Below are 144,179 nucleotides of genomic sequence, written 5' to 3'. Positions count from 1 at the left end.
AGATATGGGCAAAATAAGTTTTTCATATCAAAATTTAATTTTTTTTAGGTTTTGGGTGGATTTGTTAATTTTTTGGGGGTGGTCACGAATTAAAGTCCATTTCGCCCTAGGACGCATATTTAAGGAGATATGGGCGAAATAACTTTTTCATATAAAAATTGCAATTTTTTTAGGTTTTGAGTGGATTATTAAATTTTTTGGGGTGTTACGAATTAAAGTCCTTTTCGCTCTAGGACGCGTATATACGAAGATATGGGCAAAATAAGATTTTCAGATAAAAATTTCAATTTTTTTAGGTTTTGGGAAGCTTATTCAATTTTTTTGGGGGTGGTCATGAATTAAAGTCTTTTACGCGCTAGGGCGCTTAGTTTAGGAGATATGGGCAAAATAAGTTTTTCATATCAAAATTTAAATTTTTTTAGGTTTTGGGTGGATTTGTCAATTTTTTGGGGGTGGTCACGAATTAAAGTCCTTTTCGCCCTAGGACGTATATTTAAGGAGATATGGGCAAAATAACTTTTTCATATAAAAATTGCAATTTTTTTAGGTTTTGAGCGGATTATTAAATTTTTTGGGGTGTTACGAATTAAAGTCCTTTTCGCTCTAGGACGCGTATATACGAAGATATGGGCAAAATAAGTTTTTCAGATAAAAATTTCAATTTTTTTAGGTTTTGGGAAGATTATTCAATTTTTTTGGTGGTGGTCATGAATTAAAGCCCTTTTCGCGCTAGGGCGCTTAGTTTAGGAGATATGGGCAAAATAAGTTTTTCATATCAAAATTTAAATTTTTTTAGGTTTTGGGTGGATTTGTCAATTTTTTGGGGTGGTCACGAATTAAAGTCCATTTCGCCCTAGGACGCATATTTAAGGAGATATGGGCAAAATAACTTTTTCATATAAAAATTGCAATTTTTTGGGTTTTGAGCGGATTATTAAATTTTTTGGGGTGTTACGAATTAAAGTCCTTTTCGCTCTAGGACGCGTATATACGAAGATATGGGCAAAATAAGTTTTTCAGATAAAAATTTCAATTTTTTTAGGTTTTGGGAGGATTATTCAATTTTTTTGGGGTGGTCATGAATTAAAGTCCTTTTCGCGCTAGGGCGCTTAGTTTAGGAGATATGGGCAAAATAAGTTTTTCATATCAAAATTTAAATTTTTTTAGGTTTTAGGTGGATTTGTCAATTTTTTGGGTGTGGTCACGAATTAAAGTCCATTTCGCCCTAGGACGCATATTTAAGGAGATATGGGCAAAATAACTTTTTCATATAAAAATTGCAATTTTTTTAGGTTTTGAGTGGATTATTAAATTTTTTGGGGTGTTACGAATTAAAGTCCTTTTCGCTCTAGGACGCGTATATACGAAGATATGGGCAAAATAAGTTTTTCAGATAAAAATTTCAATTTTTTTAGGTTTTGGGAGGATTATTCAATTTTTTTGGGGGTGGTCATGAATTAAAGTCCTTTTCGCGCTAGGGCGCTTAGTTTAGGAGATATGGGCAAAATAAGTTTTTCATATCAAAATTTAAATTTTTTTAGGTTTTGGGTGGATTTGTCAATTTTTTGGGTGTGTTCACGAATAAAAGTCCTTTTCGCCCTAGGACGTATATTTAAGGAGATATGGGCAAAATAATTTTTTCATATAAACATTGCAATTTTTTAGGTTTTGAGCGGATTATTATATTTGTTGGGGTGTTACGAATTAAAGTCCTTTTCGCTCTAGGACGCGTATATACGAAGATATGGGCAAAATAAGTTTTTCAGATAAAAATGTCAATTTTTTAGGTTTTGGGAGGATTATTCAATTTTTTTGGGGGTGGTCATGAATTAAAGTCCTTTTCGCGCTAGGGCGCTTAGTTTAGGAGATATGGGCAAAATAAATTTTTCATATCAAAATTTAATTTTTTTTAGGTTTTGGGTGTGGTCACGAATTAAAGTCCTTTTCGCCCTAGGACGTATATTTAAGGAGATATGGGCAAAATAACTTTTTCATATAAAAATGGCAATTTTTTTAGGTTTTGAGTGGAGTATTAATTTTTTTTTGGGTGTTACGAATTAAAGTCCTTTTCGCTCTAGGACGCATATTTAAGGAGATATGGGCAAAATAACTTTTTCATATAAAAATTGCAATTTTTTTAGGTTTTGAGTGGATTATTAAATTTTTTGGGGTGTTACGAATTAAAGTCCTTTTCGCTCTAGGACGCGTATATACGAAGATATGGGCAAAATAAGATTTTCAGATAAAAATTTCAATTTTTTTAGGTTTTGGGAGGATTATTCATTTTTTTTGGGGGTGGTCATGAATTAAAGTCCTTTTCGCGCTAGGGCGCATAGTTTATGAGATATGGGCAAAATAAGTTTTTCATATCAAAATTTAATTTTTTTTAGGTTTTGGGTGGATTTGTTAATTTTTTGGGGGTGGTCACGAATTAAAGTCCATTTCGCCCTAGGACGCATATTTAAGGAGATATGGGCGAAATAACTTTTTCATATAAAAATTGCAATTTTTTTAGGTTTTGAGTGGATTATTAAATTTTTTGGGGTGTTACGAATTAAAGTCCTTTTCGCTCTAGGACGCGTATATACGAAGATATGGGCAAAATAAGATTTTCAGATAAAAATTTCAATTTTTTTAGGTTTTGGGAAGCTTATTCAATTTTTTTGGGGGTGGTCATGAATTAAAGTCTTTTACGCGCTAGGGCGCTTAGTTTAGGAGATATGGGCAAAATAAGTTTTTCATATCAAAATTTAAATTTTTTTAGGTTTTGGGTGGATTTGTCAATTTTTTGGGGGTGGTCACGAATTAAAGTCCTTTTCGCCCTAGGACGTATATTTAAGGAGATATGGGCAAAATAACTTTTTCATATAAAAATTGCAATTTTTTTAGGTTTTGAGCGGATTATTAAATTTTTTGGGGTGTTACGAATTAAAGTCCTTTTCGCTCTAGGACGCGTATATACGAAGATATGGGCAAAATAAGTTTTTCAGATAAAAATTTCAATTTTTTTAGGTTTTGGGAAGATTATTCAATTTTTTTGGTGGTGGTCATGAATTAAAGCCCTTTTCGCGCTAGGGCGCTTAGTTTAGGAGATATGGGCAAAATAAGTTTTTCATATCAAAATTTACATTTTTTTAGGTTTTGGGTGGATTTGTCAATTTTTTGGGTGTGTTCACGAATAAAAGTCCTTTTCGCCCTAGGACGTATATTTAAGGAGATATGGGCAAAATAACTTTTTCATATAAAAATTGCAATTTTTTTAGGTTTTGAGTGGATTATTAAATTTGTTGGGGTGTTACGAATTAAAGTCCTTTTCGCTCTAGGACGCGTATATACGAAGATATGGGCAAAATAAGATTTTCAGATAAAAATTTCAATTTTTTTAGGTTTTGGGAAGCTTATTCAATTTTTTTGGGGGTGGTCATGAATTAAAGTCTTTTACGCGCTAGGGCGCTTAGTTTAGGAGATATGGGCAAAATAAGTTTTTCATATCAAAATTTAAATTTTTTTAGGTTTTGGGTGGATTTGTCAATTTTTTGGGGGTGGTCACGAATTAAAGTCCTTTTCGCCCTAGGACGTATATTTAAGGAGATATGGGCAAAATAACTTTTTCATATAAAAATTGCAATTTTTTAGGTTTTGAGTGGATTATTAAATTTTTTGGGGTGTTACGAATTAAAATCCTTTTCGCCCTAGGACGTATATTTAAGGAGATATGGGCAAAATAAGTTTTTCGGATAAAAATTTCAATTTTTTTAGGTTTTGGGAGGATTATTCAATTTTTTTGGGGGTGGTCATGAATTAAAGTCCTTTTCGCGCTAGGGCGCTTAGTTTAGGAGATATGGGCAAAATAAATTTTTCATATCAAAATTTAATTTTTTTTAGGTTTTGGGTGTGGTCACGAATTAAAGTCCTTTTCGCCCTAGGACGTATATTTAAGGAGATATGGGCAAAATAACTTTTTCATATAAAAATGGCAATTTTTTTAGGTTTTGAGTGGAGTATTAAATTTTTTTTTGGGTGTTACGAATTAAAGTCCTTTTCGCTCTAGGACGCATATTTAAGGAGATATAGGCAAAATAAGTTTTTCAGATAAACATTTCAATTTTTATAGGTTTTGGGAGGATTATTCAATTTTTTTGGGGGTGGTCATGAATTAAAGTCCTTTTCGCGCTAGGGCGCTTAGTTTAGGAGATATGGGCAAAATAAGTTTTTCATATCAAAATTTAAATTTTTTTAGGTTTTGGGTGGATTTGTCAATTTTTTGGGTGTGTTCACGAATAAAAGTCCTTTTCGCCCTAGGACGTATATTTAAGGAGATATGGGCAAAATAACTTTTTCATATAAAAATTGCAATTTTTTTAGGTTTTGAGCGGATTATTAAATTTTTTGGGGTGTTACGAATTAAAGTCCTTTTCGCTCTAGGACGCGTATATACGAAGATATGGGCAAAATAAGTTTTTCAAATAAAAATTTCAATTTTTTTAGGTTTTGGGAAGATTATTCAATTTTTTTGGGGGTGGTCATGAATTAAAGTCCTTTTCGCGCTAGGGCGCTTAATTTAGGAGATATGGGCAAAATAAGTTTTTCATATCAAAATTTAATTTTTTTTTTGGGTTTTGGGTGGATTTGTCAATTTTTTGGGGGTGGTCACGAATTAAAGTCCTTTTCGCCCTAGGACGTATATTTAAGGAGATATGGGCAAAATAACTTTTTCATATAAAAATTGCAATTTTTTTAGGTTTTGAGCGGATTATTACATTTTTTGGGGTGTTACGAATTAAAGACCTTTTCGCTCTAGGACGCGTATATACGAAGATATGGGCAAAATAAGTTTTTCAGATAAAAATTTCAATTTTTTTTAGGTTTTGGGAGGATTATTCAATTTTTTTGGGGGTGGTCATGAATTAAAGTCCTTTTCGCGCTAGGGCGCTTAGTTTAGGAGATATGGGCAAAGTAAGTTTTTCATACCAAAATTTAAATTTTTTAGGTTTTGGGTGGATTTGTCAATTTTTTGGGGGTGGTCACGAATTAAAGTCCATTTCGCCCTAGGACGCATATTTAAGGAGATATGGGCAAAATAACTTTTTCATATAAAAATTGCAATATTTTTAGGTTTTGAGTGGATTATTAAATTTTTGGGGTGTTACGAATTAAAGTCCTTTTCGCTCCAGGACGCGTATTTACGAAGATATGGGCAAAATAATTTTTTCAGATAAAAATTTCAATTTTTTTAGGTTTTGGGAGGATTATTCAATTTTTTTTGGGGGTGGTCATGAATTAAAGTCCTTTTCGCGCTAGGGCGCTTAGTTTAGGAGATATGGGCAAAATAAGTTTTTCATATAAAAATTGCAATTTTTTTTTAGGTTTTGGGTGGATTTTTCAATTTTTTGGATGTGTTCACGAATTAAAGTCCTTTTCGCCCTAGGACGTATCTTTAAGGAGATATGGGCAAAATAACTTTTTCATATAAAAATTGCAATTTTTTTTGGTTTGAGCGGATTATTAAATTTTTTGGGGTGTTACGAATTAAAGTCCTTTTCGTTCTAGGACGCGTATATACGAAGATATGGGCAAAATAAGTTTTTCAGATAAAAATTTCAATTTTTTTAGGTTTTGGGAGGATTATTCATTTTTTTTGGGGGTGGTCATGAATTAAAGTCCTTTTCGCGCTAGGGCGCTTAGCTTAGGAGATATGGGCAAAATAAGTTTTTCATATCAAAATTTAAATTTTTTAGGTTTTGAGTGGAGTATTAAATTTTTTTTTGGGTGTTACGAATTAAAGTCCTTTTCGCTCTAGGACGCATATTTAAGGAGATATAGGCAAAATAAGTTTTTCAGATAAACATTTCAATTTTTATAGGTTTTGGGAGGATTATTCAATTTTTTTGGGGGTGGTCATGAATTAAAGTCCTTTTCGCGCTAGGGCGCTTAGTTTAGGAGATATGGGCAAAATAAGTTTTTCATATCAAAATTTAAATTTTTTTAGGTTTTGGGTGGATTTGTCAATTTTTTGGGTGTGTTCACGAATAAAAGTCCTTTTCGCCCTAGGACGTATATTTAAGGAGATATGGGCAAAATAACTTTTTCATATAAAAATTGCAATTTTTTTAGGTTTTGAGCGGATTATTAAATTTTTTGGGGTGTTACGAATTAAAGTCCTTTTCGCTCTAGGACGCGTATATACGAAGATATGGGCAAAATAAGTTTTTCAAATAAAAATTTCAATTTTTTTAGGTTTTGGGAAGATTATTCAATTTTTTTGGGGGTGGTCATGAATTAAAGTCCTTTTCGCGCTAGGGCGCTTAGTTTAGGAGATATGGGCAAAATAAGTTTTTCATATCAAAATTTAATTTTTTTTGGGTTTTGGGTGGATTTGTCAATTTTTTGGGGGTGGTCACGAATTAAAGTCCTTTTCGCCCTAGGACGTATATTTAAGGAGATATGGGCAAAATAACTTTTTCATATAAAAATTGCATTTTTTTTTGTTTTGAGCGGATTATTAAATTTTTTGGGGTGTTACGAATTAAAGTCCTTTTCGTTCTAGGACGCGTATATACTAAGATATGGGCAAAATAAGTTTTTCAAATAAAAATTTCAATTTTTTTAGGTTTTGGGAGGATTATTCATTTTTTTTGGGGGTGGTCATGAATTAAAGTCCTTTTCGCGCTAGGGCGCTTAGTTTAGGAGATATGGGCAAAACAAGATTTTCATATCAAAATTTAAATTTTTTTAGGTTTTGGGTGGATTTGTCAATTTTTTGGGGGTGGTCACGAATTAAAGTCCATTTCGCCCTAGGACGCATATTTAAGGAGATATGGGCAAAATAACTTTTTCATATAAAAATTGCAATTTTTTAGGTTTTGAGCGGATTATTAAATTTTTTGGGGTGTTACGAATTAAAGTCCTTTTCGCTCTAGGACGCGTATATACGAAGATATGGGCAAAATAAGTTTTTCAGATAAAAATTTCAATTTTTTGAGGTTTTGGGAGGATTATTCAATTTTTTTGGGGGTGGTCATGAATTAAAGTCCTTTTCGCGCTAGGGCGCTTAGTTTAGGAGATATGGGCAAAATAAGTTTTTCATATCAAAATTTAAATTTTTTTTAGGTTTTGGGTGGATTTGTCAATTTTTTGGGTGTGGTCACGAATTAAAGTCCTTTTCGCCCTAGGACGTATATTTAAGGAGATATAGGCAAAATAACTTTTTCATATACAAATTGCAATTTTTTTAGGTTTTGAGTGGATTATTAAATTTTTTGGGGTGTTACGAATTAAAGTCCTTTTCGCTCTAGGACGCGTATATACGAAGATATGGGCAAAATAAGATTTTCAGATAAAAATTTCAATTTTTTTTTAGGTTTTGGGGGGATTATTCAATTTTTTTGGGGGTGGTCATGAATTAAAGTCCTTTTCGCGCTAGGGCGCTTAGTTTAGGAGATATGGGCAAAATAAGTTTTTCATATCAAAATTTAAATTTTTTTTTAGGTTTTGGGTGGATTTGTCAATTTTTTGGGTGTGTTCACGAATTAAAGTCCTTTTCGCCCTAGGACGTATCTTTAAGGAGATATGGGCAAAATAACTTTTTCATATAAAAATTGCAATTTTTTTTGTTTTGAGCGGATTATTAAATTTTTTGGGATGTTACGAATTAAAGTCCTTTTCGCTCTAGGGCGCGTATATACGAAGATATGGACAAAATAAGTTTTTCAGATAAAAATTTCAATTTTTTTAGGTTTTGGGAGGATTATTCAATTTTTTGGCGGTGGTCTTGAATTAAAGTCCTTTTCGCGCTAGGGCGCTTAGCTTAGGAGATATGGGCAAAATAAGTTTTTCATATCAAAATTTAAATTTTTTAGGTTTTGGGTGGATTTGTCAATTTTTTGGGGGTGGTCACGAATTAAAGTCCTTTTCGCCCTAGGACGTATATTTAAGGAGATATGGGCAAAATAACTTTTTCATATAAAAATTGCATTTTTTTTAGGTTTTGAGCGGATTATTAAATTTTTTGGGGTGTTACGAATTAAAGTCCTTTTCGCGCTAGGGCGCTTAGTTTAGGAGATATGGGCAAAATAAGTTTTTCATATCAAAATTTAAATTTTTTTAGGGTTTGGGTGGATTTGTCAATTTTTTGGGGGTGGTCACGAATTAAAGTCCTTTTCGCCCTAGGACGTATATTTAAGGAGATATGGGCAAAATAACTTTTTCATATAAAAATTGCAATTTTTTTAGGTTTTGAGCGGATTATTAAATTTTTTGGGGTGTTACGAATTAAAGTCCTTTTCGCTCTAGGACGCGTATATACGAAGATATGGGCAAAATAAGTTTTTCAGATAAAAATTTCAATTTTTTGAGGTTTTGGGAGGATTATTCAATTTTTTTGCGGGTGGTCATGAATTAAAGTCCTTTTCGCGCTAGGGCGCTTAGTTTAGGAGATATGGGCAAAATAAGTTTTTCATATCAAAATTTAATTTTTTTTAGGTTTTGGGTGGATTTGTCAATTTTTTGGGGGTGGTCACGAATTAAAGTCCTTTTCGCCCTAGGACGTATATTTAAGGAGATATGGGCAAAATAACTTTTTCATATAAAAATTGCATTTTTTTTTGTTTTGAGCGGATTATTAAATTTTTTGGGGTGTTACGAATTAAAGTCCTTTTCGTTCTAGGACGCGTATATACTAAGATATGGGCAAAATAAGTTTTTCAAATAAAAATTTCAATTTTTTTAGGTTTTGGGAGGATTATTCATTTTTTTTGGGGGTGGTCATGAATTAAAGTCCTTTTCGCGCTAGGGCGCTTAGTTTAGGAGATATGGGCAAAACAAGATTTTCATATCAAAATTTAAATTTTTTTAGGTTTTGGGTGGATTTGTCAATTTTTTGGGGGTGGTCACGAATTAAAGTCCATTTCGCCCTAGGACGCATATTTAAGGAGATATGGGCAAAATAACTTTTTCATATAAAAATTGCAATTTTTTAGGTTTTGAGCGGATTATTAAATTTTTTGGGGTGTTACGAATTAAAGTCCTTTTCGCTCTAGGACGCGTATATACGAAGATATGGGCAAAATAAGTTTTTCAGATAAAAATTTCAATTTTTTGAGGTTTTGGGAGGATTATTCAATTTTTTTGGGGGTGGTCATGAATTAAAGTCCTTTTCGCGCTAGGGCGCTTAGTTTAGGAGATATGGGCAAAATAAGTTTTTCATATCAAAATTTAAATTTTTTTTAGGTTTTGGGTGGATTTGTCAATTTTTTGGGTGTGGTCACGAATTAAAGTCCTTTTCGCCCTAGGACGTATATTTAAGGAGATATAGGCAAAATAACTTTTTCATATAAAAATTGCATTTTTTTTTGTTTTGAGCGGATTATTAAATTTTTTGGGGTGTTACGAATTAAAGTCCTTTTCGTTCTAGGACGCGTATATACTAAGATATGGGCAAAATAAGTTTTTCAAATAAAAATTTCAATTTTTTTAGGTTTTGGGAGGATTATTCATTTTTTTTGGGGGTGGTCATGAATTAAAGTCCTTTTCGCGCTAGGGCGCTTAGTTTAGGAGATATGGGCAAAACAAGATTTTCATATCAAAATTTAAATTTTTTTAGGTTTTGGGTGGATTTGTCAATTTTTTGGGGGTGGTCACGAATTAAAGTCCATTTCGCCCTAGGACGCATATTTAAGGAGATATGGGCAAAATAACTTTTTCATATAAAAATTGCAATTTTTTAGGTTTTGAGCGGATTATTAAATTTTTTGGGGTGTTACGAATTAAAGTCCTTTTCGCTCTAGGACGCGTATATACGAAGATATGGGCAAAATAAGTTTTTCAGATAAAAATTTCAATTTTTTGAGGTTTTGGGAGGATTATTCAATTTTTTTGGGGGTGGTCATGAATTAAAGTCCTTTTCGCGCTAGGGCGCTTAGTTTAGGAGATATGGGCAAAATAAGTTTTTCATATCAAAATTTAAATTTTTTTTAGGTTTTGGGTGGATTTGTCAATTTTTTGGGTGTGGTCACGAATTAAAGTCCTTTTCGCCCTAGGACGTATATTTAAGGAGATATAGGCAAAATAACTTTTTCATATACAAATTGCAATTTTTTTAGGTTTTGAGTGGATTATTAAATTTTTTGGGGTGTTACGAATTAAAGTCCTTTTCGCTCTAGGACGCGTATATACGAAGATATGGGCAAAATAAGATTTTCAGATAAAAATTTCAATTTTTTTTTAGGTTTTGGGGGGATTATTCAATTTTTTTGGGGGTGGTCATGAATTAAAGTCCTTTTCGCGCTAGGGCGCTTAGTTTAGGAGATATGGGCAAAATAAGTTTTTCATATCAAAATTTAAATTTTTTTTTAGGTTTTGGGTGGATTTGTCAATTTTTTGGGTGTGTTCACGAATTAAAGTCCTTTTCGCCCTAGGACGTATCTTTAAGGAGATATGGGCAAAATAACTTTTTCATATAAAAATTGCAATTTTTTTTGTTTTGAGCGGATTATTAAATTTTTTGGGATGTTACGAATTAAAGTCCTTTTCGCTCTAGGACGCGTATATACGAAGATATGGACAAAATAAGTTTTTCAGATAAAAATTTCAATTTTTTTAGGTTTTGGGAGGATTATTCAATTTTTTGGCGGTGGTCGTGAATTAAAGTCCTTTTCGCGCTAGGGCGCTTAGTTTAGGAGATATGGGCAAAATAAGTTTTTCATATCAAAATTTAAATTTTTTAGGTTTTGGGTGGATTTGTCAATTTTTTGGGGGTGGTCACGAATTAAAGTCCATTTCGCCCTAGGACGCATATTTAAGGAGATATGGGCAAAATAACTTTTTCATATAAAAATTGCAATATTTTTAGGTTTTGAGTGGATTAATAAATTTTTGGGGTGTTACGAATTAAAGTCCTTTTCGCTCTAGGACGCGTATTTACGAAGATATGGGCAAAATAAGTTTTTCAGATAAAAATTTCAATTTTTTTAGGTTTTGGGAGGATTATTCAATTTTTTTGGGGGTGGCCATGAATTAAAGTCCTTTTCGCGCTAGGGCGCTTAGTTTAGGAGATATGGGCAAAATAAGTTTTTCATATAAAAATTGCAATTTTTTTAGGTTTTGAGCGGATTATTAAATTTTTTGGGGTGTTGCGAATTAAAGTCCTTTTCGCTCTAGGACGCGTATATACGAAGATATGGGCAAAATAATTTTTTCAGATAAAAATTTCATTTTTTTTTAGGTTTTGGAAGGATTATTCAATTTTTTTGGGGGTGGTCATGAATTAAAGTCCTTTTCGCGCTAGGGCGCTTAGTTTAGGAGATATGGGCAAAATAAGTTTTTCATATCAAAATTTAAATTTTTTTAGGTTTTGGGTGGATTTGTCAATTTTTTGGGTGTGGTCACGAATTAAAGTCCATTTCGTCCTAGGACGCATATTTAAGGAGATATGGGCAAAATATCTTTTTCATATAAAAATTGCAATATTTTTAGGTTTTGAGTGGATTATTAAATTTTTTGGGGTGTTACGAATTAAAGTCCTTTTCGCTCTAGGACGCGTATTTACGAAGATATGGGCAAAATAAGTTTTTCAGATAAAAATTTCAATTTTTTTTAGGTTTTGGGAGGATTATTCAATTTTTTTGGGGGTGGTCATGAATTAAAGTCCTTTTCGCGCTAGGGCGCTTAGTTTAGGAGATATGGGCAAAATAAGTTTTTCATATAAAAATTGCAATTTTTTTAGGTTTTGAGCGGATTATTAAATTTTTTGGGGTGTTACGAATTAAAGTCCTTTTCGCTCTAGGACGCGTATATACGAAGATATGGGCAAAATAATTTTTTCAGATAAAAATTTCATTTTTTTAGGTTTTGGAAGGATTATTCAATTTTTTTGGGGGTGGTCATGAATTAAAGTCCTTTTCGCGCTAGGGCGCTTAGTTTAGGAGATATGGGCAAAATAAGTTTTTCATATCAAAATTTAAATTTTTTTTTTAGGTTTTGGGTGGATTTGTCAATTTTTTGGGTGTGTTCACGAATTAAAGTCCTTTTCGCCCTAGGACGTATCTTTAAGGAGATATGGGAAAAATAACTTTTTCATATAAAAATTGCAATTTTTTTTTTTGTTTTGAGCGGATTATTAAATTTTTTGGGGTGTTACGAATTAAAGTCCTTTTCGTTCTAGGACGCGTATATACGAAGATATGGGCAAAATAAGTTTTTAAGATAAAAATTTCAATTTTTTTAGGTTTTGGGAGGATTCTTCATTTTTTTTTGGGGCGGTCATGAATTAAAGTCCTTTTCGCGCTAGGGCGCTTAGCTTAGGAGATATGGGCAAAATAAGTTTTTCATATCAAAATTTAAATTTTTTTAGGTTTTGGGTGGATTTGTCAATTTTTTGGGGGTGGTCACGAATTAAAGTCCTTTTCACCCTAGGACGTATATTTAAGGAGATATGGGCAAAATAACTTTTACATATAAAAATTGCAATTTTTTTAGGTTTTGAGCGGATTATTAAATTTTTTGGGGTGTTACGAATTAAAGTCCTTTTCGCGCTAGGGCGCTTAGTTTAGGAGATATGGGCAAAATAAGTTTTTCATATCAAAATTTATATTTTTTTAGGGTTTGGGTGGATTTGTCAATTTTTTGGGGGTGGTCACGAATTAAAGTCCTTTTCGCCCTAGGACGTATATTTAAGGAGATATGGGCAAAATAACTTTTTCATATAAAAATTGCAATTTTTTTAGGTTTTGAGCGGATTATTAAATTTTTTGGGGTGTTACGAATTAAAGTCCTTTTCGCTCTAGGACGCGTATATACGAAGATATGGGCAAAATAAGTTTTTCAGATAAAAATTTCAATTTTTTGAGGTTTTGGGAGGATTATTCAATTTTTTTGCGGGTGGTCATGAATTAAAGTCCTTTTCGCGCTAGGGCGCTTAGTTTAGGAGATATGGGCAAAATAAGTTTTTCATATCAAAATTTAATTTTTTTTTTGGGTTTTGGGTGGATTTGTCAATTTTTTGGGGGTGGTCACGAATTAAAGTCCTTTTCGCCCTAGGACGTATATTTAAGGAGATATGGGCAAAATAACTTTTTCATATAAAAATTGCATTTTTTTGTTTTGAACGGATTATTAAATTTTTTGGGGTGTTACGAATTAAAGTCCTTTTCGTTCTAGGACGCGTATATACGAAGATATGGGCAAAATAAGTTTTTCAAATAAAAATTTCAATTTTTTTAGGTTTTGGGAGGATTATTCATTTTTTTGGGGGGTGGTCATGAATTAAAGTCCTTTTCGCGCTAGGGCGCTTAGTTTAGGAGATATGGGCAAAATAAGTTTTTCATATCAAAATTTAAATTTTTTAGGTTTTGGGTGGATTTGTCAATTTTTTGGGGGTGGTCACGAATTAAAGTCCATTTCGCCCTAGGACGCATATTTAAGGAGATATGGGCAAAATAACTTTTCCATATAAAAATTGCAATTTATTTAGGTTTTGAGCGGATTATTAAATTTTTTGGGGTGTTACGAATTAAAGTCCTTTTCGCTCTAGGATGCGTATATACGAAGATATGGGCAAAATAAGTTTTTCAGATAAAAATTTCAATTTTTTGAGGTTTTGGGAGGATTATTCAATTTTTTTGGGGGTGGTCATGAATTAAAGTCCTTTTCGCGCTAGGGCGCTTAGTTTAGGAGATATGGGCAAAATAAGTTTTTCATATCAAAATTTAAATTTTTTTAGGTTTTGGGTGGATTTGTCAATTTTTTTGGTGTGGTCACGAATTAAAGTCCTTTTCGCCCTAGGACGTATATTTAAGGAGATATGGGCAAAATAACTTTTTCATATAAAAATTGCAATTTTTTTAGGTTTTGAGCGGATTATTAAATTTTTTTGGGGTGTTACGAATTAAAGTCCTTTTCGTTCTAGGACGCGTATATACGAAGATATGGGCAAAATAAGATTTTCAGATAAAAATTTCAATTTTTTTAGGTTTTGGGAGGATTATTCAATTTTTTTGGGGGTGGTCATGAATTAAAGTCCTTTTCGCGCTAGGGCGCTTAGTTTAGGAGATATGGGCAAAATAAGTTTTTCATATCAAAATTTAAATTTTTTTTTAGGTTTTGCGTGGATTTGTCAATTTTTTGGGTGTGTTCACGAATTAAAGTCCTTTTCGCCCTAGGACGTATCTTTAAGGAGATATGGGCAAAATAACTTTTTCATATAAAAATTGCAATTTTTTTTTGTTTTGAGCGGATTATTAAATTTTTTGGGGTGTTACGAATTAAAGTCCTTTTCGTTCTAGGACGCGTATATACGAAGATATGGGCAAAATAAGTTTTTAAGATAAAAATTTCAATTTTTTTAGGTTTTGGGAGGATTATTCATTTTTTTGGGGGTGGTCATGAATTAAAGTCCTTTTCGCGCTAGGGCGCTTAGCTTAGGAGATATGGGCAAAATAAGTTTTTCATATCAAAATTTAAATTTTTTTAGGTTTTGGGTGGATTTGTCAATTTTTTGGGGGTGGTCACGAATTAAAGTCCTTTTCGCCCTAGGACGTATATTTAAGGAGATATGGGCAAAATAACTTTTTCATATAAAAATTGAAATTTTTTTAGGTTTTGAGCGGATTATTAAATTTTTTGGGGTGTTACGAATTAAAGTCCTTTTCGCGCTAGGGCGCTTAGTTTAGGAGATATGGGCAAAATAAGTTTTTCATATCAAAATTTAAATTTTTTTAGGGTTTGCTGGATTTGTCAATTTTTTGGGGGTGGTCACGAATTAAAGTCCTTTTCGCCCTAGGACGTATATTTAAGGAGATATGGGCAAAATAACTTTTTCATATAAAAATTGCAATTTTTTTAGGTTTTGAGCGGATTATTAAATTTTTTGGGGTGTTACGAATTAAAGTCCTTTTCGCTCTAGGACGAGTATATACGAAGATATGGGCAAAATAAGATTTTCAGATAAAAATTTCAATTTTTTGAGGTTTTGGGAGGATTATTCAATTTTTTTGCGGGTGGTCATGAATTAAAGTCCTTTTCGCGATAGGGCGCTTAGTTTAGGAGATATGGGCAAAATAAGTTTTTCATATCAAAATTTAAATTTTTTTAGGTTTTGGGTGGATTTGTCAATTTTTTGGGGGTGGTCACGAATTAAAGTCCATTTCGCCCTAGGACGCATATTTAAGGAGATATGGGCAAAATAACTTTTTCATATAAAAATTGCAATTTTTTTAGGTTTTGAGCGGATTATTAAATTTTTTGGGGTGTTACGAATTAAAGTCCTTTTCGCTCTAGGACGCGTATATACGAAGATATGGGCAAAATAAGTTTTTCAGATAAAAATTTCAATTTTTTTAGGTTTTGGGAGGATTATTCAATTTTTTTGGGGGTGGTCATGAATTAAAGTCCTTTTCGCGCTAGGGCGCTTAGTTTAGGAGATATGGGCAAAATAAGTTTTTCATATCAAAATTTAAATTTTTTTTAGGTTTTGGGTGGATTTGTCAATTTTTTTAGTGTGGTCACGAATTAAAGTCCTTTTCGCCCTAGGACGTATATTTAAGGAGATATGGGCAAAATAACTTTTTCATATAAACATTGCATTTTTTTTAGGTTTTGAGCGGATTATTAAATTTTTTGGGGTGTTACGAATTAAAGTCCTTTTCGTTCTAGGACGCGTATATACGAAGATATGGGCAAAATAAGTTTTTCAGATAAAAATTTCAATTTTTTTTTAGGTTTTGGGAGGATTATTCAATTTTTTTGGGGGTGGTCATGAATTAAAGTCCTTTTCGCGCTAGGGCGCTTAGTTTAGGAGATATGGGCAAAATAAGTTTTTCATATCAAAATTTAAATTTTTTTTTTAGGTTTTGGGTGGATTTGTCAATTTTTTGGGTGTGTTCACGAATTAAAGTCCTTTTCGCCCTAGGACGTATCTTTAAGGAGATATGGGCAAAATAACTTTTTCATATAAAAATTGCAATTTTTTTTTGTTTTGAGCGGATTATTAAATTTTTTGGGGTGTTACGAATTAAAGTCCTTTTCGTTCTAGGACGCGTATATACGAAGATATGGGCAAAATAAGTTTTTCAGATAAAAATTTCAATTTTTTAGGTTTTGGGAGGATTATTCCTTTTTTTTGGGGGTGGCCATGAATTAAAGTCCTTTTCGCGCTAGGGCGCTTAGCTTAGGAGATATGGGCAAAATAAGTTTTTCATATCAAAATTTAAATTTTTTTAGGGTTTGGGTGGATTTGTCAATTTTTTGGGGGTAGTCACGAATTAAAGTCCTTTTCGCCCTAGGACGTATATTTAAGGAGATATGGGCAAAATAACTTTTTCATATAAAAATTGCAATTTTTTTAGGTTTTGAGCGGATTATTAAATTTTTTGGGGTGTTACGAATTAAAGTCCTTTTCGCTCTAGGACGCGTATATACGAAGATATGGGCAAAATAAGTTTTTCAGATAAAAATTTCAATTTTTTGAGGTTTTGGGAGGATTATTCAATTTTTTTGCGGGTGGTCATGAATTAAAGTCCTTTTCGCGCTAGGGCGCTTTGTTTAGGAGATATGGGCAAAATAAGTTTTTCATATCAAAATTTAAATTTTTTTTAGGTTTTGGGTGGATTTGTCAATTTTTTGGGGGTGGTCACGAATTAAAGTCCTTTTCGCCCTAGGACGTATATTTAAGGAGATATGGGCAAAATAACTTTTTCATATAAAAATTGCATTTTTTTTTGTTTTGAGCGGATTATTTAATTTTTTGGGGTGTTACGAATTAAAGTCCTTTTCGCTCTAGGACGCGTATATACGAAGATATGGGCAAAATAAGTTTTTCAGATAAAAATTTCAATTTTTTGAGGTTTTGGGAGGATTATTCAATTTTTTTGGGGGTGGTCATGAATTAAAGTCCTTTTCGCGCTAGGGCGCTTAGTTTAGGAAATATGGGCAAAATAAGTTTTTCATATCAAAATTTAAATTTTTGTAGGTTTTGGGTGGATTTGTCAATTTTTTTGGTGTGGTCACGAATTAAAGTCCTTTTCGCCCTAGGACGTATATTTAAGGAGATATGGGCAAAATAACTTTTTCATATAAAAATTGCAATTTTTTTAGGTTTTGAGCGGATTATTAAATTTTTTGGGGTGTTACGAATTAAAGTCCTTTTCGTTCTAGGACGCGTATATACGAAGATATGGGCAAAATAAGATTTTCAGATAAAAATTTCAATTTTTTAGGTTTTGGGAGGATTATTCAATTTTTTTGGGGGTGGTCATGAATTAAAGTCTTTTTCGCGCTAGGGCGCTTAGTTTAGGAGATATGGGCAAAATAAGTTTTTCACATCAAAATTTAAATTTTTTTAGGTTTTGGGTGGATTTGTCAATTTTTTGGGGGTGGTCACGAATTAAAGTCCATTTCGCCCTAGGACGCATATTTGAGGAGATATGGGCAAAATAACTTTTTCATATAAAAATTGCAATATTTTTAGGTTTTGAGTGGATTATTAAATTTTTTGGGGTGTTACGAATTAAAGTCCTTTTCGCGCTAGGACGCGTATTTACGAAGATATGGGCAAAATAAGTTTTTCAGATAAAAATTTAAATTTTTTTAGGTTTTGGGTGGATTACTCAATTTTTTTGGGGGTGGTCATGAATTTTGATATGAAAAATAAGTTTTTCATATCAAAATTTAAATTTTTTAGGTTTTGGGTGGATTTGTCAATTTTTTGGGTGTGGTCACGAATTAAAGTCCATTTCGCCCTAGGACGCATATTTAAGGAGATATGGGCAAAATAACTTTTTCATATGAAAATTGCAATATTTTTAGGTTTTGAGTGGATTATTAAATTTTTTTGGTGTTACGAATTAAAGTCCTTTTCGCTCTAGGACGCGTATTTACGAAGATATGGGCAAAATAAGTTTTTCAGATAAAAATTTCAATTTTTTTAGGTTTTGGGAGGATTATTCAATTTTTTTTTTTGGGGGTGGTCATGAATTAAAGTCCTTTTCGCGCTAGGGCGCTTAGTTTAGGAGATATGGGCAAAATAAGTTTTTCATATCAAAATTTAAATTTTTTTAGGTATTGGGTGGATTTGTCAATTTTTTGGGGGTGGTCACGAATTAAAGTCCTTTTCGACCTAGGACGTATATTTAAGGAGATATGGGCAAAATAACTTTTTCATATAAAAATTGCAATTTTTTTAGGTTTTGAGCGGATTAATAAATTTTTTGGGGTGTTACGAATTAAAGTCCTTTTCGCTCTAGGACGCGTATATACGAAGATATGGGCAAAATAAGTTTTTCAGATAAAAATTTCAATTTTTTTAGGTTTTGGAGGATTATTCATTTTTTTTGGGGGTGGTCATGAATTAAAGTCTTTTTCGCGCTAGGGCGCTTAGTTTAGGAGATATGGGCAAAATAAGTTTTTCATATCAAAATTTAAATTTTTTTAGGTTTTGGGTGGATTTGTCAATTTTTTGGGGGTGGTCACGAATTAAAGTCCTTTTCGCCCTGGGACGTATATTTAAGGAGATATGGGCAAAATAACTTTTTCATATAAAAATTGCAATTTTTTTAGGTTTTGAGCGGATTATTAAATTTTTTGGGGTGTTACGAATTAAAGTCCTTTTCGCTCTAGGACGCGTATATACGAAGATATGGGCAAAATAAGTTTTTCAGATAAAAATTTCAATTTTTTGAGGTTTTGGGAGGATTATTCAATTTTTTTGGGGGTGGTCATGAATTAAAGTCCTTTTCGCGCTAGGGCGCTTAGTTTAGGAGATATGGGCAAAATAAGTTTTTCATATCAAAATTTAAATTTTTTTTAGGTTTTGGGTGGATTTGTCAATTGTTTGGGTGTGTTCACGAATAAAAGTCCTTTTCGCCCTAGGACGTATATTTAAGGAGATATGGGCAAAATAACTTTTTCATATAAAAATTGCAATTTTTTTAGGTTTTGAGCGGATTATTAAATTTTTTGGGGTGTTACGAATTAAAGTCCTTTTCGCTCTAGGACGCGTATATACGAAGATATGGGCAAAATAAGATTTTCAGATAAAAATTTCAATTTTTTTAGGTTTTGGGAGGATTATTCATTTTTTTTGGGGTGGTCATGAATTAAAGTCCTTTTCGCGCTAGGGCGCTTAGTTTAGGAGATATGGGCAAAATAAGTTTTTCATATCAAAATTTAAATTTTTTTAGGTTTTTTTAGGTGGATTTGTCAATTTTTTGGGGGTGGTCACGAATTAAAGTCCACTTCGCCCTAGGACGCATATTTGAGGAGATATGGGCAAAATAACTTTTTCAGATAAAAATTGCAATGTTTTTAGGTTTTGAGTGGATTATTAAATTTTTTGGGGTGTTACGAATTAAAGTCCTTTTCGCTCTAGGACGCGTATATACGAAGATATGGGCAAAATAAGTTTTTCAGATAAAAATTTAAATTTTTTTAGGTTTTGGGAGGATTATTCAATTTTTTTGGGGGTGGTCATGAATTAAAGTCCTTTTCGCGCTAGGGCGCTTAGTTTAGGAGATATGGGCAAAATAAGTTTTTCATATCAAAATTTAAATTTTTTTAGGTATTGGGTGGATTTGTCAATTTTTTGGGGGTGGTCACGAATTAAAGTCCTTTTCGACCTAGGACGTATATTTAAGGAGATATGGGCAAAATAACTTTTTCATATAAAAATTGCAATTTTTTTAGGTTTTGAGCGGATTAATAAATTTTTTGGGGTGTTACGAATTAAAGTCCTTTTCGCTCTAGGACGCGTATATACGAAGATATGGGCAAAATAAGTTTTTCAGATAAAAATTTCAATTTTTTTAGGTTTTGGAGGATTATTCATTTTTTGTGGGGGTGGTCATGAATTAAAGTCCTTTTCGCGCTAGGGCGCTTAGTTTAGGAGATATGGGCAAAATAAGTTTTTCATATCAAAATTTAAATTTTTTTAGGTTTTGGGTGGATTTGTCAATTTTTTGGGGGTGGTCACGAATTAAAGTCCTTTTCGCCCTGGGACGTATATTTAAGGAGATATGGGCAAAATAACTTTTTCATATAAAAATTGCAATTTTTTTAGGTTTTGAGCGGATTATTAAATTTTTTGGGGTGTTACGAATTAAAGTCCTTTTCGCTCTAGGACGCGTATATACGAAGATATGGGCAAAATAAGTTTTTCAGATAAAAATTTCAATTTTTTGAGGTTTTGGGAGGATTATTCAATTTTTTTGGGGGTGGTCATGAATTAAAGTCCTTTTCGCGCTAGGGCGCTTAGTTTAGGAGATATGGGCAAAATAAGTTTTTCATATCAAAATTTAAATTTTTTTTAGGTTTTGGGTGGATTTGTCAATTGTTTGGGTGTGTTCACGAATAAAAGTCCTTTTCGCCCTAGGACGTATATTTAAGGAGATATGGGCAAAATAACTTTTTCATATAAAAATTGCAATTTTTTTAGGTTTTGAGCGGATTATTAAATTTTTTGGGGTGTTACGAATTAAAGTCCTTTTCGCTCTAGGACGCGTATATACGAAGATATGGGCAAAATAAGATTTTCAGATAAAAATTTCAATTTTTTTAGGTTTTGGGAGGATTATTCATTTTTTTTGGGGTGGTCATGAATTAAAGTCCTTTTCGCGCTAGGGCGCTTAGTTTAGGAGATATGGGCAAAATAAGTTTTTCATATCAAAATTTAAATTTTTTTAGGTTTTTTTAGGTGGATTTGTCAATTTTTTGGGGGTGGTCACGAATTAAAGTCCACTTCGCCCTAGGACGCATATTTGAGGAGATATGGGCAAAATAACTTTTTCAGATAAAAATTGCAATGTTTTTAGGTTTTGAGTGGATTATTAAATTTTTTGGGGTGTTACGAATTAAAGTCCTTTTCGCTCTAGGACGCGTATATACGAAGATATGGGCAAAATAAGTTTTTCAGATAAAAATTTAAATTTTTTTAGGTTTTGGGAGGATTATTCAATTTTTTTGGGGGTGGTCATGAATTAAAGTCCTTTTCGCGCTAGGGCGCTTAGTTTAGGAGATATGGGCAAAATAAGTTTTTCATATCAAAATTTAAATTTTTTTAGGTTTTTGGTGGATTTGTCAATTTTTTGGGGGTGGTCACGAATTAAAGTCCTTTTCGCCCCAGAACGTATATTTAAGGAGATATGGGCAAAATAACTTTTTCATATAAAAATTGCAATTTTTTTAGGTTTTGAGCGGATTATTAAATTTTTTGGGGTATTACGAATTAAAGTCCTTTTCGCTCTAGGACGCGTATATACGAAGATATGGGCAAAATAAGATTTTCAGATAAAAATTTCAATTTTTTGAGGTTTTGGGAGGATTATTCAATTTTATTGGGGGTGGTCATGAATTAAAGTCCTTTTCGCGCTAGGGCGCTTAGTTTAGGAGATATGGGCAAAATAAGTTTTTCATATCAAAATTTAAATTTTTTTTAGGTTTTGGGTGGATTTGTCAATTTTTTGGGTTGGTCACGAATTAAAGTCCTTTTCGCCCTAGGACGTATATTTAAGGAGATATGGGCAAAATAAGTTTTTCATATAAAAATTTCAATTTTTTTTGTTTTGAGCGGATTATTAAATTTTTTGGGGTGTTACGAATTAAAGTCCTTTTCGTTCTAGGACGCGTATATACGAAGATATGGGCAAAATAACTTTTTCATATAAAAATTGCAAATTTTTTTAGGTTTTGAGCGGATTATTAAATTTTTTGGGGTGTTACGAATTAAAGTCCTTTTCGCTCTAGGACGCGTATATACGAAGATATGGGCAAAATAAGTTTTTCAGATAAAAATTTCAATTTTTTGAGGTTTTGGGAGGATTATTCAATTTTTTTGGGGGTGGTCATGAATTAAAGTCCTTTTCGCGCTAGGGCGCTTAATTTAGGAGATATGGGCAAAATAAGTTTTTCATATCAAAATTTAAATTTTTTTAGGTTTTGGGTGGATTTGTCAATTTTTTGGGTGTGGTCACGAATTAAAGTCCTTTTCGCCCTAGGACGTATATTTAAGGAGATATGGGCAAAATAACTTTTTCATATAAATATTGCAATTTTTTTTTGTTTTGAGCGGATTATTAAATTTTTTCGGGGTGTTACGAATTAAAGTCCTTTTCGTTCTAGGACGCGTATATACGAAGATATGGGCAAAATAAGTTTTTCAGATAAAAATTTCAATTTTTTTAGGTTTTGGGATTATTCATTTTTTTTTTTTGGGTGGTCATGAATTAAAGTCCTTTTCGCGCTAGGGCGCTTAATTTAGGAGATATGGGCAAAATAAGTTTTTCATATCAAAATTTAAATTTTTTTAGGTTTTGGGTGGATTTGTCAATTTTTTGGGGGTGGTCACGAATTAAAGTCCTTTTCGCCCTAGGACGTATATTTAAGGAGATATGGGTAAAATAACTTTTTCATATAAAAATTGCAATTTTTTTAGGTTTTGAGCGGATTATTAAATTTTTTGGGGTGTTACGAATTAAAGTCCTTTTCGCTCTATGACGCGTATATACGAAGATATGGGCAAAATAAGATTTTCAGATAAAAATTTCAATTTTTTTAGGTTTTGGGAGGATTATTCAATTTTTTTGGGGGTGGTCATGAATTAAAGTCCTTTTCGCGCTAGGGCGCTTAGTTTAGGAGATATGGGCAAAATAAGTTTTTCATATCAAAATTTAAATTTTTTTAGGTTTTGGGTGGATTTGTCAATTTTTTGGGGGTGGTCACGAATTAAAGTCCATTTCGCCCTAGGACGCATATTTGAGGAGATATGGGCAAAATAACTTTTTCATATAAAAATTGCAATTTTTTTAGGTTTTGAGCGGATTGTTAAATTTTTTGGGGTGTTACGAATTAAAGTCCTTTTCGCTCTAGGACGCGTATATACGAAGATATGGGCAAAATAAAATTTTCAGATAAAAATTTCAATTTTTTTAGGTTTTGGGAGGATTACTCAATTTTTTTGGGGGTGGTCATGAATTAAAGTCCTTTTCGCGCTAGGGCGCTTAATTTAGGAGATATGGGCAAAATAAGTTTTTCATATCAAAATTTATTTTTTTTTTTTTAGGTTTTGGGTGGATTTGTCAATTTTTTTAGGGGTGGTCACGAATTAAAGTCCTTTTCGACCTAGACGGTATATTTAAGGAGATATGGGCAAAATAACTTATTCATATAAAAATTGCAATTTTTTTAGGTTTTGAGCGGATTATTAAATTTTTTGGGGTGTTACGAATTAAAGTCCTTTTCGCTCTAGGACGCGTATATACGAAGATATGGGCAAAATAAAATTTTCAGATAAAAATTTCAATTTTTTTAGGTTTTGGGAGGATTATTCAATTTTTTTGGCGGTGGTCATGAATTAAAGTCCTTTTCGCGCTAGGGCGCTTAGTTTAGGAGATATGGGCAAAATAAGTTTTTCATATCAAAATTTAAATTTTTTAGGTTTTGGGTGGATTTGTCAATTTTTTGGGGGTGGTCACGAATTAAAGTCCATTTCGCCCTAGGACGCATATTTAAGGAGATATGGGCAAAATAACTTTTTCATATAAAAATTGCAATTTTTTTAGGTTTTGAGCGGATTATTAAATTTTTTTGGGGTGTTACGAATTAAAGTCCTTTTCGCTCTAGGACGCGTATATACGAAGATATGGGCAAAATAAGTTTTTCAGATAAAAATTTCAATTTTTTTAGGTTTTGGGAGGATTATTCAATTTTTTTGGGGGTGGTCATGAATTAAAGTCCTTTTCGCGCTAGGGCGCTTAATTTAGGAGATATGGGCAAAATAAGTTTTTCATATCAAAATTTAAATTTTTTTAGGTTTTGGGTGGATTTGTCAATTTTTTGGGTGTGGTCACGAATTAAAGTCCTTTTCGCCCTAGGACGTATATTTAAGGAGATATGGGCAAAATAACTTTTTCATATAAATATTGCAATTTTTTTTTTTGTTTTGAGCGGATTATTAAATTTTTTTGGGGTGTTACGAATTAAAGTCCTTTTCGTTCTAGGACGCGTATATACGAAGATATGGGCAAAATAAGTTTTTCAGATAAAAATTTCAATTTTTTTAGGTTTTGGGATTATTCATTTTTTTTTGGGGTGGTCATGAATTAAAGTCCTTTTCGCGCTAGGGCGCTTAATTTAGGAGATATGGGCAAAATAAGTTTTTCATATCAAAATTTAAATTTTTGTAGGTTTTGGGTGGATTTGTCAATTTTTTGGGGGTGGTCACGAATTAAAGTCCTTTTCGCCCTAGGACGTATATTTAAGGAGATATGGGCAAAATAACTTTTTCATATAAAAATTGCAATTTTTTTAGGTTTTGAGCGGATTATTAAATTTTTTGGGGTGTTACGAATTAAAGTCCTTTTCGCTCTAGGACGCGTATATACGAAGATATGGGCAAAATAAGATTTTCAGATAAAAATTTCAATTTTTTTAGGTTTTGGGAGGATTATTCAATTTTTTTGGGGGTGGTCATGAATTAAAGTCCTTTTCGCGCTAGGGCGCTTAGTTTAGGAGATATGGGCAAAATAAGTTTTTCATATAAAAATTGCAATTTTTTTAGGTTTTGAGCGGATTATTAAATTTTTTGGGGTGTTACGAATTAAAGTCCTTTTCGCTCTAGGACGCGTATATACTAAGATATGGGCAAAATAATTTTTTCAGATAAAAATTTCATTTTTTTAGGTTTTGGAAGGATTATTCAATTTTTTTGGGGGTGGTCATGAATTAAAGTCCTTTTCGCGCTAGGGCGCTTAGTTTAGGAGATATGGGCAAAATAAGTTTTTCATATAAAATTTAATTTTTTTTTAGGTTTTGGGTGGATTTGTCAATTTTTTTGGGGTGGTCACGAATTAAAGTCCTTTTCGCCCTGGGACGTATATTTAAGGAGATATGGGCAAAATAACTTTTTCATATAAGAATTGCAATTTTTTTAGGTTTTGAGCGGATTATTAAATTTTTTGGGGTGTTACGAATTAAAGTCCTTTTCGCTCTAGGACGCGTATATAGGAAGATATGGGCAAAATAAGATTTTCAGATAAAAATTTCAATTTTTTGAGGTTTTGGGAGGATTATTCAATTTTTTTGGCGGTGGTCATGAATTAAAGTCCTTTTCGCGCTAGGGCGCTTAGTTTAGGAGATATGGGCAAAATAAGTTTTTCATATCAAAATTTAAATTTTTTAGGTTTTGGGTGGATTTGTCAATTTTTTGGGGGTGGTCACGAATTAAAGTCCATTTCGCTCTAGGACGAATATTTAAGGAGATATGGGCAAAATAACTTTTTCATATAAATATTGCAATTTTTTTTTGTTTTGAGCGGATTATTAAATTTTTTTGGGGTGTTACGAATTAAAGTCCTTTTCGTTCTAGGACGCTTATATACGAAGATATGGGCAAAATAAGTTTTTCAGATAAAAATTTCAATTTTTTTAGGTTTTGGGATTATTCATTTTTTTTTTTTTGGGTGGTCATGAATTAAAGTCCTTTTCGCGCTAGGGCGCTTAGTTTAGGAGATATGGGCAAAATAAGTTTTTCATATCAAAATTTAAATTTTTTTAGGTTTTGGGTGGATTTGTCAATTTTTTGGGGGTGGTCACGAATTAAAGTCCATTTCGCCCTAGGTTAGGTTAGGTTAAAGTGGCAGCCCGATTAAGATTCAGGCTCACTTAGACTATTCAGTCCATTGTGATACCACATTAACTAAAAGTACCTATTACATATGGGCACTTCTAGTTTTAACCGCTGAACCTTCTTGATTATTTTTCTTTGTTGAACCAACCAGATTGTTCCAAAAATATTAGCAGACTGCTTAAGTTAACGTTTTCCAGATCCGCCAGTAATCTGAAGCTATATGCTCCTAAAAGTTGCTTGCGCTTTACACAAAATGCAGGACACTCACACAAGAGGTGTTTAATTGATTCTTTTTCCTCCGCATCATGACAGCTCATACAATAGTCATTATACTTCGCGCCAATAGTTTTTGCAAAATCTCCTATCAGGCAGCGACCCGTTATAGCAGATATCAGGAGTGATACCTGACGTCTCGAGAACATTAGCATATCTAGTGTGCGGTTTAAGTTGAAATGGGGCCATATTTGCTTGGTGTCGTTACAACCCTTGCAATTCTCCCATCGAACATTTGCCATCATAACAGCCTTCTCACGCAGCATGAGCTTGCAGGTAGCTAGGGGCATACCAACAAATTCCAGTTCCCCTGGAATATGTAAGGTAGTCCCTAGCCTTGCCAACTCATCCGCTTCGCAGTTCCCCGGTATGTTCCTATGGCCAGGCACCCATATTAGGTGAATATTGTACTGCTCAGCCATCTCATTGAGAGATTTGCGGCAATCGATGGCCGTTTTCGAGTTGAGGAACACAGAGTCCAAGGATTTTATTGCAGGTTGACTGTCTGAGTATATATTAATGCCCACATTTTTTGGAACATTACTTCTCAGCCAATTCGCCACCTCTCTTATTGCTAATATTTCAGCCTGAAAAACACCATTTCGCCCTAGGACGCATATTTGAGGAGATATGGGCAAAATAACTTTTTCATATAAAAATTGCAATTTTTTTAGGTTTTGAGCGGACTCTTAAATTTTTTGGGGTGTTACGAATTAAAGTCCTTTTCGCTCTAGGACGCGTATATACGAAGATATGGGCAAAATAAGTTTTTCAGATAAAAATTTCAATTTTTTTAGGTTTTGGGAGGATTATTCAATTTTTTTGGCGGTGGTCATGAATTAAAGTCCTTTTCGCGCTAGGGCGCTTAGTTTAGGAGATATGGGCAAAATAAGTTTTTCATATCAAAATTTAAATTTTTTAGGTTTTGGGTGGATTTGTCAATTTTTTGGGGGTGGTCACGAATTAAAGTCCATTTCGCCCTAGGACGCATATTTAAAGAGATATGGGCAAAATAACTTTTTCATATAAAAATTGCAATATTTTTAGGTTTTGAGTGGATTATTAAATTTTTTTGGGGTGTTACGAATTAAAGTCCTTTTCGCTCTAGGACGCGTATATACGAAGATATGGGCAAAATAAGATTTTCAGATAAAAATTTCAATTTTATTAGGTTTTGAGATTATTCATTTTTTTTGGGGTGGTCATGAATTAAAGTCCTTTTCGCGCTAGGGCGCTTAATTTAGGAGATATGGGCAAAATAAGTTTTTCATATCAAAATTTAAATTTATTTAGGTTTTGGGTGGATTTGTCAATTTTTTGGGGGTGGTCACGAATTAAAGTCCTTTTCGCCCTAGGACGTATATTTAAGGAGATATGGGCAAAATAACTTTTTCATATAAAAATTGCAATTTTTTTAGGTTTTGAGCGGATTATTAAATTTTTTGGGGTGTTACGAATTAAAGTCCTTTTCGCTCTAGGACGCGTATATACGAAGATATGGGCAAAATAAGATTTTCAGATAAAAATTTCAATTTTTTTAGGTTTTGGGAGGATTATTCAATTTTTTTGGGGGTGGTCATGAATTAAAGTCCTTTTCGCGCTAGGGCGCTTAGTTTAGGAGATATGGGCAAAATAAGTTTTTCATATCAAAATTTAAATTTTTTTAGGTTTTGGGTGGATTTGTCAATTTTTTGGGGGTGGTCACGAATTAAAGTCCATTTCGCCCTAGGACGCATATTTGAGGAGATATGGGCAAAATAACTTTTTCATATAAAAATTGCAATTTTTTTAGGTTTTGAGCGGATTGTTAAATTTTTTGGGGTGTTACGAATTAAAGTCCTTTTCGCTCTAGGACGCGTATTTACGAAGACATGGGCAAAATAAGTTTTTCAGATAAAAATTTCAATTTTTTTAGGTTTTGGGAGGATTATTCAATTTTTTTGGGGGTGGTCATGAATTAAAGTCCTTTTCGCGCTAGGGCGCTTAGTTTAGGAGATATGGGCAAAATAAGTTTTTCATATAAAAATTGCAATTTTTTTAGGTTTTGAGCGGATTATTAAATTTTTTGGGGTGTTACGAATTAAAGTCCTTTTCGCTCTAGGACGCGTATATACTAAGATATGGGCAAAATAATTTTTTCAGATAAAAATTTCATTTTTTTAGGTTTTGGAAGGATTATTCAATTTTTTTGGGGGTGGTCATGAATTAAAGTCCTTTTCGCGCTAGGGCGCTTAGTTTAGGAGATATGGGCAAAATAAGTTTTTCATATAAAATTTAATTTTTTTTTAGGTTTTGGGTGGATTTGTCAATTTTTTGGGGTGGTCACGAATTAAAGTCCTTTTCGCCCTGGGACGTATATTTAAGGAGATATGGGCAAAATAACTTTTTCATATAAGAATTGCAATTTTTTTAGGTTTTGAGCGGATTATTAAATTTTTTGGGGTGTTACGAATTAAAGTCCTTTTCGCTCTAGGACGCGTATATACGAAGATATGGGCAAAATAAGATTTTCAGATAAAAATTTCAATTTTTTTAGGTTTTGGGAGGATTATTCAATTTTTTTGGGGGTGGTCATGTATTAAAGTCCTTTTCGCGCTAGGGCGCTTAGTTTTGGAGATATGGGCAAAATAAGTTTTTCATATCAAAATTTAAATTTTTTTAGGTTTTGGGTGGATTTGTCAATTTTTTGGGGGTGGTCACGAATTAAAGTCCATTTCGCCCTAGGACGCATATTTAAGGAGATATGGGCAAAATAACTTTTTCATATAAAAATTGCAATTTTTTTAGGTTTTGAGCGGATTATTAAATTTTTTGGGGTGTTACGAATTAAAGACCTTTTCGCTCTAGGACGCGTATATACGAAGATATGGGCAAAATAAGTTTTTCAGATAAAAATTTCAATTTTTTGAGGTTTTGGGAGGATTATTCAATTTTTTTGGGGGTGGTCATGAATTAAAGTCCTTTTCGCGCTAGGGCGCTTAGTTTAGGAGATATGGGCAAAATAACTTTTTCATATAAAAATTTCAATATTTTTAGGTTTTGAGTGGATTATTAAATTTTTTGGGGTGTTACGAATTAAAGTCCTTTTCGCTCTAGGACGCGTATTTACGAAGATATGGGCTAAATAAGTTTTTCAGATAAAAAATTCAATTTGTTTAGGTTTTGGGAGGATTATTCAATTTTTTTGGGGGTGGTCATGAATTAAAGTCCTTTTCGCGCTAGGGCGCTTAGTTTAGGAGATATGGGCAAAATAAGTTTTTCATATAAAAATTGCAATTTTTTTAGGTTTTGAGCGGATTATTAAATTTGTTGGGGTGTTACGAATTAAAGTCCTTTTCGCTCTAGGACGCGTATATACGAAGATATGGGCAAAATAATTTTTTCAGATAAAAATTTCATTTTTTTAGGTTTTGGAAGGATTATTCAATTTTTTTGGGGGTGGTCATGAATTAAAGTCCTTTTCGCGCTAGGGCGCTTAGTTTAGGAGATATGGGCAAAATAAGTTTTTCATATCAAAATTTAAATTTTCTTAGGGTTTGGGTGGATTTGTCAATTTTTTGGGGGTGGTCACGAATTAAAGTCCATTTCGCCCTAGGACGCATATTTAAGGAGATATGGGCAAAATAACTTTTTCATATAAAAATTGCAATATTTTTAGGTTTTGAGTGGATTATTAAATTTTTTGGGGTGTTACGAATTAAAGTCCTTTTCGCTCTAGGACGCGTATTTACGAAGATATGGGCAAAATAAGTTTTTCAGATAAAAATTTCAATTTTTTTAGGTTTTGGGAGGATTATTCAATTTTTTTTTTGGGGTGGTCATGAATTAAAGTCCTTTTCGCGCTAGGGCGCTTAGTTTAGGAGATATGGGCAAAATAAGTTTTTCATATCAAAATTTAAAATTTTTTAGGTATTGGGTGGATTTGTCAAATTTTTGGGGGTGGTCACGAATTAAAGTCCTTTTCGACCTAGGACGTATATTTAAGGAGATATTGGCAAAATAACTTTTTCATATAAAAATTGCAATTTTTTTAGGTTTTGAGCGGATTATTAATTTTTTTGGGGTGTTACGAATTAAAGTCCTTTTCGCTCTAGGACGCGTATATACGAAGATATGGGCAAAATAAGTTTTTCAGATAAAAATTTCAATTTTTTGAGGTTTTGGGAGGATTATTCAATTTTTTTGGGGGTGGTCATGAATTAAAGTCCTTTTCGCGCTAGGGCGCTTAGTTTAGGAGATATGGGCAAAATAAGTTTTTCATATCAAAATTTAAATTTTTTTTAGGTTTCGGGTGGATTTGTCAATTTTTTTGATGTGGTCACGAATTAAAGTCCTTTTCGCCCTAGGACGTATATTTAAGGAGATATGGGCAAAATAAGTTTTTCATATAAAAATTTCAATTTTTTTTTGTTTTGAGCGGATTATTAAATTTTTTGGGGTGTTACGAATTAAAGTCCTTTTCGCTCTAGGACGCGTATATACGAAGATATGGGCAAAATAAGTTTTTCAGATAAAAATTTCAATTTTTTAGGTTTTGGGAGGATTATTCAATTTTTTTGGGGATGGTCATGAATTAAAGTCCTTTTCGCGCTAGGGCGCTTAGTTTAGGAGATATGGGCAAAATAAGTTTTTCATATCAAAATTTAAATTTTTTTAGGTTTTGGGTGGATTTGTCAATTTTTTTGGGGTGGTCACGAATTAAAGTCCTTTTCGCCCTAGGACGTATATTTAAGGAGATATGGGCAAAATAACTTTTTCATATAAAAATTGCAATTTTTTTAGGTTTTGAGCGGATTATTAAATTTTTTGGGGTGTTACGAATTAAAGTCCTTTTCGCTCTAGGACGCGTATATACGAAGATATGGGCAAAATAAGATTTTCAGATAAAAATTTCAATTTTTTTAGGTTTTGGGAGGATTATTCAATTTTTTTGGGGGTGGTCATGAATTAAAGTCCTTTTCGCGCTAGGGCGCTTAGTTTAGGAGATATGGGCAAAATAAGTTTTTCATATCAAAATTTAATTTTTTTTAGGTTTTGGGTGGATTTGTCAATTTTTTGGGGGTGGTCACGAATTAAAGTCCATTTCGTCCTAGGACGCATATTTGAGGAGATATGGGCAAAATAACTTTTTCATATAAAAATTGCAATTTTTTTAGGTTTTGAGCGGATTGTTAAATTTTTTGGAGTGTTACGAATTAAAGTCCTTTTCGCTCTAGGACGCGTATATACGAAGATATAGGCAAAATAAGATTTTCAGATAAAAATTTCAATTTTTTTAGGTTTTGTGAAGATTACTCAATTTTTTTGGGGGTGGTCATGAATTAAAGTCCTTTTCGCGCTAGGGCGCTTAATTTAGGAGATATGGGCAAAATAAGTTTTTCATATCAAAATTTAATTTTTTTTAGGTTTTGGGTGGATTTGTCAATTTTTTGGGTGTGGTCACGAATTAAAGTCCTTTTCGACCTAAAACGTATATTTAAGGAGATATGGGCAAAATAACTTTTTCATATAAAAATTGCAATTTTTTTAGGTTTTGAGCGGATTATTAAATTTTTTGGGGTGTTACGAATTAAAGTCCTTTTCGCTCTAGGACGCGTATATACGACGATATGGGTAAAATAAGTTTTTCAGATAAAAATTTCAATTTTTTGAGGTTTTGGGAGAATTATTCAATTTTTTTTGGGGGTGGTCATGAATTAAAGTCCTTTTCGCGCTAGGGCGCTTAGTTTAGGAGATATGGGCAAAATAAGTTTTTCATATCAAAATTTAAATTTTTTTAGGTTTTGGGTGGATTTGTCAATTTTTTGGGTGTGGTCACGAATTAAAGTCCTTTTCGCCCTAGGACGTATATTTAAGGAGATATGGGCAAAATAACTTTTTCATATAAATATTGCAATTTTTTTTTGTTTTGAGCGGATTATTAATTTTTTTGGGGTGTTACGAATTAAAGTCCTTTTCGCTCTAGGACGCGTATATACGAAGATATGGGCAAAATAAGTTTTTCAGATAAAAATTTCAATTTTTTGAGGTTTTGGGAGGATTATTCAATTTTTTTGGGGGTGGTCATGAATTAAAGTACTTTTCGCGCTAGGGCGCTTAGTTTAGGAGATATAGGCAAAATAAGTTTTTCATATCAAAATTTAAATTTTTTTTTTAGGTTTTGGGTGGATTTGTCAATTTTTTGGGTGTGTTCACGAATTAAAGTCCTTTTCGCCCTAGGACGTATCTTTAAGGAGATATGGGCAAAATAACTTTTTCATATAAAAATTGTAATTTTTTTTTGTTTTGAGCGGATTATTAAATTTTTTGGGGTGTTACGAATTAAAGTCCTTTTCGCGCTAGGGCGCTTAGTTTAGGAGATATGGGCAAAATAAGTTTTTCATATCAAAATTTATATTTTTTAGGGTTTGGGTGGATTTGTCAATTTTTTGGGGGTGGTCACGAATTAAAGTCCTTTTCGCCCTAGGACGTATATTTAAGGAGATATGGGCAAAATAACTTTTTCATATAAAAATTGCAATTTTTTTAGGTTTTGAGCGGATTATTAAATTTTTTGGGGTGTTACGAATTAAAGTCCTTTTCGCTCTAGGACGCGTATATACGAAGATATGGGCAAAATAAGTTTTTCAGATAAAAATTTCAATTTTTTGAGGTTTTGGGAGGATTATTCAATTTTTTTTGGGGGTGGTCATGAATTAAAGTCCTTTTCGCGCTAGGGCGCTTAGTTTAGGAGATATGGGCAAAATAAGTTTTTCATATCAAAATTTAATTTTTTTTGGGTTTTGGGTGGATTTGTCAATTTTTTGGGGGTGGTCACGAATTAAAGTCCTTTTCGCCCTAGGACGTATATTTAAGGAGATATGGGCAAAATAACTTTTTCATATAAAAATTGCATTTTTTTTGTTTTGAACGGATTATTAAATTTTTTGGGGTGTTACGAATTAAAGTCCTTTTCGTTCTAGGACGCGTATATACGAAGATATGGGCAAAATAAGTTTTTCAAATAAAAATTTCAATTTTTTTAGGTTTTGGGAGGATTATTCATTTTTTTGGGGGGTGGTCATGAATTAAAGTCCTTTTCGCGCTAGGGTGCTTAGTTTAGGAGATATGGGCAAAATAAGTTTTTCATATCAAAATTTAAATTTTTTAGGTTTTGGGTGGATTTGTCAATTTTTTGGGGGTGGTCACGAATTAAAGTCCATTTCGCCCTAGGACGCATATTTAAGGAGATATGGGCAAAATAACTTTTTCATATAAAAATTGCAATTTTTTTAGGTTTTGAGCGGATTATTAAATTTTTTGGGGTGTTACGAATTAAAGTCCTTTTCGCTCTAGGACGCGTATATACGAAGATATGGGCAAAATAAGATTTTCAGATAAAAATTTCAATTTTTTTTAGGTTTTGGGAGGATTATTCAATTTTTTTGGGGGTGTACATGAATTAAAGTCCTTTTCGCGCTAGGGCGCTTAGTTTAGGAGATATGGGCAAAATAAGTTTTTCATATCAAAATTTAAATTTTTTTTTAGGTTTTGGGTGGATTTGTCAATTTTTTGGGTGTGTTCACGAATTAAAGTCCTTTTCGCCCTAGGACGTATCTTTAAGGAGATATGGGCAAAATAACTTTTTCATATAAAAATTGCAATTTTTTTTTTGTTTTGAGCGGATTATTAAATTTTTTGGGGTGTTACGAATTAAAGTCCTTTTCGTTCTAGGACGCGTATATACGAAGATATGGGCAAAATAAGTTTTTAAGATAAAAATTTCAATTTTTTTAGGTTTTGGGAGGATTATTCATTTTTTTGGGGGTGGTCATGAATTAAAGTCCTTTTCGCGCTAGGGCGCTTAGCTTAGGAGATATGGGCAAAATAAGTTTTTCATATCAAAATTTAAATTTTTTTAGGTTTTGGGTGGATTTGTCAATTTTTTGGGGGTGGTCACGAATTAAAGTCCTTTTCGCCCTAGGACGTATATTTAAGGAGATATGGGCAAAATAACTTTTTCATATAAAAATTGCAATTTTTTTAGGTTTTGAGCGGATTATTAAATTTTTTGGGGTGTTACGAATTAAAGTCCTTTTCGCGCTAGGGCGCTTAGTTTAGGAGATATGGGCAAAATAAGTTTTTCATATCAAAATTTAAATTTTTTTAGGGTTTGGGTGGATTTGTCAATTTTTTGGGGGTGGTCACGAATTAAAGTCCTTTTCGCCCTAGGACGTATAGTTAAGGAGATATGGGCAAAATAACTTTTTCATATAAAAATTGCAATTTTTTTAGGTTTTGAGCGGATTATTAAATTTTTTGGGGTGTTACGAATTAAAGTCCTTTTCGTTCTAGGACGCGTATATGCGAAGATATGGGCAAAATAAGATTTTCAGATAAAAATTTCAATTTTTTTTTAGGTTTTGGGAGGATTATTTAATTTTTTTGGGGGTGGTCATGAATTAAAGTCCTTTTCGCGCTAGGGCGCTTAGTTTAGGAGATATGGGCAAAATAAGTTTTTCATATCAAAATTTAAATTTTTTTAGGTTTTGGGTGGATTTGTCAATTTTTTGGGGGTGGTCACGAATTAAAGTCCTTTTCGCCCTAGGACGTATATTTAAGGAGATATGGGCAAAATAACTTTTTCATATAAAAATTGCAATTTTTTTAGGTTTTGAGCGGATTATTAAATTTTTTGGGGTGTTACGAATTAAAGTCCTTTTCGCGCTAGGGCGCTTAGTTTAGGAGATATGGGCAAAATAAGTTTTTCATATCAAAATTTAAATTTTTTTAGGGTTTGGGTGGATTTGTCAATTTTTTGGGGGTGGTCACGAATTAAAGTCCTTTTCGCCCTAGGACGTATATTTAAGGAGATATGGGCAAAATAACTTTTTCATATAAAAATTGAATTTTTTTTAGGTTTTGAGCGGATTATTAAATTTTTTGGGGTGTTACGAATTAAAGTCCTTTTCGCTCTAGGACGAGTATATACGAAGATATGGGCAAAATAAGATTTTCAGATAAAAATTTCAATTTTTTGAGGTTTTGGGAGGATTATTCAATTTTTTTGCGGGTGGTCATGAATTAAAGTCCTTTTCGCGCTAGGGCGCTTAGTTTAGGAGATATGGGCAAAATAAGTTTTTCATATCAAAATTTAATTTTTTTTTAGGTTTTGGGTGGATTTGTCAATTTTTTGGGGGTGGTCACGAATTAAAGTCCTTTTCGCCCTAGGACGTATATTTAAGGAGATATGGGCAAAATAACTTTTTCATATAAAAATTGCATTTTTTTTTTGTTTTGAGCGGATTATTAAATTTTTTGGGGTGTTACGAATTAAAGTCCTTTTCGTTCTAGGACGCGTATATACGAAGATATGGGCAAAATAAGTTTTTCAAATAAAAATTTCAATTTTTTTAGGTTTTGGGAGGATTATTCATTTTTTTGGGGGTGGTCATGAATTAAAGTCCTTTTCGCGCTAGGGCGCTTAGTTTAGGAGATATGGGCAAAATAAGATTTTCATATCAAAATTTAAATTTTTTTAGGTTTTGGGTGGATTTGTCAATTTTTTGGGGGTGGTCACGAATTAAAGTCCATTTCGCCCTAGGACGCATATTTAAGGAGATATGGGCAAAATAACTTTTTCATATAAAAATTGCAATTTTTTTAGGTTTTGAGCGGATTATTAAATTTTTTGGGGTGTTACGAATTAAAGTCCTTTTCGCTCTAGGACGCGTATATACGAAGATATGGGCAAAATAAGTTTTTCAGATAAAAATTTCAATTTTTTGAGGTTTTGGGTGGATTATTCAATTTTTTTGGGGGTGGTCATGAATTAAAGTCCTTTTCGCGCTAGGGCGCTTAGTTTAGGAGATATGGGCAAAATAAGTTTTTCATATCAAAATTTAAATTTTTTTTAGGTTTTGGGTGGATTTGTCAATTTTTTTAGTGTGGTCACGAATTAAAGTCCTTTTCGCCCTAGGACGTATATTTAAGGAGATATGGGCAAAATAACTTTTTCATATAAACATTGCATTTTTTTAGGTTTTGAGCGGGTTATTAAATTTTTTGGGGTGTTACGAATTAAAGTCCTTTTCGTTCTAGGACGCGTATATACGAAGATATGGGCAAAATAAGTTTTTCAGATAAAAATTTCAATTTTTTTTTAGGTTTTGGGAGGATTATTCAATTTTTTTGGGGGTGGTCATGAATTAAAGTCCTTTTCGCGCTAGGGCGCTTAGTTTAGGAGATATGGGCAAAATAAGTTTTTCATATCAAAATTTAAATTTTTTTTTAGGTTTTGGGTGGATTTGTCAATTTTTTGGGTGTGTTCACGAATTAAAGTCCTTTTCGCCCTAGGACGTATCTTTAAGGAGATATGGGCAAAATAACTTTTTCATATAAAAATTGCAATTTTTTTTTTGTTTTGAGCGGATTATTAAATTTTTTGTGGTGTTACGAATTAAAGTCCTTTTCGTTCTAGGACGCGTATATACGAAGATATGGGCAAAATAAGTTTTTCAGATAAAAATTTCAATTTTTTTAGGTTTTGGGAGGATTATTCCTTTTTTTTGGGGGTGGCCATGAATTAAAGTCCTTTTCGCGCTAGGGCGCTTAGCTTAGGAGATATGGGCAAAATAAGTTTTTCATATCAAAATTTAAATTTTTTTAGGTTTTGGGTGGATTTGTCAATTTTTTTGGGGGTGGTCACGAATTAAAGTCCTTTTCGTCCTAGGACGTATATTTAAGGAGATATGGGCAAAATAACTTTTTCATACAAAAATTGCAATTTTTTTAGGTTTTGAGCGGATTATTAAATTTTTTGGGGTGTTACGAATTAAAGTCCTTTTCGCGCTAGGGCGCTTAGTTTAGGAGATATGGGCAAAATAAGTTTTTCATATCAAAATTTAAATTTTTTTAGGGTTTGGGTGGATTTGTCAATTTTTTGGGGGTGGTCACGAATTAAAGTCCTTTTCGCCCTAGGACGTATATTTAAGGAGATATGGGCAAAATAAATTTTTCATATAAAAATTGCAATTTTTTTAGGTTTTGAGCGGATTATTAAATTTTTTGGGGTGTTACGAATTAAAGTCCTTTTCGCTCTAGGACGCGTATATACGAAGATATGGGCAAAATAAGTTTCTCAGATAAAAATTTCAATTTTTTGAGGTTTTGGGAGGATTATTCAATTTGTTTGCGGGTGGTCATGAATTAAAGTCCTTTTCGCGCTAGGGGGCTTAGTTTAGGAGATATGGGCAAAATAAGTTTTTCATATCAAAATTTAAATTTTTTTTAGGTTTTGGGTGGATTTGTCAATTTTTTGGGGGTGGTCACGAATTAAAGTCCTTTTCGCCCTAGGACGTATATTTAAGGAGATATGGGCAAAATAACTTTTTCATATAAAAATTGCATTTTTTTTTGTTTTGAGCGGATTATTAAATTTTTTGGGGTGTTACGAATTAAAGTCCTTCTCGTTCTAGGACGCGTATATACGAAGATATGGGCAAAATAAGTTTTTCAGATAAAAATTTCAATTTTTTTAGGTTTCGGGAGGATTATTCAATTTTTTTGGGGGTGGTCATGAATTAAAGTCCTTTTCGCGATAGGGCGCTTAGTTTAGGAGATATGGGCAAAATAAGATTTTCATATCAAAATTTAAATTTTTTTAGGTTTTGGGTGGATTTGTCAATTTTTTGGGGGTGGTCACGAATTAAAGTCCATTTCGCCCTAGGACGCATATTTAAGGAGATATGGGCAAAATAACTTTTTCATATAAAAATTGCAATTTTTTTAGGTTTTGAGCGGATTATTAAATTTTTTGGGGTGTTACGAATTAAAGTCCTTTTCGCTCTAGGACGCGTATATACGAAGATATGGGCAAAATAAGTTTTTCAGATAAAAATTTCAATTTTTTGAGGTTTTGGGTGGATTATTCAATTTTTTTGGGGGTGGTCATGAATTAAAGTCCTTTTCGCGCTAGGGCGCTTAGTTTAGGAGATATGGGCAAAATAAGTTTTTCATATCAAAATTTAAATTTTTTTTAGGTTTTGGGTGGATTTGTCAATTTTTTTAGTGTGGTCACGAATTAAAGTCCTTTTCGCCCTAGGACGTATATTTAAGGAGATATGGGCAAAATAACATTTTCATATAAACATTGCATTTTTTTAGGTTTTGAGCGGATTATTAAATTTTTTGGGGTGTTACGAATTAAAGTCCTTTTCGTTCTAGGACGCGTATATACGAAGATATGGGCAAAATAAGTTTTTCAGATAAAAATTTCAATTTTTTTTTTAGGTTTTGGGAGGATTATTCAATTTTTTTGGGGGTGGTCATGAATTAAAGTCCTTTTCGCGCTAGGGCGCTTAGTTTAGGAGATATGGGCAAAATAAGTTTTTCATATCAAAATTTAAATTTTTTTTTAGGTTTTGGGTGGATTTGTCAATTTTTTGGGTGTGTTCACGAATTAAAGTCCTTTTCGCCCTAGGACGTATCTTTAAGGAGATATGGGCAAAATAACTTTTTCATATAAAAATTGCAATTTTTTTTTGTTTTGAGCGGATTATTAAATTTTTTGGGGTGTTACGAATTAAAGTCCTTTTCGTTCTAGGACGCGTATATACGAAGATATGGGCAAAATAAGTTTTTCAGATAAAAATTTCAATTTTTTTAGGTTTTGGGAGGATTATTCCTTTTTTTTGGGGGTGGCCATGAATTAAAGTCCTTTTCGCGCTAGGGCGCTTAGCTTAGGAGATATGGGCAAAATAAGTTTTTCATATCAAAATTTAAATTTTTTTAGGTTTTGGGTGGATTTGTCAATTTTTTTGGGGGTGGTCACGAATTAAAGTCCTTTTCGTCCTAGGACGTATATTTAAGGAGATATGGGCAAAATAACTTTTTCATACAAAAATTGCAATTTTTTTAGGTTTTGAGCAGATTATTAAATTTTTGGGGTGTTACGAATTAAAGTCCTTTTCGCGCTAGGGCGCTTAGTGTAGGAGATATGGGCAAAATAAGTTTTTCATATCAAAATTTAAATTTTTTTAGGGTTTGGGTGGATTTGTCAATTTTTTGGGGGTGGTCACGAATTAAAGTCCTTTTCGCCCTAGGACGTATATTTAAGGAGATATGGGCAAAATAAATTTTTCATATAAAAATTGCAATTTTTTTAGGTTTTGAGCGGATTATTAAATTTTTTGGGGTGTTACGAATTAAAGTCCTTTTCGCTCTAGGACGCGTATATACGAAGATATGGGCAAAATAAGTTTTTCAGATAAAAATTTCAATTTTTTGAGGTTTTGGGAGGATTATTCAATTTTTTTGCGGGTGGTCATGAATTAAAGTCCTTTTCGCGCTAGGGCGCTTAGTTTAGGAGATATGGGCAAAATAAGATTTTCATATCAAAATTTAAATTTTTTTAGGTTTTGGGTGGATTTGTCAATTTTTTGGGGGTGGTCACGAATTAAAGTCCATTTCGCCCTAGGACGCATATTTAAGGAGATATGGGCAAAATAACTTTTTCATATAAAAATTGCAATTTTTTTAGGTTTTGAGCGGATTATTAAATTTTTTGGGGTGTTACGAATTAAAGTCCTTTTCGCTCTAGGACGCGTATATACGAAGATATGGGCAAAATAAGTTTTTCAGATAAAAATTTCAATTTTTTGAGGTTTTGGGTGGATTATTCAATTTTTTTGGGGGTGGTCATGAATTAAAGTCCTTTTCGCGCTAGGGCGCTTAGTTTAGGAGATATGGGCAAAATAAGTTTTTCATATCAAAATTTAAATTTTTTTTAGGTTTTGGGTGGATTTGTCAATTTTTTTAGTGTGGTCACGAATTAAAGTCCTTTTCGCCCTAGGACGTATATTTAAGGAGATATGGGCAAAATAACTTTTTCATATAAACATTGCATTTTTTTAGGTTTTGAGCGGATTATTAAATTTTTTGGGGTGTTACGAATTAAAGTCCTTTTCGTTCTAGGACGCGTATATACGAAGATATGGGCAAAATAAGTTTTTCAGATAAAAATTTCAATTTTTTTTTAGGTTTTGGGAGGATTATTCAATTTTTTTGGGGGTGGTCATGAATTAAAGTCCTTTTCGCGCTAGGGCGCTTATTTAGGAGATATGGGCAAAATAAGTTTTTCATATCAAAATTTAAATTTTTTTTTAGGTTTTGGGTGGATTTGTCAATTTTTTGGGTGTGTTCACGAATTAAAGTCCTTTTCGCCCTAGGACGTATCTTTAAGGAGATATGGGCAAAATAATTTTTCATATAAAAATTGCAATTTTTTTTTTGTTTTGAGCGGATTATTAAATTTTTTGGGGTGTTACGAATTAAAGTCCTTTTCGTTCTAGGACGCGTATATACGAAGATATGGGCAAAATAAGTTTTTCAGATAAAAATTTCAATTTTTTTAGGTTTTGGGAGGATTATTCCTTTTTTTTGGGGGTGGCCATGAATTAAAGTCCTTTTCGCGCTAGGGCGCTTAGCTTAGGAGATATGGGCAAAATAAGTTTTTCATATCAAAATTTAAATTTTTTTAGGTTTTGGGTGGATTTGTCAATTTTTTTGGGGGTGGTCACGAATTAAAGTCCTTTTCGTCCTAGGACGTATATTTAAGGAGATATGGGCAAAATAACTTTTTCATACAAAAATTGCAATTTTTTTAGGTTTTGAGCGGATTATTAAATTTTTTGGGGTGTTACGAATTAAAGTCCTTTTCGTTCTAGGACGCGTATATACGAAGATATGGGCAAAATAAGTTTTTCAGATAAAAATTTCAATTTTTTGAGGTTTTGGGAGGATTATTCAATTTGTTTGCGGGTGGTCATGAATTAAAGTCCTTTTCGCGCTAGGGGGCTTAGTTTAGGAGATATGGGCAAAATAAGTTTTTCATATCAAAATTTAAATTTTTTTTAGGTTTTGGGTGGATTTGTCAATTTTTTGGGGGTGGTCACGAATTAAAGTCCTTTTCGCCCTAGGACGTATATTTAAGGAGATATGGGCAAAATAACTTTTTCATATAAAAATTGCATTTTTTTTTGTTTTGAGCGGATTATTAAATTTTTTGGGGTGTTACGAATTAAAGTCCTTCTCGTTCTAGGACGCGTATATACGAAGATATGGGCAAAATAAGTTTTTCAGATAAAAATTTCAATTTTTTTAGGTTTCGGGAGGATTATTCAATTTTTTTGGGGGTGGTCATGAATTAAAGTCCTTTTCGCGCTAGGGCGCTTAGTTTAGGAGATATGGGCAAAATAAGATTTTCATATCAAAATTTAAATTTTTTTAGGTTTTGGGTGGATTTGTCAATTTTTTGGGGGTGGTCACGAATTAAAGTCCATTTCGCCCTAGGACGCATATTTAAGGAGATATGGGCAAAATAACTTTTTCATATAAAAATTGCAATTTTTTTAGGTTTTGAGCGGATTATTAAATTTTTTGGGGTGTTACGAATTAAAGTCCTTTTCGCTCTAGGACGCGTATATACGAAGATATGGGAAAAATAAGTTTTTCAGATAAAAATTTCAATTTTTTGAGGTTTTGGGTGGATTATTCAATTTTTTTGGGGGTGGTCATGAATTAAAGTCCTTTTCGCGCTAGGGCGCTTAGTTTAGGAGATATGGGCAAAATAAGTTTTTCATATCAAAATTTAAATTTTTTTTAGGTTTTGGGTGGATTTGTCAATTTTTTTAGTGTGGTCACGAATTAAAGTCCTTTTCGCCCTAGGACGTATATTTAAGGAGATATGGGCAAAATAACTTTTTCATATAAACATTGCATTTTTTTAGGTTTTGAGCGGATTATTAAATTTTTTGGGGTGTTACGAATTAAAGTCCTTTTCGTTCTAGGACGCGTATATACGAAGATATGGGCAAAATAAGTTTTTCAGATAAAAATTTCAATTTTTTTTTAGGTTTTGGGAGGATTATTCAATTTTTTTGGGGGTGGTCATGAATTAAAGTCCTTTTCGCGCTAGGGCGCTTAGTTTAGGAGATATGGGCAAAATAAGTTTTTCATATCAAAATTTAAATTTTTTTTTAGGTTTTGGGTGGATTTGTCAATTTTTTGGGTGTGTTCACTAATTAAAGTCCTTTTCGCCCTAGGACGTATCTTTAAGGAGATATGGGCAAAATAACTTTTTCATATAAAAATTGCAATTTTTTTTTGTTTTGAGCGGATTATTAAATTTTTTGGGGTGTTACGAATTAAAGTCCTTTTCGTTCTAGGACGCGTATATACGAAGATATGGGCAAAATAAGTTTTTCAGATAAAAATTTCAATTTTTTTAGGTTTTGGGAGGATTATTCCTTTTTTTTGGGGGTGGCCATGAATTAAAGTCCTTTTCGCGCTAGGGCGCTTAGCTTAGGAGATATGGGCAAAATAAGTTTTTCATATCAAAATTTAAATTTTTTTAGGTTTTGGGTGGATTTGTCAATTTTTTTGGGGGTGGTCACGAATTAAAGTCCTTTTCGTCCTAGGACGTATATTTAAGGAGATATGGGCAAAATAACTTTTTCATACAAAAATTGCAATTTTTTTAGGTTTTGAGCGGATTATTAAATTTTTTGGGGTGTTACGAATTAAAGTCCTTTTCGCGCTAGGGCGCTTAGTGTAGGAGATATGGGCAAAATAAGTTTTTCATATCAAAATTTAAAATTTTTTAGGGTTTGGGTGGATTTGTCAATTTTTTGGGGGTGGTCACGAATTAAAGTCCTTTTCGCCCTAGGACGTATATTTAAGGAGATATGGGCAAAATAAATTTTTCATATAAAAATTGCAATTTTTTTAGGTTTTGAGCGGATTATTAAATTTTTTGGGGTGTTACGAATTAAAGTCCTTTTCGCTCTAGGACGCGTATATACGAAGATATGGGCAAAATAAGTTTTTCAGATAAAAATTTCAATTTTTTGAGGTTTTGGGAGGATTATTCAATTTTTTTGCGGGTGGTCATGAATTAAAGTCCTTTTCGCGCTAGGGCGCTTAGTTTAGGAGATATGGGCAAAATAAGTTTTTCATATCAAAATTTAAATTTTTTTTAGGTTTTGGGTGGATTTGTCAATTTTTTGGGGGTGGTCACGAATTAAAGTCCTTTTCGCCCTAGGACGTATATTTAAGGAGATATGGGCAAAATAACTTTTTCATATAAAAATTGCATTTTTTTTTGTTTTGAGCGGATTATTAAATTTTTTGGGGTGTTACGAATTAAAGTCCTTCTCGTTCTAGGACGCGTATATACGAAGATATGGGCAAAATAAGTTTTTCAGATAAAAATTTCAATTTTTTTAGGTTTCGGGAGGATTATTCAATTTTTTTGGGGGTGGTCATGAATTAAAGTCCTTTTCGCGCTAGGGCGCTTAGTTTAGGAGATATGGGCAAAATAAGTTTTTCACATCAAAATTTAAATTTTTTTAGGTTTTGGGTGGATTTGTCAATTTTTTGGGGGTGGTCACGAATTAAAGTCCATTTCGCCCTAGGACGCATATTTGAGGAGATATGGGCAAAATAACTTTTTCATATAAAAATTGCAATATTTTTAGGTTTTGAGTGGATTATTAAATTTTTTGGGGTGTTACGAATTAAAGTCCTTTTCGCGCTAGGACGCGTATTTACGAAGATATGGGCAAAATAAGTTTTTCAGATAAAAATTTAAGTTTTGTTAGGTTTTGGGAGGATTACTCAATTTTTTTGGGGGTGGTCATGAATTTTGATATGAAAAATAAGTTTTTCATATCAAAATTTAAATTTTTTAGGTTTTGGGTGGATTTGTCAATTTTTTGGGTGTGGTCACGAATTAAAGTCCATTTCGCCCTAGGACGCATATTTAAGGAGATATGGGCAAAATAACTTTTTCATATGAAAATTGCAATATTTTTAGGTTTTGAGTGGATTATTAAATTTTTTTGGTGTTACGAATTAAAGTCCTTTTCGCTCTAGGACGCGTATTTACGAAGATATGGGCAAAATAAGTTTTTCAGATAAAAATTTCAATTTTTTTAGGTTTTGGGAGGATTATTCAATTTTTTTTTGGGGGTGGTCATGAATTAAAGTCCTTTTCGCGCTAGGGCGCTTAGTTAAGGAGATATGGGCAAAATAAGTTTTTCATATCAAAATTTAAATTTTTTTAGGTATTGGGTGGATTTGTCAATTTTTTGGGGGTGGTCACGAATTAAAGTCCTTTTCGACCTAGGACGTATATTTAAGGAGATATGGGCAAAATAACTTTTTCATATAAAAATTGCAATTTTTTTAGGTTTTGAGCGGATTATTAAATTTTTTGGGGTGTTACGAATTAAAGTCCTTTTCGTTCGAGGACGCGTATATACGAAGATATGGGCAAAATAAGTTTTTCAGATAAAAATTTCAATTTTTTTAGGTTTTGGAGGATTATTCATTTTTTTGGGGGTGGTCATGAATTAAAGTCCTTTTCGCGCTAGGGCGCTTAGTTTAGGAGATATGGGCAAAATAACTTTTTCATATCAAAATTTAAATTTTTTTAGGTTTTGGGTGGATTTGTCAATTTTTTGGGGGTGGTCACGAATTAAAGTCCTTTTCGCCCTGGGACGTATATTTAAGGAGATATGGGCAAAATAACTTTTTCATATAAAAATTGCAATTTTTTTAGGTTTTGAGCGGATTATTAAATTTTTTGGGGTGTTACGAATTAAAGTCCTTTTCGCTCTAGGACGCGTATATACGAAGATATGGGCAAAATAAGTTTTTCAGATAAAAATTTCAATTTTTTGAGGTTTTGGGAGGATTATTCAATTTTTTTGGGGGTGGTCATGAATTTTGATATGAAAAATAAGTTTTTCATATCAAAATTTAAATTTTTTAGGTTTTGGGTGGATTTGTCAATTTTTTGGGTGTGGTCTCGAATTAAAGTCCATTTCGCCCTAGGACGCATATTTAAGGAGATATGGGCAAAATAACTTTTTCATATAAAAATTGCAATATTTTTAGGTTTTGAGTGGATTATTAAATTTTTTTGGTGTTACGAATTAAAGTCCTTTTCGCTCTAGGACGCGTATTTACGAAGATATGGGCAAAATAAGTTTTTCAGATAAAAATTTCAATTTTTTTAGGTTTTGGGAGGATTATTCAATTTTTTTTTGGGGGTGGTCATGAATTAAAGTCCTTTTCGCGCTAGGGCGCTTAGTTTAGGAGATATGGGCAAAATAAGTTTTTCATATCAAAATTTAAATTTTTTAGGTTTTTTAGGTGGTTTTGTCAATTTTTTGGGGGTGGTCACGAATTATAGTCCACTTCGCCCTAGGACGCATATTTGAGGAGATATGGGCAAAACAACTTTTTCATATAAAAATTGCAATTTTTTTAGGTTTTGAGCGGATTGTTAAATTTTTTGGGGTGTTACGAATTAAAGTCCTTTTCGCTCTAGGACGCATATATACGAAGATATGGGCAAAATAAGATTTTCAGATAAAAATTTCAATTTTTTGAGGTTTCGGGAGGATTATTCAATTTTTTTTTGGGGGTGGTCATGAATTAAAGTCCTTTTCGCGCCAGGGCGCTTAGTTTAGGAGATATGGGCAAAATAAGATTTTCATATCAAAATTTAAATTTTTTTAGGTTTTGGGTGGATTTGTCAATTTTTTGGGGGTGGTCACGAATTAAAGTCCATTTCGCCCTAGGACGCATATTTAAGGAGATATGGGCAAAATAACTTTTTCATATAAAAATTGCAATTTTTTTTAGGTTTTGAGCGGATTATTTAATTTTTTGGGGTGTTACGAATTAAAGTCCTTTTCGCTCTAGGACGCGTATATACGAAGATATGGGCAAAATAAGTTTTTCAGATAAAAATTTCAATTTTTTTAGGTTTCGGGAGGATTATTCAATTTTTTTGGGGGTGGTCATGAATTAAAGTCCTTTTCGCGCTAGGGCGCTTAGTTTAGGAAATATGGGCAAAATAAGTTTTTCATATCAAAATTTAAATTTTTTTAGGTTTTGGGTGGATTTGTCAATTTTTTTGGTGTGGTCACGAATTAAAGTCCTTTTCGCCCTAGGACGTATATTTAAGGAGATATGGGCAAAATAACTTTTTCATATAAAAATTGCAATTTTTTTAGGTTTTGAGCGGATTATTAAATTTTTTGGGGTGTTACGAATTAAAGTCCTTTTCGTTCTAGGACGCGTATATACGAAGATATGGGCAAAATAAGATTTTCAGATAAAAATTTCAATTTTTTTAGTTTTTGGGAGGATTATTCAATTTTTTTGGGGGTGGTCATGAATTAAAGTCCTTTTCGCGCTAGGGCACTTAGTTTAGGAGATATGGGCAAAATAAGTTTTTCACATCAAAATTTAAATTTTTTTAGGTTTTGGGTGGATTTGTCAATTTTTTGGGGGTGGTCACGAATTAAAGTCCATTTCGCCCTAGGACGCATATTTGAGGAGATATGGGCAAAATAACTTTTTCATATAAAAATTGCAATATTTTTAGGTTTTGAGTGGATTATTAAATTTTTTGGGGTGTTACGAATTAAAGTCCTTTTCGCGCTAGGACGCGTATTTACGAAGATATGGGCAAAATAAGTTTTTCAGATAAAAATTTAAATTTTTTTAGGTTTTGGGAGGATTACTCAATTTTTTTGGGGGTGGTCATGAATTTTGATATGAAAAATAAGTTTTTCATATCAAAATTTAAATTTTTTAGGTTTTGGGTGGATTTGTCAATTTTTTGGGTGTGGTCACGAATTAAAGTCCATTTCGCCCTAGGACGCATATTTAAGGAGATATGGGCAAAAGAACTTTTTCATATGAAAATTGCAATATTTTTAGGTTTTGAGTGGATTATTAAATTTTTTTGGTGTTACGAATTAAAGTCCTTTTCGCTCTAGGACGCGTATTTACGAAGATATGGGCAAAATAAGTTTTTCAGATAAAAATTTCAATTTTTTTAGGTTTTGGGAGGATTATTCAATTTTTTTTTTGGGGTGGTCATGAATTAAAGTCCTTTTCGCGCTAGGGCGCTTAGTTAAGGAGATATGGGCAAAATAAGTTTTTCATATCAAAATTTAAATTTTTTTAGGTATTGGGTGGATTTGTCAATTTTTTGGGGGTGGTCACGAATTAAAGTCCTTTTCGCCCTGGGACGTATATTTAAGGAGATATGGGCAAAATAACTTTTTCATATAAAAATTGCAATTTTTTTAGGTTTTGAGCGGATTATTAAATTTTTTGGGGTGTTACGAATTAAAGTCCTTTTCGCTCTAGGACGCGTATATACGAAGATATGGGCAAAATAAGTTTTTCAGATAAAAATTTCAATTTTTTGAGGTTTTGGGAGGATTATTCAATTTTTTTGGGGGTGGTCATGAATTTTGATATGAAAAATAAGTTTTTCATATCAAAATTTTAATTTTTTAGGTTTTGGGTGGATTTGTCAATTTTTTGGGTGTGGTCTCGAATTAAAGTCCATTTCGCCCTAGGACGCATATTTAAGGAGATATGGGCAAAATAACTTTTTCATATAAAAATTGCAATATTTTTAGGTTTTGAGTGGATTATTAAATTTTTTTGGTGTTACGAATTAAAGTCCTTTTCGCTCTAGGACGCGTATTTACGAAGATATGGGCAAAATAAGTTTTTCAGATAAAAATTTCAATTTTTTTAGGTTTTGGGAGGATTATTCAATTTTTTTTTGGGGGTGGTCATGAATTAAAGTCCTTTTCGCGCTAGGGCGCTTAGTTTAGGAGCTATGGGCAAAATAACTTTTTCATATCAAAATTTAAATTTTTTTAGGTATTGGGTGGATTTGTCAATTTTTTGGGGGTGGTCACGAATTAAAGTTCTTTTCGACCTAGGACGTATATTTAAGGAGATATGGGCAAAATAACTTTTTCATATAAAAATTGCAATTTTTTTAGGTTTTGAGCGGATTAATAAATTTTTTGGGGTGTTACGAATTAAAGTCCTTTTCGCTCTAGGACGCGTATATACGAAGATATGGGCAAAATAAGTTTTTCGGATAAAAATTTCAATTTTTTTAGGTTTTGGAGGATTATTCATTTTTTTTGGGGGTGGTCATGAATTAAAGTCCTTTTCGCGCTAGGGCGCTTAGTTTAGGAGATATGGGCAAAATAAGTTTTTCATATCAAAATTTAAATTTTTTTAGGTTTTGGGTGGATTTGTCAATTTTTTGGGGGTGGTCACGAATTAAAGTCCTTTTCGCCCTGGGACGTATATTTAAGGAGATATGGGCAAAATAACTTTTTCATATAAAAATTGCAATTTTTTTAGGTTTTGAGCGGATTATTAAATTTTTTGGGGTGTTACGAATTAAAGTCCTTTTCGCTCTAGGACGCGTATATACGAAGATATGGGCAAAATAAGTTTTTCAGATAAAAATTTCAATTTTTTGAGGTTTTGGGAGGATTATTCAATTTTTTTGGGGGTGGTCATGAATTAAAGTCCTTTTCGCGCTAGGGCGCTTAGTTTAGGAGATATGGGCAAAATAAGTTTTTCATATCAAAATTTAAATTTTTTTTAGGTTTTGGGTGGATTTGTCAATTGTTTGGGTGTGTTCACGAATAAAAGTCCTTTTCGCCCTAGGACGTATATTTAAGGAGATATGGGCAAAATAACGTTTTCATATAAAAATTGCAATTTTTTTAGGTTTTGAGCGGATTATTACATTTTTTGGGGTGTTACGAATTAAAGTCCTTTTCGCTCTAGGACGCGTATATACGAAGATATGGGCAAAATAAGATTTTCAGATAAAAATTTCAATTTTTTTAGGTTTTGGGAGGATTATTCATTTTTTTTGGGGTGGTCATGAATTAAAGTCCTTTTCGCGCTAGGGCGCTTAGTTTAGGAGATATGGGCAAAATAAGTTTTTCATATCAAAATTTAAATTTTTTTAGGTTTTTTTAGGTGGATTTGTCAATTTTTTGGGGGTGGTCACGAATTAAAGTCCACTTCGCCCTAGGACGCATATTTGAGGAGATATGGGCAAAACAACTTTTTCATATAAAAATTGCAATTTTTTTAGGTTTTGAGCGGATTGTTAAATTTTTTGGGGTGTTACGAATTAAAGTCCTTTTCGCTCTAGGACGCGTATATACGAAGATATGGGCAAAATAAGATTTTCAGATAAAAATTTCAATTTTTTGAGGTTTTGGGAGGATTATTCAATTTTATTGGGGGTGGTCATGAATTAAAGTCCTTTTCGCGCTAGGGCGCTTAGCTTAGGAGATATGGGCAAAATAAGTTTTTCATATCAAAATTTAAATTTTTTTAGGTTTTGGGTGGATTTGTCAATTTTTTTGGGGGTGGTCACGAATTAAAGTCCTTTTCGTCCTAGGACGTATATTTAAGGAGATATGGGCAAAATAACTTTTTCATACAAAAATTGCAATTTTTTTAGGTTTTGAGCGGATTATTAAATTTTTTGGGGTGTTACGAATTAAAGTCCTTTTCGCGCTAGGGCGCTTAGTGTAGGAGATATGGGCAAAATAAGTTTTTCATATCAAAATTTAAAATTTTTTAGGGTTTGGGTGGATTTGTCAATTTTTTGGGGGTGGTCACGAATTAAAGTCCTTTTCGCCCTAGGACGTATATTTAAGGAGATATGGGCAAAATAAATTTTTCATATAAAAATTGCAATTTTTTTAGGTTTTGAGCGGATTATTAAATTTTTTGGGGTGTTACGAATTAAAGTCCTTTTCGCTCTAGGACGCGTATATACGAAGATATGGGCAAAATAAGTTTTTCAGATAAAAATTTCAATTTTTTGAGGTTTTGGGAGGATTATTCAATTTTTTTGCGGGTGGTCATGAATTAAAGTCCTTTTCGCGCTAGGGCGCTTAGTTTAGGAGATATGGGCAAAATAAGTTTTTCATATCAAAATTTAAATTTTTTTTAGGTTTTGGGTGGATTTGTCAATTTTTTGGGGGTGGTCACGAATTAAAGTCCTTTTCGCCCTAGGACGTATATTTAAGGAGATATGGGCAAAATAACTTTTTCATATAAAAATTGCATTTTTTTTTTGTTTTGAGCGGATTATTAAATTTTTTGGGGTGTTACGAATTAAAGTCCTTCTCGTTCTAGGACGCGTATATACGAAGATATGGGCAAAATAAGTTTTTCAGATAAAAATTTCAATTTTTTTAGGTTTCGGGAGGATTATTCAATTTTTTTGGGGGTGGTCATGAATTAAAGTCCTTTTCGCGCTAGGGCGCTTAGTTTAGGAGATATGGGCAAAATAAGTTTTTCACATCAAAATTTAAATTTTTTTAGGTTTTGGGTGGATTTGTCAATTTTTTGGGGGTGGTCACGAATTAAAGTCCATTTCGCCCTAGGACGCATATTTGAGGAGATATGGGCAAAATAACTTTTTCATATAAAAATTGCAATATTTTTAGGTTTTGAGTGGATTATTAAATTTTTTGGGGTGTTACGAATTAAAGTCCTTTTCGCGCTAGGACGCGTATTTACGAAGATATGGGCAAAATAAGTTTTTCAGATAAAAATTTAAGTTTTGTTAGGTTTTGGGAGGATTACTCAATTTTTTTGGGGGTGGTCATGAATTTTGATATGAAAAATAAGTTTTTCATATCAAAATTTAAATTTTTTAGGTTTTGGGTGGATTTGTCAATTTTTTGGGTGTGGTCACGAATTAAAGTCCATTTCGCCCTAGGACGCATATTTAAGGAGATATGGGCAAAATAACTTTTTCATATGAAAATTGCAATATTTTTAGGTTTTGAGTGGATTATTAAATTTTTTTGGTGTTACGAATTAAAGTCCTTTTCGCTCTAGGACGCGTATTTACGAAGATATGGGCAAAATAAGTTTTTCAGATAAAAATTTCAATTTTTTTAGGTTTTGGGAGGATTATTCAATTTTTTTTTGGGGGTGGTCATGAATTAAAGTCCTTTTCGCGCTAGGGCGCTTAGTTAAGGAGATATGGGCAAAATAAGTTTTTCATATCAAAATTTAAATTTTTTTAGGTATTGGGTGGATTTGTCAATTTTTTGGGGGTGGTCACGAATTAAAGTCCTTTTCGACCTAGGACGTATATTTAAGGAGATATGGGCAAAATAACTTTTTCATATAAAAATTGCAATTTTTTTAGGTTTTGAGCGGATTATTAAATTTTTTGGGGTGTTACGAATTAAAGTCCTTTTCGTTCGAGGACGCGTATATACGAAGATATGGGCAAAATAAGTTTTTCAGATAAAAATTTCAATTTTTTTAGGTTTTGGAGGATTATTCATTTTTTTGGGGGTGGTCATGAATTAAAGTCCTTTTCGCGCTAGGGCGCTTAGTTTAGGAGATATGGGCAAAATAACTTTTTCATATCAAAATTTAAATTTTTTTAGGTTTTGGGTGGATTTGTCAATTTTTTGGGGGTGGTCACGAATTAAAGTCCTTTTCGCCCTGGGACGTATATTTAAGGAGATATGGGCAAAATAACTTTTTCATATAAAAATTGCAATTTTTTTAGGTTTTGAGCGGATTATTAAATTTTTTGGGGTGTTACGAATTAAAGTCCTTTTCGCTCTAGGACGCGTATATACGAAGATATGGGCAAAATAAGTTTTTCAGATAAAAATTTCAATTTTTTGAGGTTTTGGGAGGATTATTCAATTTTTTTGGGGGTGGTCATGAATTTTGATATGAAAAATAAGTTTTTCATATCAAAATTTAAATTTTTTAGGTTTTGGGTGGATTTGTCAATTTTTTGGGTGTGGTCTCGAATTAAAGTCCATTTCGCCCTAGGACGCATATTTAAGGAGATATGGGCAAAATAACTTTTTCATATAAAAATTGCAATATTTTTAGGTTTTGAGTGGATTATTAAATTTTTTTGGTGTTACGAATTAAAGTCCTTTTCGCTCTAGGACGCGTATTTACGAAGATATGGGCAAAATAAGTTTTTCAGATAAAAATTTCAATTTTTTTAGGTTTTGGGAGGATTATTCAATTTTTTTTTGGGGGTGGTCATGAATTAAAGTCCTTTTCGCGCTAGGGCGCTTAGTTTAGGAGATATGGGCAAAATAAGTTTTTCATATCAAAATTTAAATTTTTTAGGTTTTTTAGGTGGATTTGTCAATTTTTTGGGGGTGGTCACGAATTATAGTCCACTTCGCCCTAGGACGCATATTTGAGGAGATATGGGCAAAACAACTTTTTCATATAAAAATTGCAATTTTTTTAGGTTTTGAGCGGATTGTTAAATTTTTTGGGGTGTTACGAATTAAAGTCCTTTTCGCTCTAGGACGCATATATACGAAGATATGGGCAAAATAAGATTTTCAGATAAAAATTTCAATTTTTTGAGGTTTCGGGAGGATTATTCATTATTTTGGGGGTGGTCATGAATTAAAGTCCTTTTCGCGCCAGGGCGCTTAGTTTAGGAGATATGGGCAAAATAAGATTTTCATATCAAAATTTAAATTTTTTTAGGTTTTGGGTGGATTTGTCAATTTTTTGGGGGTGGTCACGAATTAAAGTCCATTTCGCCCTAGGACGCATATTTAAGGAGATATGGGCAAAATAACTTTTTCATATAAAAATTGCAATTTTTTTAGGTTTTGAGCGGATTATTTAATTTTTTGGGGTGTTACGAATTAAAGTCCTTTTCGCTCTAGGACGCGTATATACGAAGATATGGGCAAAATAAGTTTTTCAGATAAAAATTTCAATTTTTTGAGGTTTTGGGAGGATTATTCAATTTTTTTGGGGGTGGTCATGAATTAAAGTCCTTTTCGCGCTAGGGCGCTTAGTTTAGGAAATATGGGCAAAATAAGTTTTTCATATCAAAATTTAAATTTTTTTAGGTTTTGGGTGGATTTGTCAATTTTTTTGGTGTGGTCACGAATTAAAGTCCTTTTCGCCCTAGGACGTATATTTAAGGAGATATGGGCAAAATAACTTTTTCATATAAAAATTGCAATTTTTTTAGGTTTTGAGCGGATTATTAAATTTTTTGGGGTGTTACGAATTAAAGTCCTTTTCGTTCTAGGACGCGTATATACGAAGATATGGGCAAAATAAGATTTTCAGATAAAAATTTCAATTTTTTTAGTTTTTGGGAGGATTATTCAATTTTTTTGGGGGTGGTCATGAATTAAAGTCCTTTTCGCGCTAGGGCACTTAGTTTAGGAGATATGGGCAAAATAAGTTTTTCACATCAAAATTTAAATTTTTTTAGGTTTTGGGTGGATTTGTCAATTTTTTGGGGGTGGTCACGAATTAAAGTCCATTTCGCCCTAGGACGCATATTTGAGGAGATATGGGCAAAATAACTTTTTCATATAAAAATTGCAATATTTTTAGGTTTTGAGTGGATTATTAAATTTTTTGGGGTGTTACGAATTAAAGTCCTTTTCGCGCTAGGACGCGTATTTACGAAGATATGGGCAAAATAAGTTTTTCAGATAAAAATTTAAATTTTTTTAGGTTTTGGGAGGATTACTCAATTTTTTTGGGGGTGGTCATGAATTTTGATATGAAAAATAAGTTTTTCATATCAAAATTTAAATTTTTTAGGTTTTGGGTGGATTTGTCAATTTTTTGGGTGTGGTCACGAATTAAAGTCCATTTCGCCCTAGGACGCATATTTAAGGAGATATGGGCAAAAGAACTTTTTCATATGAAAATTGCAATATTTTTAGGTTTTGAGTGGATTATTAAATTTTTTTGGTGTTACGAATTAAAGTCCTTTTCGCTCTAGGACGCGTATTTACGAAGATATGGGCAAAATAAGTTTTTCAGATAAAAATTTCAATTTTTTTAGGTTTTGGGAGGATTATTCAATTTTTTTTTTGGGGTGGTCATGAATTAAAGTCCTTTTCGCGCTAGGGCGCTTAGTTAAGGAGATATGGGCAAAATAAGTTTTTCATATCAAAATTTAAATTTTTTTAGGTATTGGGTGGATTTGTCAATTTTTTGGGGGTGGTCACGAATTAAAGTCCTTTTCGACCTAGGACGTATATTTAAGGAGATATGGGCAAAATAACTTTTTCATATAAAAAGTGCAATTTTTTTAGGTTTTGAGCGGATTATTAAATTTTTTGGGGTGTTACGAATTAAAGTCCTTTTCGTTCGAGGACGCGTATATACGAAGATATGGGCAAAATAAGTTTTTCAGATAAAAATTTCAATTTTTTTAGGTTTTGGAGGATTATTCATTTTTTTGGGGGTGGTCATGAATTAAAGTCCTTTTCGCGCTAGGGCGCTTAGTTTAGGAGATATGGGCAAAATAAGTTTTTCATATCAAAATTTAAATTTTTTTAGGTTTTGGGTGGATTTGTCAATTTTTTGGGGGTGGTCACGAATTAAAGTCCTTTTCGCCCTGGGACGTATATTTAAGGAGATATGGGCAAAATAACTTTTTCATATAAAAATTGCAATTTTTTTAGGTTTTGAGCGGATTATTAAATTTTTTGGGGTGTTACGAATTAAAGTCCTTTTCGCTCTAGGACGCGTATATACGAAGATATGGGCAAAATAAGTTTTTCAGATAAAAATTTCAATTTTTTGAGGTTTTGGGAGGATTATTCAATTTTTTTGGGGGTGGTCATGAATTAAAGTCCTTTTCGCGCTAGGGCGCTTAGTTTAGGAGATATGGGCAAAATAAGTTTTTCATATCAAAATTTAAATTTTTTTTAGGTTTTGGGTGGATTTGTCAATTGTTTGGGTGTGTTCACGAATAAAAGTCCTTTTCGCCCTAGGACGTATATTTAAGGAGATATGGGCAAAATAACTTTTTCATATAAAAATTGCAATTTTTTTAGGTTTTGAGCGGATTATTACATTTTTTGGGGTGTTACGAATTAAAGTCCTTTTCGCTCTAGGACGCGTATATACGAAGATATGGGCAAAATAAGATTTTCAGATAAAAATTTCAATTTTTTTAGGTTTTGGGAGGATTATTCATTTTTTTTGGGGTGGTCATGAATTAAAGTCCTTTTCGCGCTAGGGCGCTTAGTTTAGGAGATATGGGCAAAATAAGTTTTTCATATCAAAATTTAAATTTTTTTAGGTTTTTTTAGGTGGATTTGTCAATTTTTTGGGGGTGGTCACGAATTAAAGTCCACTTCGCCCTAGGACGCATATTTGAGGAGATATGGGCAAAACAACTTTTTCATATAAAAATTGCAATTTTTTTAGGTTTTGAGCGGATTGTTAAATTTTTTGGGGTGTTACGAATTAAAGTCCTTTTCGCTCTAGGACGCGTATATACGAAGATATGGGCAAAATAAGATTTTCAGATAAAAATTTCAATTTTTTGAGGTTTTGGGAGGATTATTCAATTTTATTGGGGGTGGTCATGAATTAAAGTCCTTTTCGCGCTAGGGCGCTTAGTTTAGGAGATATGGGCAAAATAAGTTTTTTATATCAAAATTTAAATTTTTTTTAGGTTTTGGGTGGATTTGTCAATTTTTTGGGTTGGTCACGAATTAAAGTCCTTTTCGCCCTAGGACGTATATTTAAGGAGATATGGGCAAAATAAGTTTTTCATATAAAAATTTCAATTTTTTTTGTTTTGAGCGGATTATTAAATTTTTTGGGGTGTTACGAATTAAAGTCCTTTTCGTTCTAGGACGCGTATATACGAAGATATGGGCAAAATAACTTTTTCATATAAAAATTGCAAATTTTTTTAGGTTTTGAGCGGATTATTAAATTTTTTGGGGTGTTACGAATTAAAGTCCTTTTCGCTCTAGGACGCGTATATACGAAGATATGGGCAAAATAAGTTTTTCAGATAAAAATTTCAATTTTTTGAGGTTTTGGGAGGATTATTCAATTTTTTTGGGGGTGGTCATGAATTAAAGTCCTTTTCGCGCTAGGGCGCTTAATTTAGGAGATATGGGCAAAATAACTTTTTCATATCAAAATTTAATTTTTTTTAGGTTTTGGGTGGATTTGTCAATTTTTTGGGTGTGGTCACGAATTAAAGTCCTTTTCGCCCTAGGACGTATATTTAAGGAGATATGGGCAAAATAACTTTTTCATATAAATATTGCAATTTTTTTTTGTTTTGAGCGGATTATTAAATTTTTTCGGGGTGTTACGAATTAAAGTCCTTTTCGTTCTAGGACGCGTATATACGAAGATATGGGCAAAATAAGTTTTTCAGATAAAAATTTCAATTTTTTTAGGTTTTGGGATTATTCATTTTTTTTTTTTGGGTGGTCATGAATTAAAGTCCTTTTCGCGCTAGGGCGCTTAATTTAGGAGATATGGGCAAAATAAGTTTTTCATATCAAAATTTAAATTTTTTTAGGTTTTGGGTGGATTTGTCAATTTTTTGGGGGTGGTCACGAATTAAAGTCCTTTTCGCCCTAGGACGTATATTTAAGGAGATATGGGTAAAATAACTTTTTCATATAAAAATTGCAATTTTTTTAGGTTTTGAGCGGATTATTAAATTTTTTGGGGTGTTACGAATTAAGGTCCTTTTCGCTCTAGGACGCGTATATACGAAGATATGGGCAAAATAAGATTTTCAGATAAAAATTTCAATTTTTTTAGGTTTTGGGAGGATTATTCAATTTTTTTGGGGGTGGTCATGAATTAAAGTCCTTTTCGCGCTAGGGCGCTTAGTTTAGGAGATATGGGCAAAATAAGTTTTTCATATCAAAATTTAAATTTTTTTAGGTTTTGGGTGGATTTGTCAATTTTTTGGGGGTGGTCACGAATTAAAGTCCATTTCGCCCTAGGACGCATATTTGAGGAGATATGGGCAAAATAACTTTTTCATATAAAAATTGCAATTTTTTTAGGTTTTGAGCGGATTGTTAAATTTTTTGGGGTGTTACGAATTAAAGTCCTTTTCGCTCTAGGACGCGTATATACGAAGATATGGGCAAAATAAAATTTTCAGATAAAAATTTCAATTTTTTTAGGTTTTGGGAGGATTACTCAATTTTTTTGGGGGTGGTCATGAATTAAAGTCCTTTTCGCGCTAGGGCGCTTAATTTAGGAGATATGGGCAAAATAAGTTTTTCATATCAAAATTTATTTTTTTTTTTAGGTTTTGGGTGGATTTGTCAATTTTTTTAGGGGTGGTCACGAATTAAAGTCCTTTTCGACCTAGACGGTATATTTAAGGAGATATGGGCAAAATAACTTTTTCATATAAAAATTGCAATTTTTTTAGGTTTTGAGCGGATTATTAAATTTTTTGGGGTGTTACGAATTAAAGTCCTTTTCGCTCTAGGACGCGTATATACGAAGATATGGGCAAAATAAGTTTTTCAGATAAAAATTTCAATTTTTTTAGGTTTTGGGAGGATTATTCAATTTTTTTGGCGGTGGTCATGAATTAAAGTCCTTTTCGCGCTAGGGCGCTTAGTTTAGGAGATATGGGCAAAATAAGTTTTTCATATCAAAATTTAAATTTTTTAGGTTTTGGGTGGATTTGTCAATTTTTTGGGGGTGGTCACGAATTAAAGTCCATTTCGCCCTAGGACGCATATTTAAGGAGATATGGGCAAAATAACTTTTTCATATAAAAATTGCAATATTTTTAGGTTTTGAGTGGATTATTAAATTTTTTTGGGGTGTTACGAATTAAAGTCCTTTTCGCTCTAGGACGCGTATATACGAAGATATGGGCAAAATAAGTTTTTCAGATAAAAATTTCAATTTTTTTAGGTTTTGGGAGGATTATTCAATTTTTTTGGGGGTGGTCATGAATTAAAGTCCTTTTCGCGCTAGGGCGCTTAATTTAGGAGATATGGGCAAAATAAGTTTTTCATATCAAAATTTAAATTTTTTTAGGTTTTGAGTGGATTTGTCAATTTTTTGGGTGTGGTCACGAATTAAAGTCCTTTTCGCCCTAGGACGTATATTTAAGGAGATATGGGCAAAATAACTTTTTCATATAAATATTGCAATTTTTTTTTGTTTTGAGCGGATTATTAAATTTTTTTGGGGTGTTACGAATTAAAGTCCTTTTCGTTCTAGGACGCGTATATACGAAGATATGGGCAAAATAAGTTTTTCAGATAAAAATTTCAATTTTTTAAGGTTTTGGGATTATTCATTTTTTTTGGGGGTGGTCATGAATTAAAGTCCTTTTCGCGCTAGGGCGCTTAATTTAGGAGATATGGGCAAAATAAGTTTTTCATATCAAAATTTATTTTTTTTTTTAGGTTTTGGGTGGATTTGTCAATTTTTTTAGGGGTGGTCACGAATTAAAGTCCTTTTCGACCTAGACGGTATATTTAAGGAGATATGGGCAAAATAACTTTTTCATATAAAAATTGCAATTTTTTTAGGTTTTGAGCGGATTATTAAATTTTTTGGGGTGTTACGAATTAAAGTCCTTTTCGCTCTAGGACGCGTATATACGAAGATATGGGCAAAATAAGTTTTTCAGATAAAAATTTCAATTTTTTTAGGTTTTGGGAGGATTATTCAATTTTTTTGGCGGTGGTCATGAATTAAAGTCCTTTTCGCGCTAGGGCGCTTAGTTTAGGAGATATGGGCAAAATAAGTTTTTCATATCAAAATTTAAATTTTTTAGGTTTTGGGTGGATTTGTCAATTTTTTGGGGGTGGTCACGAATTAAAGTCCATTTCGCCCTAGGACGCATATTTAAGGAGATATGGGCAAAATAACTTTTTCATATAAAAATTGCAATATTTTTAGGTTTTGAGTGGATTATTAAATTTTTTTGGGGTGTTACGAATTAAAGTCCTTTTCGCTCTAGGACGCGTATATACGAAGATATGGGCAAAATAAGTTTTTCAGATAAAAATTTCAATTTTTTTAGGTTTTGGGAGGATTATTCAATTTTTTTGGGGGTGGTCATGAATTAAAGTCCTTTTCGCGCTAGGGCGCTTAATTTAGGAGATATGGGCAAAATAAGTTTTTCATATCAAAATTTAAATTTTTTTAGGTTTTGAGTGGATTTGTCAATTTTTTGGGTGTGGTCACGAATTAAAGTCCTTTTCGCCCTAGGACGTATATTTAAGGAGATATGGGCAAAATAACTTTTTCATATAAATATTGCAATTTTTTTTTGTTTTGAGCGGATTATTAAATTTTTTTGGGGTGTTACGAATTAAAGTCCTTTTCGTTCTAGGACGCGTATATACGAAGATATGGGCAAAATAAGTTTTTCAGATAAAAATTTCAATTTTTTAAGGTTTTGGGATTATTCATTTTTTTTGGGGGTGGTCATGAATTAAAGTCCTTTTCGCGCTAGGGCGCTTAATTTAGGAGATATGGGCAAAATAAGTTTTTCATATCAAAATTTAAATTTTTGTAGGTTTTGGGTGGATTTGTCAATTTTTTGGGGGTGGTCACGAATTAAAGTCCTTTTCGCCCTAGGACGTATATTAAAGGAGATATGGGCAAAATAACTTTTTCATATAAAAATTGCAATTTTTTTAGGTTTTGAGCGGATTATTAAATTTTTTGGGGTGTTACGAATTAAAGTCCTTTTCGCTCTAGGACGCGTATATACGAAGATATGGGCAAAATAAGATTTTCAGATAAAAATTTCAATTTTTTTAGGTTTTGGGAGGATTATTCAATTTTTTTGGGGGTGGTCATGAATTAAAGTCCTTTTCGCGCTAGGGCGCTTAGTTTAGGAGATATGGGCAAAATAAGTTTTTCATATAAAAATTGCAATTTTTTTAGGTTTTGAGCGGATTATTAAATTTTTTTGGGGTGTTACGAATTAAAGTCCTTTTCGCTCTAGGACGCGTATATACTAAGATATGGGCAAAATAATTATTTCAGATAAAAATTTCATTTTTTTAGGTTTTGGAAGGATTATTCAATTTTTTTGGGGGTGGTCATGAATTAAAGTCCTTTTCGCGCTAGGGCGCTTAGGTTAGGAGATATGGGCAAAATAAGTTTTTCATATAAAATTTAATTTTTTTTTAGGTTTTGGGTGGATTTGTCAATTTTTTTGGGGTGGTCACGAATTAAAGTCCTTTTCGCCCTGGGACGTATATTTAAGGAGATATGGGCAAAATAACTTTTTCATATAAGAATTGCAATTTTTTTAGGTTTTGAGCGGATTATTAAATTTTTTGGGGTGTTACGAATTAAAGTCCTTTTCGCTCTAGGACGCGTATATACGAAGATATGAGCAAAATAAGATTTTCAGATAAAAATTTCAATTTTTTTAGGTTTTGGGAGGATTATTCAATTTTTTTGGGGTGGTCATGAATTAAAGTCCTTTTCGCGCTAGGGCGCTTAGTTTTGGAGATATGGGCAAAATAAGTTTTTCATATCAAAATTTAAATTTTTTTAGGTTTTGGGTGGATTTGTCAATTTTTTGGGGGTGGTCACGAATTAAAGTCCATTTCGCCCTAGGACGCATATTTAAGGAGATATGGGCAAAATAACTTTTTCATATAAAAATTGCAATTTTTTTAGGTTTTGAGCGGATTATTAAATTTTTTGGGGTGTTACGAATTAAAGTCCTTTTCGCTCTAGGACGCGTATATACGAAGATATGGGCAAAATAAGTTTTTCAGATAAAAATTTCAATTTTTTGAGGTTTTGGGAGGATTATTCAATTTTTTTGGCGGTGGTCATGAATTAAAGTCCTTTTCGCGCTAGGGCGCTTAGTTTAGGAGATATGGGCAAAATAAGTTTTTCATATCAAAATTTAAATTTTTTAGGTTTTGGGTGGATTTGTCAATTTTTTGGGGGTGGTCACGAATTAAAGTCCATTTCGCTCTAGGACGTATATTTAAGGAGATATGGGCAAAATAACTTTTTCATATAAATATTGCAATTTTTTTTGTTTTGAGCGGATTATTAAATTTTTTTTGGGGTGTTACGAATTAAAGTCCTTTTCGTTCTAGGACGCTTATATACGAAGATATGGGCAAAATAAGTTTTTCAGATAAAAATTTCAATTTTTTTAGGTTTTGGGATTATTCATTTTTTTTGGGGGTGGTCATGAATTAAAGTCCTTTTCGCGCTAGGGCGCTTAGTTTAGGAGATATGGGCAAAATAAGTTTTTCATATCAAAATTTAAATTTTTTAGGTTTTGGGTGGATTTGTCAATTTTTTGGGGGTGGTCACGAATTAAAGTCCATTTCGCCTTAGGACGCATATTTGAGGAGATATGGGCAAAATAACTTTTTCATATAAAAATTGCAATTTTTTTAGGTTTTGGGCGGATTATTAAATTTTTTGGGGTGTTACGAATTAAAGTCCTTTTCGCTCTAGGACGCGTATATACGAAGATATGGGCAAAATAAGTTTTTCAGATAAAAATTTCAATTTTTTTAGGTTTTGGGAGGATTATTCAATTTTTTTGGCGGTGGTCATGAATTAAAGTCCTTTTCGCGCTAGGGCGCTTAGTTTAGGAGATATGGGCAAAATAAGGTTTTCATATCAAAATTTAAATTTTTTAGGTTTTGGGTGGATTTGTCAATTTTTCATTTTTTTTGGGGTGGTCATGAATTAAAGTCCTTTTCGCGCTAGGGCGCTTAATTTAGGAGATATGGGCAAAATAAGTTTTTCATATCAAAATTTAAATTTATTTAGGTTTTGGGTGGATTTGTCAATTTTTTGGGGGTGGTCACGAATTAAAGTCCTTTTCGCCCTAGGACGTATATTTAAGGAGATATGGGCAAAATAACTTTTTCATATAAAAATTGCAATTTTTTTAGGTTTTGAGCGGATTATTAAATTTTTTGGGGTGTTACGAATTAAAGTCCTTTTCGCTCTAGGACGCGTATATACGAAGATATGGGCAAAATAAGATTTTCAGATAAAAATTTCAATTTTTTTAGGTTTTGGGAGGATTATTCAATTTTTTTGGGGGTGGTCATGAATTAAAGTCCTTTTCGCGCTAGGGCGCTTAGTTTAGGAGATATGGGCAAAATAAGTTTTTCATATCAAAATTTAAATTTTTTTAGGTTTTGGGTGGATTTGTCAATTTTTTGGGGGTGGTCACGAATTAAAGTCCATTTCGCCTTAGGACGCATATTTGAGGAGATATGGGCAAAATAACTTTTTCATATAAAAATTGCAATTTTTTTAGGTTTTGAGCGGATTGTTAAATTTTTTGGGGTGTTACGAATTAAAGTCCTTTTCGCTCTAGGACGCGTATATACGAAGATATGGGCAAAATAAAATTTTCAGATAAAAATTTCAATTTTTTTAGGTTTTGGGAGGATTATTCAATTTTTTGGGGGTGGTCATGAATTAAAGTCCTTTTCGCGCTAGGGCGCTTAGTTTAGGAGATATGGGCAAAATAAGTTTTTCATATCAAAATTTAATTTTTTTTTTAGGTTTTGGGTGGATTTGTCAATTTTTTTAGGGGTGGTCACGAATTAAAGTCCTTTTCGACCTAGACGGTATATTTAAGGAGATATGGGCAAAATAACTTTTTCATATAAAAATTGCAATTTTTTTAGGTTTTGAGCGGATTATTAAATTTTTTGGTCCTTTTCGCTCTAGGACGCGTATATACGAAGATATGGGCAAAATAAGTTTTTCAGATAAAAATTTCAATTTTTTTAGGTTTTGGGAGGATTATTCAATTTTTTTGGCGGTGGTCATGAATTAAAGTCCTTTTCGCGCTAGGGCGCTTAGTTTAGGAGATATGGGCAAAATAAGGCTTTCATATCAAAATTTAAATTTTTTAGGTTTTGGGTGGATTTGTCAATTTTTTGGGGGTGGTCACGAATTAAAGTCCATTTCGCCCTAGGACGCATATTTGAAGAGATATGGGCAAAATAACTTTTTCATATAAAAATTGCAATATTTTTAGGTTTTGAGTGGATTATTAAATTTTTTTGGGGTGTTACGAATTAAAGTCCTTTTCGCTCTAGGACGCGTATATACGAAGATATGGGCAAAATAAGTTTTTCAGATAAAAATTTCAATTTTTTTTGGTTTTGGGAGGATTATTCAATTTTTTTGGGGGTGGTCATGAATTAAAGTCCTTTTCGCGCTAGGGCGCTTAATTTAGGAGATATGGGCAAAATAAGTTTTTCATATCAAAATTTAAATTTTTTTAGGTTTTGGGTGGATTTGTCAATTTTTTGGGTGTGGTCACGAATTAAAGTCCTTTTCGCCCTAGGACGTATATTTAAGGAGATATGGGCAAAATAACTTTTTCATATAAATATTGCAATTTTTTTTTTGTTTTGAGCGGATTATTAAATTTTTTTGGGGTGTTACGAATTAAAGTCCTTTTCGTTCTAGGACGCGTATATACGAAGATATGGGCAAAATAAGTTTTTCAGATAAAAATTTCAATTTTTTTAGGTTTTGGGATTATTCATTTTTTTTTGGGGTGGTCATGAATTAAAGTCCTTTTCGCGCTAGGGCGCTTAATTTAGGAGATATGGGCAAAATAAGTTTTTCATATCAAAATTTAAATTTATTTAGGTTTTGGGTGGATTTGTCAATTTTTTGGGGGTGGTCACGAATTAAAGTCCTTTTCGCCCTAGGACGTATATTTAAGGAGATATGGGCAAAATAACTTTTTCATATAAAAATTGCAATTTTTTTAGGTTTTGAGCGGATTATTAAATTTTTTGGGGTGTTACGAATTAAAGTCCTTTTCGCTCTAGGACGCGTATATACGAAGATATGGGCAAAATAAGATTTTCAGATAAAAATTTCAATTTTTTTAGGTTTTGGGAGGATTATTCAATTTTTTTGGGGGTGGTCATGAATTAAAGTCCTTTTCGCGCTAGGGCGCTTAGTTTAGGATATATGGCCATTTTATTCAACCGTCGAACGGAACGGACGTGTTTTTCAATAGCGGATAAACTCATCGTAATAGGTACCTACTACGAATTTCAAGTGTGGTGGGATATTAAGCCACCATGCAGCGAAATTCCAAGTCATCCACTGGGTTGCTAACTTCAGGGCCCAGTGGACGGGTATCGACTGGAGTTATAAATCTGGGCAATGACCAAGAGTTAGGCCCAATTAGTCGACCTGTAGACGGGTCGACAGGTGGCGACACTCTGACAAGTCGAACTTTTTCTAAGGTAACGACATCAAAAGGAGGTAATCCCTCACGAAAGAGATTCAAGGAACGCAGAAATGCTTTGTTTATCCTAAAGAAGTTAGGATCAGTCGACCCAAGCACGCTGTCGGCTAAACAAAGTGATTCCTTAAAATGGGCTCAAGGAATTCTTGAGACTGGAAAAAGGGAACGATCGCCGGATGAGCTGCCATCCTCCAAAAGGGATCAAAGATCGTTTGCCTCAGTTGCTAAAGATAGCCTTGTGATGGCTATCATTAATAAAGGAGCATTGGACGGTATGGTTCCAAAGCAAAAATGGGGGGAAATTGAGAATGCTCTGTCTGTCGTCTACTCACAGGTGCTGGAAAAGTTTCCCGGCCCAGATCCTCGACACCAAGAGGCTGGTTGGTATCAAGGACGATTTAAGCTAGTCGCATTTGAGGACCAGAGGTCTATAGAATGTTTTAAAGCTGCTCTGATACTAATTGGAGAAGTTTGGGAAGGAGCTGCTCTAGAGTTAGTCGAGAAGAAAGACATACCGGCTAGACCTAGAGCACATGCCTGGATACCTGCAAACCCTTCTGACCCTGAATCTATTTTAAATAGACTGAAACGATGCAATCCAGATCTTCCAACAGCTGATTGGAAGGTTGGCCGTTTGGATGAAGTGGATGGACCAAGACGGCATGCAGTGTTTATATTGAACACTCAGTCTTTGCCACATCTGGCAAAGTCCCAGGGCCGTGTATGTTATGGCTTTCATTATATCCAAATGAAGGTGTATAAAAACGATCAGCTAAAGGATTCAGAAATGGACAAGCCTCTGTCTGAATCAGAAGTAAGCGGATCCTCTTGCGAAGTCGAGGGAGATACCAAAGTTGAAGACATGGATAGATACCGTATGCGTGAGGAGGCTTCTATTGCCTCAGAACTCATCAAAGTCGAACCTATGGTTATTGCGAGAGTCACCGATATCTCTGAAGAGGACATTCTTGATGACTCGATTGAAGCGGCTGATGTGACGGTTGTTGAAAATCTCGATGGTCCTACGGATCCTCCAGATAAATCTTCATCATTGTAAGGCTGCATGTGCTGCCTTAAAAGTTCTCCTGATGAAAGGGGACATAGACATAGTTCTTATTCAAGAACCATATGTTTATAGAAACAAAATATGTGAATTAAGTACTCCCGGGTACAAACTATTGCAGTATACTTGTAATGATGTAATTCGAGCCTGTATAATTGCTAAAAACGAGCTTAACTTGTTTCTGCTTCCTTCAATGTGCAATGCAGACACTGTCGTTGCCAATTTAGAAATAGCCAAATGCAAATATTGGGTATCTTCGGTCTATATGGGACATGACAGGGAGATGCCTCCATGTGCCGTTAAGACCTTAGTTGAGGAGTCACTGAAAACAAAGACGAAACTCATTATGGGATGCGATGCGAATGCGCATCATAGTATATGGGGAAGTAGTGATACTAATGCAAGGGGAGAGTCGCTAATAGAGTTTATTTTGCGTACTAATCTGGTAGTTTGCAACAAGGGAGATGCCCCAACCTTTGTCACTAAAAACAGGCAAGAGGTTTTGGACATCACCTTGGCCTCGCAAGAACTGAATGGAATGATATCTGAGTGGCATGTTTTAAGTGAACACAGCTTCTCAGATCATCGCTACATCAGTTTCAAATTTGATGTTCATATCACCAAGACCATATTTTCGCCAAATGTTAGGAAAGCTGACTGGAATAGGTATAGGGAATCGTTCAATATGATGATACCGGAAATAACAGAGACAAATATGAGAAATGTGCAAGATATCGAACACGCAGTGGAGCGGATTACTAAAGCCTTCAACATCTCACTGAAAGCTGCATGCCCTAGAGGAAAGCCAAGGGGGAAACTTCGACCACCATGGTGGTCTACGGAATTAAGTAATATGAGGAAATCCTGCAGGAAGCTCTTTAACAAGGCAAAGTCCACCAGAGCCCCTGAGGACTGGGACGCTTACAAGAGGAATCTGAGAGGATACAAGCGAGAACTGAGAAAGGCTCAGCATAACTCTTGGAATGACTACTGCAGCAGTATTGAGAATACGTCCGAGGCTTCCAGACTACGGAAGGTTCTGGCATCCACCAACTCCGCTCCAGGTTTCATTAAAACATCGGAGGGAAATTGGACAACGTCCAGTGAGGAGACGCTGGAGGTACTATTGGACACACATTTTCCTGGAAATCAGACGGTTGAACCATGTACTGGCGGTGCCACAGTTGCTCGGCGGTCGTTTCCTGTCGAGGAAATTGTATCGGAAACTAGAATAAGATGGGCGCTAAATAGCTTTGGACCATTCAAATCCCCCGGACCTGATGGAATTACTCCGGCGGAGTTACAAGCTGTTACTGACAAAATTATCCCCTGGTTGTCAGTGATATATAAAGGATGTATCAACTTATCATATATCCCAGGAAAGTGGAGGGAAACAAAAGTCGTTTTCATACCTAAAGCGGGAAAAGCCTCTCACTCGAGGGCGAAGGATTTCCGACCAATCAGCTTATCCTCATTCCTACTTAAGACTCTGGAGAGGATGATAGATATTTATCTTAGAACTAGCATCGATTCAAAGTTGTTCTCGAAAGGACAGCATGCATACTCGAAGGGCAGGTCTACTGAGACCGCACTACATGAACTAGTCAGCTTTATTGAAAGCTCACTATCTGTCAAAGAATACACAATCGTGGCATTTCTAGACATCGAAGGGGCGTTCAATAATGTCCATCCGAGCTCGATATTAAATGGACTGACAACTCTGAATGTTGATCCATGTATACTCAGGCTGTTAGACGAACTGCTAATGAAGAGACGTATTTCAGCCACACTAGGACAAGCAAACATACAAAGGTATGTGAACAGAGGCACTCCCCAAGGAGGAGTTCTATCACCTCTTCTTTGGAATGTTGCTATAAATAGCCTTCTGGTTACTCTAGAAAAAGAAAGGATAAAAGTGGTGGCATACGCAGATGATGTGGCTCTGGCAGTCAGGGGAAAATTCCCATCCACAATCAGAGATATTATTCAGAGGGCCCTCCGGATGACTGAGAAATGGGCGAAAGACAATGGTCTTGGGGTAAATCCTGCAAAGACAGAATTAGTCATGTACTGCAACGATCGCAAAACTCCCACGGTTAGGCCTATTTCCTTAGGGGGTATTGAAATTCCCTTTGGTGAATGTGCAAAATACCTTGGCGTTATTTTGGACAGGAAGCTGAACTTTAAGCTTAATATTGAAGAAAGGGCGAGAAAGGCAACTGTAGCTTTGTACTCGTGCAAAAAGGCAATAGGAAAAAAGTGGGGACTGAAACCAAAAATTGTGCATTGGCTATACACGGCAGTGGTTAGACCTATAATGCTATATGGTGTTGTAGTCTGGTGGCCGGCACTTCAGAAACCGACTTGTTTAGATAAAGTTCAGCGTATGGCGTGTTTGTGTATTTCAGGCGCATTCACCAAGACAGGAACAAATTCCCTTAATGTCGTGCTGCATCTATTGCCTTTAGACATTTTGGCCAAACAGTCAGCTGCAACAACGGCTGTGCGGTTGCGCGAACTATCGCTGTGGTCGGAAAAAGGTTACGGTCACAGTTCTGTCCTCAAAATAATGCCAGATGTGCCTAACGTAGTGGATTACACGTTGGCGAGTCCACTTTTCGACAAAAAGTTTGAGACTCTAATCCCCAACAGTGAGGCGTGGTGCACACAGGCCCCGGGGAATAAAGAATATATAGATTTCTACACTGATGGCTCCAAATTGGATGGACAAGTGGGGTTCGGAGTATATTCTAATGATCTGGAACTACGAATAGCGAAAAGATTACCTAATCACTGTAGTGTTTTTCAGGCTGAAATATTAGCAATAAGAGAGGTGGCGAATTGGCTGAGAAGTAATGTTCCAAAAAATGTGGGCATTAATATATACTCAGACAGTCAACCTGCAATAAAATCCTTGGACTCTGTGTTCCTCAACTCGAAAACGGCCATCGACTGCCGCAAATCTCTCAATGAGATGGCTGAGCAGTACAATATTCACCTAATATGGGTGCCTGGCCATAGGAACATACCGGGGAACTGCGAAGCGGATGAGTTGGCAAGGCTAGGGACTACCTTACATATTCCAGGGGAACTAGAATTTGTTGGTATGCCCCTAGCTACCTGCAAGCTCATGCTGCGTGAGAAGGCTGTTATGATGGCAAATGTTCGATGGGAGAATTGCAAGGGTTGTAACGACACCAAGCAAATATGGCCCCATTTCAACTTAAACCGCACACTAGATATGCTAATGTTCTCGAGACGTCAGATATCACTCCTGATATCTGCTATAACGGGTCGCTGCCTGATAGGCGATTTTGCAAAAACTATTGGCGCGAAGTATAATGACTATTGTATGAGCTGTCATGATGCGGAGGAAAAAGAATCAATTAAACACCTCTTGTGTGAGTGTCCTGCATTTTGTGTAAAGCGCAAGCAACTTTTAGGAGCATATAGCTTCAGATTACTGGCGGATCTGGAAAACGTTAACTTAAGCAGTCTGCTACTGTTTTTGGAACAATCTGGTTGGTTCAACAAAGAAAAATAATCAGGAAGGTTCAGCGGTTAAAACTAGAAGTGCCAATATGTAATAGGTACTTTTAGTTAATGTGGTATCACAATGGACTGAATAGTCTAAGTGAGCCTGAATCTTAATCGGGCTGCCACTTTAACCTAACCTAACCTAACCTAGGATATATGGGCAAAATAAGTTTTTCATATCAAAATTTAAATTTTTTTAGGTTTTGGGTGGATTTGTCAATTTTTTGGGGGTGGTCACGAATTAAAGTCCATTTCGCCCTAGGACGCATATTTGAGGAGATATGGGCAAAATAACTTTTTCATATAAAAATTGCAATTTTTTTAGGTTTTGAGCGGATTGTTAAATTTTTTGGGGTGTTACGAATTAAAGTCCTTTTCGCTCTAGGACGCGTATTTACGAAGACATGGGCAAAATAAGTTTTTCAGATAAAAATTTCAATTTTTTTAGGTTTTGGGAGGATTATTCAATTTTTTGGGGGTGGTCATGAATTAAAGTCCTTTTCGCGCTAGGGCGCTTAGTTTAGGAGATATGGGCAAAATAAGTTTTTCATATAAAAATTGCAATTTTTTTAGGTTTTGAGCGGATTATTAAATTTTTTGGGGTGTTACGAATTAAAGTCCTTTTCGCTCTAGGACGCGTATATACTAAGATATGGGCAAAATAATTTTTTCAGATAAAAATTTCATTTTTTTAGGTTTTGGAAGGATTATTAAATTTTTTTGGGGGTGGTCATGAATTAAAGTCCTTTTCGCGCTAGGGCGCTTAGTTTAGGAGATATGGGCAAAATAAGTTTTTCATATAAAATTTAATTTTTTTTTAGGTTTTGGGTGGATTTGTCAATTTTTTTGGGGTGGTCACGAATTAAAGTCCTTTTCGCCCTGGGACGTATATTTAAGGAGATATGGGCAAAATAACTTTTTCATATAAGAATTGCAATTTTTTTAGGTTTTGAGCGGATTATTAAATTTTTTGGGGTGTTACGAATTAAAGTCCTTTTCGCTCTAGGACGCGTATATACGAAGATATGGGCAAAATAAGATTTTCAGATAAAAATTTCAATTTTTTTAGGTTTTGGGAGGATTATTCAATTTTTTTGGGGGTGGTCATGAATTAAAGTCCTTTTCGCGCTAGGGCGCTTAGTTTTGGAGATATGGGCAAAATAAGTTTTTCATATCAAAATTTAAATTTTTTAGGTTTTGGGTGGATTTGTCAATTTTTTGGGGGTGGTCACGAATTAAAGTCCATTTCGCCCTAGGACGCATATTTAAGGAGATATGGGCAAAATAACTTTTTCATATAAAAATTGCAATTTTTTTAGGTTTTGAGCGGATTATTAAATTTTTTGGGGTGTTACGAATTAAAGTCCTTTTCGCTCTAGGACGCGTATATACGAAGATATGGGCAAAATAAGTTTTTCAGATAAAAATTTCAATTTTTTGAGGTTTTGGGAGGATTATTCAATTTTTTTGGCGGTGGTCATGAATTAAAGTCCTTTTCGCGCTAGGGCGCTTAGTTTAGGAGATATGGGCAAAATAACTTTTTCATATAAAAATTTCAATATTTTTAGGTTTTGAGTGGATTATTAAATTTTTTGGGGTGTTACGAATTAAAGTCCTTTTCGCTCTAGGACGCGTATTTACGAAGATTTGGGCAAAATAAGTTTTTCAGATAAAAATTTCAATTTGTTTAGGTTTTGGGAGGATTATTCAATTTTTTTGGGGGTGGTCATGAATTTTGATATGAAAAATAAGTTTTTCATATCAAAATTTAAATTTTTTAGGTTTTGGGTGGATTTGTCAATTTTTTGGGTGTGGTCACGAATTAAAGTCCATTTCGCCCTAGGACGCATATTTAAGGAGATATGGGCAAAATAACTTTTTCATATAAAAATTGCAATATTTTTAGGTTTTGAGTGGATTATTAAATTTTTTGGGGTGTTACGAATTAAAGTCCTTTTCGCTCTAGGACGCGTATTTACGAAGATATGGACAAAATAAGTTTTTCAGATAAAAATTTCAATTTTTTTAGGTTTTGGGAGGATTATTCAATTTTTTTGGGGGTGGTCATGAATTAAAGTCCTTTTCGCGCTAGGGCGCTTAGTTTAGGAGATATGGGCAAAATAAGTTTTTCATATAAAAATTGCAATTTTTTTAGTTTTTGAGCGGATTATTAAATTTGTTGGGGTGTTACGAATTAAAGTCCTTTTCGCTCTAGGACGCGTATATACGAAGATATGGGCAAAATAATTTTTTCAGATAAAAATTTCATTTTTTTAGGTTTTGGAAGGATTATTCAATTTTTTTGGGGGTGGTCATGAATTAAAGTCCTTTTCGCGCTAGGGCGCTTAGTTTAGGAGATATGGGCAAAATAAGTTTTTCATATCAAAATTTAAATTTTCTTAGGGTTTGGGTGGATTTGTCAATTTTTTGGGGGTGGTCACGAATTAAAGTCCATTTCGCCCTAGGACGCATATTTAAGGAGATATGGGCAAAATAACTTTTTCATATAAAAATTGCAATATTTTTAGGTTTTGAGTGGATTATTAAATTTTTTGGGGTGTTACGAATTAAAGTCCTTTTCGCTCTAGGACGCGTATTTACGAAGATATGGGCAAAATAAGTTTTTCAGATAAAAATTTCAATTTTTTTAGGTTTTGGGAGGATTATTCAATTTTTTTTTTTGGGTGGTCATGAATTAAAGTCCTTTTCGCGCTAGGGCGCTTAGTTTAGGAGATATGGGCAAAATAAGTTTTTCATATCAAAATTTAAAATTTTTTAGGTATTGGGTGGATTTGTCAAATTTTTGGGGGTGGTCACGAATTAAAGTCCTTTTCGACCTAGGACGTATATTTAAGGAGATATGGGCAAAATAACTTTTTCATATAAAAATTGCAATATTTTTAGGTTTTGAGTGGATTATTAAATTTTTTGGGGTGTTACGAATTAAAGTCCTTTTCGCTCTAGGACGCGTATTTACGAAGATATGGACAAAATAAGTTTTTCAGATAAAAATTTCAATTTTTTTAGGTTTTGGGAGGATTATTCAATTTTTTTGGGGGTGGTCATGAATTAAAGTCCTTTTCGCGCTAGGGCGCTTAGTTTAGGAGATATGGGCAAAATAAGTTTTTCATATAAAAATTGCAATTTTTTTAGTTTTTGAGCGGATTATTAAATTTGTTGGGGTGTTACGAATTAAAGTCCTTTTCGCTCTAGGACGCGTATATACGAAGATATGGGCAAAATAATTTTTTCAGATAAAAATTTCATTTTTTTAGGTTTTGGAAGGATTATTCAATTTTTTTGGGGGTGGTCATGAATTAAAGTCCTTTTCGCGCTAGGGCGCTTAGTTTAGGAGATATGGGCAAAATAAGTTTTTCATATCAAAATTTAAATTTTCTTAGGGTTTGGGTGGATTTGTCAATTTTTTGGGGGTGGTCACGAATTAAAGTCCATTTCGCCCTAGGACGCATATTTAAGGAGATATGGGCAAAATAACTTTTTCATATAAAAATTGCAATATTTTTAGGTTTTGAGTGGATTATTAAATTTTTTGGGGTGTTACGAATTAAAGTCCTTTTCGCTCTAGGACGCGTATTTACGAAGATATGGGCAAAATAAGTTTTTCAGATAAAAATTTCAATTTTTTTAGGTTTTGGGAGGATTATTCAATTTTTTTGGGGGTGGTCATGAATTAAAGTCCTTTTCGCGCTAGGGCGCTTAGTTTAGGAGATATGGGCAAAATAAGTTTTTCATATCAAAATTTAAAATTTTTTAGGTATTGGGTGGATTTGTCAAATTTTTGGGGGTGGTCACGAATTAAAGTCCTTTTCGAACTAGGACGTATATTTAAGGAGATATGGGCAAAATAACTTTTTCATATAAAAATTGCAATTTTTTTAGGTTTTGAGCGGATTATTAATTTTTTTGGGGTGTTACGAATTAAAGTCCTTTTCGCTCTAGGACGCGTATATACGAAGATATGGGCAAAATAAGTTTTTCAGATAAAAATTTCAATTTTTTGAGGTTTTGGGAGGATTATTCAATTTTTTTGGGGGTGGTCATGAATTAAAGTCCTTTTCGCGCTAGGGCGCTTAGTTTAGGAGATATAGGCAAAATAAGTTTTTCATATCAAAATTTAAATTTTTTTTAGGTTTTGGGTGGATTTGTCAATTTTTTGGGTGTGGTCACGAATTAAAGTCCTTTTCGCCCTAGGACGTATATTTAAGGAGATATGGGCAAAATAAGTTTTTCATATAAAAATTTCAATTTTTTTTTGTTTTGAGCGGATTATTAAATTTTTTGGGGTGTTACGAATTAAAGTCCTTTTCGCTCTAGGACGCGTATATACGAAGATATGGGCAAAATAAGTTTTTCAGATAAAAATTTCAATTTTTTAGGTTTTGGGAGGATTATTCAATTTTTTTGGGGATGGTCATGAATTAAAGTCCTTTTCGCGCTAGGGCGCTTAGTTTAGGAGATATGGGCAAAATAAGTTTTTCATATCAAAATTTAATTTTTTTTAGGTTTTGGGTGGATTTGTCAATTTTTTGGGGGTGGTCACGAATTAAAGTCCATTTCGTCCTAGGACGCATATTTGAGGAGATATGGGCAAAATAACTTTTTCATATAAAAATTGCAATTTTTTAGGTTTTGAGCGGATTGTTAAATTTTTTGGGGTGTTACGAATTAAAGTCCTTTTCGCTCTAGGACGCGTATATACGAATATATGGGCAAAATAAGATTTTCAGATAAAAATTTCAATTTTTTTAGGTTTTGGAAGGATTATTCAATTTTTTTGGGGGTGGTCATGAATTAAAGTCCTTTTCGCGCTAGGGCGCTTAGTTTAGGAGATATGGGCAAAATAAGTTTTTCATATCAAAATTTAATTTTTTTTAGGTTTTGGGTGGATTTGTCAATTTTTTGGGGGTGGTCACGAATTAAAGTCCATTTCGTCCTAGGACGCATATTTGAGGAGATATGGGCAAAATAACTTTTTCATATAAAAATTGCAATTTTTTAGGTTTTGAGCGGATTGTTAAATTTTTTGGGGTGTTACGAATTAAAGTCCTTTTCGCTCTAGGACGCGTATATACGAAGATATGGGCAAAATAAGATTTTCAGATAAAAATTTCAATTTTTTTAGGTTTTGGGAAGATTACTCAATTTTTTTGGGGGTGGTCATGAATTAAAGTCCTTTTCGCGCTAGGGCGCTTAATTTAGGAGATATGGGCAAAATAAGTTTTTCATATCAAAATTTATTTTTTTTTAGGTTTTGGGTGGATTTGTCAATTTTTTGGGTGTGGTCACGAATTAAAGTCCTTTTCGACCTAAAACGTATATTTAAGGAGATATGGGCAAAATAACTTTTTCATATAAAAATTGCAATTTTTTTAGGTTTTGAGCGGATTATTAAATTTTTTGGGGTGTTACGAATTAAAGTCCTTTTCGCTCTAGGACGCGTATATACGAAGATATGGGTAAAATAAGTTTTTCAGATAAAAATTTCAATTTTTTGAGGTTTTGGGAGAATTATTCAATTTTTTTGGGGGTGGTCATGAATTAAAGTCCTTTTCGCGCTAGGGCGCTTAGTTTAGGAGATATGGGCAAAATAAGTTTTTCATATCAAAATTTAAATTTTTTTAGGTTTTGGGTGGATTTGTCAATTTTTTGGGTGTGGTCACGAATTAAAGTCCTTTTCGCCCTAGGACGTATATTTAAGGAGATATGGGCAAAATAACTTTTTCATATAAATATTGCAATTTTTTTTGTTTTGAGCGGATTATTAATTTTTTTTTTTTTAGGTGTTACGAATTAAAGTCTTTTTCGTTCTAGGACGCGTATATACGAAGATATGGGCAAAATAAGTTTTTCAGATAAAAATTTCAATTTTTTTAGGTTTTGGGAGGATTATTCAATTTTTTTTTGGGTGGTCATGAATTAAAGTCCTTTTCGCGCTAGGGCGCTTAGTTTAGGAGATATGGGCAAAATAAGTTCTTCATATCAAAATTTTAAATTTTTTAGGTATTGGGTGGATTTGTCAAATTTTTGGGGGTGGTCACGAATTAAAGTCCTTTTCGACCTAGGACGTATATTTAAGGAGATATGGGCAAAATAACTTTTTCATATAAAAATTGCAATTTTTTTAGGTTTTGAGCGGATTATTAATTTTTTTGGGGTGTTACGAATTAAAGTCCTTTTCGCTCTAGGACGCGTATATACGAAGATATGGGCAAAATAAGTTTTTCAGATAAAAATTTCAATTTTTTGAGGTTTTGGGAGGATTATTCAATTTTTTTGGGGGTGGTCATGAATTAAAGTCCTTTTCGCGCTAGGGCGCTTAGTTTAGGAGATATAGGCAAAATAAGTTTTTCATATCAAAATTTAAATTTTTTTTAGGTTTTGGGTGGATTTGTCAATTTTTTGGGTGTGGTCACGAATTAAAGTCCTTTTCGCCCTAGGACGTATATTTAAGGAGATATGGGCAAAATAAGTTTTTCATATAAAAATTTCAATTTTTTTTTGTTTTGAGCGGATTATTAAATTTTTTGGGGTGTTACGAATTAAAGTCCTTTTCGCTCTAGGACGCGTATATACGAAGATATGGGCAAAATAAGATTTTCAGATAAAAATTTCAATTTTTTTAGGTTTTGGGAGGATTATTCAATTTTTTTGGGGTGGTCATGAATTAAAGTCCTTTTCGCGCTAGGGCGCTTAGTTTAGGAGATATGGGCAAAATAAGTTTTTCATATCAAAATTTAAATTTTTTTAGGTTTTGGGTGGATTTGTCAATTTTTTGGGGGTGGTCACGAATTAAAGTCCTTTTCGCCCTAGGACGTATATTTAAGGAGATATGGGCAAAATAACTTTTTCATATAAAAATTGCAATTTTTTTAGGTTTTGAGCGGATTATTAAATTTTTTGGGGTGTTACGAATTAAAGTCCTTTTCGCTCTAGGACGCGTATATACGAAGATATGGGCAAAATAAGATTTTCAGATAAAAATTTCAATTTTTTTAGGTTTTGGGAGGATTATTCAATTTTTTTGGGGTGGTCATGAATTAAAGTCCTTTTCGCGCTAGGGCGCTTAGTTTAGGAGATATAGGCAAAATAAGTTTTTCATATCAAAATTTAAATTTTTTTTAGGTTTTGGGTGGATTTGTCAATTTTTTGGGTGTGGTCACGAATTAAAGTCCTTTTCGCCCTAGGACGTATATTTAAGGAGATATGGGCAAAATAAGTTTTTCATATAAAAATTTCAATTTTTTTTTGTTTTGGGCGGATTATTAAATTTTTTGGGGTGTTACGAATTAAAGTCCTTTTCGCTCTAGGACGCGTATATACGAAGATATGGGCAAAATAAGTTTTTCAGATAAAAATTTCAATTTTTTAGGTTTTGGGAGGATTATTCAATTTTTTTGGGGATGGTCATGAATTAAAGTCCTTTTCGCGCTAGGGCGCTTAGTTTAGGAGATATGGGCAAAATAAGTTTTTCATATCAAAATTTAAATTTTTTTAGGTTTTGGGTGGATTTGTCAATTTTTTGGGGGTGGTCACGAATTAAAGTCCTTTTCGCCCTAGGACGTATATTTAAGGAGATATGGGCAAAATAACTTTTTCATATAAAAATTGCAATTTTTTTAGGTTTTGAGCGGATTATTAAATTTTTTGGGGTGTTACGAATTAAAGTCCTTTTCGCTCTAGGACGCGTATATACGAAGATATGGGCAAAATAAGATTTTCAGATAAAAATTTCAATTTTTTTAGGTTTTGGGAGGATTATTCAATTTTTTTGGGGGTGGTCATGAATTAAAGTCCTTTTCGCGCTAGGGCGCTTAGTTTAGGAGATATGGGCAAAATAAGTTTTTCATATCAAAATTTAATTTTTTTTAGGTTTTGGGTGGATTTGTCAATTTTTTGGGGGTGGTCACGAATTAAAGTCCATTTCGTCCTAGGACGCATATTTGAGGAGATATGGGCAAAATAACTTTTTCATATAAAAATTGCAATTTTTTAGGTTTTGAGCGGATTGTTAAATTTTTTGGGGTGTTACGAATTAAAGTCCTTTTCGCTCTAGGACGCGTATATACGAAGATATGGGCAAAATAAGATTTTCAGATAAAAATTTCAATTTTTTTAGGTTTTGGGAAGATTACTCAATTTTTTTGGGGGTGGTCATGAATTAAAGTCCTTTTCGCGCTAGGGCGCTTAATTTAGGAGATATGGGCAAAATAAGTTTTTCATATCAAAATTTAATTTTTTTTTAGGTTTTGGGTGGATTTGTCAATTTTTTGGGTGTGGTCACGAATTAAAGTCCTTTTCGACCTAAAACGTATATTTAAGGAGATATGGGCAAAATAACTTTTTCATATAAAAATTGCAATTTTTTTAGGTTTTGAGCGGATTATTAAATTTTTTGGGGTGTTACGAATTAAAGTCCTTTTCGCTCTAGGACGCGTATATACGAAGATATGGGTAAAATAAGTTTTTCAGATAAAAATTTCAATTTTTTGAGGTTTTGGGAGAATTATTCAATTTTTTGGGGGTGGTCATGAATTAAAGTCCTTTTCGCGCTAGGGCGCTTAGTTTAGGAGATATGGGCAAAATAAGTTTTTCATATCAAAATTTAAATTTTTTTAGGTTTTGGGTGGATTTGTCAATTTTTTGGGGGTGGTCACGAATTAAAGTCCTTTTCGCCCTAGGACGTATATTTAAGGAGATATGGGCAAAATAACTTTTTCATATAAATATTGCAATTTTTTTTTGTTTTGAGCGGATTATTAATTTTTTTTGGGGTGTTACGAATTAAAGTCTTTTTCGTTCTAGGACGCGTATATACGAAGATATGGGCAAAATAAGTTTTTCAGATAAAAATTTCAATTTTTTTAGGTTTTGGGAGGATTATTCAATTTTTTTTTGGGTGGTCATGAATTAAAGTCCTTTTCGCGCTAGGGCGCTTAGTTTAGGAGATATGGGCAAAATAAGTTCTTCATATCAAAATTTAAAATTTTTTAGGTATTGGGTGGATTTGTCAAATTTTTGGGGGTGGTCACGAATTAAAGTCCTTTTCGACCTAGGACGTATATTTAAGGAGATATGGGCAAAATAACTTTTTCATATAAAAATTGCAATTTTTTTAGGTTTTGAGCGGATTATTAATTTTTTTGGGGTGTTACGAATTAAAGTCCTTTTCGCTCTAGGACGCGTATATACGAAGATATGGGCAAAATAAGTTTTTCAGATAAAAATTTCAATTTTTTGAGGTTTTGGGAGGATTATTCAATTTTTTTGGGGGTGGTCATGAATTAAAGTCCTTTTCGCGCTAGGGCGCTTAGTTTAGGAGATATAGGCAAAATAAGTTTTTCATATCAAAATTTAAATTTTTTTTAGGTTTTGGGTGGATTTGTCAATTTTTTGGGTGTGGTCACGAATTAAAGTCCTTTCGCCCTAGGACGTATATTTAAGGAGATATGGGCAAAATAAGTTTTTCATATAAAAATTTCAATTTTTTTAGGTTTTGAGCGGATTGTTAAATTTTTTGGGGTGTTACGAATTAAAGTCCTTTTCGCTCTAGGACGCGTATATACGAAGATATGGGCAAAATAAGATTTTCAGATAAAAATTTCAATTTTTTTAGGTTTTGGGAGGATTATTCAATTTTTTTGGGGTGGTCATGAATTAAAGTCCTTTTCGCGCTAGGGCGCTTAGTTTAGGAGATATGGGCAAAATAAGTTTTTCATATCAAAATTTAAATTTTTTTAGGTTTTGGGTGGATTTGTCAATTTTTTGGGGGTGGTCACGAATTAAAGTCCTTTTCGCCCTAGGACGTATATTTAAGGAGATATGGGCAAAATAACTTTTTCATATAAAATTTGCAATTTTTTTAGGTTTTGAGCGGATTATTAAATTTTTTGGGGTGTTACGAATTAAAGTCCTTTTCGCTCTACGACGCGTATATACGAAGATATGGGCAAAATAAGATTTTCAGATAAAAATTTCAATTTTTTTAGGTTTTGGGAGGATTATTCAATTTTTTTGGGGTGGTCATGAATTAAAGTCCTTTTCGCGCTAGGGCGCTTAGTTTAGGAGATATGGGCAAAATAAGTTTTTCATATCAAAATTTAATTTTTTTTTAGGTTTTGGGTGGATTTGTCAATTTTTTGGGGGAGGTCACGAATTAAAGTCCATTTCGTCCTAGGACGCATATTTGAGGAGATATGGGCAAAATAACTTTTTCATATAAAAATTGCAATTTTTTTAGGTTTTGAGCGGATTGTTAAATTTTTTGGGGTGTTACGAATTAAAGTCCTTTTCGCTCTAGGACGCGTATATACGAAGATATGGGCAAAATAAGATTTTCAGATAAAAATTTCAATTTTTTTAGGTTTTGGGAAGATTACTCAATTTTTTTGGGGGTGGTCATGAATTAAAGTCCTTTTCGCGCTAGGGCGCTTAATTTAGGAGATATGGGCAAAATAAGTTTTTTATATCAAAATTTAATTTTTTTTAGGTTTTGGGTGGATTTGTCAATTTTTTGGGTGTGGTCACGAATTAAAGTCCTTTTCGACCTAAAACGTATATTTAAGGAGATATGGGCAAAATAACTTTTTCATATAAAAATTGCAATTTTTTTAGGTTTTGAGCGGATTATTAAATTTTTTGGGGTGTTACGAATTAAAGTCCTTTTCGCTCTAGGACGCGTATATACGAAGATATGGGTAAAATAAGTTTTTCAGATAAAAATTTCAATTTTTTGAGGTTTTGGGAGAATTATTCAATTTTTTTGGGGGTGGTCATGAATTAAAGTCCTTTTCGCGCTAGGGCGCTTAGTTTAGGAGATATGGGCAAAATAAGTTTTTCATATCAAAATTTAAATTTTTTTAGGTTTTGGGTGGATTTGTCAATTTTTTGGGTGTGGTCACGAATTAAAGTCCTTTTCGCCCTAGGACGTATATTTAAGGAGATATGGGCAAAATAACTTTTTCATATAAATATTGCAATTTTTTTTTTGTTTTGAGCGGATTATTAAATTTTTTCTGGGGTGTTACGAATTAAATTCCTTTTCGTTCTAGGACGCGTATATACGAAGATATGGGCAAAATAAGTTTTTCAGATAAAAATTTCAATTTTTTTAGGTTTTGGGAGGATTATTAATTTTTTTTTTTTTTTGGGGTGGTCATGAATTAAAGTCCTTTTCGCGCTATGGCGCTTAGTTTAGGAGATATGGGCAAAATAAGTTTTTCATATCAAAATTTAAATTTTTTTAGGTTTTGGGTGGATTTGTCAATTTTTTAGGGGTGGTCACGAATTAAAGTCCATTTCGCCCTAGGACGCATATTTGAGGAGATATGGGCAAAATAACTTTTTCATATAAAAATTGCAATTTTTTTTAGGTTTTGAGCGGATTGTTAAATTTTTTGGGATGTTACGAATTAAAGTCCTTTTCGCTCTAGGACGCGTATATACGAAGATATGGGCAAAATAAAATTTTCAGATAAAAATTTCAATTTTTTTAGGTTTTGGGAGCATTACTCAATTTTTTTGGGGGTGGTCATGAATTAAAGTCCTTTTCGCGCTAGGGCGCTTAATTTAGGAGATATGGGCAAAATAAGTTTTTCATATCAAAATTTAATTTTTTTTTTTAGGTTTTGGGTGGATTTGTCAATTTTTTTAGGGGTGGTCACGAATTAAAGTCCTTTTCGACCTAGACGGTATATTTAAGGAGATATGGGCAAAATAACTTTTTCATATAAAAATTGCAATTTTTTTAGGTTTTGAGTGGATTATTAAATTTCTTGGGGTGTTACGAATTAAAGTGCTTTTCGCTCTAGGACGCGTATATACGAAGATATGGGCAAACTAAGTTTTTCAGATAAAAATTTCAATTTTTTTAGGTTTTGGGAGGATTATTTCATTTTCTTGGGGGTGGTCATGAATTAAAGCCCTTTTCGCGCTAGGGCGCTTAGTTTAGGAGATATGGGCAAAATAAGTTTTTCATATCCAAAATTAAAATTTTTTAGGTTTTGGGTGGATTTGTCAATTTTTTGAGGGTGGTCACGAATTAAAGTCCTTTTCGCCCTAGGACGTATATTTAAGGAGATATGGGCAAAATAACTTTTTCATATAAATATTGCAATTTTTTTTTGTTTTGAGCGGATTATTAAATTTTTTTGGGGTGTTACGAATTAAAGTCCTTTTCGTTCTAGGACGCGTATATACGAAGATATGGGCAAAATAAGTTTTTCAGATAAAAATTTCAATTTTTTTAGGTTTTGGGATTATTCATTTTTTTTTGGGGTGGTCATGAATTAAAGTCCTTTTCGCGCTAGGGCGCTTAATTTAGGAGATATGGGCAAAATAAGTTTTTCATATCAAAATTTAAATTTATTTAGGTTTTGGGTGGATTTGTCAATTTTTTGGGGGTGGTCACGAATTAAAGTCCTTTTCGCCCTAGGACGTATATTTAAGGAGATATGGGCAAAATAACTTTTTCATATAAAAATTGCAATTTTTTTAGGTTTTGAGCGGATTGTTAAATTTTTTGGGGTGTTACGAATTAAAGTCCTTTTCGCTCTAGGACGCGTATTTACGAAGACATGGGCAAAATAAGTTTTTCAGATAAAAATTTCAATTTTTTTAGGTTTTGGGAGGATTATTCAATTTTTTTGGGGGTGGTCATGAATTAAAGTCCTTTTCGCGCTAGGGCGCTTAGTTTAGGAGATATGGGCAAAATAAGTTTTTCATATAAAAATTGCAATTTTTTTAGGTTTTGAGCGGATTATTAAATTTTTTGGGGTGTTACGAATTAAAGTCCTTTTCGCTCTAGGACGCGTATATACTAAGATATGGGCAAAATAATTTTTTCAGATAAAAATTTCATTTTTTTAGGTTTTGGAAGGATTATTCAATTTTTTTGGGGTGGTCATGAATTAAAGTCCTTTTCGCGCTAGGGCGCTTAGTTTAGGAGATATGGGCAAAATAAGTTTTTCATATAAAATTTAATTTTTTTTTAGGTTTTGGGTGGATTTGTCAATTTTTTTGGGGTGGTCACGAATTAAAGTCCTTTTCGCCCTGGGACGTATATTTAAGGAGATATGGGCAAAATAACTTTTTCATATAAGAATTGCAATTTTTTTAGGTTTTGAGCGGATTATTAAATTTTTTGGGGTGTTACGAATTAAAGTCCTTTTCGCTCTAGGACGCGTATATACGAAGATATGGGCAAAATAAGATTTTCAGATAAAAATTTCAATTTTTTTAGGTTTTGGGAGGATTATTCAATTTTTTTGGGGGTGGTCATGAATTAAAGTCCTTTTCGCGCTAGGGCGCTTAGTTTTGGAGATATGGGCAAAATAAGTTTTTCATATCAAAATTTAAATTTTTTTAGGTTTTGGGTGGATTTGTCAATTTTTTGGGGGTGGTCACGAATTAAAGTCCATTTCGCCCTAGGACGCATATTTAAGGAGATATGGGCAAAATAACTTTTTCATATAAAAATTGCAATTTTTTTAGGTTTTGAGCGGATTATTAAATTTTTTGGGGTGTTACGAATTAAAGTCTTTTTCGCTCTAGGACGCGTATATACGAAGATATGGGCAAAATAAGTTTTTCAGATAAAAATTTCAATTTTTTGAGGTTTTGGGAGGATTATTCAATTTTTTTGGCGGTGGTCATGAATTAAAGTCCTTTTCGCGCTAGGGCGCTTAGTTTAGGAGATATGGGCAAAATAACTTTTTCATATAAAAATTTCAATATTTTTAGGTTTTGAGTGGATTATTAAATTTTTTGGGGGTGGTCACGAATTAAAGTCCATTTCGTCCTAGGACGCATATTTGAGGAGATATGGGCAAAATAACTTTTTCATATAAAAATTGCAATTTTTTTAGGTTTTGAGCGGATTGTTAAATTTTTTGGGGTGTTACGAATTAAAGTCCTTTTCGCTCTAGGACGCGTATATACGAAGATATGGGCAAAATAAGATTTTCAGATAAAAATTTCAATTTTTTTAGGTTTTGGGAAGATTACTCAACTTTTTTGGGGGTGGTCATGAATTAAAGTCCTTTTCGCGCTAGGGCGCTTAATTTAGGAGATATGGGCAAAATAAGTTTTTCATATCAAAATTTAATTTTTTTTAGGTTTTGGGTGGATTTGTCAATTTTTTGGGTGTGGTCACGAATTAAAGTCCTTTTCGACCTAAAACGTATATTTAAGGAGATATGGGCAAAATAACTTTTTCATATAAAAATTGCAATTTTTTTAGGTTTTGAGCGGATTATTAAATTTTTTGGGGGTGGTCACGAATTAAAGTCCATTTCGTCCTAGGACGCATATTTGAGGAGATATGGGCAAAATAACTTTTTCATATAAAAATTGCAATTTTTTTAGGTTTTGAGCGGATTATTAAATTTTTTGGGGTGTTACGAATTAAAGTCCTTTTCGCTCTAGGACGCGTATATACGAAGATATGGGTAAAATAAGTTTTTCAGATAAAAATTTCAATTTTTTGAGGTTTTGGGAGAATTATTCAATTTTTTTGGGGGTGGTCATGAATTAAAGTCCTTTTCGCGCTAGGGCAAAATAAGTTTTTCATATCAAAATTTAAATTTTTTTAGGTTTTGGGTGGATTTGTCAATTTTTTGGGTGTGGGTGGATTTGTCAATTTTTTGGGTGGAATTAAAGTCCTTTTCGCCCTAGGACGTATATTTAAGGAGATATGGGCAAAATAACTTTTTCATATAAATATTGCAATTTTTTTTTGTTTTGAGCGGATTATTAAATTTTTTTTGGGGTGTTACGAATTAAAGTCTTTTTCGTTCTAGGACGCGTATATACGAAGATATGGGCAAAATAAGTTTTTCAGATAAAAATTTCAATTTTTTTAGGTTTTGGGAGGATTATTCAATTTTTTTTTTTTGGGTGGTCATGAATTAAAGTCCTTTTCGCGCTAGGGCGCTTAGTTTAGGAGATATGGGCAAAATAAGTTTTTCATATCAAAATTTAAAATTTTTTAGGTATTGGGTGGATTTGTCAAATTTTTGGGGGTGGTCACGAATTAAAGTCCTTTTCGACCTAGGACGTATATTTAAGGAGATATGGGCAAAATAACTTTTTCATATAAAAATTGCAATTTTTTTAGGTTTTGAGCGGATTATTAATTTTTTTGGGGTGTTACGAATTAAAGTCCTTTTCGCTCTAGGACGCGTATAAACGAAGATATGGGCAAAACAAGTTTTTCAGATAAAAATTTCAATTTTTTTAGGTTTTGGGAGGATTATTCAATTTTTTTGGGGGTGGTCATGAATTAAAGTCCTTTTCGCGCTAGGGCGCTTAGTTTAGGAGATATAGGCAAAATAAGTTTTTCATATCAAAATTTAAATTTTTTTTAGGTTTTGGGTGGATTTGTCAATTTTTTGGGTGTGGTCACGAATTAAAGTCCTTTTCGCCCTAGGACGTATATTTAAGGAGATATGGGCAAAATAAGTTTTTCATATAAAAATTTCAATTTTTTTTTGTTTTGAGCGGATTATTAAATTTTTTGGGGTGTTACGAATTAAAGTCCTTTTCGCTCTAGGACGCGTATATACGAAGATATGGGCAAAATAAGTTTTTCAGATAAAAATTTCAATTTTTTTAGGTTTTGGGAGGATTATTCAATTTTTTTGGGGGTGGTCATGAATTAAAGTCCTTTTCGCGCTAGGGCGCTTAGTTTAGGAGATATGGGCAAAATAAGTTTTTCATATCAAAATTTAATTTTTTTTAGGTTTTGGGTGGATTTGTCAATTTTTTGGGTGTGTTCACGAATTAAAGTCCTTTTCGACCTAAAACGTATATTTAAGGAGATATGGGCAAAATAACTTTTTCATATAAAAATTGCAATTTTTTTAGGTTTTGAGCGGATTATTAAATTTTTTGGGGTGTTACGAATTAAAGTCCTTTTCGCTCTAGGACGCGTATATACGAAGATATGGGTAAAATAAGTTTTTCAGATAAAAATTTCAATTTTTTGAGGTTTTGGGAGAATTATTCAATTTTTTTGGGGGTGGTCATGAATTAAAGTCCTTTTCGCGCTAGGGCGCTTAGTTTAGGAGATATGGGCAAAATAAGTTTTTCATATCAAAATTTAAATTTTTTTAGGTTTTGGGTGGATTTGTCAATTTTTTGGGTGTGGGTGGATTTGTCAATTTTTTGGGTGGAATTAAAGTCCTTTTCGCCCTAGGACGTATATTTAAGGAGATATGGGCAAAATAACTTTTTCATATAAATATTGCAATTTTTTTTTGTTTTGAGCGGATTATTAAATTTTTTTTGGGGTGTTACGAATTAAAGTCTTTTTCGTTCTAGGACGCGTATATACGAAGATATGGGCAAAATAAGTTTTTCAGATAAAAATTTCAATTTTTTTAGGTTTTGGGAGGATTATTCAATTTTTTTTTTGGGTGGTCATGAATTAAAGTCCTTTTCGCGCTAGGGCGCTTAGTTTAGGAGATATGGGCAAAATAAGTTTTTCATATCAAAATTTAAAATTTTTTAGGTATTGGGTGGATTTGTCAAATTTTTGGGGGTGGTCACGAATTAAAGTCCTTTTCGACCTAGGACGTATATTTAAGGAGATATGGGCAAAATAACTTTTTCATATAAAAATTGCAATTTTTTTAGGTTTTGAGCGGATTATTAATTTTTTTGGGGTGTTACGAATTAAAGTCCTTTTCGCTCTAGGACGCGTATATACGAAGATATGGGCAAAATAAGATTTTCAGATAAAAATTTCAATTTTTTTAGGTTTTGGGAGGATTATTCAATTTTTTTGGGGGTGGTCATGAATTAAAGTCCTTTTCGCGCTAGGGCGCTTAGTTTAGGAGATATAGGCAAAATAAGTTTTTCATATCAAAATTTAAATTTTTTTTAGGTTTTGGGTGGATTTGTCAATTTTTTGGGTGTGGTCACGAATTAAAGTCCTTTTCGCCCTAGGACGTATATTTAAGGAGATATGGGCAAAATAAGTTTTTCATATAAAAATTTCAATTTTTTTTTGTTTTGAGCGGATTATTAAATTTTTTGGGGTGTTACGAATTAAAGTCCTTTTCGCTCTAGGACGCGTATATACGAAGATATGGGCAAAATAAGATTTTCAGATAAAAATTTCAATTTTTTTAGGTTTTGGGAGGATTATTCAATTTTTTTGGGGGTGGTCATGAATTAAAGTCCTTTTCGCGCTAGGGCGCTTAGTTTAGGAGATATGGGCAAAATAAGTTTTTCATATCAAAATTTAATTTTTTTAGGTTTTGGGTGGATTTGTCAATTTTTTGGGGGTGGTCACGAATTAAAGTCCATTTCGTCCTAGGACGCATATTTGAGGAGATATGGGCAAAATAACTTTTTCATATAAAAATTGCAATTTTTTTAGGTTTTGAGCGGATTGTTAAATTTTTTGGGGTGTTACGAATTAAAGTCCTTTTCGCTCTAGGACGCGTATATACGAAGATATGGGCAAAATAAGATTTTCAGATAAAAATTTCAATCTTTTTAGGTTTTGGGAAGATTACTCAATTTTTTTGGGGGTGGTCATGAATTAAAGCCCTTTTCGCGCTAGGGCGCTTAATTTAGGAGATATGGGCAAAATAAGTTTTTCATATCAAAATTTAATTTTTTTTAGGTTTTGGGTGGATTTGTCAATTTTTTGGGTGTGGTCACGAATTAAAGTCCTTTTCGACCTAAAACGTATATTTAAGGAGATATGGGCAAAATAACTTTTTCATATAAAAATTGCAATTTTTTTAGGTTTTGAGCGGATTATTAAATTTTTTGGGGTGTTACGAATTAAAGTCCTTTTCGCTCTAGGACGCGTATATACGAAGATATGGGTAAAATAAGTTTTTCAGATAAAAATTTCAATTTTTTGAGGTTTTGGGAGAATTATTCAATTTTTTTGGGGGTGGTCATGAATTAAAGTCCTTTTCGCGCTAGGGCGCTTAGTTTAGGAGATATGGGCAAAATAAGTTTTTCATATCAAAATTTAAATTTTTTTAGGTTTTGGGTGGATTTGTCAATTTTTTGGGTGTGGTCACGAATTAAAGTCCTTTTCGCCCTAGGACGTATATTTAAGGAGATATGGGCAAAATAACTTTTTCATATAAATATTGCAATTTTTGTTTTGTTTTGAGCGGATTATTAATTTTTTTTTGGGGTGTTACGAATTAAAGTCTTTTTCGTTCTAGGACGCGTATATACGAAGATATGGGCAAAATAAGTTTTTCAGATAAAAATTTCAATTTTTTTAGGTTTTGGGAGGATTATTCAATTTTTTTTTTGGGGTGGTCATGAATTAAAGTCCTTTTCGCGCTAGGGCGCTTAGTTTAGGAGATATGGGCAAAATAAGTTTTTCATATCAAAATTTAAAATTTTTAGGTATTGGGTGGATTTGTCAAATTTTTGGGGGTGGTCACGAATTAAAGTCCTTTTCGACCTAGGACGTATATTTAAGGAGATATGGGCAAAATAACTTTTTCATATAAAAATTGCAATTTTTTTAGGTTTTGAGCGGATTATTAATTTTTTTGAGGTGTTACGAATTAAAGTCCTTTTCGCTCTAGGACGCGTATATACGAAGATATGGGCAAAATAAGTTTTTCAGATAAAAATTTCAATTTTTTGAGGTTTTGGGAGGATTATTCAATTTTTTTGGGGGTGGTCATGAATTAAAGTCCTTTTCGCGCTAGGGCGCTTAGTTTAGGAGATATAGGCAAAATAAGTTTTTCATATCAAAATTTAAATTTTTTTTAGGTTTTGGGTGGATTTGTCAATTTTTTGGGTGTGGTCACGAATTAAAGTCCTTTTCGCCCTAGGACGTATATTTAAGGAGATATGGGCAAAATAAGTTTTTCATATAAAAATTTCAATTTTTTTTTTGTTTTGAGCGGATTATTAAATTTTTTGGGGTGTTACGAATTAAAGTCCTTTTCGCTCTAGGACGCGTATATACGAAGATATGGGTAAAATAAGTTTTTCAGATAAAAATTTCAATTTTTTGAGGTTTTGGGAGAATTATTCAATTTTTTTGGGGGTGGTCATGAATTAAAGTCCTTTTCGCGCTAGGGCGCTTAGTTTAGGAGATATGGGCAAAATAAGTTTTTCATATCAAAATTTAAATTTTTTTAGGTTTTGGGTGGATTTGTCAATTTTTTGGGTTTGGTCACGAATTAAAGTCCTTTTCGCCCTAGGACGTATATTTAAGGAGATATGGGCAAAATAACTTTTTCATATAAAAATTTCAATTTTTTTAGGTTTTGAGCGGATTATTAATTTTTTTGAGGTGTTACGAATTAAAGTCCTTTTCGTTCTAGGACGCGTATATACGAAGATATGGGCAAAATAAGTTTTTCAGATAAAAATTTCAATTTTTTTAGGTTTTGGGAGGATTATTCATTTTTTTTTTGGGGTGGTCATGAATTAAAGTCCTTTTCGCGCTATGGCGCTTAGTTTAGGAGATATGGGCAAAATAAGTTTTTCATATCAAAATTTAAATTTTTTTAGGTTTTGGGTGGATTTGTCAATTTTTTAGGGGTGGTCACGAGTTAAAGTCCTTTTCGCCCTAGGACGTATATTTAAGGAGATATGGGCAAAATAACTTTTTCATATAAAAATTGCAATTTTTTTAGGTTTTGAGCGGATTATTAAATTTTTTGGGGTGTTACGAATTAAAGTCCTTTTCGCTCTAGGACGCGTATATACGAAGATATGGGCAAAATAAGATTTTCAGATAAAAATTTCAATTTTTTAGGTTTTGGGAGGATTATTCAATTTTTTTGGGGGTGGTCATGAATTAAAGTCCTTTTCGCGCTAGGGCGCTTAGTTTAGGAGATATGGGCAAAATAAGTTTTTCATATCAAAATTTAAATTTTTTTAGGTTTTGGGTGGATTTGTCAATTTTTTGGGGGTGGTCACGAATTAAAGTCCATTTCGCCCTAGGACGCATATTTGAGGAGATATGGGCAAAATAACTTTTTCATATAAAAATTGCAATTTTTTTAGGTTTTGAGCGGATTGTTAAATTTTTTGGGGTGTTACGAATTAAAGTCCTTTTCGCTCTAGGACGCGTATATACGAAGATATGGGCAAAATAAAATTTTCAGATAAAAATTTCAATTTTTTTAGGTTTTGGGAGGATTACTCAATTTTTTTGGGGGTGGTCATGAATTAAAGTCCTTTTCGCGCTAGGGCGCTTAATTTAGGAGATATGGGCAAAATAAGTTTTTCATATCAAAATTTAATTTTTTTTTTAGGTTTTGGGTGGATTTGTCAATTTTTTAGGGGTGGTCACGAATTAAAGTCCTTTTCGACCTAGACGGTATATTTAAGGAGATATGGGCAAAATAACTTTTTCATATAAAAATTGCATTTTTTTTAGGTTTTGAGCGGATTATTAAATTTTTTGGGGTGTTACGAATTAAAGTCCTTTTCGCTCTAGGACGCGTATATACGAAGATATGGGCAAAATAAGTTTTTCAGATAAAAATTTCAATTTTTTTAGGTTTTGGGAGGATTATTCAATTTTTTTGGCGGTGGTCATGAATTAAAGTCCTTTTCGCGCTAGGGCGCTTAGTTTAGGAGATATGGGCAAAATAAGTTTTTCATATCAAAATTTAAATTTTTTAGGTTTTGGGTGGATTTGTCAATTTTTTGGGGGTGGTCACGAATTAAAGTCCATTTCGCCCTAGGACGCATATTTAAAGAGATATGGGCAAAATAACATTTTCATATAAAAATTGCAATATTTTTAGGTTTTGAGTGGATTATTAAATTTTTTTGGGGTGTTACGAATTAAAGTCCTTTTCGTTCTAGGACGCGTATATACGAAGATATGGGCAAAATAAGTTTTTCAGATAAAAATTTCAATTTTTTTAGGTTTTGGGATTATTCATTTTTTTTGGGGTGGTCATGAATTAAAGTCCTTTTCGCGCTAGGGCGCTTAATTTAGGAGATATGGGCAAAATAAGTTTTTCATATCAAAATTTAAATTTATTTAGGTTTTGGGTGGATTTGTCAATTTTTTGGGGGTGGTCACGAATTAAAGTCCTTTTCGCCCTAGGACGTATATTTAAGGAGATATGGGCAAAATAACTTTTTCATATAAAAATTGCAATTTTTGTAGGTTTTGAGCGGATTATTAAATTTTGTGGGGTGTTACGAATTAAAGTCCTTTTCGCTCTAGGACGCGTATATACGAAGATATGGGTAAAATAAGTTTTTCAGATAAAAATTTCAATTTTTTTAGGTTTTGGGAGGATTATTCAATTTTTTTGGGGGTGGTCATGAATTAAAGTCCTTTTCGCGCTAGGGCGCTTAGTTTAGGAGATATGGGCAAAATAAGTTTTTCATATCAAAATTTAAATTTTTTTAGGTTTTGGGTGGATTTGTCAATTTTTTGGGGGTGGTCACGAATTAAAGTCCATTTCGCCCTAGGACGCATATTTAAGGAGATATGGGCAAAATAACTTTTTCATATAAAAATTGCATTTTTTTTAGGTTTTGAGCGGATTATTAAATTTTTTGGGGTGTTACGAATTAAAGTCCTTTTCGTTCTAGGACGCGTATATACGAAGATATGGGCAAAATAAGTTTTTCAGATAAAAATTTCAATTTTTTTAGGTTTTGGGAGGATTATTCATTTTTTTTTTGGGGTGGTCATGAATTAAAGTCCTTTTCGCGCTATGGCGCTTAGTTTAGGAGATATGGGCAAAATAAGTTTTTCATATCAAAATTTAAATTTTTTTAGGTTTTGGGTGGATTTGTCAATTTTTTAGGGGTGGTCACGAGTTAAAGTCCTTTTCGCCCTAGGACGTATATTTAAGGAGATATGGGCAAAATAACTTTTTCATATAAAAATTGCAATTTTTTTAGGTTTTGAGCGGATTATTAAATTTTTTGGGGTGTTACGAATTAAAGTCCTTTTCGCTCTAGGACGCGTATATACGAAGATATGGGCAAAATAAGATTTTCAGATAAAAATTTCAATTTTTTAGGTTTTGGGAGGATTATTCAATTTTTTTGGGGGTGGTCATGAATTAAAGTCCTTTTCGCGCTAAGGCGCTTAGTTTAGGAGATATGGGCAAAATAAGTTTTTCATATCAAAATTTAAATTTTTTTAGGTTTTGGGTGGATTTGTCAATTTTTTGGGGGTGGTCACGAATTAAAGTCCATTTCGCCCTAGGACGCATATTTGAGGAGATATGGGCAAAATAACTTTTTCATATAAAAATTGCAATTTTTTTAGGTTTTGAGCGGATTGTTAAATTTTTTGGGGTGTTACGAATTAAAGTCCTTTTCGCTCTAGGACGCGTATATACGAAGATATGGGCAAAATAAAATTTTCAGATAAAAATTTCAATTTTTTTAGGTTTTGGGAGGATTACTCAATTTTTTTGGGGGTGGTCATGAATTAAAGTCCTTTTCGCGCTAGGGCGCTTAATTTAGGAGATATGGGCAAAATAAGTTTTTCATATCAAAATTTAATTTTTTTTTTTAGGTTTTGGGTGGATTTGTCAATTTTTTTAGGGGTGGTCACGAATTAAAGTCCTTTTCGACCTAGACGGTATATTTAAGGAGATATGGGCAAAATAACTTTTTCATATAAAAATTGCATTTTTTTAGGTTTTGAGCGGATTATTAAATTTTTTGGGGTGTTACGAATTAAAGTCCTTTTCGCTCTAGGACGCGTATATACGAAGATATGGGCAAAATAAGTTTTTCAGATAAAAATTTCAATTTTTTTAGGTTTTGGGAGGATTATTCAATTTTTTTGGCGGTGGTCATGAATTAAAGTCCTTTTCGCGCTAGGGCGCTTAGTTTAGGAGATATGGGCAAAATAAGTTTTTCATATCAAAATTTAAATTTTTTAGGTTTTGGGTGGATTTGTCAATTTTTTGGGGGTGGTCACGAATTAAAGTCCATTTCGCCCTAGGACGCATATTTAAAGAGATATGGGCAAAATAACATTTTCATATAAAAATTGCAATATTTTTAGGTTTTGAGTGGATTATTAAATTTTTTTGGGGTGTTACGAATTAAAGTCCTTTTCGTTCTAGGACGCGTATATACGAAGATATGGGCAAAATAAGTTTTTCAGATAAAAATTTCAATTTTTTTAGGTTTTGGGATTATTCATTTTTTTTGGGGTGGTCATGAATTAAAGTCCTTTTCGCGCTAGGGCGCTTAATTTAGGAGATATGGGCAAAATAAGTTTTTCATATCAAAATTTAAATTTATTTAGGTTTTGGGTGGATTTGTCAATTTTTTGGGGGTGGTCACGAATTAAAGTCCTTTTCGCCCTAGGACGTATATTTAAGGAGATATGGGCAAAATAACTTTTTCATATAAAAATTGCAATTTTTGTAGGTTTTGAGCGGATTATTAAATTTTGTGGGGTGTTACGAATTAAAGTCCTTTTCGCTCTAGGACGCGTATATACGAAGATATGGGTAAAATAAGTTTTTCAGATAAAAATTTCAATTTTTTTAGGTTTTGGGAGGATTATTCAATTTTTTTGGGGGTGGTCATGAATTAAAGTCCTTTTCGCGCTAGGGCGCTTAGTTTAGGAGATATGGGCAAAATAAGTTTTTCATATCAAAATTTAAATTTTTTTAGGTTTTGGGTGGATTTGTCAATTTTTTGGGGGTGGTCACGAATTAAAGTCCATTTCGCCCTAGGACGCATATTTGAGGAGATATGGGCAAAATAACTTTTTCATATAAAAATTGCAATTTTTTTAGGTTTTGAGTGGATTGTTAAATTTTTTGGGGTGTTACGAATTAAAGTCCTTTTCGCTCTAGGACGCGTATTTACGAAGACATGGGCAAAATAAGTTTTTCAGATAAAAATTTAAATTTTTTAGGTTTTGGGAGGATTATTCAATTTTTTTGGGGGTGGTCATGAATTAAAGTCCTTTTCGCGCTAGGGCGCTTAGTTTAGGAGATATGGGCAAAATAAGTTTTTCATATAAAAATTGCAATTTTTTTAGGTTTTGAGCGGATTATTAAATTTTTTGGGGTGTTACGAATTAAAGTCCTTTTCGCTCTAGGACGCGTATATACTAAGATATGGGCAAACTAATTTTTTCAGATAAAAATTTAATTTTTTTAGGTTTTGGAAGGATTATTCAATTTTTTTGGGGGTGGTCATGAATTAAAGTCCTTTTCGCGCTAGGGCGCTTAGTTTAGGAGATATGGGCAAAATAAGTTTTTCATATAAAATTTAATTTTTTTTTAGGTTTTGGGTGGATTTGTCAATTTTTTTGGGGTGGTCACGAATTAAAGTCCTTTTCGCCCTGGGACGTATATTTAAGGAGATATGGGCAAAATAACTTTTTCATATAAGAATTGCAATTTTTTTAGGTTTTGAGCGGATTATTAAATTTTTTGGGGTTTTACGAATTAAAGTCCTTTTCGCTCTAGGACGCGTATATACGAAGATATGGGCAAAATAAGATTTTCAGATAAAAATTTCAATTTTTTTAGGTTTTGGGAGGATTATTCAATTTTTTTGGGGGTGGTCATGAATTAAAGTCCTTTTCGCGCTAGGGCGCTTAGTTTTGGAGATATGGGCAAAATAAGTTTTTCATATCAAAATTTAAATTTTTTTAGGTTTTGGGTGGATTTGTCAATTTTTTGGGGGTGGTCACGAATTAAAGTCCATTTCGCCCTAGGACGCATATTTAAGGAGATATGGGCAAAATAACTTTTTCATATAAAAATTGCAATTTTTTTAGGTTTTGAGCGGATTATTAAAATTTTTGGGGTGTTACGAATTAAAGTCCTTTTCGCTCTAGGACGCGTATATACGAAGATATGGGCAAAATAAGTTTTTCAGATAAAAATTTCAATTTTTTGAGGTTTTGGGAGGATTATTCAATTTTTTTGGCGGTGGTCATGAATTAAAGTCCTTTCGCGCTAGGGCGCTTAGTTTAGGAGATATGGGCAAAATAACTTTTTCATATAAAAATTTCAATATTTTTAGGTTTTGAGTGGATTATTAAATTTTTTGGGGTGTTACGAATTAAAGTCCTTTTCGCTCTAGGACGCGTATTTACGAAGATATGGGCAAAATAAGTTTTTCAGATAAAAATTTCAATTTTTTTAGGTTTTGGGAGGATTATTCAATTTTTTTGGGGGTGGTCATGAATTAAAGTCCTTTTCGCGCTAGGGCGCTTAGTTTAGGAGATATGGGCAAAATAAGTTTTTCATATAAAAATTGCAATTTTTTTAGGTTTTGAGCGGATTATTAAATTTGTTGGGGTGTTACGAATTAAAGTCCTTTTCGCTCTAGGACGCGTATATACGAAGATATGGGCAAAATAATTTTTTCAGATAAAAATTTCATTTTTTTAGGTTTTGGAAGGATTATTCAATTTTTTTGGGGGTGGTCATGAATTAAAGTCCTTTTCGCGCTAGGGCGCTTAGTTTAGGAGATATGGGCAAAATAAGTTTTTCATATCAAAATTTAAATTTTCTTAGGGTTTGGGTGGATTTGTCAATTTTTTGGGGGTGGTCACGAATTAAAGTCCATTTCGCCCTAGGACGCATATTTAAGGAGATATGGGCAAAATAACTTTTTCATATAAAAATTGCAATATTTTTAGGTTTTGAGTGGATTATTAAATTTTTTGGGGTGTTACGAATTAAAGTCCTTTTCGCTCTAGGACGCGTATTTACGAAGATATGGGCAAAATAAGTTTTTCAGATAAAAATTTCAATTTTTTTAGGTTTTGGGAGGATTATTCAAATTTTTTTTTGGGTGGTCATGAATTAAAGTCCTCTTCGCGCTAGGGCGCTTAGTTTAGGAGATATGGGCAAAATAAGTTTTTCATATCAAAATTTAAAATTTTTTAGGTATTGGGTGGATTTGTCAAATTTTTGGGGGTGGTCACGAATTAAAGTCCTTTTCGCCCTAGGACGTATATTTAAGGAGATATGGGCAAAATAAGTTTTTCATATAAAAATTTCAATTTTTTTTTGTTTTGAGCGGATTATTAAATTTTTTGGGGTGTTACGAATTAAGTCCTTTTCGCTCTAGGACGCGTATATACGAAGATATGGGCAAAATAAGTTTTTCAGATAAAAATTTCAATTTTTTTAGGTTTTAGGATGATTATTCAATTTTTTTGGGGGTGGTCATGAATTAAAGTCCTTTTCGCGCTAGGGCGCTTAGTTTAGGAGATATGGGCAAAATAAGTTTTTCATATCAAAATTTAAATTTTTTTAGGTTTTGGGTGGATTTGTCAATTTTTTGGGGGTGGTCACGAATTAAAGTCCTTTTCGCCCTAGGACGTATATTTAAGGAGATATGGGCAAAATAACTTTTTCATATAAAAATTGCAATTTTTTTAGGTTTTGTGCGGATTATTAAATTTTTTGTGGTGTTACGAATTAAAGTCCTTTTCGCTCTAGGACGCGTATATACGAAGATATGGGCAAAATAAGATTTTCAGATAAAAATTTAAATTTTTTTAGGTTTTGGGAGGATTATTCAATTTTTTTGGGGGTGGTCATGAATTAAAGTCCTTTTCGCGCTAGGGCGCTTAGTTTAGGAGATATGGGCAAAATAAGTTTTTCATATCAAAATTTAATTTTTTTTAGGTTTTGGGTGGATTTGTCAATTTTTTGGGGGTGGTCACGAATTAAAGTCCATTTCATCCTAGGACGCATATTTGAGGAGATATGGGCAAAATAACTTTTTCATATAAAAATTGCAATTTTTTTAGGTTTTGAGCGGATTGTTAAATTTTTTGGGGTGTTACGAATTAAAGTCCTTTTCGCTCTAGGACGCGTATATACGAAGATATGGGCAAAATAAGATTTTCAGATAAAAATTTCAATTTTTTTAGGTTTTGGGAAGATTACTCAATTTTTTTGGGGGTGGTCATGAATTAAAGTCCTTTTCGCGCTAGGGCGCTTAATTTAGGAGATATGGGCAAAATAAGTTTTTCATATCAAAATTTAATTTTTTTTAGGTTTTGGGTGGATTTGTCAATTTTTTGGGTGTGGTCACGAATTAAAGTCCTTTTCGACCTAAAACGTATATTTAAGGAGATATGGGCAAAATAACTTTTTCATATAAAAATTGCAATTTTTTTAGGTTTTGAGCGGATTATTAAATTTTTTGGGGTGTTACGAATTAAAGTCCTTTTCGTTCTAGGACGCGTATATACGAAGATATGGGCAAAATAAGTTTTTCAGATAAAAATTTCAATTTTTTTAGGTTTTGGGAGGATTATTCATTTTTTATTTTTTTGGGGTGGTCATGAATTAAAGTCCTTTTCGCCCTAGGACGCATATTTAAGGAGATATGGGCAAAATAACTTTTTCATATAAAAATTGCAATTTTTTTAGGTTTTGAGCGGATTATTAAATTTTTTGGGGTGTTACGAATTAAAGTCCTTTTCGCTCTAGGACGCGTATATACGAAGATATGGGCAAAATAAGATTTTCAGATAAAAATTTCAATTTTTTTAGGTTTTGGGTGGATTATTCAATTTTTTTGGGGGTGGTCATGAATTAAAGTCCTTTTCGCGTTAGGGCGCTTAGTTTAGGAGATATGGGCAAAATAAGTTTTTCATATCAAAATTTAAATTTTTTTAGGTTTTGGGTGGATTTGTCAATTTTTTGGGGGTGGTCACGAATTAAAGTCCATTTCGCCCTAGGACGCATATTTGAGGAGATATGGGCAAAATAACTTTTTCATATAAAAATTGCAATTTTTTTAGGTTTTGAGCGGATTGTTAAATTTTTTGGGGTGTTACGAATTAAAGTCCTTTTCGCTCTAGGACGCGTATATACGAAGATATGGGCAAAATAAGTTTTTCAGATAAAAATTTCAATTTTTTGAGGTTTTGGGAGGATTATTCAATTTTTTTGGGGGTGGTCATGAATTAAAGTCCTTTTCGCGCTAGAGCGCTAAGTTTAGGAGATATGGGCAAAATAAGTTTTTCATATCAAAATTTAATTTTTTTTTAGGTTTTGGGTGGATTTGTCAATTTTTTGGGTGTGGTCACGAATTAAAGTCCTTTTCGCCCTAGGACGTATATTTAAGGAGATATGGGCAAAATAACTCTTTCATATAAATATTGCAATTTTTTTTTTTTTTTTTTTGAGCGGATTATTAAATTTTTTTGGGGTGTTACGAATTAAAGTCCTTTTCGTTCTAGGACGCGTATATACGAAGATATGGGCAAAATAAGATTTTCAGATAAAAATTTCAATTTTTTTAGGTTTTGAGCGGATTATTAAATTTTTTGGGGTGTTACGAATTAAAGTCCTTTTCGCTCTAGGACGCGTATATACGAAGATATGGGCAAAATAAGTTTTTCAGATAAAAGTTTCAATTTTTTTAGGTTTTGAGCGGATTATTAAATTTTTTTGGGGTGTTACGAAATAAAGTCCTTTTCGCTCTAGGACGCGTATATACGAAGATATGGGCAAAATAAGTTTTTCAGATAAAAATTTCAATTTTTTGAGGTTTTGGGAGGATTATTCAATTTTTTTGGGGGTGGTCATGAATTAAAGTCCTTTTCGCGCTAGGGCGCTTAGTTTAGGAGATATGGGCAAAATAAGTTTTTCATATCAAAATTTAAATTTTTTTAGGTTTTGGGTGGATTTGTCAATTTTTTGGGTTGGTCACGAATTAAAGTCCTTTTCGCCCTAGGACGTATATTTAAGGAGATATGGGCAAAATAAGTTTTTCATATAAAAATTTCAATTTTTTTTGTTTTGAGCGGATTATTAAATTTTTTGGGGTGTTACGAATTAAAGTCCTTTTCGTTCTAGGACGCGTATATACGAAGATATGGGCAAAATAACTTTTTCATATAAAAATTGCAATTTTTTTAGGTTTTGAGCGGATTATTAAATTTTTTTGGGTGTTACGAATTAAAGTCCTTTTCGCTCTAGGACGCGTATATACGAAGATATGGGCAAAATAAGTTTTTCAGATAAAAATTTCAATTTTTTGAGGTTTTGGGAGGATTATTCAATTTTTTTGGGGGTGGTCATGAATTAAAGTCCTTTTCGCGCTAGGGCGCTTAGTTTAGGAGATATGGGCAAAATAAGTTTTTCATATCAAAATTTAAATTTTTTTAGGTTTTGGGTGGATTTGTCAATTTTTTGGGTGTGGTCACGAATTAAAGTCCTTTTCGCCCTAGGACGTATATTTAAGGAGATATGGGCAAAATAACTTTTTCATATAAATATTGCAATTTTTTTTTTTGTTTTGAGCGGATTATTAAATTTTTTGGGGTGTTACGAATTAAAGTCCTTTTCGTTCTAGGACGCGTATATACGAAGATATGGGCAAAATAAGTTTTTCATATCAAAATTTAAATTTTTTTAGGTTTTGGGAGGATTATTCATTTTTTTTTTTGGGTGGTCATGAATTAAAGTCCTTTTCGCGCTAGGGCGCTTAATTTAGGAGATATGGGCAAAATAAGTTTTTCATATCAAAATTTAAATTTTTTTAGGTTTTGGGTGGATTTGTCAATTTTTTGGGGGTGGTCACGAATTAAAGTCCTTTTCGCCCTAGGACGTATATTTAAGGAGATATGGGCAAAATAACTTTTTCATATAAAAATTGCAATTTTTTTAGGTTTTGAGCGGATTATTAAATTTTTTGGGGTGTTACGAATTAAAGTCCTTTTCGCTCTAGGACGCGTATATACGAAGATATGGGCAAAATAAGATTTTCAGATAAAAATTTCAATTTTTTTAGGTTTTGGGAGGATTATTCAATTTTTTTGGGGGTGGTCATGAATTAAAGTCCTTTTCGCGCTAGGGCGCTTAGTTTAGGAGATATGGGCAAAATAAGTTTTTCATATCAAAATTTAAATTTTTTTAGGTTTTGGGTGGATTTGTCAATTTTTTGGGGGTGGTCACGAATTAAAGTCCATTTCGCCCTAGGACGCATATTTGAGGAGATATGGGCAAAATAACTTTTTCATATAAAAATTGCAATTTTTTTAGGTTTTGAGCGGATTGTTAAATTTTTTGGGGTGTTACGAATTAAAGTCCTTTTCGCTCTAGGACGCGTATATACGAAGATATGGGCAAAATAAGATTTTCAGATAAAAATTTCAATTTTTTTAGGTTTTGGGAGGATTACTCAATTTTTTTGGGGGTGGTCATGAATTAAAGTCCTTTTCGCGCTAGGGCGCTTAATTTAGGAGATATGGGCAAAATAAGTTTTTCATACCAAAATTTAATTTTTTTTTAGGTTTTGAGTGGATTTGTCAATTTTTTGGGGGTGGTCACGAATTAAAGTCCTTTACGACCTAGGACGTATATTTAAGGAGCTATGGGCAAAATAACTTTTTCATATTAAAATTTCAATTTTTTTAGGTTTTGGGAGGATTATTCAATTTTTTTGGGGGTGGTCATGAATTAAAGTCCTTTTCGCGCTAGGGCGCTTAGTTTATGAGATATGGGAAAAATAAGTTTTTCATATCAAAATTTAAATTTTTTTTTAGGTTTTGGGTGGATTTGTCAATTTTTTGGGTGTGGTCACGAATTAAAGTCCTTTTCGCCCTAGGACGTATATTTAAGGAGATATGGGCAAAATAACTTTTTCATATAAATATTGCAATTTTTTTTTTTGAGTGGATTATTAAATTTTTTTTGGGGTGTTACGAATTAAAGTCCTTTTCGTTCTAGGACGCGTATATACGAAGATATGGGCAAAATAAGATTTTCAGATAAAAGTTTCAATTTTTTTAGGTTTTGGGAGGATTATTCAATTTTTTTGGGGGGGGTCATGAATTAAAGTCCTTTTCGCGCTAGGGCGCTTAGTTTAGGAGATATGGGCAAAATAAGTTTTTCATATCAAAATTTAAATTTTTTTAGGTTTTGGGTGGATTTGTCAATTTTTTGGGGGTGGTCACGAATTAAAGTCCATTTCGCCCTAGGACGCATATTTAAGGAGATATGGGCAAAATAACTTTTTCATATAAAAATTGCAATTTTTTTAGGTTTTGAGCGGATTATTAAATTTTTTGGTGTGTTACGAATTAAAGTCCTTTTCGCTCTAGGACGCGTATATACGAAGATATGGGCAAAATAAGTTTTTCAGATAAAAATTTCAATTTTTTTAGGTTTTGGGAGGATTATTCAATTTTTTTGGGGGTGGTCATGAATTAAAGTCCTTTTCGCGCTAGGGCGCTTAGTTTAGGAGATATGGGCAAAATAAGTTTTTCATATCAAAATTTAAATTTTTTTAGGTTTTGGGTGGATTTGTCAATTTTTTGGGGGTGGTCACGAATTAAAGTCCATTTCGCCCTAGGACGCATATTTGAGGAAATATGGGCAAAATAACTTTTTCATATAAAAATTGCAACTATTTTTAGGTTTTGAGCGGATTGTTAAATTTTTTGGGGTGTTACGAATTAAAGTCCTTTTCGCTCTAGGACGCGTATATACGAAGATATGGGCAAAATAAGAATTTCAGATAAAAATTTAAATTTTTTTAGGTTTTGGGAGGATTACTCAATTTTTTTGGGGGTGGTCATGAATTAAAGTTCTGTTCGCGCTAGGGCGCTTAGTTTAGGAGATATGGGCAAAATAAGTTTTTCATATAAAAATTGAAATTTTTTTAGGTTTTGAGCGGATTATTAAATTTTTTGGGGTGTTACGAATTAAAGTCCTTTTCGCTCTAGGACGCGTATATACGAAGATATGGGCAAAATAATTTTTTCAGATAAAAATTTCATTTTTTTTTAGGTTTTGGAAGGATTATTCAATTTTTTTGGGGGTGGTCAAGAATTAAAGTCCTTTTCGCGCTAGGGCGCTTAGTTTAGGAGATATGGGCAAAATAAGTTTTTCATATCAAAATTTAAATTTTTTTAGGTTTTGGGTGGATTTGTCAATTTTTTTGGGGTGGTCACGAATTAAAGTCCTTTTCGCCCTGGGACGTATATTTAAGGAGATATGGGCAAAATAACTTTTTCATATAAGAATTGCAATTTTTTTAGGTTTTGAGCGGATTATTAAATTTTTTGGGGTGTTACGAATTAAAGTCCTTTTCGCTCTAGGACGCGTATATACGAAGATATGGGCAAAATAAGATTTTCGGATAAAAATTTCAATTTTTTTAGGTTTTGGGAGGATTATTCAATTTTTTTGGGGGTGGTCATGAATTAAAGTCCTTTTCGCGCTAGGGCGCTTAGTTTAGGAGATATGGGCAAAATAAGTTTTTCATATCAAAATTTAAATTTTTTTAGGTTTTGGGTGGATTTGTCAATTTTTTGGGGGTGGTCACGAATTAAAGTCCATTTCGCCCTAGGACGCATATTTAAGGAGATATGGGCAAAATAACTTTTTCATATAAAAATTGCAATTTTTTTAGGTTTTGAGCGGATTATTAAATTTTTTGGGGTGTTACGAATTAAAGTCCTTTTCGCTCTAGGACGCGTATATACGAAGATATGGGCAAAATAAGTTTTTCAGATAAAAATTTCAATTTTTTTAGGTTTTGGGAGGATTATTCAATTTTTTTGGGGGTGGTCATGAATTAAAGTCCTTTTCGCGCTAGGGCGCTTAGTTTAGGAGATATGGGCAAAATAAGTTTTTCATATCAAAATTTAAATTTTTTAGGTTTTGGGTGGATTTGTCAATTTTTTGGGGGTGGTCACGAATTAAAGTCCATTTCGCCCTAGGACGCATATTTAAGGAGATATGGGCAAAATAACTTTTTCATATAAAAATTGCAATATTTTTAGGTTTTGAGTGGATTATTAAATTTTTTGGGGTGTTACGAATTAAAGTCCTTTTCGCTCTAGGACGCGTATTTACGAAGATATGGGCAAAATAAGTTTTTCAGATAAAAATTTCAATTTGTTTAGGTTTTGGGAGGATTATTCAATTTTTTTGGGGGTGGTCATGAATTAAAGTCCTTTTCGCGCTAGGGCGCTTAGTTTAGGAGATATGGGCAAAATAAGTTTTTCATATAAAAATTGAAATTTTTTTAGGTTTTGAGCGGATTATTAAATTTTTTGGGGTGTTACGAATTAAAGTCCTTTTCGCTCTAGGACGCGTATATACGAAGATATGGGCAAAATAATTTTTTCAGATAAAAATTTAATTTTTTTTTTAGGTTTTGGAAGGATTATTCAATTTTTTTGGGGGTGGTCATGAATTAAAGTCCTTTTCGCGCTAGGGCGCTTAGTTTAGGAGATATGGGCAAAATAAGTTTTTCATATCAAAATTTAAATTTTTTTAGGTTTTGGGTGGATTTGTCAATTTTATTGGGGTGGTCACGAATTAAAGTCCTTTTCGCCCTGGGACGTATATTTAAGGAGATATGGGCAAAATAACTTTTTCATATAAAAATTGCAATTTTTTTAGGTTTTGAACGGATTATTAAATTTTTTGGGGTGTTACGAATTAAAGTCCTTTTCGCTCTAGGACGCGTATATACGAAAATATGGGCAAAATAAGTTTTTCAGATAAAAATTTCAATTTTTTTTAGGTTTTGGGAGGATTATTCAATTTTTTTGGGGTGGTCATGAATTAAAGTCCTTTTCGTCCTAGGACGTATATTTAAGGAGATATCGGCAAAATAACTTTGTCATATAAACATCGCAATTTTTTTAGGTTTTGAGTGGATTATTAAATTTTTTGGGGTGTTACGAATTAAAGTCCTTTTCGCTCTAGGACGCTTATATACGAAGATATGGGCAAAATAAGTTTTGAGTGGATTATTAAATTTTTTGGGTGTCACGAATTAAAGTCCTTTTCGCTCTAGGACGCGTATATACGAAGATATGGGCAAAATAAGTTTTTCAGATAAAAATTTCAATTTTTTAGGTTTTGGGAGGATTATTCAATTTTTTTTTTGGTGGTCATGAATTAAAGTCCTTTTCGCGCTAGGGCGCTTAGTTTAGGAGATATGGGCAAAATAAGTTTTTCATATCAAAATTTAATTTTGTTTTAGGTTTTGGATGGATTTGTCAATTTTTTGGGTGTGGTCACGAATTAAAGTCCTTTTCGCCCTAGGACGTATATTTAAGGAGATATGGGCAAAATAACTTTTTCATATAAAATTGCAATTTTTTAGGTTTTGAGCGGATTATTAAATTGTTTGGGGTGTTACGAATTAAAGTCCTTTTCGCTCTAGGACGCGTATATACGAAGGTATGGGCAAAATAAGTTTTTCATATCAAAATTTAATTTTGTTTTAGGTTTTGGATGGATTTGTCAATTTTTTGGGTGTGGTCACGAATTAAAGTCCTTTTCGCCCTAGGACGTATATTTAAGGAGATATGGGCAAAATAACTTTTTCATACAAAAATTGCAATTTTTTTTTGATTTTGGGTGGATTTGTCAATTTTTTGGGGGTGTTACAAATTAAAGTCCTTTTCGATCTAGGACGCGTATATACGAAGATATGGGCAAAATAAGATTTTCAGATAAAAATTTCATTTTTTTTAGGTTTTGGGAGGATTATTCAATTTTTTTTGAATTAAAGTCCTTTTCGCGCTAGGGCGCTTAGTTTAGGAGATATGGGCAAAATAAGTTTTTCATATCAAAATTTAAATTTTTTAGGTTTTGGGTGGATTTGTCAATTTTTTGGGGGTGGTTACGAATTAAAGTCCTTTTCGCCCTAGGACGTATATTTAAGGAGATATGGGCAAAATAACTTTTTCATATAAAAATTGCAATTTTTTTAGGTTTTGAACGGATTATTAAATTTTTTGGGGTGTTTCGAATTAAAGTCCTTTTCGCTCTAGGACGCGTATATACGAAAATATGGGCAAAATAAGTTTTTCAGATAAAAATTTCAATTTTTTTTAGGTTTTGGGTGGATTTGTCAATTTTTTGGGGGTGGTCACGAATTAAAGTCCTTTTCGCCCTAGGACGTATATTTAAGGAGATATGGGCAAAATAACTTTTTCATATAAAAATTGCAATTTTTTTAGGTTTTGAACGGATTATTAAATTTTTTGGGGTGTTACGAATTAAAGTCCTTTTCGCTCTAGGACGCGTATATACGAAGATATGGGCAAAATAGGTTTTTCAGATAAAAATTTCAATTTTTTTAGGTTTTGGGAGGATTATTCATTTTTTTTTGGGGTGGTCATGAATTAAAGTCCTTTTCGCGCTAGGGCGCTTAATTTAGGAGATATGGGCAAAATAAGTTTTTCATATCAAAATTTGAATTTTTTTAGGTTTTGGGTGAATTTGTCAATTTTTTGGGGGTGGTCACGAATTAAAGTCCTTTTCGCCCTAGGACGTATATTTAAGGAGATATGGGCCAAATAACTTTTTCATATAAAAATTGCAATTTTTTTAGGTTTTGAGCGGATTATTAAATTTTTTGGGGTGTTACGAATTAAAGTCCTTTTCGCTCTAGGACGCGTATATGCGAAGATATGGGCGAAATAAGATTTTCAGATAAAAATTTCAATTTTTTTAGGTTTTGGGAGGATTATTCAATTTTTTTGGGGGTGGTCATGAATTAAAGTCCTTTTCGAGCTAGGGCGCTTAGTTTAGGAGATATGGGCAAAATACGTTTTTCATATCAAAATTTAAATTTTTTTAGGTTTTGGGTGGATTTTTCCATTTTTTTGGGGTGGTCACGAATTAAAGTCCATTTCGCCCTAGGACGCATATTTAAGGAGATATGGGGTGTTACGAATTAAAGTCCTTTTCGTTCTAGGACGCGTATATACGAAGATATGGGCAAAATAAGTTTTTCAGATAAAAATTTCAATTTTTTTAGGTTTTGAGCGGATTATTAAATTTTTTGGGGTGTTACGAAATAAAGTCCTTTTCGCTCTAGGACGCGTATATACGAAGATATGGGCAAAATAAGTTTTTCAGATAAAAATTTCAATTTTTTGAGGTTTTGGGAGGATTATTCAATTTTTTTGGGGGTGGTCATGAATTAAAGTCCTTTTCGCGCTAGGGCGCTTAGTTTAGGAGATATGGGCAAAATAAGTTTTTCATATCAAAATTTAAATTTTTTTAGGTTTTGGGTGGATTTGTCAATTTTTTGGGTTGGTCACGAATTAAAGTCCTTTTCGCCCTAGGACGTATATTTAAGGAGATATGGGCAAAATAAGTTTTTCATATAAAAATTTCAATTTTTTTTGTTTTGAGCGGATTATTAAATTTTTTGGGGTGTTACGAATTAAAGTCCTTTTCGTTCTAGGACGCGTATATACGAAGATATGGGCAAAATAACTTTTTCATATAAAAATTGCAATTTTTTTAGGTTTTGAGCGGATTATTAAATTTTTTGGGGTGTTACGAATTAAAGTCCTTTTCGCTGTAGGACGCGTATATACGAAGATATGGGCAAAATAAGTTTTTCAGATAAAAATTTCAATTTTTTGAGGTTTTGGGAGGATTATTCAATTTTTTTGGGGGTGGTCATGAATTAAAGTCCTTTTCGCGCTAGGGCGCTTAGTTTAGGAGATATGGGCAAAATAAGTTTTTCATATCAAAATTTAAATTTTTTTAGGTTTTGGGTGGATTTGTCAATTTTTTGGGTGTGGTCACGAATTAAAGTCCTTTTCGCCCTAGGACGTATATTTAAGGAGATATGGGCAAAATAACTTTTTCATATAAATATTGCAATTTTTTTTTTTGTTTTGAGCGGATTATTAAATTTTTTGGGGTGTTACGAATTAAAGTCCTTTTCGTTCTAGGACGCGTATATACGAAGATATGGGCAAAATAAGTTTTTCATATCAAAATTTAAATTTTTTTAGGTTTTGGGAGGATTATTCATTTTTTTTTTTGGTGGTCATGAATTAAAGTCCTTTTCGCGCTAGGGCGCTTAATTTAGGAGATATGGGCAAAATAAGTTTTTCATATCAAAATTTAAATTTTTTTAGGTTTTGGGTGGATTTGTCAATTTTATGGGGGTGGTCACGAATTAAAGTCCTTTTCGCCCTAGGACGTATATTTAAGGAGATATGGGCAAAATAACTTTTTCATATAAAAATTGCAATTTTTTTAGGTTTTGAGCGGATTATTAAATTTTTTGGGGTGTTACGAATTAAAGTCCTTTTCGCTCTAGGACGCGTATATACGAAGATATGGGCAAAATAAGATTTTCAGATAAAAATTTCAATTTTTTTAGGTTTTGGGAGGATTATTCAATTTTTTTGGGGGTGGTCATGAATTAAAGTCCTTTTCGCGCTAGGGCGCTTAGTTTAGGAGATATGGGCAAAATAAGTTTTTCATATCAAAATTTAAATTTTTTTAGGTTTTGGGTGGATTTGTCAATTTTTTGGGGGTGGTCACGAATTAAAGTCCATTTCGCCCTAGGACGCATATTTGAGGAGATATGGGCAAAATAACTTTTTCATATAAAAATTGCAATTTTTTTAGGTTTTGAGCGGATTGTTAAATTTTTTGGGGTGTTACGAATTAAAGTCCTTTTCGCTCTAGGACGCGTATATACGAAGATATGGGCAAAATAAGATTTTCAGATAAAAATTTCAATTTTTTTAGGTTTTGGGAGGATTACTCAATTTTTTTGGGGGTGGTCATGAATTAAAGTCCTTTTCGCGCTAGGGCGCTTAATTTAGGAGATATGGGCAAAATAAGTTTTTCATACCAAAATTTAATTTTTTTTAGGTTTTGAGTGGATTTGTCAATTTTTTTAGGGGTGGTCACGAATTAAAGTCCTTTTCGCCCTAGGACGTATATTTAAGGAGATATGGGCAAAATAAGTTTTTCATATAAAAATTTCAATTTTTTTTGTTTTGAGCGGATTATTAAATTTTTTGGGGTGTTACGAATTAAAGTCCTTTTCGTTCTAGGACGCGTATATACGAAGATATGGGCAAAATAACTTTTTCATATAAAAATTGCAATTTTTTTAGGTTTTGAGCGGATTATTAAATTTTTTGGGGTGTTACGAATTAAAGTCCTTTTCGCTCTATGACGCGTATATACGAAGATATGGGCAAAATAAGTTTTTCAGATAAAAATTTCAATTTTTTGAGGTTTTGGGAGGATTATTCAATTTTTTTGGGGGTGGTCATGAATTAAAGTCCTTTTCGCGCTAGGGCGCTTAGTTTAGGAGATATGGGCAAAATAAGTTTTTCATATCAAAATTTAATTTTTTTAGGTTTTGGGTGGATTTGTCAATTTTTTGGGTGTGGTCACGAATTAAAGTCCTTTTCGCCCTAGGACGTATATTTAAGGAGATATGGGCAAAATAACTTTTTCATATAAATATTGCAATTTTTTTTTGTTTTGAGCGGATTATTAAATTTTTTTGGGGTGTTACGAATTAAAGTCCTTTTCGTTCTTGGACGCGTATATACGAAGATATGGGGAAAATAAAAGTTTTTCAGATAAAAATTTCAATTTTTTTAGGTTTTGGGAGGATTATTCATTTTTTTTTTGGGGTGGTCATGAATTAAAGTCCTTTTCGCGCTAGGGCGCTTAATTTAGGAGATATGGGCAAAATAAGTTTTTCATATCAAAATTTAAATTTTTTTAGGTTTTGGGTGAATTTGTCAATTTTTTGGGGGTGGTCACGAATTAAAGTCCTTTTCGCCCTAGGACGTATATTTAAGGAGATATGGGCCAAATAACTTTTTCATATAAAAATTGCAATTTTTTTAGGTTTTGAGCGGATTATTAAATTTTTTGGGGTGTTACGAATTAAAGTCCTTTTCGCTCTAGGACGCGTATATGCGAAGATATGGGCGAAATAAGATTTTCAGATAAAAATTTCAATTTTTTTAGGTTTTGGGAGGATTATTCAATTTTTTTGGGGGTGGTCATGAATTAAAGTCCTTTTCGCGTTAGGGCGCTTAGTTTAGGAGATATGGGCAAAATACGTTTTTCATATCAAAATTTAAATTTTTTTAGGTTTTGGGTGGATTTTTCCATTTTTTTGGGGTGGTCACGAATTAAAGTCCATTTCGCCCTAGGACGCATATTTGAGGAGATATGGGCAAAATAACTTTTTCATATAAAAATTGCAATTTTTTTAGGTTTTGAGCGGATTGTTAAATTTTTTGGGGTGTTACGAATTAAAGTCCTTTTCGCTCTAGGACGCGTATATACGAAGATATGGGCAAAATAAGATTTTCAGATAAAAATTTCAATTTTTTTAGGTTTTGGGAGGATTACTCAATTTTTTTGGGGGTGGTCATGAATTAAAGTCCTTTTCGCGCTAGGGCGCTTAATTTAGGAGATATGGGCAAAATAAGTTTTTCATATCAAAATTTAAATTTTTTTAGGTTTTGGGTGGATTTGTCAATTTTTTGGGTGTGGTCACGAATTAAAGTCCTTTTCGCCCTAGGACGTATATTTAAGGAGATATGGGCAAAATAACTTTTTCATATAAATATTGCAATTTTTTTTTTTTTTTGAGCGGATTATTAAATTTTTTTGGGGTGTTACGAATTAAAGTCCTTTTCGTTCTAGGACGCGTATATACGAAGATATGGGCAAAATAAGATTTTCAGATAAAAATTTCAATTTTTTTAGGTTTTGGGAGGATTATTCAATTTTTTTGGGGGTGGTCATGAATTAAAGTCCTTTTCGAGCTAGGGCGCTTAGTTTAGGAGATATGGGCAAAATAAGTTTTTCATATCAAAATTTAAATTTTTTTAGGTTTTGGGTGGATTTGTCAATTTTTTGGGGGTGGTCACGAATTAAAGTCCATTTCGCCCTAGGACGCATATTTAAGGAGATATGGGGTGTTACGAATTAAAGTCCTTTTCGTTCTAGGACGCGTATATACGAAGATATGGGCAAAATAAGTTTTTCAGATAAAAATTTCAATTTTTTTAGGTTTTGAGCGGATTATTAAATTTTTTGGGGTGTTACGAAATAAAGTCCTTTTCGCTCTAGGACGCGTATATACGAAGATATGGGCAAAATAAGTTTTTCAGATAAAAATTTCAATTTTTTGAGGTTTTGGGAGGATTATTCAATTTTTTTGCGGGTGGTCATGAATTAAAGTCCTTTTCGCGCTAGGGCGCTTAGTTTAGGAGATATGGGCAAAATAAGTTTTTCATATCAAAATTTAAATTTTTTTAGGTTTTGGGTGGATTTGTCAATTTTTTGGGTTGGTCACGAATTAAAGTCCTTTTCGCCCTAGGACGTATATTTAAGGAGATATGGGCAAAATAAGTTTTTCATATAAAAATTTCAATTTTTTTTGTTTTGAGCGGATTATTAAATTATTTGGGGTGTTACGAATTAAAGTCCTTTTCGTTCTAGGACGCGTATATACGAAGATATGGGCAAAATAACTTTTTCATATAAAAATTGCAATTTTTTTAGGGTTTGAGCGGATTATTAAATTTTTTGGGGTGTTACGAATTAAAGTCCTTTTCGCTCTAGGACGCGTATATACGAAGATATGGGCAAAATAAGTTTTTCAGATAAAAATTTCAATTTTTTGAGGTTTTGGGAGGATTATTCAATTTTTTTGGGGGTGGTCATGAATTAAAGTCCTTTTCGCGCTAGGGCGCTTAGTTTAGGAGATATGGGCAAAATAAGTTTTTCATATCAAAATTTAAATTTTTTTAGGTTTTGGGTGGATTTGTCAATTTTTTGGGTGTGGTCACGAATTAAAGTCCTTTTCGCCCTAGGACGTATATTTAAGGAGATATGGGCAAAATAACTTTTTCATATAAATATTGCAATTTTTTTTTTGTTTTGAGCGGATTATTAAATTTTTTGGGGTGTTACGAATTAAAGTCCTTTTCGTTCTAGGACGCGTATATACGAAGATATGGGCAAAATAAGTTTTTCATATCAAAATTTAAATTTTTTTAGGTTTTGGGAGGATTATTCATTTTTTTTTTGGGTGGTCATGAATTAAAGTCCTTTTCGCGCTAGGGCGCTTAATTTAGGAGATATGGGCAAAATAAGTTTTTCATATCAAAATTTAAATTTTTTTAGGTTTTGGGTGGATTTGTCAATTTTATGGGGGTGGTCACGAATTAAAGTCCTTTTCGCCCTAGGACGTATATTTAAGGAGATATGGGCAAAATAACTTTTTCATATAAAAATTGCAATTTTTTTAGGTTTTGAGCGGATTATTAAATTTTTTGGGGTGTTACGAATTAAAGTCCTTTTCGCTCTAGGACGCGTATATACGAAGATATGGGCAAAATAAGATTTTCAGATAAAAATTTCAATTTTTTTAGGTTTTGGGAGGATTATTCAATTTTTTTGGGGGTGGTCATGAATTAAAGTCCTTTTCGCGCTAGGGCGCTTAGTTTAGGAGATATGGGCAAAATAAGTTTTTCATATCAAAATTTAAATTTTTTTAGGTTTTGGGTGGATTTGTCAATTTTTTGGGGGTGGTCACGAATTAAAGTCCATTTCGCCCTAGGACGCATATTTGAGGAGATATGGGCAAAATAACTTTTTCATATAAAAATTGCAATTTTTTTAGGTTTTGAGCGGATTGTTAAATTTTTTGGGGTGTTACGAATTAAAGTCCTTTTCGCTCTAGGACGCGTATATACGAAGATATGGGCAAAATAAGATTTTCAGATAAAAATTTCAATTTTTTTAGGTTTTGGGAGGATTACTCAATTTTTTTGGGGGTGGTCATGAATTAAAGTCCTTTTCGCGCTAGGGCGCTTAATTTAGGAGATATGGGCAAAATAAGTTTTTCATACCAAAATTTAATTTTTTTTTAGGTTTTGAGTGGATTTGTCAATTTTTTTAGGGGTGGTCACGAATTAAAGTCCTTTTCGACCTAGGACGTATATTTAAGGAGCTATGGGCAAAATAACTTTTTCATATTAAAATTTCAATTTTTTTAGGTTTTGGGAGGATTATTCAATTTTTTTGGGGGTGGTCATGAATTAAAGTCCTTTTCGCGCTAGGGCGCTTAGTTTAGGAGATATGGGAAAAATAAGTTTTTCATATCAAAATTTAAATTTTTTTTTAGGTTTTGGGTGGATTTGTCAATTTTTTGGGTGTGGTCACGAATTAAAGTCCTTTTCGCCCTAGGACGTATATTTAAGGAGATATGGGCAAAATAACTTTTTCATATAAATATTGCAATTTTTTTTTTTTTGAGTGGATTATTAAATTTTTTTTGGGGTGTTACGAATTAAAGTCCTTTTCGTTCTAGGACGCGTATATACGAAGATATGGGCAAAATAAGTTTTTCAGATAAAAATTTCAATTTTTTTAGGTTTTGGGAGGATTATTCAATTTTTTTGGGGGTGGTCATGAATTAAAGTCCTTTTCGCGCTAGGGCGCTTAGTTTAGGAGATATGGGCAAAATAAGTTTTTCATATCAAAATTTAAATTTTTTTAGGTTTTGGGTGGATTTGTCAATTTTTTGGGGGTGGTCACGAATTAAAGTCCATTTCGCCCTAGGACGTATATTTAAGGAAATATGGGCAAAATAACTTTTTCATATAAAAATTGCAATTTTTTTAGGTTTTGAGCGGATTATTAAATTTTTTGGTGTGTTACGAATTAAAGTCCTTTTCGCTCTAGGACGCGTATATACGAAGATATGGGCAAAATAAGTTTTTCAGATAAAAATTTCAATTTTTTTAGGTTTTGGGAGGATTATTCAATTTTTTTGGGGGTGGTCATGAATTAAAGTCCTTTTCGCGCTAGGGCGCTTAGTTTAGGAGATATGGGCAAAATAAGTTTTTCATATCAAAATTTAAATTTTTTTAGGTTTTGGGTGGATTTGTCAATTTTTTGGGGGTGGTCACGAATTAAAGTCCATTTCGCCCTAGGACGCATATTTGAGGAAATATGGGCAAAATAACTTTTTCATATAAAAATTGCAATTTTTTTAGGTTTTGAGCGGATTGTTAAATTTTTTGGGGTGTTACGAATTAAAGTCCTTTTCGCTCTAGGACGCGTATATACGAAGATATGGGCAAAATAAGATTTTCAGATAAAAATTTAAATTTTTTTAGGTTTTGGGAGGATTACTCAATTTTTTTGGGGGTGGTCATGAATTAAAGTTCTGTTCGCGCTAGGGCGCTTAGTTTAGGAGATATGGGCAAAATAAGTTTTTCATATAAAAATTGAAATTTTTTTAGGTTTTGAGCGGATTATTAAATTTTTTGGGGTGTTACGAATTAAAGTCCTTTTCGCTCTAGGACGCGTATATACGAAGATATGGGCAAAATAATTTTTTCAGATAAAAATTTCATTTTTTTTTAGGTTTTGGAAGGATTATTCAATTTTTTTGGGGGTGGTCAAGAATTAAAGTCCTTTTCGCGCTAGGGCGCTTAGTTTAGGAGATATGGGCAAAATAAGTTTTTCATATCAAAATTTAAATTTTTTTTGGTTTTGGGTGGATTTGTCAATTTTTTTGGGGTGGTCACGAATTAAAGTCCTTTTCGCCCTGGGACGTATATTTAAGGAGATATGGGCAAAATAACTTTTTCATATAAGAATTGCAATTTTTTTAGGTTTTGAGCGGATTATTAAATTTTTTGGGGTGTTACGAATTAAAGTCCTTTTCGCTCTAGGACGCGTATATACGAAGATATGGGCAAAATAATTTTTTCAGATAAAAATTTCATTTTTTTTTAGGTTTTGGAAGGATTATTCAATTTTTTTGGGGGTGGTCAAGAATTAAAGTCCTTTTCGCGCTAGGGCGCTTAGTTTAGGAGATATGGGCAAAATAAGTTTTTCATATCAAAATTTAAATTTTTTTAGGTTTTGGGTGGATTTGTCAATTTTTTGGGGGTGGTCACGAATTAAAGTCCATTTCGCCCTAGGACGCATATTTAAGGAGATATGGGCAAAATAACTTTTTCATATAAAAATTGCAATTTTTTTAGGTTTTGAGCGGATTATTAAATTTTTTGGGGTGTTACGAATTAAAGTCCTTTTCGCTCTAGGACGCGTATATACGAAGATATGGGCAAAATAAGTTTTTCAGATAAAAATTTCAATTTTTTTAGGTTTTGGGAGGATTATTCAATTTTTTTGGGGGTGGTCATGAATTAAAGTCCTTTTCGCGCTAGGGCGCTTAGTTTAGGAGATATGGGCAAAATAAGTTTTTCATATCAAAATTTAAATTTTTTAGGTTTTGGGTGGATTTGTCAATTTTTTGGGGGTGGTCACGAATTAAAGTCCATTTCGCCCTAGGACGCATATTTAAGGAGATATGGGCAAAATAACTTTTTCATATAAAAATTGCAATATTTTTAGGTTTTGAGTGGATTATTAAATTTTTTGGGGTGTTACGAATTAAAGTCCTTTTCGCTCTAGGACGCGTATTTACGAAGATATGGGCAAAATAAGTTTTTCAGATAAAAATTTCAATTTGTTTAGGTTTTGGGAGGATTATTCAATTTTTTTGGGGGTGGTCATGAATTAAAGTCCTTTTCGCGCTAGGGCGCTTAGTTTAGGAGATATGGGCAAAATAAGTTTTTCATATAAAAATTGAAATTTTTTTAGGTTTTGAGCGGATTATTAAATTTTTTGGGGTGTTACGAATTAAAGTCCTTTTCGCTCTAGGACGCGTATATACAAAGATATGGGCAAAATAATTTTTTCAGATAAATATTTAATTTTTTTTTTAGGTTTTGGAAGGATTATTCAATTTTTTTGGGGGTGGTCATGAATTAAAGTCCTTTTCGCGCTAGGGCGCTTAGTTTAGGAGATATGGGCAAAATAAGTTTTTCATATCAAAATTTAAATTTTTTTAGGTTTTGGGTGGATTTGTCAATTTTATTGGGGTGGTCACGAATTAAAGTCCTTTTCGCCCTGGGACGTATATTTAAGGAGATATGGGCAAAATAACTTTTTCATATAAGAATTGCAATTTTTTTAGGTTTTGAGCGGATTATTAAATTTTTTGGGGTGTTACGAATTAAAGTCCTTTTCGCTCTAGGACGCGTATATACGAAGATATGGGCAAAATAAGTTTTTCAGATAAAAATTTCAATTTTTTTAGGTTTTGGGAGGATTATTCAATTTTTTTGGGGGTGGTCATGAATTAAAGTCCTTTTCGCGCTAGGGCGCTTAGTTTAGGAGATATGGGCAAAATAAGTTTTTCATATCAAAATTGAAATTTTTTTAGGTTTTGGGTGGATTTGTCAATTTTTTGGGGGTGGTCACGAATTAAAGTCCATTTCGCCCTAGGACGCATATTTAAGGAGATATGGGCAAAATAACTTTTTCATATAAAAATTGCAATATTTTTAGGTTTTGAGTGGATTTTTAAATTTTTTGGGGTGTTACGAATTAAAGTCCTTTTCGCTCTAGGACGCGTATTTACGAAGATATGGGCAAAATAAGTTTTTCAGATAAAAAATTCAATTTGTTTAGGTTTTGGGAGGATTATTCAATTTTTTTGGGGGTGGTCATGAATTAAAGTCCTTTTCGCGCTAGGTCGCTTAGTTTAGGAGATATGGGCAAAATAAGTTTTTCATATAAAAATTGAAATTTTTTTAGGTTTTGAGCGGATTATTAAATTTTTTGGGGTGTTACGAATTAAAGTCCTTTTCGCTCTAGGACGCGTATATACGAAGATATGGGCAAAATAATTTTTTCAGATAAAAATTTCATTTTTTTTTAGGTTTTGGAAGCATTATTCAATTTTTTTGGGGGTGGTCATGAATTAAAGTCCTTTTCGAGCTAGGGCGCTTAGTTTAGGAGATATGGGCAAAATAAGTTTTTCATATCAAAATTGAAATTTTTTTAGATTTTGGGTGGATTTGTCAATTTTTGTGGGGTGGTCACGAATTAAAGTCCTTTTCGCCCTGGGACGTATATTTAAGGAGATATGGGCAAAATAACTTTTTCATATAAGAATTGCAATTTTTTTAGGTTTTGAGCGGATTATTAAATTTTTTGGGGTGTTACGAATTAAAGTCCTTTTCGCTCTAGGACGCGTATATACGAAGATATGGGCAAAATAAGATTTTCGGATAAAAATTTCAATTTTTTCACGTTTTGGGAGGATTATTCAATTTTTTTGGGGGTGGTCATGAATTAAAGTCCTTTTCGCGCTAGGGCGCTTAGTTTAGGAGATATGGGCAAAATAAGTTTTTCATATCAAAATTTAATTTTTTTAGGTTTTGGGTGGATTTGTCAATTTTTTGGGGGTGGTCACGAATTAAAGTCCTTTTCGCCCTAGGACGTATATTTAAGGAGATATGGGCAAAATAACTTTTTCATATAAAAATTGCAATTTTTTTTTAGGTTTTGAGCGGATTATTAAATTTTTTGGGGTGTTACGAATTAAAGTCCTTTTCGCTCTAGGACGCGTATATACGAAGATATGGGCAAAATAAGTTTTTCAGATAAAAATTTCAATTTTTTTAGGTTTTGGGAGGATTATTCAATTTTTTTTGGCGGTGGTCATGAATTAAAGTCCTTTTCGCGCTAGGGCGCTTAGTTTAGGAGATATGGGCAAAATAAGTTTTTCATATCAAAATTTAAATTTTTTAGGTTTTTGGGAGGATTATTCAATTTTTTTTTGGGGGTGGTCATGAATTAAAGTCCTTTTCGCACTAGGGCGCTTTGGGCAAAATAAGTTTTTCATATCAAAATTTAAATTTTTTTAGGTTTTGGGTGGATTTGTCAATTTTTTGGGGGTGGTCACGAATTAAAGTCCATTTCGCCCTAGGACGCATATTTAAGGAGATATGGGCAAAATAACTTTTTCATATAAAAATTGCAATTTTTTTAGGTTTTGGGAGGATTATTCATTTGTTTGGGGGTGGTCATGAATTAAAGTCCTTTTCGCGCTAGGGCGCTTAGTTTAGGAGATATGGGCAAAATAAGTTTTTCATATCAAAATTTAAATTTTTTAGGTTTTGGGTGGATTTGTCAATTTTTTGGGGGTGGTCACGAATTAAAGTCCTTTTCGCCCTAGGACGTATATTTAAGGAGATATGGGCAAAATAACTTTTTCATATAAAAGTTGCAATTTTTTTAGGTTTTGAGTGGATTATTAAATTTTTTGGGGTGTTACGAATTAAAGTCCTTTTCGCTCTAGGACGCGTATATACGAAGATATGGGCAAAATAAGATTTTCAGATAAAAATTTCAATTTTTTTAGGTTTTGGGAGGATTATTCAATTTTTTGGGGTTGGTCATGAATTAAAGTCCTTTTCGCGCTAGGGCGCTTAGTTTAGGAGATATGGGCAAAATAAGTTTTTCATATCAAAATTTAAATTTTTTTAGGTTTTGGGTGGATTATTAAATTTTTTGGGGTGTTACGAATTAAAGTCCTTTTCGCTCTAGGACGCGTATATACGAAGATATGGGCAAAATAATTTTTTCAGATAAAAATTTCATTTTTTTTTTAGGTTTTGGAAGGATTATTCAATTTTTTTGGGGGTGGTCATGAATTAAAGTCCTTTTCGCGCTAGGGCGCTTAGTTTAGGAGATATGGGCAAAATAAGTTTTTCATATAAAAATTGCAATTTTTTAGGTTTTGAGCGACTTATTAAATTTTTTGGGGTGTTACGAATTAAAGTCCTTTTCGCTCTAGGACGCGTATATACGAAGATATGGGCAAAATAATTTTTTCAGATAAAAATTTCAATTTTTTTAGGTTTTGGGAGGATTATTCAATTTTTTTGGCGGTGGTCATGAATTAAAGTCCTTTTCGCGCAAGGGCGCTTAGATTAGCAGATATGGGCAAAATAAGTTTTTCATATCAAAATTTAAATTTTTTAGGTTTTGGGTGGATTTGTCAATTTTTTGGGGGTGGTCACGAATTAAAGTCCATTTCGCCTTAGGACGCATATTTAAGGAGATATGGGCAAAATAACTTTTTCATATAAAAATTGCAATATTTTTAGGTTTTGAGGGGATTATTAAATTTTTTGGGGTGTTACGAATTAAAGTCCTTTTCTCTCTAGGACAGGTATTTACGAAGATATGGGCAAAATAAGTTTTTCAGATAAAAATTTCAATTTTTTTAGGTTTTGGGAGGATTATTCAATTTTTTTGGGGGTGGTCATGAATTAAAGTCCTTTTCGCGCTAGGGCGCTTAGTTTAGGAGATATGGGCAAAATAAGTTTTTCATATCAAAATTTAAAGTTTTTTAGGTTTTGGGTGGATTTGTCAATTTTTTTGGGGTGGTCACGAATTAAAGTCCTTTTCGCCCTAGGACGTATATTTAAGGAGATATGGGCAAAATAACTTTTTCATATAAAAATTGCATTTTTTTTTGGTTTTGAGCGGATTATTAAATTTTTTGGGGTGTTACGAATTAAAGTCGTTTTCGCTCGTATTTACGAAGATATGGGCAAAATAAGTTTTTCAGATAAAAATTTCAATTTTTTTAGGTTTTGGGAGGATTACTCAATTTTTTTGGGGGTGGTCATGAATTAAAGTCCTTTTCGCGCTAGGGCGCTTAATTTAGGAGATATGGGCAAAATAAGTTTTTCACATCAAAATTTAATTTTTTTTTAGGTTTTGGGTGGATTTGTCAATTTTTTAGGGGTGGTCACGAATTAAAGTCCTTTTCGACCTAGGACATATTTTTGGAGATATGGGCAAAATAACTTTTTCATATAAAAATTGCAATTTTTTTAGGTTTTGAGCGGATTATTAAATTTTTTGGGGTGTTACGAATTAAAGTCCTTTTCGCTCTAGGACGCGTATATACGAAGATATGGGCAAAATAAGTTTTTCAGATAAAAATTTCAATTTTTTAGGTTTTGGGAGGATTATTCAATTTTTTTTGGCGGTGGTCATGAATTAAAGTCCTTTTCGCGCTAGGGCGCTTAGTTTAGGAGATATGGGCAAAATAAGTTTTTCATATCAAAATTTAAATTTTTTAGGTTTTTTGTGGATTTGTCAATTTTTTGGGGGTGGGTCCATTTCGCCCTAGGACGCATATTTAAGGAGATATGGGCAAAATAACTTTTTCATATAAAAATTGCAATTTTTTAGGTTTTGAGTGGATTATTAAATTTTTTGGGGTGTTACGAATTAAAGTCCTTTTCGCTCTAGGACGCGTATTTACGAAGATATGGGCAAAATAAGTTTTTCAGATAAAAAATTCAATTTTTTTAGGTTTTGGGAGGATTATTAAATTTTTTTGGGGGTGGTCACGAATTAAAGTCCTTTTCGACCTAGGACGTATATTTAAGGAGATATGGGCAAAATAAGTTTTTCATATAAAAATTGCAATTTTTTTAGGTTTTGAGCGGATTATTAAATTTTTTGGGGTGTTACGAATTAAAGTCCTTTTCGCTCTAGGACGCGTATATACGAAGATATGGGCAAAATAATTTTTTCAGATAAAAATTTCATTTTTTTAGGTTTTGGAAGGATTATTCAATTTTTTTGGCGGTGGTCATGAATTAAAATCCTTTTCGCGCTAGGGCGCTTAGTTTAGGAGATATGGGCAAAATAAGTTTTTCATATAAAAATTGCAATTTTTTAGGTTTTGAGCGGATTATTAAATTTTTTGGGGTGTTACGAATTAAAGTCCTTTTCGCTCTAGGACACGTATTTACGAATATATGGGCAAAATAATTTTTCAGATAAAAATTTCAATTTTTTTAGGTTTTGGGAGGATTATTTCATTTTCTTGGGGGTGGTCATGAATTAAAGTCCTTTTCGCGCTAGGGCGCTTAGTTTAGGAGATATGGGCAAAATAAGTTTTTCATATCAAAATTTAAATTTTTTAGGTTTTGGGTGGATTTGTCAATTTTTTGGGGGTGGTCACGAATTAAAGTCCTTTTCGCCCTAGGACGTATATTTAAGGAGATATGGGCAAAATAACTTTTTCATATTAAAAATTGCAATTTTTTAGGTTTTGAGCGGATTATTAAATTTTTTGGGGTGTTACGAATTAAAGTCCTTTTCGCTCTAGGACACGTATTTACGAAGATATGGGCAAAATAAGTTTTTCAGATAAAAATTTCAATTTTTTTAGGTTTTGGGAGGATTATTCAATTTTTTTGGGGGTGGTCATGAATTAAAGTCCTTTTCGCGCTAGGGCGCTTAGTTTAGGAGATATGGGCAAAATAAGTTTTTCATATCAAAATTTAAAGTTTTTTAGGTTTTGGGTGGATTTGACAATTTTTTTGGGGTGGTCACGAATTAAAGTCCTTTTCGCCCTAGGACGTATATTTAAGGAGATATGGGCAAAAGAACTTTTTCATATAAAAATTGAAATTTTTAGGTTTTGAGCGGATTTTTAAATTTTTTGGGGTGTTACGAATTAAAGTCCTTTTCGCTCTAGGACGCGTATATACGAAGATATGGGCAAAATAAGTTTTTCAGAAGAATTTCAATTTTTTTAGGTTTTGGGAGGATTATTCAATTTTTTTGGGGGTGGTCATGAATTAAAGTCCTTTTCGCGCTAGGGCGCTTAGTTTAGGAGATATGGGCAAAATAAGTTTTTCATATCAAAATTTAATTTTTTTAGGTTTTGGGTGGATTTGTCAATTTTTTGGGGGTGGTCACGAATTAAAGTTCTTTTCGCCCTAGGACGTATATTTAAGGAGATATGGGCAAAATAACTTTTTCATATAAAAATTTCAATTTTTTTAGTTTTTGAGCGGATTATTAAATTTTTTGGGGTGTTACGAATTAAAGTCCTTTTCGCTCTAGGACGCCAATGTACGAAGATATGGGCAAAATAAGTTTTTCAGATAAAAATTTCAATTGTTTTAGGTTTTGGGAGGATTATTCAATTTTTTTGGGGGTGGTCATGAATTAGTCATTTTCGCGCTAGGGCGCTTAGTTTAGGAGATATGGGCAAAATAAGTTTTTCATATCAAAATTTAAATTTTTTAGGTTTTTTGTGGATTTGTCAATTTTTTGGGGGTGGGTCCATTTCGCCCTAGGACGCATATTTAAGGAGATATGGGCAAAATAACTTTTTCATATAAAAATTGCAATTTTTTAGGTTTTGAGTGGATTATTAAATTTTTTGGGGTGTTACGAATTAAAGTCCTTTTCGCTCTAGGACGCGTATTTACGAAGATATGGGCAAAATAAGTTTTTCAGATAAAAAATTCAATTTTTTTAGGTTTTGGGAGGATTATTAAATTTTTTTGGGGGTGGTCACGAATTAAAGTCCTTTTCGACCTAGGACGTATATTTAAGGAGATATGGGCAAAATAAGTTTTTCATATAAAAATTGCAATTTTTTTAGGTTTTGAGCGGATTATTAAATTTTTTGGGGTGTTACGAATTAAAGTCCTTTTCGCTCTAGGACGCGTATATACGAAGATATGGGCAAAATAATTTTTTCAGATAAAAATTTCATTTTTTTCAGGTTTTGGAAGGATTATTCAATTTTTTTGGCGGTGGTCATGAATTAAAATCCTTTTCGCGCTAGGGCGCTTAGTTTAGGAGATATGGGCAAAATAAGTTTTTCATATAAAAATTGCAATTTTTTAGGCTTTGAGCGGATTATTAAATTTTTTGGGGTGTTACGAATTAAAGTCCTTTTCGCTCTAGGACACGTATTTACGAATATATGGGCAAAATAAGTTTTTCAGATAAAAATTTCAATTTTTTTAGGTTTTGGGAGGATTATTCATTTTTTTGGGGGTGGTCATGAATTAAAGTCCTTTTCGCGCTAGGGCGCTTAGTTTAGGAGATATGGGCAAAATAAGTTTTTCATATCAAAATTTAAATTTTTTAGGTTTTGGGTGGATTTGTCAATTTTTTGGGGGTGGTCACGAATTAAAGTCCTTTTCGCCCTAGGACGTATATTTAAGGAGATATGGGCAAAATAACTTTTTCATATTAAAAATTGCAATTTTTTAGGTTTTGAGCGGATTATTAAATTTTTTGGGGTGTTACGAATTAAAGTCCTTTTCGCTCTAGGACACGTATTTACGAAGATATGGGCAAAATAAGTTTTTCAGATAAAAATTTCAATTTTTTTAGGTTTTGGGAGGATTATTCAATTTTTTTGGGGGTGGTCATGAATTAAAGTCCTTTTCGCGCTAGGGCGCTTAGTTTAGGAGATATGGGCAAAATAAGTTTTTCATATCAAAATTTAAAGTTTTTTAGGTTTTGGGTGGATTTGACAATTTTTTTGGGGTGGTCACGAATTAAAGTCCTTTTCGCCCTAGGACGTATATTTAAGGAGATATGGGCAAAAGAACTTTTTCATATAAAAATTGAAATTTTTAGGTTTTGAGCGGATTTTTAAATTTTTTGGGGTGTTACGAATTAAAGTCCTTTTCGCTCTAGGACGCGTATATACGAAGATATGGGCAAAATAAGTTTTTCAGAAGAATTTCAATTTTTTTAGGTTTTGGGAGGATTATTCAATTTTTTTGGGGGTGGTCATGAATTAAAGTCCTTTTCGCGCTAGGGCGCTTAGTTTAGGAGATATGGGCAAAATAAGTTTTTCATATCAAAATTTAATTTTTTTAGGTTTTGGGTGGATTTGTCAATTTTTTGGGGGTGGTCACGAATTAAAGTTCTTTTCGCCCTAGGACGTATATTTAAGGAGATATGGGCAAAATAACTTTTTCATATAAAAATTGCAATTTTTTTAGTTTTTGAGCGGATTATTAAATTTTTTGGGGTGTTACGAATTAAAGTCCTTTTCGCTCTAGGACGCCAATGTACGAAGATATGGGCAAAATAAGTTTTTCAGATAAAAATTTCAATTGTTTTAGGTTTTGGGAGGATTATTCAATTTTTTTGGGGGTGGTCATGAATTAGTCATTTTCGCGCTAGGGCGCTTAGTTTAGGAGATATGGGCAAAATAAGTTTTTCATATCAAAATTTAAATTTTTTAGGTTTTTTGTGGATTTGTCAATTTTTTGGGGGTGGGTCCATTTCGCCCTAGGACGCATATTTAAGGAGATATGGGCAAAATAACTTTTTCATATAAAAATTGCAATTTTTTAGGTTTTGAGTGGATTATTAAATTTTTTGGGGTGTTACGAATTAAAGTCCTTTTCGCTCTAGGACGCGTATTTACGAAGATATGGGCAAAATAAGTTTTTCAGATAAAAAATTCAATTTTTTTAGGTTTTGGGAGGATTATTAAATTTTTTTGGGGGTGGTCACGAATTAAAGTCCTTTTCGACCTAGGACGTATATTTAAGGAGATATGGGCAAAATAAGTTTTTCATATAAAAATTGCAATTTTTTTAGGTTTTGAGCGGATTATTAAATTTTTTGGGGTGTTACGAATTAAAGTCCTTTTCGCTCTAGGACGCGTATATACGAAGATATGGGCAAAATAATTTTTTCAGATAAAAATTTCATTTTTTTTAGGTTTTGGAAGGATTATTCAATTTTTTTGGCGGTGGTCATGAATTAAAATCCTTTTCGCGCTAGGGCGCTTAGTTTAGGAGATATGGGCAAAATAAGTTTTTCATATAAAAATTGCAATTTTTTAGGCTTTGAGCGGATTATTAAATTTTTTGGGGTGTTACGAATTAAAGTCCTTTTCGCTCTAGGACACGTATTTACGAATATATGGGCAAAATAAGTTTTTCAGATAAAAATTTCAATTTTTTTAGGTTTTGGGAGGATTATTCATTTTTTTGGGGGTGGTCATGAATTAAAGTCCTTTTCGCGCTAGGGCGCTTAGTTTAGGAGATATGGGCAAAATAAGTTTTTCATATCAAAATTTAAATTTTTTAGGTTTTGGGTGGATTTGTCAATTTTTTGGGGGTGGTCACGAATTAAAGTCCTTTTCGCCCTAGGACGTATATTTAAGGAGATATGGGCAAAATAACTTTTTCATATTAAAAATTGCAATTTTTTAGGTTTTGAGCGGATTATTAAATTTTTTGGGGTGTTACGAATTAAAGTCCTTTTCGCTCTAGGACACGTATTTACGAAGATATGGGCAAAATAAGTTTTTCAGATAAAAATTTCAATTTTTTTAGGTTTTGGGAGGATTATTCAATTTTTTTGGGGGTGGTCATGAATTAAAGTCCTTTTCGCGCTAGGGCGCTTAGTTTAGGAGATATGGGCAAAATAAGTTTTTCATATCAAAATTTAAAGTTTTTTAGGTTTTGGGTGGATTTGACAATTTTTTTGGGGTGGTCACGAATTAAAGTCCTTTTCGCCCTAGGACGTATATTTAAGGAGATATGGGCAAAAGAACTTTTTCATATAAAAATTGAAATTTTTAGGTTTTGAGCGGATTTTTAAATTTTTTGGGGTGTTACGAATTAAAGTCCTTTTCGCTCTAGGACGCGTATATACGAAGATATGGGCAAAATAAGTTTTTCAGAAGAATTTCAATTTTTTTAGGTTTTGGGAGGATTATTCAATTTTTTTGGGGGTGGTCATGAATTAAAGTCCTTTTCGCGCTAGGGCGCTTAGTTTAGGAGATATGGGCAAAATAAGTTTTTCATATCAAAATTTAATTTTTTTAGGTTTTGGGTGGATTTGTCAATTTTTTGGGGGTGGTCACGAATTAAAGTTCTTTTCGCCCTAGGACGTATATTTAAGGAGATATGGGCAAAATAACTTTTTCATATAAAAATTGCAATGTTTTTAGTTTTTGAGCGGATTATTAAATTTTTTGGGGTGTTACGAATTAAAGTCCTTTTCGCTCTAGGACGCCAATGTACGAAGATATGGGCAAAATAAGTTTTTCAGATAAAAATTTCAATTGTTTTAGGTTTTGGGAGGATTATTCAATTTTTTTGGGGGTGGTCATGAATTAGTCATTTTCGCGCTAGGGCGCTTAGTTTAGGAGATATGGGCAAAATAAGTTTTTCATATCAAAATTTAAATTTTTTAGGTTTTTTGTGGATTTGTCAATTTTTTGGGGGTGGGTCCATTTCGCCCTAGGACGCATATTTAAGGAGATATGGGCAAAATAACTTTTTCATATAAAAATTGCAATTTTTTAGGTTTTGAGTGGATTATTAAATTTTTTGGGGTGTTACGAATTAAAGTCCTTTTCGCTCGAGGACGCGTATTTACGAAGATATGGGCAAAATAAGTTTTTCAGATAAAAAATTCAATTTTTTTAGGTTTTGGGAGGATTATTAAATTTTTTTGGGGGTGGTCACGAATTAAAGTCCTTTTCGACCTAGGACGTATATTTAAGGAGATATGGGCAAAATAAGTTTTTCATATAAAAATTGCAATTTTTTTAGGTTTTGAGCGGATTATTAAATTTTTTGGGGTGTTACGAATTAAAGTCCTTTTCGCTCTAGGACGCGTATATACGAAGATATGGGCAAAATAATTTTTTCAGATAAAAATTTCATTTTTTTTAGGTTTTGGAAGGATTATTCAATTTTTTTGGCGGTGGTCATGAATTAAAATCCTTTTCGCGCTAGGGCGCTTAGTTTAGGAGATATGGGCAAAATAAGTTTTTCATATAAAAATTGCAATTTTTTAGGCTTTGAGCGGATTATTAAATTTTTTGGGGTGTTACGAATTAAAGTCCTTTTCGCTCTAGGACACGTATTTACGAATATATGCGCAAAATAAGTTTTTCAGATAAAAATTTCAATTTTTTTTAGGTTTTGGGAGGATTATTCATTTTTTTGGGGGTGGTCATGAATTAAAGTCCTTTTCGCGCTAGGGCGCTTAGTTTAGGAGATATGGGCAAAATAAGTTTTTCATATCAAAATTTAAATTTTTTAGGTTTTGGGTGGATTTGTCAATTTTTTGGGGGTGGTCACGAATTAAAGTCCTTTTCGCCCTAGGACGTATATTTAAGGAGATATGGGCAAAATAACTTTTTCATATTAAAAATTGCAATTTTTTAGGTTTTGAGCGGATTATTAAATTTTTTGGGGTGTTACGAATTAAAGTCCTTTTCGCTCTAGGACACGTATTTACGAAGATATGGGCAAAATAAGTTTTTCAGATAAAAATTTCAATTTTTTTAGGTTTTGGGAGGATTATTCAATTTTTTTGGGGGTGGTCATGAATTAAAGTCCTTTTCGCGCTAGGGCGCTTAGTTTAGGAGATATGGGCAAAATAAGTTTTTCATATCAAAATTTAAAGTTTTTTAGGTTTTGGGTGGATTTGACAATTTTTTTGGGGTGGTCACGAATTAAAGTCCTTTTCGCCCTAGGACGTATATTTAAGGAGATATGGGCAAAAGAACTTTTTCATATAAAAATTGAAATTTTTAGGTTTTGAGCGGATTTTTAAATTTTTTGGGGTGTTACGAATTAAAGTCCTTTTCGCTCTAGGACGCGTATATACGAAGATATGGGCAAAATAAGTTTTTCAGAAGAATTTCAATTTTTTTAGGTTTTGGGAGGATTATTCAATTTTTTTGGGGGTGGTCATGAATTAAAGTCCTTTTCGCGCTAGGGCGCTTAGTTTAGGAGATATGGGCAAAATAAGTTTTTCATATCAAAATTTAATTTTTTTAGGTTTTGGGTGGATTTGTCAATTTTTTGGGGGTGGTCACGAATTAAAGTTCTTTTCGCCCTAGGACGTATATTTAAGGAGATATGGGCAAAATAACTTTTTCATATAAAAATTGCAATTTTTTTAGTTTTTGAGCGGATTATTAAATTTTTTGGGGTGTTACGAATTAAAGTCCTTTTCGCTCTAGGACGCCAATGTACGAAGATATGGGCAAAATAAGTTTTTCAGATAAAAATTTCAATTGTTTTAGGTTTTGGGAGGATTATTCAATTTTTTTGGGGGTGGTCATGAATTAGTCATTTTCGCGCTAGGGCGCTTAGTTTAGGAGATATGGGCAAAATAAGTTTTTCATATAAAAATTGCAATTTTTAGGTTTTGAGTGGATTATTAAATTTTTTGGGGTGTTACGAATTAAAGTCCTTTTCGCTCTAGGACGCGTATATGAAGATATGGGCAAAATAAGATTTTCAGATAAAAATTTCAATTTTTTTAGGAGGATTATGAATTAAAGTCCTTTTCGCGCTAGGGCGATTAGTTTAGGAGATATGGGCAAAATAAGTTTTTCATATCAAAATTTAAATTTTTTTAGGTTTTGGGTGGATTTGTCAATTTTTTGGGGGTGGTCACGAATTAAAGTCCATTTCGCCCTAGGACGCATATTTAAGGAGATATGGGCAAAATAACTTTTTCATATAAAAATTGCAATTTTTTAGGTTTTGAGTGGATTATTAATTTTTTTGGGGTGTTACGAATTAAAGTCCTTTTCGCCCTAGGACGCGTATATACGAAGATATGGGCTGTTTAAGTTCAAATGCCGTTTTATTAGTTTGGTTCAATCATATAATCGTTTTTAAGTGTAATCCCGCCGTTAGGATTTGTCTACACCTTCTCTGCCTTTCGGTACGAAAATAAGGACATTTTCTAACGTCAAATGTCATCAACCCCCGCCTTTCGGCATCCAAGCTTTTTGTCACCCTCCTTTGAGACTCTCTCGCTTCTACGAAGGTAAATATTGTTTGACGAACAATAATTTATTAAATAAAGCCCATATATTTTGGTTAAAATTCTAAACCAGTGCCTTTTTATTTCTTTTCTACTTTTATGCCACGCAATCATTGGTCCATTCGAGCCGAATAATTGTTGGAAAGTATTAATTCGGTGTTTTTTATTTCTTCCTCGAAGGCAAAGGCTACGCCAATCAACAACAACAACAAACGATCGACGATCACCATCCTCTACGAGGCATTTTCAATTTATTGCACATAAATATAATTATATTATCAACAACCAAGGTATGTACTTTCAGTGATAATTAAAAAGTGAGCATATCCTTCGGTGTGAATATAAATAAAAACAGAAATAAACACTCGCCTACGGTCGCTTTACAACTCGTATTTTATATCGTTTGTACATTAAATCTCTACGAGAAAAAATTAAATTATCCGTCGGTCTTTGATACCCGGTTACATTGTCATCAAGGTGTTGAAAAGTGCGTTTAATTCCACTTTGTTTTCGTCCAGATATTCAACGTCAAAGTTGCATTTAATTTTCGCTGTATTTTGTCATTTGTTTGCGTATACATTGTTGTGTTTTTCTTTTGGGTTTTTGATCTTCGATCGTCATAGAAAAAACAAAAACAATTGCATTGGTTGTAAGCATTGGTTTGCCAATAGGCATCAATAGTAAAGTGTTATACAGTTGCCGTTCAACTTGCTATACACACGTACGCACACAGGTTTTCCATCCAACATACGTTCGAACTGCATACACGTTGGTTTATTAGCGTGGGTCGCTTACGGCGCGAAATTATAAAAATAATTTTTTGCAAGTTCAATTGAGAAAAGTATTTATTGTTGATTCCTACGGATATCGGTCGTTTACTATTATCGTTCGTGTTACGTGGTAGTGTACCCTACGGTCGGTCGATATAAACAATAAAATAACAGTATTTATTATATATTATATTATCGTAATACTGACATATTTGAGTTTCCACGAAACTTTTTTATTTTTTATATTATTGTTGTTGTTGGACCTTACTGTTTCGTAGTGTGCATCTTACAGTCCGTGCACCCTACAATCGGTCAAGTTGACATTTTACAATTTAAAGTTCACGACTTTTTATTGTCTTGTAATTTTTCCATTTGGTAAGTGATATTCACGATACACTTGCACAAATTTTGTGTATATACGTATACTGGGAGAAATTTTGAATAATATATATACACTGAGAGAAACTCTCGAAATATATAAAATTTGCAATTTTTCCAATAATTCGCCACGCGAAAATTATTCTTTGTATTCTACGATACACTGAAAATATTTTTGTATTCACGATACACTTGCAAAAATCTTTTGGTACACAGGGTACACTGGAAAAATATTGTAATATTTTCCAAATAAAGATTTTGCATATATTTCGCCACGCGAAAAAGGGTTTCTTGTATTTACGATACACTGGAAGAAACTTTACGTGTTTTCATACACTTGGAGAAATTTTTCACCAATTTTTACAAAAAGTTGAAATACTTATAATTTACCTTACAGAGCTAATTTTAGCTGGTATTTCCAATACACTGTGAGGAAATTGGTGTATCGACTATACACTGTAAAAAATTGGCTGTACTCCGTACACTGTGAGAAATTTTCTGATCTCATTTTTTGTGTTTTTGTGGTAATTACGTTACCTTGTTCACATTTGTGGTACTTTCGGTACACTGCCAAAAATATTGTGTGTTGACGATACACATTTCGCATACACTGGAAAAAAACTGCATTTTCATTTGTTCGACGACAAATCGAAGTAGCGTTTGGATCGATTTATACTCTTTTCGAGAGTTTTGTACATCACGTGTCAATTTTTCGCCCTTTAAGTTTGACAGTACTTGGTCATAATGACTACTACACCACTGACTGCTTTCACAAGAGCAACTGACGCAGTAGTCCGATTTGAAACGAAGTTTCACAGTTTGCGAGACGATGATTTAACCGCCTATAGACTAGAATGTCATGGTTCCGAGACTAAGTCGTTGTGGGAAAAAGTTAAGAGCTTATTCGACGAATGTCTTGACTTTGTGTCCACACAGAGCAACGCAACCGAGGCAGTCGCCGCTGCTGACAGCAAATATGACGTGGCTTATAATTGTTATCTGAATGTCATGGAGTCAATTCAACGTAAATTGGAGGCACTACGTGCACCATCTAAGCATTCTGCTAAATCGCCTCGGTTGGAGGACCAAACATCTCTTTTGAATGTTTCTCATAGGTCCGATGAGTCACGCGGCTCTTCTATCAGCTCTAGGGGAGGCAATAGTTCCTCCCACAGTCTCAATCTGCCGCCTTGTGATATAGATGTTTTTGACGGCGATTTTCTCAATTGGCCGACATTTAGAGATTTCTTCACAGCGGTATACATTAACAATAGCCGACTTAGCGACATTGAGAAATTGTGTCATTTGCTCAAGAAGACCAGTGGTGAAGCTCGCGAGGTTGTTTCGAAATTTCCGCTCACGCATAGAAGCTTCGCTCTTGCGTGGAAGGCACTAAGGGGTACTTATGATAATACCCGCCTATTGGTGAATCACCAACTCAAATTATTATTCGATTTACCAGTCTTGGAGTCTGAGACCAGTTCAGGACTGAAGAAACTACAACGTGGTATCTCGACATGCATTTCGACAATGTCCATCTACGATGTGGCCACTGACGATTGGGATCCCATCCTCGTCTTTTTATGCCTTCAGAGGTTGCCGAAATGTACTGTTACACTTTGGGAACAGAGTATTAAGGACAAGTCTGCTTTGTCTTCTTGGTCAGATTTGGACTTCTTTCTCACGGAAAGAATCCAGACATTGACATGTCTTCGCGATATCCGCGGCATTGACGCCAGGCCTCCGGCCAACAAAAGAATTCGCTCGCATTTCACGAATGCGAAAACGACTCGTTCCCCAACAAGTACGCCTCCTTCCTCCCAATCCTCTCCTGACAGATTATGCGTTCTCTGTCGACGACAGCATCACCTCAGAACGTGTTTCTTTCAGTTCTTGAGAGGGTGAATATTATTAGGCGCCATCAGTGCTGCATGAATTGTCTGTCCCGCAGACATGTTGCAGCTAATTGCCCCAGCGCATATGATTGCGGTAAATGTGGTAGAAGACACCACACTCTTCTGCACAGGGATATATCAAATGATCCCATAACTGCTCCGGTCGTTTCCGCACCGCTTATACGAGATACCGGGGTAGCATCAGTGGATACCGATCAGCCTTCTACATTGACTGGCATTGTGTCAGGGACGTCGAGTAGACAGGTATTCCATACTTCGCGTACTGGAAATGTATTATTAGGAACTGCAATGGTGAATATCGTTCACCAGGGTATCACGTATCCTGCTAGGGCCTTAATAGATCCCGCTTCGGAATCATCCTTTATTACGGAAGGATTGCGGAACCGACTTGGACTGAGCACGTCTTCGACTTCGGCTACAATTTCTGGAGTGAATCAAAGTGTTTCGATCACGTCGAGAGAACTTTGTTCACTTTGCATTGGTACCCCACTAGATGAGTCGCTCCTACTGGAGACTACAGCGTACGTTCTTCCGAACATTTCCGGCAACCTGCCATCTTTTTCTCTAAATCGTGACATTGTGTCTAGCATGCCAAATCTACGTTTGGCTGACCCCAATTTATTTGTTTGTCGTCCTGTTGACCTTCTGTTGGGCGCGGATCTTTATCCGAAAATTTTGTTGGACGGTACGAGAACGAATATTTTGGGATCATTACTAGCGCAAAACACAGTCTTCGGCTGGGTTGTCACGGGTCCTATCCCTTCTTCGAATATTTCAGTCTACACGACTACTGTGGACCTCTCCGAGGAAACTAGTCTTGACGAGACACGTCTCCGCACTTTGGGAACTAGAAGAGCTTCCCCGACGTCCTCTCTTATCTGATTCAGATAAGCTTTGCGGGTAAAATTATGAAAAGACAAACCGACGGGATTCTGAGTGAAGATACTCTTCATCTCAAAACTTATTTCTCCGGACAAATCAGAAATCAAGGACGGGTTGCCTGACACACTTTCTTCGAAATGAGGCATTCTTCTTGTGAAAACCATGAATTAAGACGATTCACCACGACTTTGTCCGGGGGTATATATGGTTATACCATATGGGGCCAGTTTAGGTTACGCCTACGAATGAGGAGAAGACAATTTAACTTCGATTGGTTTTCACTGCCTTGAATGACATTTTTAAACGTCGGTCCGACTCAACAATCAGACTTGTTTCTCCTCGTTTTGAGGTGGAGGTTGTATAAATTCGTATACAATTGCGATATCACACAGATGTATACAGACATATATATGTTGACCCGTCCTAGACATTTCTGCATTGAATACAGTTAAGATATTCTCTGCAAAATATTATCCGGAACTTTTAGTTACAGACAGTGACTTGGACAACTTTTGCATTTGGCTGACGACACGGAGAATGGGTTTCCTCTTTATGTACAAGTCCTACGGAAGTGCATGTACGTTGACGACGTATTGACGGGGTACCATAATTTGAGTAATGCATCTGGTTCAAGGGGCAATATACACCATAATTCTGAGCTGTCTTCTCACATAGAGCGCGACTTATTTTACCACTACTGGTTTTAACAATGGGATTATGTGGAATGCTTTACAGGTCACGCCTTGATGATAACCCACGGTTATATTTACAAAACTGTCTGCTTTTCTACGAAAGCGGTAACTTTACATGCTACCTTTGATTTGTCCACGACATTCTCGGCGAGAACTATTACTCCCCACTTCGTGGAAATTATGTCGTCTTCGCGATGTTCATCCGGGTACTAACGGTCGTCGTTTGTTCAAATGGATTACATCCTTGTCTTTTAGGGAGTTAACATAGGTCTATCTGTCGCGTTTTTGTTACGTGAAAAATCTTTGGGTTGATGGCCGCGTTCGAATCGCAATAGATCGGACTACAAGTTGTAAGGCGACCTACGGTTTCTGGTCACCCTGACCATTATGTTAATTTGGTTTTCCGTTCCGAAATCTTTCTATATTTTCATAGATAGAAAACATAGCAAAGATGGCTGCTACCCTTCTAAATCTTGAGGACGACGTCCCCATGTCGGATGAGGAACGGAAGATTTATCCTAGCATCGCACCCCTTGCCGATGAACATACCATCAGTACGACTACTGATTCTGCCATTCTGGCCGACAATGTTGCAACAGCAACCAAAAAAAACCGTTGACGACGGCTTCTGGGGTTCCTCCAGGAGAATTGTTTGTGGCTTCGCCACCCCATATCACACTTGGGTGTAAGGTAGTCTTCAACTGCCTTCTGACTTTACGAGTCCTCGACACCCGGCTCTTCCGAGTCAAATTTTTTAAAATTTTAATAACAACGACCGGGCTTGACGAGTCCATTTACGATCGCGTGCTTAACGAGCACATTTGTAAATAATAATATGTTTTGGAAAAAATGAAACATGAATTGGAAACCATAACAAGAGAAAAACAAGAATTTAACTAAACTAAAATGCTCATTTTTGTTAACTGAAATGTACATTCTGTATACTTTCACTATTTCCTTATTGAACATGTAAATATTATTTAACTTATTTTTAAATTTTGCAACATGGCTGGATGTTGCAAGGCGGGCGGCAATGTTTAAGTTCAAATGCCGTTTTCTTAGCTTTTGTTAAATCATATACCCATTTTCAAGTGTAATCCCGCCGTTAGGATTTGTCTACACCTTCTCTGCCTTTCGGTACGAAAATAAGGACATTTTCTAACGTCAAATGTCATCAACCCCCGCCTTTCGGCATCCAGGCTTTTTGTCATTCACCTTTGAGACTCTCTCGCTTCTACGAAGGTAAATATTGTTTGACGAACAATAATTTATTAAATAAAGCCCATATATTTTGGTTCAAATTCTAAACCAGTGCCTTTTTATTTATTTTCTACTTTTATGCCACGCAACCATGGGCAAAATAAGTTTTTCAGATAAAAATTTAATTTTTTTAGGTTTTGGGAGGATTATTCAATTTTTTTTGGGGGTGGTCATGAATTAAAGTCCTTTTCGCGCTAGGGCGCTTAGTTTAGGAGATATGGGCAAAATAAGTTTTTCATATCAAAATTTAAATTTTTTTAGGTTTTGGATGGATTTGTCAATTTTTTGGGGGTTGTCACGAATTAAAGTCCATTTCGCCCTAGGACGCATATTTAAGGAGATATGGGCAAAATAACTTTTTCATATAAAAATTGCAATTTTTTTAGGTTTTGAGTGAATTATTAAATTTTTTGGGGTGTTACGAATAAAAGTCTTTTTCGCTCTAGGACGCGTATATACGAAGATATGGGCAAAATAAGTTTTTCAGATAAAAATTTCAATTTGTTTAGGTTTTGGGAGGATTATTCAATTTTTTTAGGGGTGGTCATGAATTAAAGTCCTTTTCGCGCTAGGGGGCTTAGTTTAGGAGATATGGGTGAAATAAGTTTTCCATATCAAAATTTAAATTTTTTTAGGTTTTGGGTGGATTTGTCAATTTTTTGGGTGTGGTCACGAATTAAAGTCCTTTTCGCCCTAGGACGTATATTTAAGGAGATATGGGCAAAATAACTTTTTCATATAAAAATTGAAAATTTTTTAGGTTTTGAGCGGATTATTACATTTTTTGGGGTGTTACGAATTAAAGTCCTTTTCGCTCTAGGACGCGTATATACGAAGATATGGGCAAAATAAGTTTTTCAGATAAAAATTTAATTTTTTTTAGGTTTTGGGAGGATTATTCAATTTTTTTGGGGGTGGTCATGAATTAAAGTCCTTTTCGCGCTAGGGCGCTTAGTTTAGGAGATATGGGCAAAATAGGTTTTTCATATCAAAATTTAAATTTTTTTAGGTTTTGGGTGGATTTGTCAATTTTTTGGGGGTGGTCACGAATTAAAGTCCTTTTCGCCCTAGGATGTATATTTAAGGAGATATGGGCAAAATAACTTTTTCATATAAAAATTGCAATTTTTTAGGTTTTGAGCGGATTATTAAATTTTTTGGAGGGTTACGAATTAAAGTCGTTTTCGCTCTAGGACGCGTATATACGAAGATATGGGCAAAATAAGTTTTTCAGATAAAAATTTCAATTTTTTTAGGTTTTGGGAGGATTATTCAATTTTTTTTGGGGGTGGTCATGAATTAAAGTCCTTTTCGCGCTAGGGCGCATATTTAAGGAGATATGGGCAAAATAAGTTTTTCATATAAAAATTGCAATTTTTTAGGTTTTGAGTGGATTATTAAATTTTTTGGGGTGTTACGAATTAAAGTCCATTTAGCCCTAGGACGCATATTTAAGGAGATATGGGCAAAATAACTTTTTCATATAAAAATTGCAATTTTTTTAGGTTTTGAGCGGATTATTAAATTTTTTGGGGTGTTACGAATTAAAGTCCTTTTCGCTCTAGGACGCGTATATACGAAGATATGGGCTGTTTAAGTTCAAATGCCGTTTTATTAGTTTGGTTCAATCATATAATCGTTTTTAAGTGTAATCCCGCCGTTAGGATTTGTCTACACCTTCTCTGCCTTTCGGTACGAAAATAAGGACATTTTCTAACGTCAAATGTCATCAACCCCCGCCTTTCGGCATCCAGGCTTTTTGTCATTCACCTTTGAGACTCTCTCGCTTCTACGAAGGTAAATATTGTTTGACGAACAATAATTTATTAAATAAAGCCCATATATTTTGGTTCAAATTCTAAACCAGTGCCTTTTTATTTCTTTTCTACTTTTATGCCACGCAACCATGGGCAAAATAAGTTTTTCAGATAAAAATTTAATTTTTTTAGGTTTTGGGAGGATTATTCAATTTTTTTGGGGGTGGTCATGAATTAAAGTCCTTTTCGCGCTAGGGCGCTTAGTTTAGGAGATATGGGCAAAATAACTTTTTCATATAAAAATTGTAATTTTTTTAGGTTTTGAGCGGATTATTCAATTTTTTGGGGTGTTACGAATTAAAGTCCTTTTCGCTCTAGGACGCGTATATACGAAGATATGGGCAAAATAAGATTTTCAGATAAAAATTTCAATTTTTTTTTAGGTTTTGGGAGGATTATTAATTTTTTTTGGGTGTGGTCATGAATTAAAGTCCTTTTCGCGCTAGGGCGCTTAGTTTAGGAGATATGGGCAAAATAAGTTTTACATATCAAAATTTAAATTTTTTTTGAACGGATTATTAAGTTTTTTGGTGTGTTACGAATTAAAGTCCTTTTCGCTCTAGGACGCGTAAATACGAAGATATGGGCAAAATAAGATTTTCAGATAAAAATTTAAATTTTTTTTAGGTTTTGGGAGGATTATTCAATTTTTTTGGGGGTGGTCATGAATTAAAGTCCTTTTCGCGCTAGGGCGCTTAGTTTAGGAGATATGGGCAAAATAAGTTTTTCATATCAAAATTTAAATTTTTTTAGGTTTTGGATGGATTTGTCAATTTTTTGGGGGTTGTCACGAATTAAAGTCCATTTCGCCCTAGGACGCATATTTAAGGAGATATGGGCAAAATAACTTTTTCATATAAAAATTGCAATTTTTTTAGGTTTTGAGTGAATTATTAAATTTTTTGGGGTGTTACGAATAAAAGTCTTTTTCGCTCTAGGACGCGTATATACGAAGATATGGGCAAAATAAGTTTTTCAGATAAAAATTTCAATTTGTTTAGGTTTTGGGAGGATTATTCAATTTTTTTAGGGGTGGTCATGAATTAAAGTCCTTTTCGCGCTAGGGGGCTTAGTTTAGGAGATATGGGTGAAATAAGTTTTCCATATCAAAATTTAAATTTTTTTAGGTTTTGGGTGGATTTGTCAATTTTTTGGGTGTGGTCACGAATTAAAGTCCTTTTCGCCCTAGGACGTATATTTAAGGAGATATGGGCAAAATAACTTTTTCATATCAAAATTTAAAATTTTTTAGGTTTTGAGCGGATTATTACATTTTTTGGGGTGTTACGAATTAAAGTCCTTTTCGCTCTAGGACGCGTATATACGAAGATATGGGCAAAATAAGTTTTTCAGATAAAAATTTCAATTTGTTTAGGTTTTGGGAGGATTATTCAATTTTTTTGGGGGTGGTCATGAATTAAAGTCCTTTTCGCGCTAGGGCGCTTAGTTTAGGAGATATGGGCAAAATAAGTTTTTCATATCAAAATTTAATTTTTTTTAGGTTTTGGGTGGATTTGTCAATTTTTTGGGTGTGGTCACGAATTAAAGTCCTTTTCGCCCTAGGACGTATATTTAAGGAGATATGGGCAAATAACTTTTTCATATAAAAATTGCAATTTTTTTAGGTTTTGAGCGGATTATTAAATTTTTTGGGGTGTTACAAATTAAAGTCCGTTTCGCTCTAGGACGCGTATATACGAAGATATGGGCAAAATAAGTTTTTCAGATAAAAATTTCAATTTGTTTAGGTTTTGGGAGGATTATTCAATTTTTTTTGGGGTGGTCATGAATTAAAGTCCTTTTCGCGCTAGGGCGCTTAGTTTAGGAGATATGGGCAAAATAAGTTTTTCATATCAAAATTTAAATTTTTTTTTAGGTTTTGGGTGGATTTGTCAATTTTTTGGGTGTAGTCATGAATTAAAGTCCTTTTCGCCCTAGGACGTATATTTATGGAGATATGGGCAAAATAACTTTTTCATATAAAAATTGCAATTTTTTCAGGTTTTGAGCGGATTATTAAATTTTTTGGGGTGTTACGAATTAAAGTCCTTTTCGCTCTAGGACGCGTATATACGAAGATATGGGCAAAATAAGTTTTTCAGATAAAAATTTCAATTTTTTTAGGTTTTGGGAGGATTATTCAATTTTTTGGGGGTGGTCATGAATTAAAGTCCTTTTCGCGCTAGGGCGCTTAGTTTAGGAGATATGGGCAAAATAAGTTTTTCATATCAAAATTTAAATTTTTTTTTTAGCGGATTATTAAGTTTTTTGGTGTGTTACGAATTAAAGTCCTTTTCGCTCTAGGACGCGTAAATACGAAGATATGGGCAAAATAAGATTTTCAGATAAAAATTTAAATTTTTTTTAGGTTTTGGGAGGATTATTCAATTTTTTTGGGGGTGGTCATGAATTAAAGTCCTTTTCGCGCTAGGGCGCTTAGTTTAGGAGATATGGGCAAAATAAGTTTTACATATAAAAATTTAAAATTTTTTTAGGTTTTGGGTGGATTTGTCAATTTTTTGGGTGTGGTCACGAATTAAAGTCCATTTCGCCCTAGGACGCATATTTAAGGAGATATGGGCAAAATAACTTTTTCATATAAAAATTTCAATTTTTTTAGGTTTTGAGAGGATTATTCAATTTTTTTGGGGGTGGTCATGAATTAAAGTCCTTTTCGCGCTAGGGCGCTTAGTTTAGGAGATATGGGCAAAATAACTTTTTCATATAAAAATTGTAATTTTTTTAGGTTTTGAGCGGATTATTAAATTTTTTGGGGTGTTACGAATTAAAGTCCTTTTCGCTCTAGGACGCGTATATACGAAGATATGGGCAAAATAAGATTTTCAGATAAAAATTTCAATTTTTTTTTTAGGTTTTGGGAGGATTATTAAATTTTTTTGGGTGTGGTCATGAATTAAAGTCCTTTTCGCGCTAGGGCGCTTAGTTTAGGAGATATGGGCAAAATAAGTTTTACATATCAAAATTTAAATTTTTTTTGAACGGATTATTAAGTTTTTTGGTGTGTTACGAATTGAAGTCCTTTTCGCTCTAGGACGCGTAGATACGAAGATATGGGCAAAATAAGATTTTCAGATAAAAATTTAAATTTTTTTTAGGTTTTGGGAGGATTATTCAATTTTTTTGGGGGTGGTCATGAATTAAAGTCCTTTTCGCGCTAGGGCGCTTAGTTTAGGAGATATGGGCAAAATAAGTTTTACATATAAAAATTTAAATTTTTTTAGGTTTTGGGTGGATTTGTCAATTTTTTGGGTGTGGTCACGAATTAAAGTCCATTTCGCCCTAGGACGCATATTTAAGGAGATATGGGCAAAATAACTTTTTCATATAAAAATTGCAATTTTTTTAGGTTTTGAGTGGATTATTAAATTTTTTGGGGTGTTACGAATTAAAGACATTTTCGCTCTAGGACGCGTGTATACGAAGATATGGGCAAAATAAGTTTTTCAGATAAAAATTTCAATTTTTTTAGGTTTTGAGAGGATTATTCAATTTTTTTGGGGGTGGTCATGAATTAAAGTCCTTTTCGCGCTAGGGCGCTTAGTTTAGGAGATATGGGCAAAATAAGTTTTTCATATCAAAATTTAAATTTTTTTAGGTTTTGGGTGGATTTGTCAATTTTTTGGGGGTGGTCACGAATTAAAGTCCTTTTCGCCCTAGGACGTATATTTAAGGAGATATGGGCAAAATAACTTTTTCATATAAAAATTGCAATTTTTTAGGTTTTGAGTGGATTATTAAATTTTTTGGGGTGTTACGAATTAAAGTCCTTTTCGCCCCAGGACGCGTATATACGAAGATATGGGCAAAATAAGTTTTTCAGATAAAAATTTAATTTTTTTAGGTTTTGGGAGGATTATTCAATTTTTTTGGGGTGGTCATGAATTAAAGTCCTTTTCGCGCTAGGGCGCTTAGTTTAGGAGATATGGGCAAAATAAGTTTTTCATATCAAAATTTAAATTTTTTTAGGTTTTGGGTGGATTTGTCAATTTTGTGGGGGTGGTCACGAATTAAAGTCCTTTTCGCCCTAGGACGTATATTTAAGGAGATATGGGCAAAATAACTTTTTCATATAAAAATTGCAATTTTTTTAGGTTTTGAGCGGATTATTAAATTTTTTGGGGTGTTACGAATTAAAGTCCTTTTCGCTCTAGGACGCGTATATACGAAGATATGGGCAAAATAAGATTTTCAGATAAAAATTTCAATTTTTTTAGGTTTTGGGAGGATTATGAATTAAAGTCCGTTTCGCGCTAGGGCGCTTAGTTTAGGATATATGGGTAAAATAAGTTTTTCATATCAAAATTTAAATTTTTTTAGGTTTTGGGTGGATTTGTCAATTTTTTGGGTGTGGTCACTAATTAAAGTCCTTTTCGCCCTAGGACGTATATTTAAGGAGATATGGGCAAAATAACTTTTTCATATAAAAATTGAAAATTTTTTAGGTTTTGAGCGGATTATTAAATTTTTTGGGGTGTTACGAATTAAAGTCCTTTTCGCTCTAGGACGCGTATATACGAAGATATGGGCAAAATAAGTTTTTCAGATAAAAATTTCAATTTGTTTAGGTTTTGGGAGGATTATTCAATTTTTTTTGGGGGTGATCATGAATTAAAGTCCTTTTCGCGCTAGGGCGATTAGTTTAGGAGATATGGGCAAAATAAGTTTTTCATATCAAAATTTAAATTTTTTTTAGGTTTTGGGTGGATTTGTCAATTTTTTGGGTGTGGTCACGAATTAAAGTCCTTTTCGCCCTAGGACGTATATTTATGGAGATATGGGCAAAATAACTTTTTCATATAAAAATTGCAATTTTTTTAGGTTTTGAGCGGATTATTAAATTTTTTGGGGTGTTACGAATTAAAGTCCTTTTCGCTCTAGGACGCGTATATACGAAGATATGGGCAAAATAAGTTTTTCAGATAAAAATTTAATTTAGGTTTTGGGAGGATTATTCAATTTTTTTGGGGGTGGTCATGAATTAAAGTCCTTTTCGCGCTAGGGCGCTTAGTTTAGGAGATATGGGCAAAATAAGTTTTTCATATAAAAATTGCAATTTTTTTAGGTTTTGAGCGGATTATTAATTTTTTTGGTGTGTTACGAATTAAAGTCCTTTTCGCTCTAGGACGCGTAAATACGAAGATATGGGCAAAATAAGATTTTCAGATAAAAATTTAAATTTTTTTTAGGTTTTGGGAGGATTATTCAATTTTTTTGGGGGTGGTCATGTATTAAAGTCCTTTTCGCGCTAGGGCGCTTAGTTTAGGAGATATGGGCAAAATAAGTTTTACATATCAAAATTTAAATTTTTTTAGGTTTTGGGTGGATTATTAAATTTTTTGGGGTGTTACGAATTAAAGTCATTTTCGCTCTAGGATGCGTATATACGAAGATATGGGCAAAATAAGTTTGTCAGATAAAAATTTCAATTTTTTTAGGTTTTGAGAGGATTATTCAATTTTTTGGGGGTGGTCATGAATTAAAGTCCTTTTCGCTCTAGGACGCGTATATACGAAGATATGGGCAAAATAAGTTTTTCAGATAAAAATTTCAATTTTTTTTAGGTTTTGGGTGGATTTGTCAATTTTTTGGGTGTGGTCACGAATTAAAGTCCTTTTCGCCCTAGGACGTATATTTAAGGAGATATGGGCAAAATAACTTTTTCATATAAAAATTGCATTTTTTTTTAGGTTTTGAGCGGATTATTAAATTTTTTGGGGTGTTACGAATTAAAGTCGTTTTCGCTCTAGGACGCGTATATATGAAGATATGGGCAAAATAAGATTTTCAGATAAAAATTTCAATTTTTTTTTAGGTTTTGGGAGGATTATTAAATTTTTTTTGGGGGTGGTCATGAATTAAAGTCCTTTTCGCGCTAGGGCGCTTAGTTTAGGAGATATGGGCAAAATAAGTTTTTCATATCAAAATTTAAATTTTTTTAGGTTTTGGGTGGATTTGTAAATTTTTTGGGGGTGGTCACGAATTAAAGTCCTTTTCGCCCTAGGACGTATATTTAAGGAGATATGGGCAAAACAGCTTTTTCATATAAAAATTGCAATTTTTTTAGGTTTTGAGTGGATTATTAAATTTTTTGGGGTGTTACGAATTGAAGTCCTTTTCGCTCTAGGACGCGTATATACGAAGATATGGGCAAAATAAGTTTTTCAGATAAAAATTTCATTTTTTTTAGGTTTTGGGAGGATTATTCAATTTTTTTTGGGGTGGTCATGAATTAAAGTCCTTTTCGCGCTAGGGCGCTTAGTTTAGGAGATATGGGCAAAATAAATTTTTCATATCAAAATTTAAATTTGTTTAGGTTTTGGGTGGATTTGTCAATTTTTTGGTGGTGGTCACGAATTAAAGTCCATTTCGCCCTAGGACGCATATTTAAGGAGATATGTTCAAAATAACTTTTTCATATAAAAATTGCAAATTTTTTAGGTTTTGAGTGGATTATTAAATTTTTTGGGGTGTTACGAATTGAAGTCCTTTTCGCTCTAGGACGCGTATATACGAAGATATGGGCAAAATAAGTTTTTCAGATTAAAATTTCAATTTTTTTAGGTTTTGGGAGGATTATTCAATTTTTTTGGGGGTGGTCATGAATTAAAGTCCTTTTCGCGCTAGGGCGCTTAGTTTAGGAGATATGGGCAAAATAAGTTTTTCATATCAAAATTTAAATTTTTTTAGGTTTTGGGTGGATTTGTCAATTTTTTGGGGGTGGTCACGAATTAAAGTCCTTTTCGCCCTAGGACGTATATTTAAGGAGATATGGGCAAAATAACTTTTTCATATAAAAATTGCAATTTTTTAGGTTTTGAGTGGATTATTAAATTTTTTGGGGTGTTACGAATTAAAGTCCTTTTCGCTCCAGGACGCGTATATACGAAGATATGGGCAAAATAAGTTTTTCAGATAAAAATTTAATTTTTTTAGGTTTTGGGAGGATTATTCAATTTTTTTGGGGTGGTCATGAATTAAAGTCCTTTTCGCGCTAGGGCGCTTAGTTTAGGAGATATGGGCAAAATAAGTTTTTCATATCAAAATTTAAATTTTTTTAGGTTTTGGGTGGATTTGTCAATTTTGTGGGGGTGGTCACGAATTAAAGTCCTTTTCGCCCTAGGACGTATATTTAAGGAGATATGGGCAAAATAACTTTTTCATATAAAAATTGCAATTTTTTTAGGTTTTGAGCGGATTATTAAATTTTTTGGGGTGTTACGAATTAAAGTCCTTTTCGCTCTAGGACGCGTATATACGAAGATATGGGCAAAATAAGATTTTCAGATAAAAATTTCAATTTTTTTAGGTTTTGGGAGGATTATGAATTAAAGTCCGTTTCGCGCTAGGGCGCTTAGTTTAGGATATATGGGTAAAATAAGTTTTTCATATCAAAATTTAAATTTTTTTAGGTTTTGGGTGGATTTGTCAATTTTTTGGGTGTGGTCACTAATTAAAGTCCTTTTCGCCCTAGGACGTATATTTAAGGAGATATGGGCAAAATAACTTTTTCATATAAAAATTGAAAATTTTTTAGGTTTTGAGCGGATTATTAAATTTTTTGGGGTGTTACGAATTAAAGTCCTTTTCGCTCTAGGACGCGTATATACGAAGATATGGGCAAAATAAGTTTTTCAGATAAAAATTTCAATTTGTTTAGGTTTTGGGAGGATTATTCAATTTTTTTTGGGGGTGATCATGAATTAAAGTCCTTTTCGCGCTAGGGCGATTAGTTTAGGAGATATGGGCAAAATAAGTTTTTCATATCAAAATTTAAATTTTTTTTAGGTTTTGGGTGGATTTGTCAATTTTTTGGGTGTGGTCACGAATTAAAGTCCTTTTCGCCCTAGGACGTATATTTATGGAGATATGGGCAAAATAACTTTTTCATATAAAAATTGCAATTTTTTTAGGTTTTGAGCGGATTATTAAATTTTTTGGGGTGTTACGAATTAAAGTCCTTTTCGCTCTAGGACGCGTATATACGAAGATATGGGCAAAATAAGTTTTTCAGATAAAAATTTAATTTAGGTTTTGGGAGGATTATTCAATTTTTTTGGGGGTGGTCATGAATTAAAGTCCTTTTCGCGCTAGGGCGCTTAGTTTAGGAGATATGGGCAAAATAAGTTTTTCATATAAAAATTGCAATTTTTTTAGGTTTTGAGCGGATTATTAATTTTTTTGGTGTGTTACGAATTAAAGTCCTTTTCGCTCTAGGACGCGTAAATACGAAGATATGGGCAAAATAAGATTTTCAGATAAAAATTTAAATTTTTTTTAGGTTTTGGGAGGATTATTCAATTTTTTTGGGGGTGGTCATGAATTAAAGTCCTTTTCGCGCTAGGGCGCTTAGTTTAGGAGATATGGGCAAAATAAGTTTTACATATCAAAATTTAAATTTTTTTAGGTTTTGGGTGGATTATTAAATTTTTTGGGGTGTTACGAATTAAAGTCATTTTCGCTCTAGGACGCGTATATACGAAGATATGGGCAAAATAAGTTTGTCAGATAAAAATTTCAATTTTTTTAGGTTTTGAGAGGATTATTCAATTTTTTGGGGGTGGTCATGAATTAAAGTCCTTTTCGCGCTAGGGCGCTTAGTTTAGGAGATATGGGCAAAATAAGTTTTTCATATCAAAATTTAAATTTTTTTTAGGTTTTGGGTGGATTTGTCAATTTTTTGGGTGTGGTCACGAAGTAAAGTCCTTTTCGCCCTAGGACGTATATTTAAGGAGATATGGGCAAAATAACTTTTTCATATAAAAATTGCATTTTTTTTTAGGTTTTGAGCGGATTATTAAATTTTTTGGGGTGTTACGAATTAAAGTCGTTTTCGCTCTAGGACGCGTATATATGAAGATATGGGCAAAATAAGATTTTCAGATAAAAATTTCAATTTTTTTTTAGGTTTTGGGAGGATTATTAAATTTTTTTTGGGGGTGGTCATGAATTAAAGTCCTTTTCGCGCTAGGGCGCTTAGTTTAGGAGATATGGGCAAAATAAGTTTTACATATCAAAATTTAAATTTTTTTAGGTTTTGGGTGGATTTGTAAATTTTTTGGGGGTGGTCACGAATTAAAGTCCTTTTCGCCCTAGGACGTATATTTAAGGAGATATGGGCAAAACAACTTTTTCATATAAAAATTGCAATTTTTTTAGGTTTTGAGTGGATTATTAAATTTTTTGGGGTGTTACGAATTGAAGTCCTTTTCGCTCTAGGACGCGTATATACGAAGATATGGGCAAAATAAGTTTTTCAGATAAAAATTTCATTTTTTTTAGGTTTTGGGAGGATTATTCAATTTTTTTTGGGGTGGTCATGAATTAAAGTCCTTTTCGCGCTAGGGCGCTTAGTTTAGGAGATATGGGCAAAATAAATTTTTCATATCAAAATTTAAATTTGTTTAGGTTTTGGGTGGATTTGTCAATTTTTTGGTGGTGGTCACGAATTAAAGTCCATTTCGCCCTAGGACGCATATTTAAGGAGATATGGGCAAAATAACTTTTTCATATAAAAATTGCAAATTTTTTAGGTTTTGAGTGGATTATTAAATTTTTTGGGGTGTTACGAATTGAAGTCCTTTTCGCTCTAGGACGCGTATATACGAAGATATGGGCAAAATAAGTTTTTCAGATTAAAATTTCAATTTTTTTAGGTTTTGGGAGGATTATTCAATTTTTTTGGGGGTGGTCATGAATTAAAGTCCTTTTCGCGCTAGGGCGCTTAGTTTAGGAGATATGGGCAAAATAAGTTTTTCATATCAAAATTTAATTTTTTTTAGGTTTTGGGTGGATTTGTCAATTTTTTTTAGGTGGTCTCGAATTAAAGTCCTTTTCGCCCTAGGACGTATATTTAAGGAGATATGGGCAAAATAACTTTTTCATATAAAAATTGCAATTTTTTTAGGTTTTGAGCGGATTATTAAATTTTTTGGAGTGTTACGAATTAAAGTCGAATTAAAGTCGCTCTAGGACGCGTATATATGAAGATATGGGCAAAATAAGATTTTCAGATAAAAATTTCAATTTTTTTTTTAGGTTTTGGGAGGATTATTAAATTTTTTGGGGGTGGTCATGAATTAAAGTCCTTTTCGCGCTAGGGCGCTTAGTTTAGAAGATATGGGCAAAATAAGTTTTACATATCAAAATTTAAATTTTTTTAGGTTTTGGGTGGATTTGTCAATTTTTTGGGGGTGGTCACGAATTAAAGTCCATTTCGTCCTAGGACGCATATTTAAGGAGATATGGGCAAATCAACTTTTCCATATAAAAAGTGCAATTTTTTTAGGTTTTGAGTGGATTATTAAATTTTTTGGAGTGTTACGAATTAAAGTCCTTTTCGCTCTAGGACGCGTATATACGAAGATATGGGCAAAATAAGTTTTTCAGATAAAAATTTAATTTTTTTTAGGTTTTGGGAGGATTATTCAATTTTTTTGGGGGTGGTCATGAATTAAAGTCCTTTTCGCGCTAGGGCGCTTAGTTTAGGAGATATGGGCAAAATAAGTTTTTCATATGAAAGTTTAAATTTTTTTAGGTTTTGGGTGGATTTGTCAATTTTTTGGGGGTGGTCACGAATTAAAGTCCTTTTCGCCCTAGGACGTATATTTAAGGAGATATGGGCAAAATAACTTTTTCATATAAAAATTGCAATTTTTTTAGGTTTTGAGTGGATTATTAAATTTTTTGGGGTGTTACGAATTGAAGTCCTTTTCGCTCTAGGACGCGTATATACGAAGATATGTGCAAAACA

The sequence above is a fragment of the Haematobia irritans genome, chromosome 4 (assembly GCF_050003625.1).
Source record: "Haematobia irritans isolate KBUSLIRL chromosome 4, ASM5000362v1, whole genome shotgun sequence".
Classification (NCBI taxonomy): domain Eukaryota; kingdom Metazoa; phylum Arthropoda; class Insecta; order Diptera; family Muscidae; genus Haematobia; species Haematobia irritans.
This window is presented reverse-complemented; position numbering follows the sequence as displayed.